This window comes from Musca autumnalis, unplaced genomic scaffold (assembly GCF_047663935.1).
Source record: "Musca autumnalis isolate F117 unplaced genomic scaffold, ASM4766393v1 scaffold_1, whole genome shotgun sequence".
NCBI classification, from domain to species: domain Eukaryota; kingdom Metazoa; phylum Arthropoda; class Insecta; order Diptera; family Muscidae; genus Musca; species Musca autumnalis.
In genome coordinates, this window is record NW_027411644.1 from 18887717 (window position 1) to 19031895 (window position 144179).

General features: G+C 36.8%; 1 protein-coding gene across 2 annotated transcripts; it reads right to left on the reverse strand.

Annotated features, from left to right (window-relative positions):
- Nucleotides 1-6363: 6363 nt before the first annotated feature.
- Nucleotides 6364-119207, reverse strand: pnr (pannier). 2 transcript variants are annotated; one of them, XM_073968814.1, is made up of 4 exons: nucleotides 117926-119207; nucleotides 8248-8913; nucleotides 7862-8093; nucleotides 6364-7789 (listed from the first exon to the last, which is right to left on the reverse strand). In XM_073968814.1, the coding sequence occupies exons 1-4, from the start codon at nucleotides 117944-117946 to the stop codon at nucleotides 6921-6923; spliced, it is 1788 nt and encodes a 595-aa protein (XP_073824915.1). In that variant the 5' UTR covers nucleotides 117947-119207; the 3' UTR covers nucleotides 6364-6920. The 2 variants fall into 2 exon arrangements, with proteins under 2 accessions (XP_073824915.1, XP_073824905.1); XM_073968804.1 differs by having other exon boundaries at nucleotides 8239-8913; nucleotides 117926-119205.
- Between the last annotated feature and the right edge of the window lie 24972 nt (nucleotides 119208-144179).

Here is a 144179-nt window from a genome sequence, read left to right on the forward strand (position 1 = left end):
ATACTTTGTTTTCGTTTTAAATAGCCTGGAGCTGGCAAACTATCGACAGTCCGACTATCGTTTTGATCGCTGTCGTAAAGCCTTATTTATATTGAACTCTGAACAAATGATTTTATTTTTAAATAATTCGTGACAGATAGTCCAAAAAAATGTTTTGGTGGCCAATGTAAACTTCGTTTTTCGTCACTAATCAAAACGATAGTTAGACTGTCGATAGTTTTCCAGCACTAATATACATCGATCTACTTCGATACCGCTCGATGTGAATCTTTTAAATGATTAGTCTACCGTAGTGACCGTATCTTTATATTTCGGATTCTCAAAGTGTGCACGCAGAGAAAAAATATTTTTCGCTTTTGTTGGAACAAAAATATATGTTTTGATTCAAAAAAATTATTTGTTTTGTTCAAACATTGTAATCCAAATCCAGAAATACCATCTTTTGTTCCAAACATAGAAAACAAAAACAACTTTCGAATTTCCGCAATATTGTTAAAATCGTTAACAATACCGATTGTAGGAACTATCATAATCTAATTTTGTTTACAAAAAGTATTGTCAATACAGAAAACCAGCCCAGAAATTTTTGATTTGAGTGCATATACTTCTCATATACACTTTTCGCATAACTTGGATATAAATGTCGCGTATAATATTGCAATCATTGATGAACACAATACATGGTTTGCTGCATTGGCTGACAACAAAGACAAACAAAAAGCCACAAGAACCCACCACAACATAAGGAATAATTAAACACCATAACAAACATGAAAAGGAAAGAATAATGAAACAAAACAGAAACAAATAAAAACAAGAGTCTCACAAGTACATACACACAAAAACAAAGGTAAAGGCAGCATGTCATACAAACACACCACAACTCACCAAAATTGTTTTTTCAACACGGCATCGAATAGCGAGAGAAGAGAAACAAATTTTCGAAGAAAAGAGAGAAATATTGTTCAGTTGACACAAACTATTTTTGGATTTACAATACTATATGAGGAATCCAACAATATGTTAACAATACATATTTTGCTCTTGGAATATTGTTGGATCAAACATATTTTTTTCTCTGCGTGTGGAAGAGCTCTACGAAGAAAATGATCAACATATTTTGGTATATTCCCATATATCCAGATTTATAAAATTTCTAGTAATTTTAATCTTTAATTTTGCATTTTTAGTTCCAAATAAAATTTTTCTAGACTAGAGTATGGAAATGGTACTGAATTGGCCGCGGGGGTACTTCGGTACTTTTTATAGTGAAATGGTACTGAAAAAAGTACTATTGTACTGAATTTTCCATCCCTGGCACACACGCTGCAAAACAAAGCAACACATTTGTGTGCTCTTTCGTTGCGTTCGGGTCGTGTGTGTGTGAATTGCCGAAAAACTTCGTAACTTTAACAATACCAAAGCACGACATTGGTATAGGTATTTAAAGAAGCAAAATTGCCACATTTGGGAAGAAGAGCAACTTAAAGAGATTCAAGAGCTGCCACTTCATCCAGAAAAAAATAACGGTTTGTGGGTCGGTGAAATCGTCGGACCCTATTTCTTCAAAATTATGCCGGTTAGGACATCATCGCCAATGGCGACCGTTATGACATTTGGTTTCAACAAAACGGCGCCACTTTCCCACACATCGCATCAATCATCAAGATCGTCTCATATCACTCCGTTAGACTTTTTGCTGTGAGAAAATATAAAGTCAGAATTGAGAGAAAGATAAAGTCGCTTCGATTCCGTTCTTGGGGGAAAACATCAGAAGTGCCATTCGCCAGTTAACAGTCGAAAAGCTTGAACGAGTCATTGAAAATTCGACTCAACGGTTGGACCGTCTGAGTCGTAGCCTCGGCCAATAGTTGTTAGACATAATCTGCAAAAAATAAATGCGATCGGATGTTCTTTCATGTCAATTTGATTTTTCTGTGTTTTATTTTCTTTAAAGACTATTCTTAACTATTCGAAAATTCTGTTTTTTTTTTTCATTTTTAAATGATTATTTATTTATATTTTCAATACATTTGGAATACACATAATTGTTTTTCACTTATTTTAATAAAATATATTTTATATAATTTTGTTTTTGCTATGAATATGAATACTTATTAAGAAAAAAACATTAAATTTTATAAATCAGAATGAGATGTGATTGGTAATCATTACAATTTGCAAACACTATTCTGTGGCTAAGGCACTCTTAATATTATTTTTTTTTAATTCTAATGGTTAAGAGAGGAAATAAACTTAACTAACTAAAAAATACTTTGTACATAATTTATTTATATTAAAAAAGAATTGTTTATAATATAATTAAATTTAATAGAGAAAAATGCATTAGATTTTTATAATAAATTCTTATAGAGTAATTGCTTATAAGACATTGTTTTTTATATACAATTAGAGTTTTATTCTTTTCATTATAATAATACATAATATTTGTGTCATATTGAATGTTGTTGTGGGGTATTGTTCTTAAATTATTATATTTTTATTTATTTTAAATTTAAAGTCTTTTCAAAATAAATTTGTGATTGGTTTTGATGGGTGAATATGTGATTTGCTGATTTGAGGTGAGATATACATGTACTTTAATAGATGTTCTGGCAATACTGCGCTTAGATGTTATACACTGTTCACATGATGCAAGAAAATATGCGATTCACTTTAAAAAATGTATACATTTCATCGCTTTTTAACATGATAAATTACTCGATCTTGATTTATTATATAGCATTTCCAAATTAAATGAAACCTTTTCCAAATTAAATGAAACCTTTTCCAAATTGAATGAAACCTTTTCCAAATTGAATGAAACCTTTTCCAAATTAAATGAAACCTTTTCCAAATTAAATGAAACCTTTTCCAAGTCAAATGAAACCTTTTCCAAATCAAATGAAACCTTTTCCAAATCAAATGAAACCTTTTCCAAATTGAATGAAATCTTTATTTTTATTGAGAGAAAAAAAATTATATGGGGTTTCAACAATTTTTTACTTAAATTCTAATCTTAAGTAATGACATAAAAGTGGAAATCGCTGCATGTTTTGCTTCCTTGAACTTAAGCATTTTATAATTTTTGGGCATCGATTAAGGTTATAGCGAAATAATGCGAAAGAGAGAATTAAGGTTTAAAAAGTTGCTAATAATAACAGGGACTAATTGTATTACCTAATGAATTACATAATTGAAGCAGTCATGTTTATGAGCATAGCATAGTCAACGATATTACGATCTTTTGTCTGATCGGGTAGTACCACTCCGGTACACAATTTTATTATATTTGAAAATGCATTTACTATTGGGATCAACATTGCTGAATATGGCATTAAAAATTTCGAATTTCGCCGGTTTAATTCTATCATTATGTGTATTCGTTTACTTATTAAGTTATTGCATAACAATTATCCTGAAAAAAACTTTCAAAAATAAAATTGTGTGCCAGAGTGTTACTACGCGATCGGACAATAGATCGTAATATCTTTGACGTGATTGAGCATAGTAACCAACAGCACAATAAACATGACTGCTTCAATTATGTAATGAGTATGTCCATTGAAAATTCCACAAGCAGCAAATAGTAAACCACTTCATTAGGTAATACAATTAGCCCCTGTTATTACACTGTGACCTGCAATTTTGGGGCAGAGATAATTCCTTTTGTGGATGAAAGCCCTTGATGAGTATATTAAGAATCCCGAAGGACACATCCGCCGTGAGTCGAACTTCCGAGTCTTCTGCTGAAGACCAAGTAAGGCATCTGAAATTAGCGTTATATCTTTGTTAACTGTTGCTTAATCGAATGAGACGAGTTAGATGGTCGAAAAGCTCTACGAAAATAATCCTCATTCGATTTGACTGAAGACAAGTCATCTCATTAATAAGCTAAAACAACAGTTAACAAAGATATAACGTTAATTTCAGACGCCTTACATGGTGTTCAGCAGAAACTTAATCACGCTATAAATCGGAACTTCGACTCACGGAGGATCTGTCCTTCGGGATTCTTCATATACTCATCAAGGGCTTTCATCCCCAAAAGGAATTATCTCTGCCCCAGATTTTCACCTAAATTTTATCTTTAGGATTATTTCGCTATAACCTTAATTGATGGCCAAAAATTACGAAATGTTTAAGTTCAAGGAAGCAAAACATGCAAGGAGTTCCACTTTTATGTCCTTTCTTTAATTAGAATTTAAGTAAAAAATCGTTGAAAAACCCATATAACTTTGTATTTCTTTCTCTTTTCAAAATATTCTTGGTTTTTTCTTTCAATAAAAATAAAGGTTTTATTCAATTTGGAAAAGGTTTCATTTGATTTGGAAAAGGTTTCATTTGATTTGGAAAAGGGTTCATTTGATTTGGAAAAGGGTTCATTTTATTTGGAAAAGGTTTCATTTAATTTGGAAAAGGTTTCATTCAATTTGGAAAAAGTTTCATTCAATTTGGAAAAGGTTTAATTTAATTTGGAAATGCTATACCATGGCGGAGTAAAGGACTCGGTACAGATGGTCCGTTGTGGGTCGCATCACGCGTTGGTGACAACAACCACATGAAAAATGTGCAAGAAATGCCAAGTTTATTCTTGAAGTTTTCTTGTGGTTGTTGTAGGTCGAAGGTCACACTAGAGTGGTTTCATTGAAATTTTTAGGTGTTCTTAAATCGAGTTCCCCACTACAGCAACTTCGTCATATTACTCTAGTATGATACTCGACCTAGGAAACCTTGGTTTCATGAAATTGTTTCAATGAAACCCTCTAGGGTGACCAAGGACTAACACGACACTAAGAAGGTGACAATAAGAAGGTGTTCTGTCAAAAACAGCTGATCATTATACTTGCATTATTACGAAAGAAATCACACACAAAAGGTAAACAATAGTAAACCTTTTTATTCCGCCATTGATATTGTGAATTAATTGTACAAAAACGTAAACCCAGCAAAAAATTTTGGAAGTTGTGCAGTTGGAGTTATGATTTCACAACATCTTTCGTGTAGTCCAACAGAGTTATGAAAAATGCACTCCGTTTGATACATTTTATAAGCAGTTGCTGTAGAGATCCCTACAGAAAAAAACATTTGGTTGATCCCTACACATTTCTTCAAAAGATAAAAATAAAGAAATAAAAACTTAAGTTGCGAACATTTTGCGGTAATTCACGAGATGGGAATTTTTAATGGAGTGGAGTTGTGCTAAGTTTACATTTACGAAATCCACTAGATTTCAACTGTCAATTCCATAGCTCAAACGTCAAATGAAATCTCATCTGGATTTCATTTGACGTTTAACCTATGGATTTGACAGTTGAAATCGAGTGGATTTCGTAAATGTAAACCAAGTATTGGAGTCCATGTCGAAAGCTGAACTAGTGATGGGAAGGCAACATAAAAAACCTTTAGGATGATGAAGCAAAATCAGATGCGCTTGGAGTAAATGGAGAACGGAGGAAGTAAGCTCAATTGTGATTGAATTTAATGGAAACTTTTTTAATTGTGTTTATATAATAAAGTTCATTGTATTCTTGTTTTACACAAATAATAAATGATTTTATTTATTCTGGGATATTTCGCAATGGCTTGCATTTTTTACTGCATCATTAGATTGATTAAAAACACAATCCGAAGAATGCCTTTAAATTCAATCCAAAGCACTGCATCAAATGCCGAGATTTGGATCGAAAATAGTGTGCATCCTGGCTGTGTGCTGTGGAAGCAAAATGGAGTGCATCCTAGCTGCGCGTTCTCTTGTAAAATTTATAGGTGAATTCATAGGAAAAGATGTACTCCAACGGCATATGTACTGTACACTTGTACTGATTAAACAAAAACTTTTTGCTGGGTGTGAACGAAATGTAAACAAACGTTGGAAGTTGAAAAAAACAAGGTATATACAAGCTCAGACGATAAGTTTAGCTGCTTATTAATTTTGTTGTCAAAATATGATATTGTGATTTACAATTAAAAGTTGCTCAAATCACAATAATGCAAACAAAAACAGTAAATATTTGCAGGTTTTCGAACGAACCATGTTTATAATATAGCTTTTTGAAGGGTTAACCTTCTTCATGAGGATTTATTTGAAATATTAGCAATGAAATTGACATTTGAAACCCAGTGGGTTTGTTAAATCCGGTTATATAAACGTACCATTATTTCCTTACCTTTTGTATTATCCATGGTGGAATAATGCTTGGTTTACATTTACGAAATCCACTCGATTTCAACTGTCAATTTCATTGGTTAAATGTCAAATGAAATCCAATGGATTTCAGATGAGATTTCGTTTGACGTTTGAGCAATGGAATTGACAGTTGAAATCGAGTGGATTCCGTAAATGTAAACCAAGCATCAGAAGGTGTTACATCAAATCATTTCAAATGTCAAATTTGTTCACAATAATGCATTACTGTGAATTGCTTGTTTATATTTTGTATGTGATTTTATTCACAATAAATCATTTTGACAACTGGTATGAAGATCAGCTGTTTTTGGCGCTACACCTTATTATTCCACCATGGTATTATCACAAAAATATTTTTGACAGCTACTATGATAATCAGCTGATCGTGAAATTATTTTCTTTGAATCAAGGTCTATTTATAAAGTGAAGTGAGAACTACAACAAATAACTATTGTGATTAAAATGAATTCAAGCTATCGAACTTTACGTTTTTATACAAGTAATTCACAATTACCATGAATTTGACAGTGTTGGGGGGAAATCAGTTGGTATTTCCGGGTCACATTGCACCATGTGAATGTTTTTCATATTGTGAATGATTGTTTTATATCTTTAAAAGTTAGCTTAGGCGACAGTCTGAATTCAAACTATTAGATTAAAGACAAAGACAAACATCGGCGGCGAATCCCTTCTAAATCCCTCAGAATTCTTGTGGAAATATTTCCGAGCTCTATGATGTTGCCATCAATTTTGCCGCCTGTATAACATTATGCTGATGATGATAAACACCAGCCATATCTGACGCCGTGGCTCCATGCATACCCGCCGATGAGGCTGGAGAACCACTCAGAGCACCAAACGATGAACCGAAGTAGCAGTTATTCACATAATCATAATTTGTTGAATTATTTTCCGATTTAACACTATAACCTCCCAGACTACCACCACTGCTCGGTGATGCGGCAGCTACCTGGTGGCTTAACGATGGCGAATGATGGTGGTGATGATGGTGGGCCGCTGCGGCAGCATGATGAGCCGCTGCAGCTGCCGCATGATGATGATGGTGATGCTGTAAATGATGGTGGCCATGATAATTGGAGGTGGGTGTTGATGACGAACTTAAGCCGTTGCTTAGGGAATTACTACCGCCTAGCAAATGTTCATATTTTTGGCTACCAAATGCTGCTGTGGCTGATAATTGTGAATGATTTAAATTCGCCTGGGCAGCCAATGCTGAGGGTGAATACAGACTATTGTTGTGGGCCGTTGATGATGAAGACGAAGAGTTGAGATTGCTGGATGATGTATTGGTTGTGGTGCCCGAAGAATTGGGACCACTACCACTTGTAGATGTTGATGAATTATGCCCCGAAACTCCGCTGCCGGAGTTATTTGTCAGTCTGTTTTGTTGTGATGAAGTGGTCGATGGGAAATGCATGTGATGGCTTAGTGTGCTGTGTAGGGCACTGGAGCTCAAACTTAAATTGTGCAGAGCTGAGCCTGTACCGGCTCCCTTAACTGCCAAATCGCTTTGCAATTTCGATGCCAATGAACCGGGTAAACTGTGGCGTTCCAAGCCCATGGAAGAAGGTTTGAGATCTGTGTGGAAAGAAATTAAAAATTATTAGTAATTTGTCACTGACCAGACTGCAGGGTATTTTTTGAGCATACCATCTTCTTTAATCTCCTTGCCGTTCTCATTGGAACTTCCGGTTTTCTTTGGTTTCCTTTTGCGTGTCTGTATGCCATCTTTGCGCATGGCCAATGGGCGATTTACACCATGCAGTTTAAAGTAGAGGCCGCAGGCATTGCACACAGGTTCACCTTCGTTGTTACGTCTCCAGAGAGTGGTGGTGCGGGTTCCACAATTGGTACAGCACAAACCGAGACGGCGGGTGGCGGTCTAAAACAAAAAAGACATAAACATTAAAATAGGAAACATTGGAAAAAAGCGAAAGAGGAAACAATTTTAAAGTTTCGTCCTCCAAGGACCCTCTTTAAAACCGCTCCCCTTCTAAGAAGAAGACAAAATAAAAAAAGTTACTCACTGCACTCACCAATCGCTTGCTTGGCTTGATCAACGGTCTATTCATACCGTTCATTTTGTGATACAATCCGCAAGCGTTACACAGGTAATGACCCGTACCATCCCGCCTCCAAAGCGGCGTACTGATGGCACCACAATTCACACATTCTCGCCCCTCGCCAAATTGAAAATCAATGGCACTGTCATAGGGTGAGGAACGTTGAAATCCCGTCGGATCATATGCGGCACGCCATGAACCCATCATAACGGCATTTTGTGTATAAAACTGAGGTGGCAATTGGGCATGGGCTGTACCAAAACTATCCGATGTCCAGGCATTTTGTGCAGCCGCTGTACCAAAATGTGCGGCAACATGTTGATATTGACTATTGGTAAGGGCACGATTTGAGGGTACATAAACGGGAGCACTGACAGTGGCTGCTGCGGCGGCAGCTTGTTGATGATATGAGCTGACACCACTGCCCGCCGTTGAACCACTTAAATCCGGATATCCAGCACTGGAATGATACATTTTGGCGGTATGCAATGGAAAATCCTGTTGCTGTTCCAACGATGCTGAACTTAGGCCGTATTTTTGTCCCAAACTTTGGTGATAGCTTCCACTTGCGGAGTTATTTGTTCGCAGTTCCTGTTGCAGCAGCAATTGCTCCCGGGTGGATAATTGATCGGAATTTGACTGAAAAATAAAAGAGAAAAATAAGGTTAACTAAATGCGAAATAAAAATACGATTTAAGAGGAAAAAATAAAAAAAATCATCATTTCAAAAACTGAAAAGCCAATTGATAATTCCCTTCGCCGGGATGAAATCATGATATTGGTATTGTAAACAACTTTTGGAAAACACTTTCATTTGAAGCCTAGCGTTGGGCGCCAACGAAATAACAAAAATATTTTTCCCTTGACATATATTTACGATGACGCCAAATAGGCTAGAACGGGTAACAATAACATTTTTTAGGCTCACGATCGAAAATTCCTTGCGTTGGGCGCCAGACCGACTAAGATCTGTGAACGGATGCTAATAATAGTTTGGTGGGCTTCAGATCGGCTTATGAATCCTCAAAATAGTTTTCAAAAACATTTTCTATTAATCAAACCTTACTTTGGACGCCACACGGACAAGGACCTAAAAGTTTTATCCTATATTAAATAAGACGTAAATGTCTTCTTCTAGGGTGGATAAAGACCTAACGGTCTTCTGCTATTTTAGATGAAGACCTACAAGATTGGACGCCACTTGATGAAGACCGGAAGGTCTTCTTGTATAGATGAAGACCTTAGGGTCTTCCTCTAGTACAGATAAAGACCTTAGGGTCTATTTCTAGTATAGATGAAGACCTTAGGGTCTTCTTCTAGTATAGATGATGACATTAGGGTCTTCTTCTAGTATAGATGAAGACCTTAGGGTCTTCTTCTAGTATAGATGAAGACCTTACGGTCTTTTTCTAGTATAGATGAAGACCTTAGGGGGTTCTTCTAGTATAGATGAAGACCTTAGGGTCTTCTTCTAGTATAGATGAAGACCTTAGGGTCTTCTTCTAGTATAGATGAAGACCTTAGGGTCTTCTTCTAGTATAGATGAAGACCTTAGGGTCTTCTTCTAGTATAGATGAAGACCTTAGGGTCTTCTTCTAGTATAGATGAAGACCTTAGGGTCTTCTTCTAGTATAGATGAAGACCTTAGGGTCTTCTTCTAGTCTAGATGAAGACCTTATGGTATTCTTCTAGTATAGATGAAGACCTTAGGGCCTTATTCTATTATAGATGAAGACCTTGGGGTCTTCTTATAGTATAGATGAAGACCTTGGGGTCTTCTGCTAGTATAGATGAAGACCTTGAGGTCTTCTTCTAGTACAGATGTAGACCGAAAGGTCTTCTTCTAGCATAGATGAAGACCGGAAGGTCTTTTTCTAGTATAGATGAAGGTCTTAAGGACTTCTAGTATAGATGAATTACTTAGGGTCTTTTTCTAGTATAGATGAAGACCTTAGGGTCTTCTTCTAGTATAGATGAAGACCTTAGGGTCTTCTTCTAGTATAGATGAAGACCTTAGGGTCTTCTTCTAGTATAGATGAAGACCTTAGGGTCTTCTTCTAGTATAGATGAAGACCTTGGGGTCTTCTTCTAGTATAGATGAAGACCTTGGGGTCTTCTTCTAGTATAGATGAAGACCTTGGGGTCTTCTTCTAGTATAGATGAAGACCTTGGGGTCTTCTTCTAGTATAGATGAAAACCTTGGGGTCTTCTTCTAGCATAGATGAAGACCTTGGTGTCTTCTTCTAGTATAGATGAAGACCTTGGGGTCTTTTTCTAGTATAGATGAAGACCTTGGGGTCTTCTTCTAGTATAGATGAAGACCTTGGGGTCTTCTTCTAGTATAGATGAAGACCTTGGGGTCTTCTTCTAGTATAGATGAAGACCTTGGGGTCTTCTTCTAGTATAGATGAAGACCTTGGGGTCTTCTTCTAGTATAGATGAAGACCTTGGGGTCTTCTTCTAGTATAGATGAAGACCTTGGGGTCTTCTTCTAGTATAGATGAAGACCTTGGGGTCTTCTTCTAGTATAGATGAAGACCTTGGGGTCTTCTTCTAGTATAGATGAAGACCTTGGGGTCTTCTTCTAGTATAGATGAAGACCTTGGGGTCTTCTTCTAGTATAGATGAAGACCTTGGGGTCTTCTTCTAGTATAGATGAAGACCTTGGGGTCTTCTTCTAGTATAGATGAAGACCTTGGGGTCTTCTTCTAGTATAGATGAAGACCTTGGGGTCTTCTTCTAGTATAGATGAAGACCTTGGGGTCTTCTTCTAGTATAGATGAAGACCTTGGGGTCTTCTTCTAGTATAGATGAAGACCTTGGGGTCTTCTTCTAGTATAGATGAAGACCTTGGGGTCTTCTTCTAGTATAGATGAAGACCTTGGGGTCTTCTTCTAGTATAGATGAAGACCTTGGGGTCTTCTTCTAGTATAGATGAAGACCTTGGGGTCTTCTTCTGGTATAGGTGAAGACCTTGGGGTCTTCTTCTGGTATAGGTGAAGACCTTGGGGTTTCTTCTGGTATAGATGAAGGTCCAAAGGGCTTCTTCTGGTATAGATTAAGGTCCAAAGGGCTTCTTCTAGTATAGATAAAGGCCCAAAGGGCTTCTTCTAGTATAGATGAAGGCCCAAATGGCTTCTTCTCGAATAGATAAATCCTAACGTTGGGCGCCAATTTTATAATAAAATATCGAAACAATTATTTATGTGTCCATTGCCCTTCTTAATCTTAACTCTCCCTTAAAAAATAAAAAAAAATATGGCAACATAATATCCTCCCCCAAACTCGTTTAACTCCTCCCCCTTTACGCAGAGACAAAAGAAATTTTCCATTTTTAAAAGCCATTAATTAACCTGGCGACATAAGCCCAACCCATTTTACCAAAGGCCAACGCCAGCTTGCTCCATCAACTAAAATATGACCAGGAGTACGACGCATGCTTTCTTTCTTCTTTTTTTTTCTTTGTTGAAACATTTTTCCCAATACGCAAACCATGAAAGGAGGAAAAAACAGAAACAATTTGAAAGCTGTCCATAAATTCTTGAACATAAAAACAAATTTTAATGGCGTTATTGCACGTTACGTTTGATGTTATTGTTGTTGTTGTAGTTTTTATATTTTTTTTCATTTGGCATGGAGTTTTCTTTGTTTTTGTTTCCGTGGTGTTCTTCATCTTGTAAGTTGTTGGGGCACATTTTTCATAAGACTTGTGTTGTTGGAGTTGTTGCCGCTCGGCATGTAGCAGCAGCACCAAGTAAATGTGTGGTACTAATATTCAACCACACAAGATATGTGTGGCCATACATAAATTTGCATTTCTTTTTCATAGCTCGGTTTTGTGTGCCTCAAAATTCTGCACACGTCTTACAGAAGTCTTTGTCGACAAGTTGTAATCCCATAAACACAATTGGAATTTTTTATTTGCATCAAAACTATTTGCAGCTTTTATTTGCATTGTTGGGAGCATTTTGGCTTGGTTTGGAAATGTTTTATTTTATTTGCAATATTCATAAAATTGTGAAAAAATAAACAGAAACCAATAAATAACCAAATAAAAAAGAACTCAGAGGACATACATAATATAGTTAAGCCAATGGGGGAATACTCCTGACTTAAGCAATCAGATTAATTACAACTTAATATTCCTTGGGTACTCTGACCTTAGAGGGTTTTGATAAATAAAAGTATCGTACCTTTTTAACTATGGAACCCCGAGTAAGGCGGATAGGAGTATCAATTACAAGGACGGAGTGTGCTTTCAATGTTAAATATCAGCATTCGGATTTGGCGCCCAATGTTGGTAATTTAAATTTATGAATAAAAGCTATATTAGGACCATCAGTATTAGTAGATGGCGCCCAACAGAAACCAATTTGTCCATTTAACGTTGACAATGTAATTAAAATTTGCATTTATTTGGGATATAATCCGCAGCAGTTGCCGCTCAATCTAAACCGTTTTGGTTACATAAACAGTCAACATTGGAATATGGCGCCCAAAGTAACAATTTAGCTTTAATTTATCCATGTATGGATATTCAAACATCCATGTGTATGTATAAATTCTCCACAAACGTTAATAACACTGTGCTACAGTGAAAATTTGCAGGGGTTCTAATGCATAAATTCGGTTTTGTGGGAGTCCACAGAAGACGAAAATACCTTTGGTTTCTTTGGTTCACTTCGGTTTTTCATTTTCAACTTTAAACGGACATTACTTCTTTTTTCCACAACCGATTTGAAAACACTATTTATCATTTTAAAGGAGAGAGTAATGCCTTTCGAACAAGCCATAGAGTTTTAAAATCGGTTAACAAATGGCTAAGTAATAGTGGTTTAAGTGTGACAAAAACGGATTAAGAAACAGTAAAATGTTTTTCCTTGTGCTCTAGGATGCGTAAACGACACCTAACATTACAATTATTTACTGTTAACAAGTAGGAAATTTAGTTGGCTTTCCAAAATGGGAAAAACCAACAAAATCCGTTGAAAAATGAATGCGTTATGGCATTTTTTGTGTTTCAACTTTTTGTTTTTTTTTCATATTCTCCTTTATAAAACATTGATACATTGTGCGTAATTGTTAAGCAGGATAATCACAATTAGAATCATACATGCTAAGATACCCATCTTTTATAAAGGAAAATATGAAAAAAACCAAAAAGTTTAAACACAAAAAATGCCATAACGCATTCATTTTTCAACCGATTTCGTCAGTTTTTCCCATTTTGGAAAGCCAACTAAATTTCCTACTTGCTAACAGTAAATAATTGTACTGTTAGATGTCGTTTACGCAGCCTAGAGCACAAGGAAAAACATTTTACTGTTTTTTAATGCGTTTTTGTCACACTTAAGCCACTATTACCTAGCCATTTGTTAACCGATTTTAAAAATCTATGGCTTGTTCGAAAGGCACTACTCTCGCCTTTATAATGAAAAACAGTGTGTGCAAATCGGTTGTGGAAAAAAGAAGTAATGTCCGTTTAAATTTGAAAATCCAAGAAAACCCATTTTTCACTACATTTACCGTTATAAAATCAAAACCCGAAGTGACCCAAAGAAACCAAAGGTATTTTCGTCTTCTATGGACTCCCACACAACCGAATTTGTGCATCAGAAATCCTGCAAAAAAATTTTGTCCACTTTTGTATCACAGTGTAATTAATCAATATATTTTATCGCTACATTGTTGCAAACTTTCAAAGATTCGTGTGAATTTCTAACACAGATGTCATTGGGGAAACGTGTGAAAATGGAAAGGGTAAAGAAATCAAACGACAATATTAATCTATGGCTGCACCACAATCTAATCTTATCGCAAGGTGACAAATAAGACAAATAAATTACAAAGAATCAAACATGATTTTTATAACAAAACAAAAAAGAAGAAAAAAAGTTAATGGGCGGAGGTGGTGGTGCTGGTGTTTGAATACAATTTGAATTTTAATTAGAGGAAATAGAAAAAGAAACAGACAAGTTTCCTCTCTTCCTAAACCTACCAACCAACAACCACCAATCATTTGCAACAAAGAAGTGTCAAGTGGTGGGTTGCCCATGTTAAAATGTATCTTGGCAGTGAGTCATCATCCAATTGCCATTGTCTCCATTTGTCGTTTTATTTATTTTTTTCATTGATCTTTGGTTAAGATCACAAAGTGATCACACAAATTACTTAACTTCCTTTGGCTTTAAAATCACCATCATCACGGTTTTTTATTTGTCATGCCCCCTTTGTCTCTCGCCTGTATTTATAGCCCGATGGGTTTATTATTATTATTTTTGTTTTGTTTTGATGCCATTCGCTTCTCTTTGTGGCAGCCGTTGCGTCTACATCTTCCTGATGCCATAAATAAAGTCTTGGCAAAAAATGAACAACAGACAAATTGATCCACTCGAAAATGCATTAAATAAAACGCGCTTTGGCCCACAACATAGAAATAAAACAAAAAGAAGCAAAAGTAGCAGCAGCAACAGAGAGAAAGAGCGCAAAAGAAACTTTATAACCAGTGCGCGGCAAAATACAAACAGTTTTGTGGCCACTCACTTTGCTGGCCAACTCTATGCAATGCTGCAACTTGTGGGTTTACGGCTGCGCTCCATCGGACGGAGTTACAAGTTTCTTTCTTTTACAAATAGGGTTGGTAATAAAAAAGAACCCGAAAACAAAACTTTGTAGCTAAGGCCTTAGGCTAGTAATAGTAGATGAGACAGGGGTGTGGCACAGGGTAACAATTTTTTAGGAGGAAGGAGAAGAACGTTGCAAAAACTGATCGTAATAAAGTTTGGCGCCCAACATATGTTACTTTTTATAAAATGCTTACAATTCTGCCGAATAATTCCAACATTCGAGAGCCTAACTGATGTGACATTTTTGAATAAATAATCTAAAAGTTTACTTCCAAAATAGGGCACTCAACGTTGGGCAGACTTTATAGAAAGTTCAGTTAGCTCAAATTCAACTCAATTTAGTTGAAAAACGACGCTCAAAAAAGAGGCTTCTGTGGTGCAATTCTCAATCTCATTTTTTGAGTTACCGACAAATATCGGTAAAATCAAAATGCTTATAATTTCGATAATTTGCAATGTATTTCGACAAGTTAGCGATTAACAAAAAGTGGTCGTAAAATTCTACCGATAGTAAGAGTGCTGTCAATTTTTTTTGAAATTTTCATTCATAAATTTGCGTTTTAATTTTACAGTTGTTTGTCGGTAACTCAAAAAGGGTTAGAGAATCGCACTTCTGTTCATAAATGTGAACAGTTAAGTTCAATTTTCAATGCATGTTGGAATGTTGCGCCCAATATAATGTTGACGACGTTTTCGAATACAGTCGAACTTTTCTATATCGAAGGTCTGTTGGAAATATGGTGCCTTTACCAACTATTACAGATGCTTTATCCAACACCATGCTCCACCATCGTGGATAATTTATCAACCATTGCGGATAATTTATCTAGCATCGTGGATAATTTATCGGGCATCGCGGATAATTTATCAACCATCGCAGATTATTTATACAGCATCGTGGATATTTGTCCAACATCGTGGATCATTTATCCAACATCGTGGATAATTTATCCTCCACTATGGATACTTTATTCACCGTCCCATTAGGGATAATTTATCCACCAAAGTGGATAACTTATCTATCAACGTGGATACTTTATCCACCATTGTTGATACTTTATCCACCATTCTGGATACTTTATCCACCACTGCGGATAATTTATCCACCATTACGGATAATTTATCCATCAACGTGGGTAATTTATCTAACATCGTGGATAATGCATCCACCATCAAGGATAATTTATTCTCCATCGGGGATACTTTATCCACCATCGTTGATCATTTATCCAACATCGTGGATAATTTATTTATTATGGTGGATACTCTACCCATCATCGTGGATAATTTATCCTCCATCGTGGATAATTTATCCACCATCGTGGATACATTTTTCACCATTGTGGATCATTTATCCAACATCGTGGATAATTTATCCAACATCATGGATAATTTATTCACCATCATGGATAATTTAACCAAAATGATCGATAATTTATCCACCATGGTGGATAAGTTATCCACCAACGTGGATAATTTATCCACCATTGTTGATAATTTATCCAACATCGTGGATAATTTATTTATCATGGTGGATAATCTACCCATCATCGTGGATAATTTATCCTCCATCGTGGATAATTTATCCACCATCGTGGATAAATTTTTCACCATTGTGGATCATTTATCCAACATCGTGGATAATTTATCCAACATCATGGATAATTTATTCACCATCATGGATAATTTATCCAAAATGATAGATAATTTATCCACCATGGTGGATAAGTTATCCACCAACGTGGATAATTTATCCACCATTGTGGATACTTTATACACCATTGTGGATAATTTATCCACCATTACGGATAATTTTTCCATCAACGTGGGTAATTTATCTAACATCGTGGATAATGCATCCACCATCAAGGATAATTTATCCACCATCGTGGATACTTTATCCACCATCGTTGATCATTTATCCAACATCGTGGATAATTTATCATGGTGGATAATCTACCCATCATCGTGGATAATTTATCCTCCATCGTGGATAATTTATCATGGTGGATAATCTACCCATCATCGTGGATAATTTATCCTCCATCGTGGATAATTTATCCACCATCGTGGATACATTTTTCACCATTGTGGATCATTTATCCAACATCGTGGATAATTTATCCAACATCATGGATAATTTATTCACCATCATGGATAATTTAACCAAAATGATCGATAATTTATCCACCATGATGGATAAGTTATCCACCAACGTGGATAATTTATCCACCATTGTGGGGACTTCATACACCATTGTGGATAATTTTCCCACCATTATGGACAATTTATCCATCAACGTGGGCAATTTATCTAACATCGTGGATAATTTATCCACCATTGTGGATAATTTATCCTCCATCGTGGATACTTTATCCACCATCGTGGATCATTTATCCAACATCGTGGATAATTTATTTATCATGGCGGATAATCTACCCATCATCGTGGATAATTTATCCACCATTGTGGATAATTTATTCACCACTGTGGATACTAAATCCACCATCGTGGATAGTTTATCCAACAACGTGGATAATTTTTCACCATTGTGGATAATTTATTTAACATCGTGGATAATTTATTTATCATGGTGGATAATCTACCCATCATCATGTATAAGTTATCCACCATCGTGGATAAACTATTCTCAATCGTGGATAATTTATCCATCATCGTGGATACTTTATCCTCCATCGTGGCTCCGTTATCTTCCAACGTGGATACTTTATGCACTATCGTGGATAACTTATCCAACATCGTGGATAATTGGTCCAACATCGTGGATAATTTATCCAAAATGATCGATAATTTATCCAAAATGATCGATAATTTATCTGCCATGGTGGATAAGTTATCCACCATCGTGGATAATTTGTCCACCATCGTGGATACTTTATCTTCCACCGTGGATACTTTATACACCAATGTGGATAATTTATCCACCAATGTGGATAATTTATCTAACCTCGTGGATAATTTATCTAAACTCGTGGATAAGTTATTCAACATTGTAAATAATTAATTCACCATCCTGGATAATTTGTCCACCATCGTGGATAATTTATCCTCCATCGTGGATACTTTATCCGCTATAGTGTATAATTGATCATCCATCTTGGATAATTTATCTAACATCGTATATAATGTATCCACCATCGCGCTTAATTTATTCACCATCGTAGATAATTTATTCACCATCGCGGTTAATTTATTCACCATCGTGATACTTTATCCTCCATCGTGGCTAATTTATCCTCCATCATAGGTACTTTATCCACCAACGTGTATAATTTATCTAACCTCGTGGATAATTTATCCAACCTCGTGGATAATTTATCCACCATCGGGGATATTGTATCCACCAACGTGGATAATTTATCCACCATCGGGGATATTGTATCCACCAATGTGGATAATTTATCTAACATCGTAGATAATTTATCCACCATCGCGATTAATTTATTCACCATCGTGAATAATTTATCCACCAACGTGGAACAATTTATCCAGAGGATGTCGTATCCATCATGCGAATAATTTATCCACTATCGTGGATCGTGAATTCACCATCGTGGATAATTTATCCGCTATCGTGGATGTTTTATCCATCGTACATACCTTATCCACCACAGATAATTTGGTATCCAGCTTGGATACATTACCCACCATCGTTAATACATTTTCCATAGTGGGGAAATATTTATCCACAATTTTGGATAATTTATATACCATCGTGGATACTTTATCCACTATCGTCGATCATTTATCCACCACAGAGGATTGGATATTGTCAATATTTAATCCACATTCGTGGATACTTTATCAACAATCGTGTGTACTTTATTCACCATCGTGAAATAATGACCATGATATTACAACCCTTCCATAATTTTCACCTTATCTACACCTCTGCCATAACTTCTTCTTTTTTGCTCCACAAGGAATGTAAGACAACAACTTCCATATTTCTCCGCACAACAACAACAAAATAACTTATTCTGCTTCTTCTTCATGTTTTTTTTGTGCGGCTACTTTTGCTGCCTACTACTGGTTGTGCATGAAATTTATGATCGCTTCCATAAATTTATGGAATTGGAGATGGAGTATGGTTTACAATCAAGTCTAGCAAAGAAGAAGAAAAAGAAGATGATGATTCAAAGATGATTACCATAATAATCATAACTTGATGGATTGGTTAAATGACAGCTGCTTGTTAAACACTAAGAAGCTATACCAATACCGTTGAAAATCCTTTTATGCTATACCTACAACAAGATTCCTGTTGTGGTGCCTCTTCTTTTCGCTTTGTTTACTTAAAGCACTTAACATTTGATTTCCTTTTAACACTCATTTCTGTTTATGGAACATATTATGGGAATCAATAAATCAACAAATGAAAAGAAGAAGAATGGGTATTTTAGGCAAAGATCACTTGTCTGGTAGCCTCCAAAGATCCTGTGTTAAAGATCAAGTGTGTCCAGAGAGTGGTTGAGTGCTTGTATTTTGTCTGCCACAAAGGGGATTTTTAGTTATGTTGTCGTGTGTTTTTGGTTTGTTTTTGTGGAGTGTGTCTCTGGGTATTGGATTTCAATTGGCATCAATTGTCTGGTCAGTCTACTTGAATTTTAGAGGATGACCCAAAAGATGAGGTTATTCTTACATATTATTGAAATTAATTTAATTTGTCCTCTAGTGTCTCCTCTCTTTCTTTTCATTGTTTCGTTTATTTGTTGATGACAAATGCCTCATAGTTTTTTTATTGATTTTATCCCTTAACAAGATATTTTTAAATAGCTTTTTTATGGCCTTTAATTGAATGGTTTTATGTTCTTTTTTTATGGAAGAAAAGGTGGTTGGATATGCCAAAGCTTTTTATTTCCTTCAAAAACTTTTTTTTTCTGTTACTGGAGTTATGAAAAATCTCTAAATAAATAGCTGCAGCTAATTTGTGGTTGTTGTTGTTGTTACTGCTCCACTTCATTTCATCTTCGTTTTTTTTTTGTTGCTGTTGTTTTACTTTGATCACCTTTATTGGGGTAATGACAAGATTTTTGTTTTGAATTAATGTTGTCGAAAAATGTCATTGATGTTTGCCGCTAAAACTCTGAATTGAACGAGCTGAGAATGGAGCGCCAAATGAACGAGTTTTGCGGTGTGAGATGCGGTGGTCGATATCATCGGGGCCAGAGATTGAAAGAGATTTCTTTTTGATATTGAAACTCAAGTGGCGTTTATAAATGTGTGATCAAATTGCCCCGTTTTTGATCTCTTCTTCTTCTGTTCTTGTTGGGTTGTTTGTTTACTGTGGCATCCAGCCAGCCATCGAACCTTTAAAAGGCTTTGGAGGATTGTTGTGAGTGTAACATTCCTTTTCGGTTTGTTGTTGTTGTTTTAGTTATCAAAGATTATGCTTCGCAAATACCTATTTGCATAAACAAAAAACTGTCGTTGGAATTATTTCCCATGCTAAAGTTATTTGCTAGTTGTTGTTGTTGCTGTTACTTATAATGACCCACAATAAGGTAAATCCTTTTAAGGCAACAAGTTTTGAATGAAAATTTTGTTTGACAGCAGAGATCAAAAGGAATTATGCGCTAAGGTAATAATAAGGACAGGTTTCGTTGATGAATTAAGTAATTCAGATGGTGGAATAATGCCGACGGCGTTTGACTTTTTTACGTGGCTTAAATATTTGGACGTAAGGGTGAACTATGGCCCAATTAATATGCGTTTAATTTTTTGCACCAGCTTATTTTCCTGTGATTAAACCTCAATATTGTATTTTAAAAGCTACAATTAATTTCAGTTTTTTTTTTTTTTTGCTGGAGGACATGTTATTTGGGCCAGGCCCGAACGAAAAATTATGCTCTAGAGAAATTCAAATTAATTTAAAGTGAAATTGCTAGACTTTGATTGTCTCGCTGTTTATTTTACCTGCAATAAGCTAAAAATTTTTACTACGATAACAAATTTTTCCTTTATGATATGCAAAAAGTTGTAAAATTAGTTGATTCTTGCAGTTCTGAAACAGACATTTGGTTAGTAATTCTTGGCAACAACAAATGCCATTTCTTTTGAATCAATTGAAATTCGATATTGTTATGTGTGCGTAATAGTTTTCCATCACACTTATCCCAGTCATCATTTGCAAACAAAAAAGACGAAAAACAAAACATTTCACTAATTCTGCCACACTATCAAAACTTCCATCAACGCCATTCAAACAAATTTCATCACTAAACCCAATTTTAACAGTTTTCCGTAGGCATTTCATTGTTTCAAAATTGCTTTCAAAATTAAATTCCCCCAAAAACAAAGTATTTCTATTCCTTATTTTATGGCAAAATGTAATTATCATTTTTTGAATTTGAGAAAACTGCACCACTTGAGAGCTCCATCCATATATAGGAAGACCAAAAGAAATTCTCCCAAAGATGAAACATTCAATGGAAATTAAAGCAATCTGTAAAAGTTTTATCTTATCCATTAATAATAAAAACGATGATGTATGAAATTAAAGCGTAAATTGTAGACATAAAGTTTTGAGAAAAAAAACGAAGAAAATCAAACGAAAACATATGGCCTTTTCCTAAGAAAAAACGTAGAGGCATTTGGTTTTGTTGCTATTCGAGGGTGCTTGGAAATAAAATTACGAAATGTGTTATGAATTTATTCCATTAAAAAAGTTCAGATGGAGGTGAACTTCCTCTAAGTAATTTTTTACTATAAAAAGTGATGGTGGGTTGACCTACCATGCCTTATAGAAAGTTTTGCTTTAATTTGATAAATACCAAACTACGACGGGTCTGATCTTTAAAATCTTTAAAATGACTAAGTTTTACTTTGGTTCCTGTTTGTACTCATGTCACAGGCCTCTCCGTGGTGTTATAACTATCTTGAAAATAGTTATGAGTTAGGCAGTGGGTTAATAGTTATACGGATGCTAAAAAATCTTCCGGCCAATTATGAATATAAACTCTACGTGAGTTTTCTCACTTTTTCCTTTAAGTTGAAACGGCAGAAAGACAAAACTCACGGGTAGTTTACATTCATAATCACCCTGTTTATCTTCAGGTTCACCACGGTCTACAAGAGCGACCAGATCAAAGTACATACATATATGACTGACCATTGTCCTGACCATGACATTAAATTTGTTCCATCCAATTTTGTTGCCAAATCGGAGAGGGGTATATCTTTGGCCTTACAGGTCAAACCCTGTTCTCAAGCCTATTTGTTTGAACTTATGTGGAGGAGGTACCGGAAGGAGTGAACCGATATGGTCGTCTAAGTTTGGAAGAACAATTACGATGCGCAAAGATTGGACCAGATCAAAGACTTCCTTTAAGATCCATTTTATTTGGTAGACATATGGTTTTTACAGTCTTACGGTAATTATGATAGGAAGTATTGACTTCCCCTGTGTTATACCATCGTAATATGAGCCGCGAGGGCTATCTGAAAAATTCCAATACAATATCAGATATATATGTCACTAAACTGCACATTTTTGGAATTTTGTGTGGTAGGTGGGAGGCGAGAAATATTACGATGCGCAAAGGTTGGACCAATGTCAATCACTCTTTTCGACAGTTATCGTGTCCGTCCGCCTTTAAATGGGTGCAGTTTAGTCGAACGGTTCTTAAACTGCACCTAAGCGAACATTTTTAACTTTTGTAAGGGAAATATCCCAAGTGTTATTCAAAATAGACTTTCTTAAAATTTGGGATAAGTTTGGAAGAGAGTTAACTATGGACGGTGCGCCTTAACTAGACTTAAATGAAAGGTGCTTACACCTGGGAAGTTTTTGCGGATTCTGAAACTGCAATGTTAATAGATGAGAAAAATAAAAAAAAAAATAAAAAACAAAAATCGCCGGAGGGATTTTCAATTAAATCGCGGTTAAAGTTCATATTTTTAGGGCTTTGTTAGGTTTTCACGATTTTGCTTGGAAATCGCGAGTCGTATCGTAATGGGACTAAAGAAAATGTTTTAGCTGTGAAAATTCTCTACAAGATTTACCTCTATGACTTTTTCCTAGGATTTACCATTTTTGAGATATTGAAGTTCAAATTGGGACAATGCATTGACTGTATCGCCTCCTCATAAAACAATGTCGTGACTGCAATTTTCCAAATTAAACTTATATATCTCAAAAATGGTACAGCCTAAGAAAAAATTACACAAGCCAATCTTTTAGACAATTTTCACAGCTATAAGATTTTGTCAGGTCCCACATCGATAAGACTTGCCGTATTCACGCGTAAACGCGAAACACTAACAAAAAAAAAACCTAAAAATGTAACCTGAGCTTCTTTATCGCAGAAATTGTACAACCTGGGAACAAATCATAAACGTCAACCCTGTATAGAATTTTCACAGCTACAACATTTTCATTAGCTCCATTTCGATTGGACTTGCGATTTCCATGCAAAATCGCGAAAACCTAAAATAAACCTAAAAATGTGAACTTTGACCGCGACTTATTTAAAAATCCCTACATCGAATTTTTTTGTTTTTGCATTTTTCTCATCTATCAACATTGCTGTCTCAGAATCCACAAAAACATCCCAGATGGAAGTTGTTTTCACTTAAAGTTAGTTAAGGCTCTAAGTGCATGGCATTGTTTTATAAGGAGGCGATACGGTCAGTCCATTGTCCGACTTTGAACTTCAATATCTCAAAAATGGTAAATCCTAGGAAAAAGTCATAAAGGTCAATCTTGTAGAGAATTTTCACTGCTATAACATTTTCTTTAGTCACATTACGACAGGGCTCGTCGTTTCCAAGCAAAATCGTGAAAACCTAAAAAAACCTCAAAAATGTAAACTTTGACTGCGATTTTTTGTAAAATCAATCCGGCGATATTTTTGTTGTTTGATTTTTCTCATCTATGAATATTACAGTTTCAGAATCCGCAAAAACTTTCCAGGTGTAAGCATCCCAGAAAGGGACAAAGGAGACTTCACTCATATCACCTAGTGCACCCCGATTTATATTAGCTCAATGATATGGACCTACTGGTTATCGCATAGTCCGCACGGCGTGTCCTAACACATCCCTTGTAAAGACGTTTTGCTTGCCTGAAATACTCAGGAAATGTCACCAAAAATTACGCAGAAAGGTGTTTTGCCACCATTGAAAATGAGCCTGAGAATCGAACACGCAAGGTGCACCATGGTGGCAATACTAATTTTGTAAATTTTCCTGCTCATCATGATTTGATGCTGACCACGTTTCTTATAGATTTTTAGGCCATTATCTCAAGAAGTATAGACTTACCCCCGGGCAAAATTGTGTCTCGTGTAAGGAGTAACGAGAAAAACATATTGCAAAAAATTTCAAAAGTTTTCGACTGCAATTCGGACTTGTTCTATGTCCAAATAGTTCCGTTCGAGAGTTATCGTGCCCACTATTTTAGCGAAAAATGTTTAACTTATGATGTTAAGGAAGGTACCGGCAGGAGACAACCGGTATGATCCCTCTTCAAATCAGGGGCTAATCAGCAATCAGTATCGACACACATTTCAGTAGTTATCGGAAGAAAAGGAGAGAGAGAAATGGAGGAACGGTAGTACATAAAGCCGTCGGATTACCAGGCGAGCGTTTCGCCTACGGTCTGATAAAGGGAATTTTATCTAGCACTAGGAACGCCTAACCGATTACACTGTGAACACAAATTTTGGGGAAGATATAATTCCTTTTGAAGATGAAAGCCCTTGGTGAGTATATTAAGAACCCCCAGTGGCAGATCCACTGTGAGTCGAACTTCGATTAGTTGTCAATGAGAGCCGTACATAAAATTTTCTGAGCCACATTTTTGCAGAACATTTCGAAGCTGAAAAACGTCAAATTGTGGTACTTTTAAGGCGGCTCTTAAAATAAAGGACGAAAAGGAGAAGGTGGAAGTGCTCTACGAAAATAATCCTCATTCGATTTGATTGAAGACATGTCATCTCAAAAATAAGCTATACCAACAGTGAACTAAGATATAACGCTAATTTCAGATGCCTTACAGGGTCTTCAGCAGAAATTTCATCACGCCATAACGTGGAAGTTCGACTCACGGCGAATCTGTCCTTCGGGGTTCTTAATATACTCACCAAGGCCTTTCTTCCCCAAGAGGAATTTTCCGTTCCCCAGACTTTCACCTCCATTTTGTTGCACAGTGTTATTGGAACATGAGTATTTTATGTTCCGCCCGTCCACACAAAATCATATTTAGCAAACTGTGTGAACGACTAGTGAAATAATTGGACCAAATACATCATAGACCAGATCATCTCCTAACGTCAAATCCATTAGCAGATCGATACTTATGATTTTTCTGTCGAATACGAGGGGAACTAGAAAAGTTTTTGGCATAACAATGAAAACGCGAATATTTACCATCAAAAATAGTTTTATTGTTTTCTTAAGTAGTTGAAGCACTTTTTCCACGCCGATTGAGACATCTCCAAAACATGGGTTTTGAACGCTTCAACCCTTCTGACGACGAAAACCTTTGACCACGTCTGTTTTTCTTGATGTGCGGGAATCAAATGAAGTCACCTTCCAAGTCAGGGCTATACGACGGATGACCCATCAAATCCACGTTTTGTCCGGTCAAAAAGGTGCCCGTTTGAATCATTGTCATGATTCGTCTTCTCTCGTTTTTTTTTTCGAATTTATCAGGAGACTTCAGGCAAACAAATTGTAGTGTACCACTCAGAATTAACCGTCTTACATTTTTCAAGCCGTATAGTCGCCACATGGTCAGTTTTGCCGATGAAACAGGCGACCTTTTGGTTCGAAGTGAAAAACTTTCGTTGGATTTGGCTCGCTTTCGAAAACCCTTACGGTCGATTCCAGTTTTGTTTCGGGCTCCTAAATATAGATTCAAGATTCTTCTTCTGTAACGATCTTATAAATGTCGTTTGAAGCACCGCCATCGTTTTTATTCACAATTTCTTTGCATTACTCCACAAGAGCCTTTTTTAGCGATTGTCCAATTTTGCTGGATCTAATGAAAAAAATCCATTTTTGCGGCCAGGTGTTCATGCAATGTCAAATGTTAGTTGGTGGAATAAATGCCCAAGTATGCCTCCATCTCACGGTACATGGCATGGCGATCATGCATTATCCGCTCACGCACGGCTTAATTTTTTTTGGACGACCCCCACGACCTTCGTTTTTTTTGGCGAGTGTAGGTCTTTATTGAATTCATTAAATTGGTTTTTTCATAGTTCTATGGGATGGCCCTTTATCGTCATACAAAGATGCAATTTTGCCGTCATTATTCTCGTCGAAAGTTGTGACAAATTATCGGACGAAAATGTTCTCAAGTAAATTCAATTTTTTTTTTTTGCAAAGTGATTCTATCAAGTTACTGTAAACAAACCAACACATGGTCGTATGTCAAACTGAGTAAGTTTAGGCTAAAAATGTCAAACTTTCCAAAAAAAGAAGAAACATCAAATGGCACCTTGGAACACGCAGTGTTGCCTAGGCCATACAGTTTTCGTGTAGCCCTCATATAATCCTACTAGACCTATATAATGAATAATTGTATCCCACTGTAAGCATTGCATAGTTGAAAACTTTGCAGATATACAGAGTAACTGCTTTGCTGTCGTGGACAATTCAGCGGCCCAGAGTGGAGAGTCTCACCTGGATGACACTGGTTTTCCAAATAAGTACTGAGTGCCAATGAGGTTCGGGATCACAAAGCAGTATTTGGCGCCTTCAAAAACCTGCCGAACCCTCGGACTTTGTAGCCTGAATGATCACGACCAACGTGGCGTCTCAGGTAATTAGGTGAAAACAGCGGAAAAAATTCACTAATGTCCCTGTCGAAAGGAACATTAATATAAAGCTAAAACATACGATTTTGCCTTGTCGAAAAAAGTGCGATGTTCTGTGTACAAGGTGTACATTCAGAGCCTTCACCTACGTATCCACATTTAATACCTACGTTTTACTCAAAAAAGTTCAATCTTCGTGGCTTTCCTAAGTTTTTTTGGGTCTTTTATCGATCAAATAACTTTTATAACATTTTTAAAAATTTCTCTAAATTTTCTTTCGATACAAAAATGTCTTTATTTGCCGAAGTTCAAAACTAACAAAGTCATACTTTAAGCTTAAAACTGCCAACTAAATTAATTTGGAGACTTTACTAAATAATTGTGTCATAGAAAACAGTGGAGAAGGTTTGTCCTGCATGCAAAACCGGTTGTCGGGTTATATGGGAGAGCCAAAGAACACTTCTCAATAAGATTATATATTTGGTCACTCATATATTTCGGGCGGGCGATTCGTGTTTGGGCATAAAAAGTTTTTTTTTTTAAGAATTTATTGAAGGATAACTTCGGCGGAGCATGTCCGCAAAGAAAAAAACTAAGGAACTACCTTTTACACCTTGGCAAACAATGCCAAATTTTCTCTACTAATAAATTGTTTTAATATTAAAACAAAAACAATGGGATTAAGCCAGACTATTTTGAAAATCAACACAAAATCTAAAGTTTATGTTCAACGAAATGTAGCTTTTAATAATTACCCCAAATTTTAGAACATTCTATCAAAACTGTCAAACTCTACAGTATCTCTGAGAATATCAAGGCACTATCTAGGAACATATATGCAGGAATGCATCTGCAGAGTAAGATTTCCAACTATTTCCGATGTATAAGGCTCGTTGCACATTAGAATCGTATCCAATTCCGATTAACAGAAATCTTGTCAAATGACAGTTTCCAAATTATTGTCTTATTATGGAATATGCGCACGAAGAGAAATACAGGACTTGTAAGATCATTTGGGACGTTTTGCACAATCAGAGATTTTTCACTGGCTTATAAAAGTCCTTATATGGCAGGTTTTCACTATTCACATATGTCACTTTTTTTCCTAATTTGTTAATAACATTTTATCAAAAAGAAAAATAACAAATAGACTTACTTCGCCGTCGCTTAATAGAATTCCCATTTTCTTGAGTTTTTTGTTTGATTAAATTCCTTGTTTAGATTTTTCTTTTGATGTGTGTTTCTTGGTTTATATTTTTGAGATCATTTATTCCAACTTGATTTGTTTTTTAATAAGGCCACTAAATTTTATTTTTGTTATTATTTTTTTATTATTTTCAATAAATTTGTTTAGTCACAATTTGAATATTATTCCAATAAATCTTCGCACAAATGACTTAATATTTTGTTAATAAAAACATAAACTTTTTTTTAATATCATAAATTGTATAATTTCTGATTATTATTTTTATGATTGTGACTTGTGTTGTTGTTGTGATTTGTAGTATATTTCGAAATTCGCACTTTCCGTAAATGTTATATTTCTGTTTGTTTATTTCTTTTCGTTATAAAATTCCACGTTTTGTTTGAAACGGCCGTTTAGAGTGTGACTTCCTTGAGGTCGGCCAAGATACTAATCCAAACAAAAAACTTGTCAAAGTAAACACACAAACTTAAAAGGCAATATCATGGCATAGCACTCGCCGCAGCACTCTTACTTAGGTAAGAAAGCCGGTATTACAATATGACAGCAACAACAACAAAAACCAAACCACCATTCCATTTGTATAGCCAGCCAGCCATCGATCCATCCCTACAGGCAATGTGGTGTTTACTTCCATGCCAAGAGCTGAGCTCACAAGAGTTCCACTCTCTAACCAAACCAACCAACAATGCCTGCCAGTGGTTGTTGCTGTTGGCTGTTGCACCACATAAAACCAAGACCAACAACAACATCAGCCTATGGTATGGTGTTGTTGGGCCTTTTGGCTTTGTGTGGAAGTCAAGATAAAAAAGTCAATTTTCATCAATGAAATCAAATCGGGGAAGCACACACACCTACATATATACACACAAACATATACTTTTCCAAGAGAAAAAGAGAAATGCAATGAGCCATGCCTGATCGCAGGAGGCGTTGAAGTGAGACAACAAATATTAATGGTTATCTTATATTTGTGAACAGGTAAGAGGAACTATCACCACCCCTCTTTTACTCTCTAACGTACACACACAGACACACACTTCCACACTTAAATTGCCTAAGGAACTACAAACAGAAATGACTCGTCTCATTTCCTTCCTCTTCTACTTGATGACAAGAAATTAGGCAACAGATCCTCCCAAAATTTCTAAATCTCAGCGGCTTAAGGGCACCACACCGCACTGCACCGCACCGCACAAATCCAAACACTTGAAACAGGTTCCGTTTCTACTTTAAGTCGTTTTCAAGTGCTGCCGTTGCTCTTAATCCTAGCATTAATCCACTTTCTAAGCCCTAGGGTTGGTAGGCTGGCTGATGTGTTGTAGGCTTAAGGCCAATGTTTGCTCTCAAATCTTAATGAATAGTCACAACACAAAGTCAAAACACGAAGCCAGCCAGCCAAGGTATGAAAAGTAGGCTGATCCCCGTTTTCCCAAACCAAAAGAAAGGCAATTAAAGTGGATTGGCACTGAAGTGGATTATTGCTTTATTTATGGTTTACGAATTATTTTGAGAAGTCATTAAGCGGATACGGAAGTTGTCGGGCCAAGAAATGGGCATGCATATTATGACTTCAAGAGCGTACAAATTATTTCCATGAGAATTATTAATTATTTGGAGTAATAATTTGAAACAACTGTAATTGAGTAGTATCGATTTTATGAAGTGGATAATGGAAATATGGGAAGAGATATGGAGTTGGACATATTATTTCACAGTCTGAATTAGACCTAAAATAGATGGTTTTCTTTAGGGAGAAGACCTTCCAAAGGTCTTCTTAATGTCTTTTTGAAAAGGAGAAGGCAACAATACATTCCAAAGGTCGTTAAGTCGAAAGATCTTCTAAGGCTAGAGGACCTTCTAAAGACCTTCTAAAGGTCTACCAAAGCCAGTCGGCCTTCTTAAGGTCTTCTGTAAGCAGAAGGTCTTTTAAGGCCAGATGTCCTTCTAATTGTCTTCCAAAGCCAGACGATCTTCTAAAGGTCTTCTATGGCCAGAAGACATTTCAAAGATCGTCTATTGACAGAATACCATCCAAATGTCTTCTATAGCACGAAGGTCTACTAAAATCAGATGACCTTCTGAATTTCTTCTAAAGCCAGACGACCTTTTAAAGGTCTTCTAAAGATCCATGACCTTCTTAAGGTCCTCCAAAGCCAGACGACTTTCTAAAAGTCTTCTATAAAAATAACTTGTATAGGTATTCTAAAGCCAGAGGATCTTCTAAAGGGGTTTTATAGCCATAAGACCTCAAAGTCTTCTATAGCCAAGTGACCTTCTCAAGGTCTTCTATAGGTATAAGACCTTCTAAAGGTTTTCTAAAGCCAGAGGACTTTCTAAAGGTCTTCTTTATCCAGAAGACCTTCTAGTCGTCTTCTATTGCCAGGAGACCTATTGAAGGTCGTCTATTGCAAGGAGACCGTCTGAAGGTCTTCTATAGCCAGAAGACCTTCTAAATGTCTTCTATAGCCAGGTGACCTTTTCAAGATCTTCTATAGCCATCAGACCTTCTAGTCGTCTTCTATTGTCAGGAGACCTACTTAAGGTAATATATTGCTAGGAGACTTTCTGAAGGACTTCTATCGCCCGAGGACCTTCTAAAGGTCGTATATAGCCAGAAGATCTTCTAAAGATATAATAGCTAGAAGATCTTCTTAAGGTCCTCTATAGAGGGAAGACCTTCTAAAGATCGTCTGGAGTCAAAGAACATTCTAAAGGTCTTCTATAGCCAGTTGACCTTGCAAAGGTCTTCTATAACCAGAGGACCTTCTAAAGTTCTTCCTAGCTAGAGGACCATCTAAAGGTCGTTCAAAGCCAGGCGCCTGTGTAAGGTCTTCTGTAAGCAGAAGTTCTTTTAAAAGGTCGTCTATAATCAGAAGAAATGCTAAAGGTTTTTAAAGGTGTTTTAAAGCCAGATGACCTTTTAGAGATCTACCAAAGCTAGACGATATGGGGAAGACCCTCTAAATGTCTTCTATATGGGGAAGACCTTCTAAAGATATTCTTCTATTGGTCTTCTTATATACGGTCTTCTTATATGTATACGGAGAAGACCTTTTTATGGCCTGTTTCTATATGAAGAAGATTTTCCAAAGATCTTATATACGGAGAAGACCTTTTAAGGACCTTCTCTGTACGGAAAAGAGCATCTAATGGTCTCCTCTATACAGAGAAAACTTTCTTCTTTATACAGAAAAGACTTTCTGAGGGTCTTCTAAATGCGGAGAAGATATTCTGAGGGTATTCTCTATACTGAGAAGACATTCGAATGGTCTTCTCTATCAGGAGAAGACCTTCTACGGGTCTTCTCTATAAGGGGGCTTCTATATACGAAGAAGACATTCTAAGGGTATTCTTTATACGGATAAAACCTTCTGAGGGTCTTCTCTATACGGAGAGGACCTTCTAATGGTCTTCTCTATACGGAGAGGATCTTTTAATGGTTTTCTCTATACTGAGAAGACATTCGAACGGTATTCTCTGTAAGGAGAAGACCTACTAAGGGTCTTTTCTATACGGGGAAGACCTTCTAAGGGTCTTCTCTATACGGAGAAGACCTTCTAAGGGTCTTTTCTATACGGGGAAGACCTTCTAAGGGTCTTCTCTATACGTAGAAGACCTTCTAAGGGTCTTCTCTATACGGAGAAGACCTTCTAAGGGTCTTCTCTATACGGAGAAGACCTTCTAAGGGTCTTTTCTATACGGGGAAGACCTTCTAAGGGTCTTCTCTATACGGATAAAACCTTCTGAGGGTCTTCTCTATACGGAGAGGACCTTCTAATGGTCTTCTCTATACGGAGAGGATCTTTTAATGGTTTTCTCTATACTGAGAAGACATTCGAACGGTATTCTCTGTAAGGAGAAGACCCACTAAGGGTCTTTTCTATACGGGGAAGACCTTCTAAGGGTCTTCTCTATACGGAGAAGACCTTCTAAGGGTCTTCTCTATACGGAGAAGACCTTCTAAGGGTCTTCTCTATGCGGAGAAGACACTCTAAGGGGCTTCTTTGTACGGAGAAGACGTTCCGAGGGTCTTCTCTACACGGAGAGGACCTTTTAATGGTCTTCTTTATACAGAGAAGACCTTCTGTGGGTCTTCTCTATGCGGAGGAGACACTCTAAGGGGCTTCTCTATACGAAGAAGACCTTCCAAGGGTCTTTTCTATACGGAGAAGACCTTCTAAGGGTATTCTCTATACGGAGAAGACCTTCTAAGGGCCTTTTCTATGCGGAGAAGACACTCTAAGGGGCTTCTATATACGAAGAAGACATTCTAAGGGTATTCTTTATACGGATAAAACCTTCTGAGGGTCTTCTCTATACGGAGAGGACATTCTAATGGTCTTCTCTATACGGAGAGGATCTTTTAATGGTTTTCTCTATACTGAGAAGACATTCGAACGGTATTCTCTGTAAGGAGAAGACCTTCTAAGGGTCTTTTCTATACGGGGAAGACCTTCAAAGGGTCTTCTCTATACGGAGAAGACCTTCTAAGGGTCTTCTCTATGCGGAGAAGACACTCTAAGGGGCTTCTTTGTACGGAGAAGACGTTCTGAGGGTCTTCTCTACACGGAGAGGACCTTTTAATGGTCTTCTTTATACAGAGAAGACCTTCTGAGGGTCTTCTCTATGCGGAGAAGACACTCTAAGGGGCTTCTCTATGCGAAGAAGACCTTCTAAGGGTCTTTTCTATACGGGGAAGACCTTCTAAGGGTCTTCTCTATACGGAGAAAACTTTCTAAGGGTCTTCTCTATGCGGAGAAGACACTCTAAGGGGCTTCTTTGTACGGAGAAGACGTTCTGAGGGTCTTCTCTACACGGAGAGGACCTTTTAATGGTCTTCTTTATACAGAGAAGACCTTCTGAGGGTCTTCTCTATGCGGAGAAGACACTCTAAGCGGCTTCTCTATACGAAGAAGACCTTCTAAGGGTCTTTTCTATGCGGGGAAGACCTTCTAAGGGTTTTCTCTATACGGAGAAGACACTATAAGGAGCTTCTATATTCGAAGAAGGCCTTCTAGGGGTATTCTTTATACAGAGAAAATCTTCTGAGGGTCTTCTCTATACGGAGAGGACCTTCTAAAGGTCTTCTCTATACGGAGAGGATCTTTTAATGGTTTTCTCTATACTGAGAAGACATTCGAATTGTCTTCTGTATAAGGAGAAGACAGTCGAACCGTCTTCTCTATAAGGATAAGACCTTCTAAGGGTCTTCTCTATAGGGATAAGACCATCTAAGGGTTTTCTCTATACGGAGAATACCTTCTAAGGGTCTTCTCTATGCGGAGAAGACACTCTAAGGGGCTTCTATATACGAAGAAGACCATCTAATGGTATTCTTTATACGGAGAAAATCTTCTTCTCTATACGGAGAGGATCTTCTAGTGGTCTTCTCTATACTGAGAAGGCCTTCTAATGGTCTTCTCTATGCGGAGAAAACACTCTAAGGGGATTCTCTATACGAAAAAGACCTTCTAAGGTTCTTCTTTATACGGAGAAGACCTTCTGAGGGTCTTCTTAGACGTAGACTAAAGCCAGAGGTCATTCTAAAGGTTTTCTTTTCAATGGTGTCTTAAAGCCAGAGGACCTTTTAAGGGTCTACCAAAGCCAGACGAATGTCTTCTATATGGGGAAGACCTTCTTAAGGTATTCTTCTATTGGGAGAAGACATTCTAAGGTCTTATTATATAAGGAGAAGACCTTCCAATGGATCTTCACTGTACGGAGAAGAGATTCTAATGGTCTCCGCTATACATAGAAAACTTTACAATGATCTTCTCTATACGGAAAGGCATTCTAAGGGTCTTCTCTATACGGAAAGGCCTTCTAAGGTTCTTCTTTATACGGAGAAGACCTTCTGAGTGTCTTCTCTATGAGGAGAAGACACTCTAAGGGGCTTCTCTATATGCAGAAGATCTTGTAAGGTTCTTCTTTATACGGAGAATGGTTTTCTCTATACTGAGAAGACATTCGAATGGTCTTCTCTGTAAGGAGAAGACGTTCTAAGGGTCTTTTCTATAAGGAGAAAACCTTCTAAGGGTCTTCTCTATGCGGAGAAGACCTTCTAAGGGTCTTCTTTATACGGAAAAGACCTTCTGAGGTTCTTCTCTATAAGGAGAAGACCGTCTAAGGGTCTTCTCTATAAGGAGAAGACCGTCTATGGTATTCTTTATACGGAGAAAACCTTCTGAGCGTCTTCTCTACACGGAGAAGACCATCTAAGGGTCTTCTATATACGATGAAGATCTTCTAAGGTTCTTCTTTATACGGAGAAGACCATCTAAGGGCCTTCTATATACGGAGAGGACCATCTAATGGTCTTCTCTATACGGAGAAGGCCTTGTAAGGGTCTTCTCTATGCGGAGGAGACACTCTAAGGGGATTCTTTATACGAAAAAGACTTTCTAAGGTTCTTCTTTATACGGAGAAGACCTTCTGAATGTCTTCTCCGTATAAAGAAGACCCTGAGAAAAGCTTCTCTGTATAAAGAGGACCATTAGAAAGTGTTCTCCCTATAAAGAAGACCCTTAGAAGGTCTTCTTCGTATAAAGCAGATCCTAAGAAGGTCTTCTTCGTATATAGAAGCCCCTTAGAAAAGGCCCTCAGAATGTCTTTTCCGTACAGAGAAGACACTAAGAAGGCCTTCTCCGTATAGAGAAGACTCTTAGAAGGTGTTTTCCCTATAGAAAAGACCATTTGAAGATCTTCTCCGTATAGAGGAGACCCTCAGAAGGTCTTCTCCGTATAAAGAAGACCCTTAGAAGGTCTTCCCCGTATAGAGAAGACCCTTAGAAGGTCTTCTCCTTATAGAGAAGACCGTTCGAATGTCTTCTCAGTATAGAGAAAACCATTAAAAGGTCCTCTACCCTCAGAAGGTCTTCTCCGTATAAAGAAGAACTTGACCATCTAAGGGTCTTCTATATACGAAGAAGACATTCTAAGGGCCTTCTCTATACGGAGAGGACCATCTAATGGTCTTCTCTATACTGAGAAGGCATTCTAAGGGTCTTCTCTATACGGAGAAGGCCTTCTAAGGGTCTTCTCTATGCGGAGAAGACACTCTAAGGAGATTCTCTATACGAAAAAGACCTTCTCAAGTTCTTCTTTATACGGAGAAGACCTTCTGAGGGTAGAGGACCTTTTAATGGTTTTCTCTATACTGAGAAGACATTCGAACGGTCTTCTCTATAAGGAGAAGGCCTTCTAAGGGTCTTCTCTATACGGGGAAGACCTTTTAAGGGTCTTCTTTATACGGAGAAGACCTTCTGAGGGTCTCCTCTATACGGAGAAGGCCTTCTTAGTGTCTTCTCTGTACGGAAAAGACATTCTGAGGGCCTTCTCTAAGGGGATTCTATATACGAAGAAGACCTTCTTAGGATCTGCTTTATACGAAGAAGTCCTTCTAAGGGTCTTCTTTATAGGGAGAACACTTTCTAATGGTCTTCTTTATACAGAGAAGCTTTTCTCAGGGTCTTCTTTATACGGAGAAGACATTCTGAGGTTCTTCTCTATACGGAGAAGATCTTTAAATGGTCTTTTCTATAGGGAAGACACCTTCTAAGAGTCTTCTCTATACGGAGAAGGCCTTCTTAGTGTCTTCTCTGTACGGAGAAGACATTCTGAGGTTCTTCTATATGCGGAGAACGCCTTCTTAGGGTCTTCTCTATGCGCAGAAGACTTCCTAATGGTGTTCTAAGGGTCTTCTCTATAGGAGAAGACCTTCTTTTAACCTTCTCTATACAGAGAAGGCATTCTGATGGAAGACCTTCTGAGGGTCTTTTCAATATGGAGAAGGCTTTCTCTATACGGAGAAGACCTTCTGAAATTCTTCTCTATACACAGAAGACTTTCTAATGGTCTTCTCTATGCAGAGAAGACATTTTAAAGGTATTTTTTATGCGGAGAAGACCTTCTAAAGGTCTTCCCTATACGGAGAAGATCTCCTAATGGACTTCTCCGTATGCAGAAGACCATCTAGTGTTGTTCTCTATACGCAGAAGACTATCTAATAGTCTTATCTATACCGAGAACAGCTTCTAATGGTCTCTCTATATTCTAAAAATCTATTCTATAAAGAATAGATACGAAGAAAAGCTTAATATGGTCTCCGCTATACGGAGAAGACCTTGAAATGGTTTTCTCTATATGGAGAAGACATTTCAATGGTCTTCTATACTGAACTTTTAAAAGTAATGTAATGGCATTTTATACAGACAAGCCCTACTTCTATTTTCTTCACCTATTCTTCTTCACTTCTATCTTCTTCACCTATACCATCTAAAAGTGTTCTGTATAAAGAAGGACTTACAAGGCTCTTAAATACAGAGAAGATCCTCTTACAGTTTTCTACGTGGAGAAGGCTTCAATAGAGAGAAGATATTTGGAAGGTCGTCTGTAGGACGAATACATAGGAAGAAGACATCCTAAAAGGTATAAAGTGAAGACCTTTTACAAGTAATCCATAAAGAGAAGATATTTTGCAGATCTTCTATATAGAAAAAATCTTCTTTACAACGATGTCCTTTTTTATAGCTCGTATTACATTTTGTTCTACCTTTCCCTTTCTCCAACAGTCTCTTCATCTTTCTATTCTTTTTTCCCCCATCAAAAATATATGTGGCGTCTAAGTTTTCTACATCATTACAATGATTGAGAATCACAATAATGTTCATGATGCCGATGATGATGATGACAATGATCTAAAATCGAATTCAAAATCTACTTTGATCTTGATTTGTGTGCAAGCGTGGAATGAAGATCAATACTTACACTTATGGATGTTGGTATGTATGTCGTCTGTTCGTTCATTTGTCTGTCCGTCTGCCCAGCTTATTTTATGCATAATCCCAAACATGTGGACATTTGTCCCCTACACCAAAAAAGGCGGCAAACTTTAAAAAGGCTGCTTGGTTCTCGGTGTTTTTATTGATTTCAATCCATTTGGCCCCAAAGAAGAAGAAGCAGAAGAAGGTTTTTGAGTTTTCTCCAGGCTTGAACGGCTGATGATGCCATGGCATTGCGACGGCCCGCCACAACAAACCAAAACAAAAACAAAGGCTTGATGTGGTTTCAGTGTTGCTGTTAAGTGGATTCCGGGTGGGTTGTTGGTGCTGAAGTGTGTTTCGTCGATATTAATGGAGTGCTTTTTTTGTTGAGTGCAAGGGTAAGGTAGGGTCGGTCGGCAATGATTTTGATTGTTGTTTTTGTTGTTGCTGTTTGTTGGGGCACTAATGCAAAGTGCGCCAGACTACTTTATTTGTATTTTATTCAAATTAATATTAATTTGTTTTAAACCAAAAAAAACAAAAATCGGATCATTTATTTGTTTTGTCGGTTGGTCAGATGGCTCAGTGGATGGTGTCATTGTTATTGTTGTTGTTGGCTTGCTAGAATAATAAAATGTTGAAGCATCTGTGTTAAAGTTTATTCTATTTTGTTGTTGTTATTAGTTTAAATCGCTCCCTCCACCATCGCCATTTGGTGTTTAGTTATTAATTTGTGGTGGTCTCGTGCTTTGAACTTGTTTTTTCTCCCTTTCCACTTTCATGACATTTCCATTGGCGTTCGGTAATAAAAAGCCAAATTACACGACAAAACAATTAGATAACATTCAACACAGACGAACGAACGACCGAACAATCATATTCACGCGTATCAAACAAATTATTGTCGTTATTATTTTTTGAAATGTGAATGGCGGCAGTCGGATCTTTGATAAATGCATTTAACCGCACACGTTTTAAAATGGATTTGAAAATAAATAAGAAAGCAGCTATACCGCCAATGCGGGCTATGCCGTATAAAGGTATTTAATAAAAATATCGGTCAGTTACTACATTGCATAAATGGTAAATATAGGATGTGATCGCTGGGTGGGGTCATTGCTTTATTGGATTAAATTGTCTTTTGGGGAAAAACATTCGGAAAAATATAATATTTAATATTAAACAAGTAAAAAAGTGTCAGTCGGCTTTGCCGACAGATATATACCCTCAGCCAATGTGAAGCGAAACTTTTACCTCCGAACAGATCGAATGTATTTAAGGTCTCTTCAGAATTTTGTGGCCCTTTTTGGACATTTGAACTTGCCGACAAAAATGTGGATGAGGAATTAACTGCACTAAGACACAAATGTTGAACTTTTGTAGGGCAGGTACCCTTAGGGAGGACCGATATGGGCCATTTTAGAAGTTAAACTAACTTTTTACAAAATTTTAGGAGATGCAAAGTTTGGACCAAATTGGTTGCCTCATTCAAGTGACATCGTCCTAGCAGTTTAGTGACATTTTGTAAATATTGGGGAGAAGTGCCGAAAGTTGTGGACCGGTATTGCCCATGAAACTAAGTTTGGATATAATATGACGAAGACCAAATGTTGGACCAAATCGGTTGAACAGTTCGAGAGTTATCGTGTTCTCCGACCGCCACATATGGTGACGTAGGGGGTTTTTACGCCTTTCGAACTGTGTTCCCAAGAAATATGGACTTGCCCCTGATAAAACTTTTACCGTCGTAATGGAGGTAGCGAATGCAAATCGCTTCAACAAAAATCAAAGTGATTCGAGAGCAGGTCTTAAAGTGAACTTATCCAAAATTTTGTGTGAGAGATACCAGAAGGAGTAGACAAATATAGTCCATATTCGAACCTGATCTATATCTGGTAAACATATAAACTATGTTTTGATAAAATATTACGAAAGCCAAATTTTGGACCGGATCGACAGATCCGTTCCAGACTTATCTTGCGTTCCAACCACTACACAAGGTGTCATAGGGGCTTTTTGCAACTTTCCGGCCATTTTCTCAGGTAGTATGGACTTGCCCCTGATGAAACTTGTACCGTCGTATGGGGGGACGTGAATACAAGTTGTTGCAACAAAAATCAAAGCGTTTCGAGAACAGGTCCTAAACTGAACTTATCCGAAATTTTGTGTGGGAGGTACCCGATTGAGTCCATATTGGAACCTCATCTAAGTCTGGTAGAAATTTCACGATGTGCAACGTATGGACCAAATCGGCTACTCCCTTCAAGAGTTATCGTGCCCACAAATTTTCCGAACATTTTAGAACTTTTGTGGGGGAGGCACCGGAAGGAGTGGACCGATATAGCTCATCTTCGAACTTAAACTAATGAACCGAATCGGTTCATCCGTTCGAGAGTTATCGTGCGCACCAGCCACGTACGTCTAGCGTCCACATTTATATAATTGATTATCCAACGTTTCAAACTTTGACGGAGGGTAGTCTGTTCGATGTCCACAAACAGAGTGGACTGTCAAGCAGAGTATCAAAGAATAAGTCAAACTCCACCAACATTTTCCTATCGCACGGATTGCTCTGGTTGAACCCTCGACTAATATGGTCTGTTATTTCTGATGCCTGGGAGTATCAAAACCACAAACGTTTTTGCTACGGGCGAAAAAAGTGAAATCGGTCTGTACGATTCACCTTTGCTGGCATGGTTTCAGTAGCTGATTTATAATTGTTCCACAAACATCCCAGCCGGGACAGGGGTGACTTCTCTCACATCAATGAGTGCACCCCGATTCATATTAGCTCAATGATATGGGACCTACTGTTTATCGCCGAGTCCGAACGGAGTGTCTTACGACAATGGCATGCACACCCGCCTTGCACGCAGAAGGTCGTGGGTTCGATTCCCCGCCCAGGCAACATCAAAATTTTCAACGGTGGCAAAATACCCCTCAGTAATGTTGGCGACATTTTCTGAGTATTTCAGCCATGTAAAACTTCTCTATAAAGTAGCGGATTTACCCCCCCTCCCCCATTTTCCAGAGTTAGAGAACAATATGGGTGGTTAGCGACAGTTTGACAATTTCCGGCTCATACAGCTGTTTCAGCTTTACTATGGAGATTCCATCAGGGGCCAACGCTTGGATGATTTAGCGTTTCTGATGACATTCGCAACATCATATTTACATTGTGGTGGTTTACCCTCGGCAGAAAGTGATCTGTCGCGACGTAGTACTCTCCGCTCCGCCCTGTCACTCCCGACAAACTTACGATTAAAATAACGTACGCATATCTTTAGATCAGTAAGCGTAACATTGCCAAAGGTGACTGATGTCCTATATTCGTTCTTTCCAGGGCTCCAGAGGTTTCAGCAGCTGCACCCTGCTTATTTTCCAGAGTTCGGCTTCAATGTGGGTGGCTAGCGACAGATTGAGAACTTTGGCAGATACTCAACTCCCGGCTCATACAGCTGTTTCAGTATTACCATGGATATACCGTCAGGGCCTAACGCCTTGGGTGATTTATCGTTTCAAATGACATTTGCATCATCATCGTCCTTAGTAAACTGTGGTGGTTCCTTTTCGACAGGAAGAGATCTAATGCGACGTAATACTCTTCTCTTCACCCTGTCACTCACGGGGAGCTCGATAAATTTTTCGATTAAAATAACTTGCACTCCTCTTCGGATCAGTCAGCGTAACGTCGCTAAACATGACTGAGGTCCTATATTAATTCTTCCCAGAGATCGAGAGTGACTTAACCTTTGCCCATAATTCACTAATTCTGGCTGTAATATTGTAATTCTTTAAATGATGTAGCCGCTTATGCTCACCGACCAACGTGTTAACTTCCAGTGTCAACTCCGTGACTGTAGGTGCACTAGGTATGACTCGATGAAGCTCATTACGCTAAACGTCATTTATCAGACTAGGTGACACCAACTGTGACACTCATTGACCATGCAAAACGTAGAGCGATCAATCTGCACATTGTCGAGGTCCGAATGCCACAACACATGATGGACATAAAAATCCCCTAAGACCAGTCAGTTTCGGCATTCCAAATGCAACCTAAGATTTTGACTATAATCGAGGGTACTACTATTCGGCGGCATGTATACGTTAAGCAACTCTACTTCATCAGTTCCACACCTGACTGTTACCCCCATACATATCATGCCTGCTTGGGTCATTAGAACCAGGATTATGCGGGATAGGTATGTATTGAACATACAGGTGTCAGTACGTTGTAACCATCACAACGCTGGAAGCTACATTTGTTGTAGATTTTGGTTACCTGCACTGCCTAGACCATTATATGTTTCGTACTCGTAAAATTGACTGTTTCCTGGATCTTACCTCGGTGTCTATTGCAATTAGATTTCAAAAAGGATTTTGGAACAGTAACGACCACGGCGGAGTCTCGTATTCTGATGACTACGGCTGTTTTCGGGCAGCATGCAGCTGCATAGTCTCTGGCGTAGTCCCTCACATGGACGAGGCCAGAGCAACCCCTGAAATGCAGCCACTCCCGGCATCAAAAAATCTCGAGCAGGCATTCCGGGGAATGCTGCTTTCAAAACAGAGAAACGATACAAATTCAAACATATGTACACTGATGTGGCAACCGTTGGACTGAACACGGATTTTGTTCCGGTTCCGGGTCAATACGTTGTCGTAGAACCTGCCACCGTGGGATTGATATTTAAGGGATGACTTTGGGTGACATATGTGATGGACCACCGTTCCGCCGTGCACTCAGAAGGTCTACGTTTCAATCCCTGACCAGATCATCACAATTTTCGTCGATGATAAATATCCTCAGCTTAATGTTGACTTACATTTTTTGTGTAATTAAGCCATGAAAAACTTCTCTACAAATGGTGTCATAAGATACGCCGTTCGGTCTCGCCGAAGTAAAGTAGGTTCCATATCATTGAGCCAATATGAATCGGCGCGCACTCATTGATATTAGAGAAATCTCCATTGACCCTTCGGGGATGTTGTGGGGATGAAATTTACCATGTTACTGTCCTGGTCGGCTTTATCATGACAAAGCAAAGGGCATATAGTGGTCCCTCTTTTATTTCAAGTGGACACTGACCTCACCGTGGTGTCATCTGAGGAATTGAGCGTTTTCACTCATTAAAACCATAAAACTTTTGTGGGCCTCGAGATAGTAAACCAGTTGTAAATCGGTCAGCTGCAATCACAACAGATAGGCACAGCAACTGGCACAATTGCTTAATGACAGCACTCCTAGTTCCGATAACATATCAGGACAATGGCAACGTTATGACCAATCCGTGCAAACTGGAGCAGGATATTCCCACAGCAGCGCAACATGTTGAAGGAGATTTTTATACCCTCAGCCTTTAGGCTAAAGAGGGTATATTAGGGAGGTTTTAACTCAAAGGAAAAAATGATGTAGAATTTTTTTGCCAAACTTTGAGCACAATAGGAATATGTTAACACGTGCCACTGGGTCCTCGAATTTTCTATAGTAATTTGTATGGGGTTAAAGGCCAATTTTCTCGAAATCACGACCACATTTATTGTCCAATCGATGGACAATTTTTACCAGTTCATTGCTGTGTCTAAAAAACTAATCCTACAGCAAATTTTGAAAATCGCTCGGATTTTAATATTAGCTATTTATAGGGCCACCGTGGTGCAATGGTATACACGCCCGCATTGCACACAGACGGTCGGGGGTTAGATTCCCCGGCCAGGCAACATCAAACTTTTTTCAACGGTGGCTAAATTTCCTCAGTAATGTTGACGACATTTCCTGAATATTTCAGCATTGAGCTAAATATGAATCGGGGTGCACTCTTTGATATTAGAGAAGTCTCCCTTGTCTAGTATGGGATGTTGTGGAACAATGTTTTTTTTTTTGTTTTATTTATAGGGCCCATGATCACTTTGAGGCCCTAGTGGCACGTGTTAACAAACATATTCCGATTGTGCTCAAATTTTGGCAATCTTAAAATCTAACAAGTAAGAAAACGTTAAGTTCGGCCGGACCGAACTTGTTATACCCTCCACCAAAATTAAATTGAAACAGAATGGAATAATTAAATTCCTTTAATCTACGAAAGTACTTAGCTCCGCCTAATTACCAAATTTCATCCATTTTGGTGGGATAAAGAAGCTAAAACCTTCAAAATACCGAATATCGGGAGGTACCGTTCTATGGGGGCTATATGAAGGCGTGAACCTATACCAACAAATTTCAGGTGGAACGATTTTTATATCCTCAAAGAAGACGAATTACCAAATTTTAACCATTTTGGCTAAAACTTTCAAAATACCGAATATCGTGAGGTACCGTTCTATGGAGACTATATTAAGGCGTGGACCTATACCAACAAATTTTGGGTGGAACGTTTTATATCCTCAACGAAGACTAATTACCAAATTTCAACCATTTTGATGGGATAATGAAGCTAAAACCTTCAAAATACCGAATATCGGGAGGTACCGTTCTATGGGGGCTATATGAAGGCGTGAACCTATACAAATTCACAAACAAATTTCAGGTGGAAAGTTTTATATACCCAACGATAACTAAATACCAAATTTCAGCCATTTTGGTAGGATAATGAAGCTAAAACCTTAAAAATACCGAAAATCGGGAGGTACCGTTCTATGGGGGCTATATCAAAACGTGGACCGATGTATCCCATTTTCAATACCAACCATCCTGCAAGTAATAAAAAGTTCTGTACCAAATATTGACTTTCTATCTTTAAAATTGCGAGCTGTATCTTGATTTCAACAGACAGACGGACGGACGGACATGGTTAAATCGACATAGAATTTTATGCTGATCAATAATATATATACTTTATAGGGTCTCCGACGAATATTTCGATGTGTGCGATATGGTGGAGGGTATAACCAAACTAAACATTTTAGGGGGTGCCGCCTAAAAAAATCGTTTTTTTTAAAGGCACCCTAGGGTATATACACTTTCATACGATCAAAATGTGCCTCATGGCGAAATAATGGTTTAGACCCCAAGTATGTTTGGACGAAATCCGGTTCAGGCAATTTGGAGACGATTAAGCCATGTCCTTCCGTCTGCCTGTCCGGCTTTAGCACACAATAACTCTCGAACGGATCAACCGATTGAGTCCAAAATTTGAGTCTCGTAGTATTTTGTCCAAAAATAGTTTAATTTTGCAGATGGCCCGTACCGGCCCACTCCTTTGGGTGCTAACCTCCCAAAAGTTCAAAATTTTTCGCTACGATGGTGCGTACTATATCTCTCGACTTGGTCCATACTATATGGAATATATCGGTCTACTCCTAGGGATACTTCTCACACACAATTTCAAAATTTTTGGTCACTTCTTGGATCGTCATGATTTTTTTTTTGCAACAATTTGTGCTTGCGGCCGCTTTTACGATGGTAAAATTTTTTCGGGGGCAAGTCCATACTTCCCTACAATAGTGCCACAAATTGACTTCCAAGAAGATCTTTATCGGACACCTTCTGGAACGTCATTAAATTGTTAACTGCTAGTTATGCGACTAAACAATTTTTTTACGGGGCAAGCTCATACCACCTGAGATAATACCACAAAAGCTCTAAATAACCTGCCGTAAATCGACTTCCATGAGGTCTTTATCGAGCAACACCTTTGGGTATCGCGTTCGCAAAAGTTCAAAATTGTCGCTTATATGCAGTATATGATCTGTTAAAGAATAGTTTTGAAATTGCTAACGAAGATTTACTTTGATAATGATTTTTGCTTAGTGATTCGATGCTTCTAGAGTTAATGGCGTAAAAGCTTTAAAAGACGGTACTAAACAAAATGGCTGGTTGTGCGAATAGTTAGAGCCACGCCTTTATACACCTCTTCACCAAAGTATTTAGTAGACTCCGTTACAAGAATTTAATTTTTTCTGGGCAAATTGTGGAATAATTAAGTCCACTGTTTATGACACCTATCACAACAAACAAACTTGGAGTTCATAACCAACTATTAGCTCCTTATTTCTTGTTAATTGATCCATCATCACTCACTCACAAAGAAAGAAATTTTATTTCAAAAGGAAAAAAAACCAAAAAAACAATAATTCCATAAAAACCAATGAAAGTTGATATTATTTATGTCCCGCAGAGTTAATGGATTCTTAATAACATATTAGCCACACAATAATGGGATATTCCACACTTATGAATGGATGATCACCTGGATCTTTCTTTCATCGTTGATGGTATCAACAGCCAAAACATCATCACGTATCACAAGACGAGCAAGTGGGTATTGTTCAGTTTGTTTGTGGATGATGGCATCGCATAACAATCGAAAAGAGAGTGGTGATACCATCAACAAATAAAAACAGAAGCCAATAAAGACCAAGACAATGGTCAACGAGGTGATGACGATGATGATGATGGTGGTGGCGCATGAGCACGCGCTTTCTTGGAATATGTTCAATTAACAATAACGACAACACCATACAAAAGGGTAAAACAAATTTGGAACTCCAGTGTTGTGGGTCATAAGGTGTGGAGCAACCCAAACAAAAAAAGAAACGAAACGAAATGAAAGATGAGAAGAAGGTGTAGACATGGTGTAGATTTTTTAGCGCCATCAATAGAAAAACTAAATTTTAGAATTCGGAAAAAAGGGTCTGATGTCGAACTTCTCTACAGCTACTGGGACGAAGAATTAATTCGTTATAGAGAGACTATTTTGTGTGGATTTTTAGATTTGTGTTTTATAAAATATTTTGTTATAGAGAAGCCATAAACGAAGTCATAAATCTGCATATTCTTCATGAGATCCATTGCAGGAAAAAAATGTTGTTGATATACCTCTATTAGTTCTTTGCTATACCTCCAAAATCCTCACTTTAAAGTCTGCTATACAAATTGTTGTATGAACAAATGTTTAGTGAATAAAGTTTGTTTCTTAAGTCTTTTGTTTTTTCTTCCCCACTTTCGCCCTCATAATTGTCACTCTAATAAAACTCGAGTTTTGATAAAAAAAATTATTTATCTTTCCAATACTTATCGCCAAGTGTAGTAGTGGTGTATTCTTTAGATATTTCTTGCAATTACTTCCACCCTAAACTACTTGAACAACAAAATTAGAAAAAAATGAAATTAATTTTCTTATCCATTACCGAGGGCATAAAGGCAATTGATATGTATGCTTACTCACATACGAAGAAATAGAAGAGTAGTGGGGATGGCAAAAAAAGTAAAATACTATTTCCGCCGCCATTTGTTAGGCATTCCAGTTATCAACAAAAAATTCCAACACTTTGGGGGAAAATACAACGTTTCACAAAGGGGATCTTACTTGGCACAGTCAAGCCAACCAACCAACCGTGGAAAACCAGCAATCGATCGTTTGACAATTTTAATGTATGAACATTCATAGCTACGATCGCGCGCACCAGCCAAGGCACAAACGATAACATTTTCCTAGTGTGTGACAACAGTCAAACACTCGAATGAACGAACGTACGGTGACAACGAAATTATCAGCTGCATATTTGAATGCGAAAACCATTGCCACAATGGGTAAATGGGGAGAATACCGTTCTTTTTTCGGTTTTCAATTTGGTGATATGTGTGGTGCTTTTTCTGTTTTCTGTTTCTTTATCCAGGCTAATTACATTTATACTTTTATCCATTGTTCTCATTAGTTATGAAGGTAACATTTGTTACCGATAGTGTTTTTTTCTTTGGGCGATTTTGAACACTACAGGTACAGGTACGCTGCCAAATGCAAAATACAAAGTTGCGATAACTTTCCATTTCCATTCACATAATGGAAAATGTTTGTTGTTCACAGCGACAAAAAAGAAACTTTTCGGTTTTTTGTCTTTACTTTGAATTGAAATTTGATAAGAAATTTGAAAATGTGGGCTAGCTGCCTGCCTTTCCAATGGAATTCGCTGTGAGATAATTTCATTGCGAAACTATTCGATATTGTTATTGGAAATGTGAGAAACATTTAGAACCTGTGTGAAAATATATCCATTAGTATGGATAACATATATTTTAATAAAACAAAGTATTAGTTATGGAACGGGAGGTGTGCTTCTTAAGCTGGGTACACATTGTCAGTTTTGAATGACAGCTTTGTTGTTGCTTGCTAATGTGGCCGTTCATTTTTGTCATTCATCATGCAACCACAAAATGTTTTGTGGTTGCTGGACGGTTTGACAGTTATCGATAATTGCGAAATATCGACATTCAAAACTGACAATGTGTACTGTGCTTTATACACGGCATTGCCAAACATATAGAGTCTGCAAAAATACGAAGTGGAATGGATCAAACTACCCAATACCACATACAAATTATCAATAAAAGTGGATAAATTATCAACATAAGTGAAATTAATTAAAAATTAATAAAAAATTACCTACGCTAAATAGGCAAAATTTTCAAATAAAAATAAAAATCAGCTTGAGCCAGGCTGCGGTTCGAACCCACGTCCTTGAAAAACACATGGAAAAAAGTGTTGTCACGGCGTGTTAGTGTTCAGAACCAAACTCATAACTTTCAAAGGCTACGCTAAGCGTTTGTCATGAAAGCCATACAAAGATTTGAACAAAAAACTCAACTTTGTAAAAAACAAGTAAAAAAGTATCAGTCGGCTTTGCTGACAGAGATATACCCTCAGCCTGTGCAAATTGAAACACTTTTTTTTCATAATAAACTTATGTATTTAGGGGGTTTCGAAATTTTGGTCTCGTATGAACCGACAAAAATGTTGATTAGGATTAAAGTTCAAAAATTTTGCTGAAAAGGTACTTAAAGGAATAGACCGACATAGACCATGCGGGTGCCATAGGGGGTTTTTACACCCTTCGGGCTGTTTTCTCAAGAAGTATGGACTTGCCCCTGAAACAACTTTTACCATCGTAATTGAGGCAGCGAATGTAAGTTGCTTCAACAAAAATCAAAGTGATTTAATAGCAGGTCTTAAAGTGAACTTATCCAAAATTTTGTGTGGGAGGTACGGGATGGAGTGGACAAATATAGTCCATATTCGAACCTGATCTATATCCTGTAGATATTATGAGAATGTGTAAAGTATGGACCAAATCGGTCACTCCCATCAAGAGTTATCGTGCCCACAATTGTTCCGAATATTTTTGAACTTTTGTGGGGTAGGTACCTGAAGGAGTGGACCGATATCGCTTATCTACGAACTTAAACTAAGTTTGGAAACAATATTACGAAGGCCAAATTTTGGCCGGAACCGGCATTTCCGTTCGAGAATTATCTTGCGCTTCCACCCATAAACATGGTGTCATAGGGTTTGTTTTTCAACTTTCATGCTATTTTTTCAGGAAGTATGGACTTGCCCCTGAGGAAACTTGTACTTTCGTATAAGGGACAGTGAATACAAGATGGTACAACAAAAACCAAGGCGATTCGAGAGCAGGTCCTAAACTGAACTTTTCCGAAATTTTGTGTGGGAGGTACTCGAAAGAGTTTACCGATTGAGTCCATATTGGAACCTCATCTAAGTCTGGTAGAAATTTCATAATGTGCAAAATATGGACCAAATCGGTTACTCCCTTCAAGACTTATCGTACGCACAAATTTTCCGAACATTTTCGAACTTCTGTGGGGGAGGTACCGGAAGGAGTGGACCGATATAATCCATCTTTGAACTTGAACTATGTTTGGACAAAATATTACGAAAGCCAAATTTTGGACCGAATCGGCAGATCCGTTCGAGAGTTATCTTGCACTGCAACCACTACACACGGTGTCATAGGGTTTTTTGTAACTTTCAGGCTATTTTCTCAGGAAGTATGGACTTGCCCCTAATGAAACTTACAGCATCGTATAGAGGACAGCGAATACAACTTGCGTAAACAAAAATCAAAGCGATTCGAGACCAGGTCCTAAACTGAACTTTTCCGACATTTTGTGTGGGAGGTACCCGAAGGAGTGGACCGATTAAGTCCATATTGGAACCTTATCTAAGTTTGGTAGAAATTAAACGATGTGCAAAGTATGGACCAAATCGGTTATTCCCTACAAGAGTTATCGTGCGCACAAGTTTTGCGAAAATTTTTGAACATTTGTGGGGGAGGTACCTGAAGGAGTGGACCTATATGGCCCATCTTCGAACTTAAATCGAACCTGGACAAAATATTTCGATACCCAAAATTTGAACCGAATCGATTGATCCGTTCGAGAGTTATCGTGCGCACCAGCCAGCCAGACCGACAGACAGACAGACAGACGGACGGACATTGCTAGATCTACTCAAAATTGTCTGAAACGCATATCGTACAAACATACTTGGGGTCTAAAACCATTATTTCGATGAGGCACATTTTTGGTCGTATCAAAGTGTAAATACCCTCTTTAGCCTAAAGGCTGAGGGTATAAAAATTGAATTTGAAAGGGGAAAAAAAGTTAGATGATAGCGAAGCCTCCCCACAATCGATGTGCCTGAGGAGCCTACCTAAACCAAAGGCGAAACATGTCATGTCACACAGTGGTGGTTGTGTGGGTTCGTATCGTCGGCTTTCCTTTTTCAAAAAGCATCTTGGTCAGTAACCTCGTCTCTAACGAGAAATTAATTAAACAACATTTTCAAATAAAAATAAGTGGATAAAATTATTCATCAATTATAATGGATGGATTTCGTGGATATAATTATCCACTAAAATTGATTGAAATATGAATCAACGTGGATAAAATTATCCACCAACGTTTATAAAAATATCAAATTCATCAACGAGGGACAATGATTCTAGTAGATACAATTATCCACCTGCCTGGATAAAATTGTTCACCAACATGGATGAAATGATCAACCAACGTGTATAAAATTATTTAACAACTTCAATGGAATTATTCACGTGGATAAAATTATTCACCGATGTGGATAAAATTATTCACCAACGTGAAAAAATGATTCTACAATTAAGAAAAGTTTTTCACGTTTATAAAATTATCCGCCTGCGTAGGTAAAAATATTCACCAACATGGATAAATTTATTTACAAACGTGGGTAAATTTATTCACAACAGAAAATAAAATTAACCACCATAGTGAATAAAACTGTTCACCAAAGTGGATAAAATATCCACCAACGTGGATAAAATTATTCACTAAAGTCTATAAGATTATTCAACTATGTGGATAAAATTATTCAACAACGAAGAAAAATGTTTACGTTTATAAAATTATTCACCAACGTGGATAAATTTATTTACAAACGTGGGTAAATTTATTCACCAATGTCAATAGAATTATCTATCAAAGTGGATAAAATTATTCAACAACGAAGAAAAATTGTTAACGTGAATGAAATCATCCACCATCGCGGATAAAATTACCACCAACGGGAATAACATTATTCACATGGATAATGTTATCCAGTAACGTGGATAAAATTATTCACACGGATAAAATTATTCACCAACGTGGATAAAATAATTATGCATCTAAGTGGGTAACATTGTTCACCAAAGTGGATATAATATCCACCAAGGTACACAATTATAATTATCCGCCAACGTGGACAAATTTATTTTTCAAAATGGATAAAATTATCCACCAAAGTGGATAAAATTATTCACCAAAGTGGATAAAATATCCACCAACGCGGAAACAATTATTCAACAATGTGGATAAAATTACCACCAACGTGAAACAAATTATTCACTTGGATAATATTATCCACCAAAGTGGACAAAATTATTCACCAACGTGGGTAAAGTTATTTACCATCGTGGATAAAATATCTACCAACGCGAATAAAATTATTCACTAAGCTGGATAAAATGATTCACTAAGCTCGAAAAAATTATTCACCAAAGTGGATAAAATTATAAAATTATCATGTGGAAAAAATTATGAACCAAATTGGATAAAATTATTCACCAACATGGATAAAATTATCTAACAACGTGGGTCAAATTATCAACCACTGCGGATAAAATTATCCAAGAACGTGGATAAAATTATTCAAAAACTTGGATGTTATTATCTATCAACGCAAATAAAATTATCCACCAATGCAGAAAAAATTATTCACTAAGCAGGATAAAATTATTCACCAAAGTGGATAAAATTGTCAACCAATTATCTTGTGGAAATAATTATAAACCAACGTGGATAAATTATCCAACAACTTGGATAAAATTGTTCAATTGCATAAAATTATACACCAACGTGGATAAAATTATCTATCAATAATAAAAAATAAAATTATTCTGAAAACAGGGATCAAATTATCCATCCACATCATGGGTAAAATTATCCACCAACGTGGATAAAATTATCCACCAACGTGGAAAAAATTATCCACCAACGTGGATAAAATTATTCTCCAACGTGTATAAAATTTTTCACGTGGATAAAATTATCCACCAACGTGAATAATATTTTTCATCAACGTGGGTAAAATTGTCCACCAACGTGGATAAAATTATTCACGTGGATAAAATTATTCACCAACTTGGATATAATTGTTCACGTGGATAAAATTATCCACCAGTTATCATGTGGAAAAATTATTAAGGTGGATAAAATTATTCACCATCGTGGATAAAATTACCTACAAACGTGGATAAAATTATTCACGTGAATAAAATTATCCACCAACTTGGATTAAATTATCTACATCATGGTTAAAATTATTCACGTGGATAATATTATCCACCAAGGTGTATAAAATTGCCCACCAAAGTGGATAAATTTATTCACCAACGTCGATAAAATTATTCACCAACGTGGATAAATGATTCACCAACGTTTTTTTTTATTCATGTGGAAATATTCATTGTTCACCAACGTCGATAAAAATTATTTAGGAACGTGGATACAATTGTTCACGTGGATAAAATTATCCACCAGTTATCATGTGGATAAAATTATTAAGGTGGATAAAATTATTCACCATCGTGGATAAAATTACACACAAACGTGGTTAAAATTATTCACGTGAATAAAATGATCCACCATCTTGGATTAAATTATACACATCATCTTTGGCCTGCCAATTCTGCGTGCACCGGCATGTGGCTCGAATTTATACGCCTTTTTAGCGGGTTCATCATCGCTCATTCTTATTATATGACCTAGCCAACGCAATCGCTGCATCTCGATACGTTCAACTATATTGATGTCGTTGTATAACCGATACAGCTCGTGATTCATACGATGTCGATATTCACCGTCAACGCAGATCGGTCCGTAGATATTTCGAAGAATTTTTCTCTAAAACACGCCAAGCACTGCTTGCGCAAGTACCCAGGCTTCGGAACCATTCATCAGCACGGGTAGTATCAGTGTTTTGTAAAGCGATATTTTTGTTTGACGAGTTGTGGCTTTGTTTTTCAACTGCTTACCTTAGCCAAAGTAGCATCTGTTGGCCAATACAATTCTTCTTTTTATTTCACAACTGATGTCGTTTGTTGTGTTTACGGCGGTGCCGAGGTATGCGAAGTCTTTTACTACCTCAAAATTATAGGAACCAACTTCAACAGTTGGTCCGATCTCAATGGACGCATTGCGCGTCGACACCATTAGCTTGGTCTTCTCGCTGTTTACCGCCAGACCCACTTTAGCAGATTCTCCTTCGATCTTCATAAAGGTATCGGTTACTTCTTTTACTGATCGTCCCATGATATCTATGTCATCAGCATAAGCAAGTAACATGTGGCTATTGGTGTAGATTGTGCCACTTCTTTTGACGTTTGCCTCTCGTATAACCTTTTCCAGCAGGATGTTGAAGAGATCACACAAAAGGCTGTCTCCTTGCCTGAAACCTCTTTTGGTACAGAACTTTTCGGTGAGGTTCTTTCCTATTTTAACTGAAGATCTTGTGTCAGTTAGAGTCATTTTACAAAGCCGAATGAGCTTTGCGGGGATACCAAATTCAGACATGGCCTGGAATACCTTTGAACGTAGTGGGCTGTCCAAGGCTGCTTTATAATCGACAAAAAGGTGGTAGGTGTAGATCTGCATCTCTTGGGTCTTCTCCAGGATTTGGCGCAGATAAATATCTGGTCAATGGTGGACTTGCCAGGTCTAAAGCCGCATTGGTATGGTCCAATTATTTCGTTGACCATGAGCTTTAGTCGTTCGCACAATATCCCTGACACTATCTTGTATGCGATAGGGAGAAGACTTATGCCCCTATAGTTGGAGCATATAGTCTTATCTCCTTTCTTATGGACGGGACACAGGATGCTCAGGTTCCAATCGTCGGGTACGCGTTCTTCCTGCCAGATGGAGCTAACTAGCTGATGCATAAACCTTATTAGCGTGTCGCCTCCGGTTTTAAACAGCTCGGCTGGTAGGCCATCAGCTCCTGCTGCCTTATTATTCTTCAGCGATTCTTCTTGGATTGGATCTGTGGTATCTTCGTCGACTTCGCTACTATTGGATACCAACAGTTTGGAAAAATGCTCTTTCCATATCCTTAACACACTATCTGTATCAGTTACCAGATTACCTTGCTGGTCTCTACAGGAGGATGTGCCAGTTCCAAAGTCATCAGTTTGCTGTTTCACTCTTTGGTAGAATTTTCGGACTTCATTCTGTCTCCTGTACATCTCGATTTGTTCACACTCCCGCTTTTCCATCTCTCTCTTTTTCCTGCGGAAAATACGTTTTTCCTCTCCCCTTTTCTCCCGATACCTCTCTCGTGCGCTACGCGTTGCTACTGATTGTAAAGTAGCCCTATATGCCGCATTTTTCTCTTCGGTAGCAGCACGACACTCCTGATCATACCATGGATTACTTGGTGGAGGCCTCTGGTATCCAAGTATGGATTTTGCGGCTGTTTGCATGGAGTGGGCAATGTTTTTCCATTGTCCTGATATGTTATCGGGACGAGGAGTGCTTTGATTAAGCAGTTGAGTGGAATATGATGTGGCTATCTGTTGTGATTGCAGCTTACCGATGTCAAACTTCCGTGTTGTGTATGTTCGCACTTTGTTTGCTACGTTTAATCTGGTACGTACCTTTGCCGCAACAAGGTAGTGGTCCGAGTCTATGTTTGCACCTCGGAACGATCGTACATCCAACAAGCTTGATGCATGTCTTCCATCTATCACAACGTGATCAATTTGATTTCTTGTTCTTTGATCTGGAGACAGCCTGGTGCCCTTATGAATATCGAGATGCTTAAATCTGGTACTGCTAACTACCATGTTTCTTGCAGACGCAAAGTCTATCAGCCTCATACCATAGTCAGATGTTTCACTGTGGAGACTGAATTTCCCGACTGTTGGCTCAAAAATATTCTCCTTTCTAATTTTGGCATTAAAATCGCCTAGTATAATTTTAATGTCATGGGCAGGGCAACGGTCATACGTTTCTTCTAAGCGCTCGTAAAATACATCTTTGGTCTGTTCGGCCTTGTCTTCAGTGGGAGCATAAGCGCAAATAAAGCTGATGTTGAAGAATTTTGCTTTTAATCGAATTGCAGCGAGTCTTTCATTCACTGGGGTGAAGCTGGAGACCAGGTGTTTTAACGTCCGACCAACTACAAATCCGCAACCAAAAATTATTCACCTGACTAAAATTATCCCTAAGGAGGATAATGTTATCTATCCACTTGAAATTATTCGCATCATGGATAAAGTTATTCACCTGAATAAAATTATTGGCATGGAAAAATGTATCCATCAACATGGATACAATTGTTCACGTCGATAAAATTATCTATCTAAGGTGAAATTAATAAAAAATGGATAATGTCTTTTGTTTATTTTATTTACCAACGTGGACACAGTAATCACCAATTTGAATAAAATTGATCAAAGACGTGGCTAATATTACTCACCAATGTGAAAATAATTATCCACTAACTTTGATAAATTTAATTACCAGTGTGAATAAAATTATATACTGCTGCTGAAGCCCTAAAGGCTTTGTATGTTTATGAGTCGGAGTGTAAAATGTTTTTAAAAATGTTCCGATTCAAGTATATCCTATAGGTCTTCTAATACATTTCCTAACGATTTTCCTCAAGTTTTTCTTATTTTGGTTGTAATTTAATATTCGTTTTTTATTAAAAAAAAAGAAAATAAATATTGTTTCATTTCACCGAACATCACCACTTAATCGCCGCATTAATCTTAACGGCAGACTCTCAGACTAATTGTTTTGGCTCCACCATCACCAGCACGACGGCAAGGGAAATCAATATCTCAATATTGATTACAATTAATTTTCCACATCATTGTCATCAGCATCGACATCAGAGACAACAAAGATGATGGCTGTTAAAGGGGTTTGCCACAACAACAACAATAGTGACACAGAACACTGGTGCAGGCGGTCCGCCGCAACACCAACGCATTCAAATATACACTCGAAAATATCCACTTCCAAACCACTTTAATGTAACATTCTTTTGGTTTTTCATTCAATTTGATTTTGTGACAGTTTTTGGATTGTGTTTGGTAGTTTTTCTCTTCAACTTATTTATTGATTCTTTTTTTTAAGTCGTATGGCTTTGATTGAGTGTTGATATTTTGTTGACTTAAAAGCAAATCTTTTGTTCTTCCGACAAGGGGTATGGGCCTTATTTCTACATTAATTTACATTAGTTTTGTATTTAAAGAACTATTTTTGTTTAACTAATAGGGAATCCTGTAATAATTATAGGACACTACAATTTTTTCCAATATACTAGGACATAGAGTACATATGAGATGTGGGGATTTAGATGAAAGTTGTCTGACTTTGTATAAAAGTCATTAAATATTCTATAGGGTAGGATATTACTTTGAGGATATTCTAAAATATCCTGATATCCAAAAGATAACCCCTGGGAGTTAGAGACCCTGAGCTATGCAATGGAGAATCTTTGAGGATTAGTCCGACTATCTTCTAATATTTATTGACAGTGTTTTGAAAGTGAAGTCCTTAAATATTTAAAAAAAAATCCCCCTATCCCATCATCACCATCATAAGACGGTATAAATATCAATTGGGGGGTATAAATATTTCCAATCCTAATTTCATCTCCTTTACGACTCATCACATTGAAAAACACTTTGATCTCTTTCTTTGTCTTTGATATTTTGCCGCCAACTATGTTTAACTTGTTACGTTCCCCTTGTTGTTATTGCTTTTTGTTTTAGTCCAAAAGCGTCTTAATGTCAGACGATTTGTGGCTGCATTCAAATGACCATGGACCGCCACCACCAATGTTTGTGACAACTTTTCGGCACGCGGTTTTACAAATTCCTGCATACCGACGAAGAACATACTTATCATGCTGCAAACGGAAAAAGCCGGTCCTCCATCTCTGGCGCATAGCAAGGTTCTTTTAAACAACAGAACAAAACAACTCAAGCAGAGATACAACCGAAATGTGACTAAGATGAAATGACCCTCATGGAAAAAGCAACGCAGATACCCAACACAAAAAGCCCACCTTTGAAATGAAACGGCCTATGGACAAAACAACAATTGAATACGGCCTAAAAGCCGGTGTTGCTAATGTTAATGTGCTGGTGTCAAAAGAAAAAGAAACCCCAAGAAGGGTACAGTACTTCCTCTTACCCCTTCCTCATTATTGATGGTGTTGCTTGGTGATTCTTTGTCCACACTTTGGTTCCCAAAGCCATGTGCTGCTACAGTTATAATGAGCCGGTCGTTCCGTGGTGGTGGTGGTGGTGGCGCATTGAAAAATAAAGCTTTTAAGTGAATTGGCGTCAATGCGGCTTAAGCGTTATAACATTAACTTCAATGTTGTTGTTGGCTCTTTTTTGTTTTAACCTTTTTCACGTAACGAAATTTATACCTTTGTGAGAAATTAAAATGTACGGGAATGTGTGTTTGTATGCATGTGTGTGTTCATCATGTCTGTGTTCCAAATTAATTAATTGTAATGGATACAAATTGTATTGTTTGAGGTTTGTCATGAAACTGTCAACGTAATATAATGGGGGAGTTAGTCAAGAAATAGCTGGATATGCTTTGGCGGAAACTAAAAATGAAAGACCAAATAATTGGATTTTTTAAAAAAATATTTTTCCATATAATTATTGATGTACTCAACTGGCAATAGAACCCATTACAACTCGTGATCATGTAGAAATCAGCAGCGTTGTTCCAGCAGTTTTCCACTGAAGGTGTTGAAATTCCAACTCCATGTAAGTTAGGAATCTTAGCTCAGTTGAAGGACTACTTGGTAAACACGTTTTTTTTGGAGAAGTAAGACATGGACTTGGATTGTTTAAAGAATATTTATGCAAGGACCCTTAGACCACTAAACGTGGATTTTTTAAAGAATACTTTTTCAGGGACCCTTAGACAACTAAACGTGGATTTTTTAAAGTATATTTGTTCAAGAATCCTTAGACCACTAAACGTAGACTTTCTAAAGAATATTTTTTCATGGACCCTTAGACCACTATACGTGGATTTTTTAAAGAATATTTTTTCAAGGTCCTTTAGACCACTTAACGTGGATTTTTTAAAGTATGTTTGTTCAAGGACCCTTAGACCACAACGGTTTCGATTTTTTAAAGAATATTTCTTCAACAACCCTTAGACCACTAAACGTGGATTTTTTAAAAAAAAATTTTTTCAAGGACCCTAGACCCCTAAACCTGGATTTTAAAGAATATTGTTTCAAAGGCCCTTAAACCACTAAACGTGGATTTTTTAAAGAATATTTTGTCAAAGACCCATAGACTACTAAACGTGGATTTTTTAAGAATATTTTTTCAAGGACCCTTAGACCACTAAACGTGCACTTTTTAAAGAATATTTTTTCAAGGTCCCTTAGACCACAACAGTTTGGATTTTTTTAAATAATATTTCTTCAAGGTCCCTTAGACCACTAAACTTGGATTTTTTTAAAGAATATTTTTTTGCAAAGACTCTCAGACCACTAAACGCCGACATCGTAACGAAATCGAAACAAAATTCGGATGCTACGTCCGATGTCGGATCCAAAATCGTAACGATTTCTTAACGAAAGTTGTATGAAGTGCTTGACATCATTTCGGAACGAAATCGGAAGAAAATCCTTGGGAAATTCGGAAAGCGAATTTTTTCTTCCGAAATTTCGTATGAAAATCGGAGGGACCATCAGAATCTTCGTAAGGATTTCTGAACGATTTTGGAATAAAGTCGCATGAATATCGAAGGAAATTTTTTTTATTCTGACGCTTTTTTATTGAACAAATATTCTTTGTTATGTATTTTAATCGGAAGATTGTAATTTCAAACGCTTTTAATTATTTTCACTGTATATCATTTTGTAGTTATTGTAGAACAAAGTAAACTTTGTGTACGAATATGTTGAGTCTATCAGCACTAGCTTGAATTACACTGTGCAACATTTTTAAGGTATCTTGTGCAAACAATTCGAACTGAGGATTTTTTGACCCAAACGACAAGAAACCCTAGTTGGGTTTTGTTGTGTTGTGTATTGAGTTTTTAAAGAAATTCGGGGCTATATCTCTGAAACCAATGCGAATCTTCTTCTGACCTCTGAAGCAAATTTGTAGATAAGGACAAGAATAAAATATTTGGAGAAATAACGAACTCGAAAAACTAAATTTATTACCTCAAATTTCAAAATATATGCAAAAATTCCACAATTTTTATACATTTTGCACCGTAACTCCAAAACCGTTAATTTTTTCTGAATATTTTCTTCTGGAAAAATATTCCCTGGAATGTAGTAAACATCTCTTCAGAACATGTCATTGTTGTAAAATGCTCTATGCCGTTGTTTTCAGTACATTTTTCAACGACGATTTAATAAAAATGTCAATAATGTAGTGAAATCCGAAATGCGAGAATAAACTGTTGGTGTGAACTGTGTTTGAAATACGTGTTGTAAAAGATATGGTACAAAATACCGCTGAAACAACATGAAGTAAGTAAGAGTTTCAGAATGGTCTAAATAATTGTTGAGAACTTTTTTTGCAAGAATTTTTCAAAAGGTTACTTGGTTCAACTCCCAATGGTTTAGCCGATACTGACCAGAATTTCAGCAATTATGTAAAATTTTCTATATTTTATAGATTTTGATGCCCTAGATGGAGTTTTTCTTTTGTGGTTTCTTCAAAAGATAAGTACTACTAGTTTAGGGCAACAATATTGCTAAAGATAGCAAGGCCAAATTCCTATTTGTTTCTGAGATAAATGCCTGATAAATGCAAAAAAGTGTAGATTTAGCCCGATTTAGATGAGGCCATAAAATCCGAACTGGATCTGACAGGACAAAACCCTAGTCTAAATATGTACTTTCAAAAAATGCATACTAGAAGTTGTTTGCATTTTCAGTGTTGCATAGTGTTATTATATGTTGCATTAGTGTATATTTAAAATATTTAAAAATATATGTATCGACAACAAACTAAAATGAAAACAACCCCTTGCTGTTAGATACACATATACAAAAGGAGGTTGTTGTGCGAAGGGAAATTTGTTTCCGACATATCGATCCGAATTCACTATACTTCGCGAGTGACGAGTAAAAATAGAGTATACTCGATTTATTTTTTCTACTCGCGTGAGTACTCCCGCTCGAACTCGCTCGAATTTCACTTGCGAGTAGAATTTGAGCGAGTATTTCGGAGCTCTGGAATTTTCCGAGCCATCATCACAGGTGCATCCAGCCGCTCGCCACACTACTGCTGGTCAAATACCCAAAATTTGACAAAATTTCCCAGCAGAGGTACGACTTACTCCTCTAAAACCCAAGAGCATAAGCAGAAAAATTAGCTAGGGATTAGCGAGGTAGAGCTGTCTAATGTTTACATGATATTAGTTCCCGTCTAATGCTGGGGGGCTCCAATGTTCAATATGAGCTTTGACATTCCGACCTAGGCAATGACCAAAGGGGTACAGTGCCGGTCATTTCTCCTCATAATCTCTGACCGCTGTACTTTTTTAACCATGAAAAAAACTGTTTGGAAAAGTTTTAGAGAATTTACCAATCACCGCTTGTGAGAGTTGCCCATTTCCTCAGATTCTCGGGTAGCTGAGAGAATTTTTCGGGACATGATCACAGCTGCAGCCGCTCACAAGATACTTGGTGACCGAAATTAGGCCAAATTTCTCAGCAGAAGCGACAGAGAGAGCAAATGAGTATCGTCGTACGAACCCTTAAGACCCAAGAGTTGCGGAACTCACTCCTAAAGTTAACAGGTAATAGCAGGGTAACGGAACGAAAAAAGTGGCTTGACCACCTGAGGCAGTGCAGCTTAGATATAGGATTAAGTAAATTGTGGGCAACGGTTAAATCTCTCTCGAATCCGGGAAAGATGGCTGATAGAACGGATGTTACTTTAAACGGCATTGGAGTAACAGATCCGAAGATGTGCGCTCCGAGAGTGATAGGACGAGGAGGAGTGTCCTACGCCGTATATGAACCCTCTCAGAGCCCGAAAAGTTACCACCACAATTTACGATCAACGATGTTCCAGGTGTCATCCGAAACGCGAAATCATCCAAATCGTTCAGCCCACACAGAATTTCAGTATTGAGTATTCAACAGTTGTCATTAATATGTCTTTAGCCACTCATATTGTGCTAGAAGCCTAGAAAGTTGGCAGGATGGTCCCGCTACTGAAGCCAGACAGCGATGCCAGCAGAGGCGAATCGTACAGGCCGATCTCCTTCTTGTCGTCAGTAACAAAGATTCTAGAGGCAATAATCCTATCCACGATCAGAAGCAGTTTCCCATTTGCCCAACATTAGCATGGATTCCGGAAAACGCACAGCTCAGCAACAGCAATACGTGCCATATACACACATATCTGTCGAGGAATGAACCAGACCGTTGGACCAACGAGTTATGGCCGGTCTGTCGTAAGCTATGCGGCGCAGAGGAAGAATATTTAAACCTGTCAGAATGCCGGGCTGAGGACTGCAACAGGGTTGCTACTTGTGACACCATCGAACAATATTCCGAAATCGGAACGAAATCTGAAAGAATTCCCCTACGAAAAATCGTAATCTGAACGATTTTGCTTCCGAAATTGTTCAGATGTGTCGGACATCCGACATTTGGTTTGCTGGGTGCACACTAGGCCACGCACACGAACATTGTTTAAAGGCTTACATGTGCACCACCAACTGTATTTTGTTTTTTTTTTTTAACAAAAAATACACCGCCGGCGGTGAGCGTTGAACACACAACCCCCTGATTTATAGTCGGACACACACGCTCTGTGCCACCGTACTCATTACTTAGTAAGGAGTAATATAAGTAGTTATTTTTGAAGTTTTGCTGGGTCTCTGTGGGTAAATCCGTCTGATATTTTTTACTTGTTTTGTCGGCAAGTTCATACATCCATTCATTTTGACACAAAATTCTGGAAACACCTAATATGTACATCTGTACTTATATATATGCAAGCTTAGATTAACAGAGACTGAGGGTATATCCAGGGTTTTGGAGTCGGAGTCTACGAGTCGTAGTCGAGCAATTTTGCTGGAGTCGGAGCCGAAAAAAAATAACTCGACACCGACACCGGTCAAAATTTTTTCCACGTTATAGAAATATAACATTGAATTTGGAACAAGAACTTTTTTATAAGATCATTATTTATTTAAAAAAAAATTTATAAGGAAATATATATGCATATTATATGTTATACTAAGTTAAAGGACAATTCACAGGATATTTACTATCCTTTGAAGTGTTGTCTATTCATATCTATTTTGTTGATCCAATTGATTTTTTACATTTTTGCAAACAAAAGTAAAGTTCTATGACAATCGAATTAAGATTGGACTTTTAACCTCTTTCGTCAGAAGTCTTACTGGTCTTCTCACAAAGGTCTTGTTTTTTTTATGAGAAGTCATCCTTGTCTTATATTAAAGACATTGTGGTCTCTATGGGAAATCTTACTGAATACCCTGTGATACAAAATGGAAGTTAAGATCTGGGGGAGCAAAATTTCTTTTGGGAATGAAAGCCCCAATTTAGAACCCCAAAAGATCCAAAATTAAATTTTCTACAAAAATGTTCCACCGAAAATTATATGTAGGTTTCCCATATAAAGAAATCGACATTGTCACGTAGAGTTTTCATGAGAAAGGATCGGGCAAAAGTGATAAAGGACAATGAAAACATGACAATATCGATTTCTTGTCCTTGTAGTCCTTACGACTTGTATTACCCCATCATTTTCACATACATATTTTGAAGGCTTAAAGATTTTCTCACGCGGAAGAATTCCGTCCAGAATATACTCGTGCAAAAAAAAGGAAAACCGACAAAAACTTTCTAACTTTGCTATTTGTCAATGTAAGATTCGGCAGAAACAGTATTGATATGTTCGAATGTATTCGAACGAATGCCCTTTCTAATGAATAAGTAAGGAAGAACTAGCACATTAGACTATACGGCCAAAATATAGGGAAAATTACAATTTTGTGTACATTTTATTCATTTTTAGTGGTATAGGAATTCACTCGCCTGGAGCCTGGTTATATCTCTGTCGGCAAAACCGACTTATTCTTTTACACTTGCTTTTATGAGGGTATTATTCAAATGAGACTTATATTTTTGATATCTTTTTTAACTGCGTATTGTTGTTGGTGTAAAATTTGTATTAAAGTCAATTTGAATACATGTATGAATGGTTCCGTTTATTCTAAACGCAAAAAACGTAATATACAGAAAAGTTTACAATAATATTTTGTTGAAACCAAGTGAAGATAAATTTGTAAGATCTAAGATATTGGTGTTGTGTATGGAAAATTTGCAGTATTTAGTAACAAAGATACCATAATTCAATCTTTATTGCAAAGTCACAAATTCATTCATTCCTCCTCCCATCCTTTCCATGTAATCTAAGACTATCTATTGGTTTCCTCTAATTCACACTGATAATTATCTTCAAACTTAAGATAAACGTCATGGCATTGATAAAATTCTAAAGAAGTCATTAAATGAAATATTTTCTTCTCCCAAAAAAAATTCAAACCTCAAATTCGAAAGATATGATATTAACGAAATTAAGAAAATTTTACATAGTATTACATAACAGTTAAATGGTTTCGCCAATAATGATTAAAGATATTTAGGGCAGGCTATTTTTCACTTCATGGTCATGCACTTGTTTTAATGGCTATTTCCAATCGGATGTAAAGACGGGTCATAAAGTGCCTACTTTTTATACTGACCTCGTTGACCTCATGTTGTTTATGTTGTTGCGTGGTAATTGCATGTTAAAGTGTCAAAAAGTAGCACAGAGTCGACGACACTCACTCCCTCCCTCACTCACCTTAAATGGCCAGGGCTGAAATTTGCCCTTATAAAAATTGACCTGTGAAGGTTTCCCATTAAATTGTTTTACCAAAATGTTCTCAAATTTTCTTGCCTTAAACCACGTGCTATTAGAATCTGTGAGAGGCGGGCTGGCTAGCTGACTGATTGACGGTGGCACAAACATTTTTCCAACAAAACGCATTAAAGCGCTTAGAAAATTGGCGACAGTATTCTGACAACATGCTGTGTCTTTCTTTTTCTGTTTGTTTTTGGAATGTCTAAAAGAACTTGCCACATTCTGCCTTGGTTTCTGTTACTTTTACCCGGTTTTCTATTGGTTTGTTTTTAATTTTTATAAAAATAAAAAAAGTATTTGTAAACAACAAATCTCATTAATCGCTTTTATTGTGAAAAATAACAAAAAGTCCCGATAAACTTTTGTTTTTTTTTTCTTCTTTCTTTCTTCCATAACAGTTTATAAATAAAGTTTACGTTATTCTTTCTCCGCGATTTCATGCTTGAGATCATTCTTTTATATTCACAACAAGTCACTGATTATTTTAGATTTCAATACGAATAAAAAATAATAACAATAAAATGGAATTTTATCTTGTTTTTTCTTCAGTTTTATTTTCAGTTTTGTATTGTTGCTACTGGAATTAATCTGACTGGGTGGTTAACTGCTCAGGCTACCCGGTCGGTTGTACAGGAAGTGTTTGAGTTCTTCAGATTATCAGAAATAATATTTTGTTGTAAATATTCCATAAATTCTTAAATGAAATCTTATTATCGGAACATGGAAATTAATCATCACATTCAAATATAAGGAAATACAGAAACATATTTCGTAATTTTTACAGGCGTTTTTTCCGCTATAGAGACAATTGTATTCCATATAAGATTATCTTGATATTTTTAAGATGTTGTGGCTACTAGCTCAAAACTGACCAAATCCGAATAACTAAAGGCTTGCAAATATCTCAAATATCTCATAAGGGGCCATAGAAGACATCTCTCATATCACTGACTTTTGTTTAAATACAAGATAAAGTCATCCAAAGTCTGATTGTAACTGACGCCCCATGTCGAGTGTAATGTAGAGATAATCTCCACTCTGAAATCAAGGATAAAATCAGCCTATGGAAATATGAAAACAAGTAAACCGGATTTTGTCCTTTTTTAACACAACTTATATACACCTAATTTTTCGAAAAAATCCTCATTAGCTTTAACTTATTTTTAACTAGCAGACCACGGTCCGCGTTGCTGGCCCGTCGTAATGAGTTTTAATGACAACTTTTTATGGACTTTATGCTTGACAATTCAAAAATTGATTTTATCTACCTCACTTCTTCGGTCCATTGTCAAACCGAGGAGGATTTTCAATTTGTCCACAGATTTTGTCTGTAACCTATCTGTTTAGCTGTTTAGGATTTATTATCGTCCGGAGACGCAACCACCGTTATATCGAACATTAATTTGCAAGCCGATGCACGGAAAATCTTCTATAAATAAAGGCATTTTGGACCACGGGACATTCCTGAACATTTTCTGAAAATTGCATGAAATTAGTTTCAGTGAGGAAAGGATCACTGTGCATATTTAAAACATATATAGGAGATATATATCAATTTGAACTGATTTCTATATAATATGGTACACTTATTACTAGACAAAATTCCGTCACACAATCCAAATTTCATCAAAATCGGACGTGTATAGCGTGTTTGGTGCAGCAAATACGTCAAATCGGCTGAAAATATATATGGGAGCTATATCTAAATCTGAACCGATTTCGATGTAATTTGGCACATTTATTTTTAGATTGAACTCATTCACACCCAAATTTCATCAAAATCGGACCTATACAGCGTGTTTGGTGCAGCAAATACGTCAAGTCGGCTGAAAATATATATGGAAGCTATATACAAATCTGAACCGATTTCGATATAATTTGACACACTTAATTCTAGACCGAATTTAGTCACTTATTCCAAATTTCATCAAAATCGGACGTATATAGCGTGTTTTGTGCAGCAAATACCTCAAATCGGCCGAAAATATATATGGGAGCTATATCTAAATCTAAACCGATTTCGATGTAATTTGGTACATTTATTTTTAGACCTTATTCAGTCACACATTCCAAATTTCATAAAAATCTGACTATATAGCGTGTTTGGGAGCTTTATCCAAATCTGAACCGATTTCGATATAATTTGGCACACTTATTTTTAGACCGAGTTCAGTCACACAATCCAAATTTTATCAAAATTGGACAGATATAGCGTGTTTGGTGCAGCAACTACCTGGAATCGAGCGAAAATATATATAGGAGCTATATCCAAATCTGAACTGATTTCGATATAATTTGACATATTTATTTTAAGATTGAATTCAGTCACACGTCCCAAATTTCATCAAAATCGGACGTATATAGCTTCTTTGGTGCAGCAAATACCTCAAACCGCCCGAAAATATATATGACAGCTATATCCAAATCTGAACCGATTTTCGCCAAAAGCAATAGCGTTCTTCCTATGGCTATAAAAATTATTTTCCCCAATTTTCAGCTGAATCGGACAAAAAATGCGACCTGTACGTTGCGAACAAAAATACATGGACGGTCGGACAAGCATAAATCGACTCAGAAAGTGATTATATGTATATCCCCAAAAGGAACTATAGGTATATGTCGTTCCTTTTTGATTGTTACATACAAATGCACAAAGACATAATACCCCTTACCACAGTGTGATGTAGGGTATAACAAATAATGTATTGAAAAGAGAGGGCGTGGTCATTAGTTTTAAATATATAAGATATTTAAAACGTGGACGTGGTCCGGTAATTTGGCTCCAAATATATACCTAGTATACACACAACCCTATTGTCTCCCAAAATGTATGCTGAAACTGATATAAACATAGGTTTGGTTTATACATGTAGCGTTGGAGATATAACATATTTAAAAAAGTCATGGTTGGTGGGGTCTTTAGGCCCCAAAGAAGTACCTGGATTGTAGATTAATTCGTAAATTTTTAAACCGATACATTTGTAATATTTGAAAATATAGCGTTTTTTGAAATATCGCATAGGAGAGGTACCGCGCCCCCTCTGGAATTCAATAAAATATGTAGCTTGTCGGTAGGGTATAGGGGAAGTACCTTCCAAAATTCAACGAAATATGTAGCCCATTTTCACCGGGGTCCATCGCTGTACATTTCCTGACAATTTCAGGAAAATCAGTTCAGTAGTTTTTGTAGAAAATATTAAAATTGAAAATTTAAAAAGTGGGCGTGGAATTTTCTTTGCACAAGTTGGGTTATGACGCACATTTAAAAAAAAAAAGAATTATCCAAATCGGTCCAGTCGTTCTCAACTGTTGCCATTACCAACGATCGACATTTGATTTTTATTTATATAGGTATGACATTGATACGAGCCCCGAAAAGTTTATATATTTATAACTCATTTATCTCAGAAGGGAAAACGCGATTTTCCGCGAAAAAGTCATATCAGGAACATACTATGTTCGGCACGACTTGGCGATAAATGAGGCCCTATATAAAAGTAGAATCGAGCAGCACTCATTAACATGTGAGAAGTCTACCCTTGTTTCACGATGATATTGGCGGCATATAATATATAATGTACATATATATGTATATTTATAAAGACAACAATCCGACCGACCCCTACTTTTGCGTACATTTTTAGATTGTCCTGCAAAATAGCGTTTGTCATGAAGAAATACATTTCAAAAGTTCTAGGACAGAGAAGCCATTCGACTGCCGATACGTCTGAAGAGCTGCTTAACCAACAGCGAAACAAGGTAACGTAATTTGGTGACTGTGTGGATTCGAGTCCATGGCTTTCCTTTTTCACTTGCAAAAAATTTCCGATCATCAAGCTTAACTCTAAACGAGAAAATTAGTAAAATAATATTATTGTGCATTTTGTTTTGTTTTTGGAACACTTTGTCATTTTCGTAAAATTTAGATAGGTCAGTAATAATTGCGTCGCGCGGAGAAAGTATTGTTTTTTATGAAACAAATATTTTTAATACTTTTGTGAAGAAGAGTGTATGTTTTTTAATTTTACGGAAAGTTGCATCAATTTTTGTTTTTGTGGAGGAAAACCGAGTACAATGGGCTGATATGTATCTATTTTTTATAGGATTTCCTTCAACTACAATGGAAATCTTTACAAATATGAACAGTGTTCTTGATTTTGTGGAAAGTAATGTTCACAACAATTTCGATACAACGATTTTTCCACCAAATCCACACTATAACATAGTTGAGGTAGAGGTTAATCCTGAGAATATTATTTGTGAACGCATGTGAAATGATGTACCAAGTGAAGTATTTTTCGAAAGTTTTACAGCTTGCATTGTGAGAGAAAATATGACACTCTGCAAAGGTACTCCCACTCAAAATATGTTGCGAAATAAACTAAAACTAGAAAATAATTGTTCCACAAACATCCCAGATGGGACAAGGGAGACTTCTCTCATATAATGAGTGCACCCCGATTCATACTAGCTATGATATGGGACCTACAGTTTATCGGCGAGTCCGAACGGCGCACAGTGTTGCCGCGTGGACAAAAATCCAAAAATGTGATTTTAACTTTTACATATCGACGCCTCCAAACAATAGTATGCTAAGTATACTTAGCATGTTTTCAAGTTCTTTACATTTTTATATTTAACGTCCTTTAACTTAAATTCTGTCAAATTTTGGTAATAATCGGACAATCCGAACAGAAGTTATAAACAAATATTTGCTTAGCATAGTACTGAAGATCAAAGAAATTTCCAAACTTTTAGAGCTTGTCCTGCAAAACTCACTGTTCAGAATTAGCAAACTATTATTTGGAGGTGTCGAACGTCCTTTAACTTAAATTCTGTCAAATTTTGGTAATGATCGATCAATCCGAACAGAAGTTATGAACAAATATTGACTTAGCATAGTACTGAAGTTCAAAAAAATTTCCACACTTTGAGAGCTTCTCCTGCAAAACTCACTTTTTAGACTTAGCATACTATTATTTGGAGGTGTCGATATGTTTATGATTTGTTTATGACAGTAAACACACCCGATACAACATGTCAGAAAGAATTTTGGTGTTATGTGTATCCATAATGAAGTTATAGCTCTTTAAATATGAAAAATATTTCCAAGGTAATATAAGCGATAATCATATGAAAATTAGACGACATTTAAAATAAAATTTTCTGAAAAGTTTGTTGATAATATTAAAAGTTTTGGATGGGGATTTGATGGGTGGGCTATAAATATAAAATTTTAGTACAAAAAGTTGACATCAACTGCACATGGACCAAGTACCGTTATCAAGAGTTAAAAATTTAAATTTGATAGAAAAAATATAAATTCTTAATATTTCGTAGAGTATATCTGCCCATCCCTGCAACCTTCTGAGATATATCGGTTCAGATTTTATATAGCCCTCATATATATCTTTTCCCGATTTTGCTACAACTTCTTCCATTTTGATCGAAGCCTTCAAATTTAGTATGTGTTATTTTCTTAGGCCCCTAAATAGGTATACCGATTTTCACAAAAAATCGGTTCAGATTTGGATATAACCCCCATATATATCTTTCCCCGATTTTGCTATAACTCGGACAATTCTGATCGAACAGCCTTCAAATTTAATATGTAATATTTTCGGTGAAACTACTCAGAGGCCTAAGACAATATCACATTAGAATTTGAAGGCTATTCGATTAAAATTGACCGAGTTATAGCAAAATCGGGGAAAGATATATATGGGGGCTATATCCAAATCTGAACCGATATGGACCAAAGTTGACATTTTTCACTCCTATGCCTTTATAAGTACTTGTGCAAAAATTCATCAACCTAGGTCAACTCCTTCTATTTTTGTCCACTTTTGTATGGAAGCGGCAACACTGTGCGGCGTGTCTTAAGACACCACTTGTAGAGAAGCTTTACATGGCTGAAATACTCAGGAACTGTCGCCAACATTACTGAGGGGTATTTTGCCACCGTTGAAAATTGTTTTGATGTCGCTTGGCCGGGGAATGGAACCCACGACCTTCAACGTGCAAGGCGGGTGTGCATACCATTGCACCACGGTGGCACCCAAACTAAAACTAGATACTACAGAAAAAATGGCATAAAGAGTACCTTCAGTACAAATTTCAAACCATCATCGAGCAACCTTTAATCTGGATTGAGGTACAAATTTTCAACTTTTGCGAGGGAGTTAACTTCGTGGAACTTTATGTACGTTTGATGTACAATTTAGAGATGTATACAATTTTAGCCAAATCGAATACTCAAGTTGGGTACTTAAATTCTCAGTCATTTTAGTTGGTGTCGGCAGGTGTTTTTTTAGAGTTTTTGGACCATTATCTTAGGAAGTATGGAATGGCCCTGTAGATAATTGTGCCGTTGTAAAAGGGGCCACGAGCATAATCTGCTGCAAAAAAATCAAAACTATCGGAGAGCTGTTTTAAACTGCATTTTGAAAAATTTTTTAAAATTTTGTGTGGGAGGTACCCCAAGGAGTGGACCGATGCGGCCCATCATCGAAGTAAATCCAAGTCTGGATAAAATAAAACGATAAAGAAATTCTGGACCAAATCGGTGGATCCCTTAAAGATTTATCGTGCGAAACATTTTGAACTTTTGTGGGGGAGATAGCGTAAGGAGTGGCCATATCGCCACTTAGTTTGGTGAAAATATTAGCATGTACAAAAGTTTGGCCCAATTGGACACTCTGTTCCTGAGTTACGGTACGCTCCTGCCAACCAGGCAGATCTAAATCGAATCCAGACTGTCTGAAATGAATATCAGAGTGTATAAAACCAGATTTTCCCGCAATCTTAGCTGCCAGTATGATCTTTCATTCAAAATAATTCTCGGTGGGAGTCATACTCCGAGGTGGTCCGTATGACATTTTTTATACCCTCAGCATTTATGCTAACGAGGGTATATACACTTTCATACGGGCAAAATGTGCCTCATCGAAATAATGGTTTTAGACCCCAAGTATGTTTGGACGAAATGTGTTTCAGACAATTTGGAGTCGATTGAGCAATGTCCGTCCGTCTGTCTTTCTGTCTGGCTGGCTGGAGCGCACGATAACTCTCTAACGGATGAACCGATTCGGTTCAAATTTTGGCTTTCGTAATATTTTGCCCAAACTTAGTTTAAGTTCGAAGATGAGCTATATCGGTCCACTCCTTCCGGTACCTCCCCCACAAAAGTTCGAAAATGTTCGGAAAATTTGTGCGCACGACAACTCTTAAAGGGAGTAACCGATTTGGTCCATACTTTGCCCATCATGGAGCGTGTACCAGACTTAGATCAGGTTTTAATATGGACTCAATCAGTCTACTCCGTCGGGTACCTCCCACACAAAAATTTGGAAATGTTCAGTTTAGGACCATCTCTCGAATCGCTTTGATTTTTGCTTTAGCAACTTGTATTCACTGCCCTCCATACGACGGTATAAGTTTCATCAGGGGCAAGTCCATACTTCCTGAGAAAATAGCCTGAAAGTTGCAAAAAAACCCCTATGACACCGTGTGAGGAGGTTGGAGGGCAAAATAACTCTCGAACAGGTCTGCCGATTCGGTCCAAAGTTTGGCCTTAGTAATATTTTGTCCAAATATCGTTTAAGTTCGAAGATAAGCCATTTCGGTCCACTCCTTCAGGTACCTCCCCCACAAAAGTTCAAAAATGTTCGGAAAAATTGTGCGTACGATAACTCTTGAAGAGACTGGCCGAATTGGACCATACTTTACACATCCTAATATATCTACCAGATATAGATCAGGTTCAAATATGGACTATATTTGTGCACTCCATCCGGTACCTCCCACACAAAATTTCGGATACATGCTCACTTTAAGACCTGCTTTCGAATCACTTTGATTTTTGTTGAAGCAACTTGCATTCGCTGCCTCAATTGCGATGGTAAAAATTGTTTCAGGGGCAAGTCCATACTTCTTGAGCAAACATCCCTGAAGTTGTAAAAAATCCCTATGGTACCATATGTAGTGGCTGGAGATCCATTCTTTTTAGTATCTCCTCCGCAAAACTTTTGATCTCTAATCCTAATCAACATTTTTGTCAGTTCAAACACCAAAAATTTTTAAAACTACCTAAATACATGCGTTTTTTTGGAAAAAATTGTTCCAATATACACAGGCTGAGGGTATATCTCTGTCGGCAAAGCCGACTGATGCTTTTTTACTTGTTTTTTTTTTTTTTGTTTTTGACATAACTTGTATAAAACGTATAAAAGTAGCAGATTTAAATCTTCGCAAAGCATATAAGATAGTGGAGCTAGAACTCGAATTCGAAGTAGTCATAAAGGCATGGAGCACAGGGACGTACGCAGCATGTTTTAGGGGACTCGCCTCCTTCCCCCCAAAATATTTTTTTTCCAATTGTTGAACATTTTGCGTCAACTAATTCAAATTTGGTCTTGCTTCCTGACATAATCCTCCATAAGCTCTAGGCACCATAACTATCTAAAGGAGTGATTGGCATTGGCCCAAAATTTCCGCATCGTAATATTTCTTTCACACGTAAGTCATTTTCGAATATGGACTATAACGGCCGACTTCTGCCACACAAAATTTCAAAAATGTTTACAATTACGCATTTTGGGGACCAGTTTAGGATAGTTTGGAAAGTTTTACAGCATATGGCGCTCTCGACTTATAATACGACAGTATAATTTTTAAGGGGGTAAGTCCATACTGACTGAAATAATACCCCAAAGGTGTAAAAATCCTACGGCCATGGCTCTTAAAGAGAGTCCTTGAGTTGGTACAACATTTGCACATCGTAATTGTTCTTCAAAACTTATGTCAATTCGAAGATGGTCTTTATCGGTTCACTTCTTCCGGTACCCCCAAAACAGTTTGAATAATTTAGGTCCATATTGGGTTTGCTTCTCTTCATTATGTTACAGACTGAGGGTATATCTCTGTCGGCAAAGCCGACTGATTCTTTTTTACTTGTTTAAAATCATCATCAACAACTATATGTACCTATTCGGGTTGTAACCGGACATCCATTAAAAACTTAGTGGCGATCAGTTCATTGTAGCGGCCTGAAGTTTGTTTTGCTTGCGATTTTAGATCGTTCTAAGCCGTCGAGGTGTTACATGATTATTGGCAAATCAACCTTATAATACCTTTTCCACGTTATGGTGTAGGGTAACGGTGCTCTTGAATCAAATTTAAATGGAAGGTGCTTACATCTGGGAAGTTTTGCGGATTCTGAAACTACAATGTTCACAGATGAGAAAAATCAAGAAACAAAAAAAAAATCTCCGGAGCGCTTTTTAAATAAATCGCGATTTAAGTTGACATTTTTAGGGGTTGTTTAGGGTTTTGCGATTTTGCTTGGAAACCGCAAGTCCTATCAAAATGGGAATAAGGAAAATGTTGTAGCTATCAAAATTCTCTACAAGATTGACCTTAATGATATTTTCGTAGATTTTACAACTTTTGAGATATAGAAATTCAAATTGGAACAATTCAAATTCAATTCAATTCTGTATCGTCTCCTTATAAAACAATGTCATGACTGAAATTTCCCAACTTAAACTCATATATCTAAACAAATGGTACAACCTAGGAAAAATTACATAAGCCAGTTTTGTAGAGAATTTTCACAGCTATAAGATTTTCTCAGGTCCCATGCCGATAAGACTTGCCGTATTCAAGCAAAATTGCGAAACCCTAACCAAAAAAAAAAAAAAAAAAAAGAAAAAAAAAAAAACTAAAAATGTAAACTGAGCTTCTTTATCTCAAAAATGGTACAGCCTGAGAACAAATCATAAACGTCAATCCTGTAGAGAATTTTCACAGCTACAACATTTTCTTTGGCTCCATTGCGATTGGACTTGTGGTTTCCAAGCAAAATCGTGGAAACCTAAAAAAAAGGCCTAAAAATTTTAATTTTGGCCGCGATTTATTTAAAAATCCCTACAGTAATTTTTTCTTGTTTTTCTCATCTATGAACACTGCTCTTTCAGAATTCATAAAAACTTCCCATGTGTAAGCGGTTTTCATTAAAAGTTAGTTAAGGTGCACCCTTCATGACATTGTTTTATAAGGTGGCGATACCGTCAGTGCATTGTCCCAATTTGAACTTCAATCTCTCAAAAATGGTAAAACCTACGAAAATACCGTTAAGGTCAACCTTGTAGAGAAATTTCATAGCTACAACATTTTTTTCAGTCTCATTTTGATTGGACCTAAACAACCCCTAAAAATGTCAACTTGAATCGCGATTTATTTAAAAAGCGCTCCGGCGATTTTTTTTGTTTTTTTTTTTTATTTTTCTCTTCTATGAACATTGTAGTTTCAGAATCCGCAAAAACTTTCCAGGTGTAAGCACCTTCCATTTACATTTGAGTCAAGAGCACCGTGGGGTATAACGAACACTATATTTCTTTCTCCAAAAAACTTACAGAAATTGTGCATTCACCGAAAAAACGTGACACACCACGCCCACATCTTCCAATATTTAAACCAAATCTTTTGGTTTCATTAGTTTCATTATATTTACTCTCGAAATCCACATTTAAACTAGAAATCGGTGATGACAAAAATTCTGGGTTTTGGCCAGTGATGCCGAATTCCGTACAGAGTGTCTGTCTGTCTCAAGTACCTTTCTCATTAGAATCATAAAAATCCAAACACTAATGAATAATTGTTAGAAAGAGATAGCTGCCTCTATATCCTGTGCGAAGAAAAAGGATACTGTTAGAACGGAACAATCAACAATTTCAAGTAGAAGAAATTTAGCAGTTTCTTATCGAGCACTTAAAAATTATGAAAAACTCTGCGGGTAGCCAAATTTGTCGTTGATAAAATAACAAGGAACATTGTGTGTGCGTGTGTGTGTAGTAATGTGGCTAGGTTGGAACATGAACTAGGGCAAGGAGGATATGTTAATCATTGCATTTTATCAAATTGATGGATAAATTACCGTAAAACAAACTGAGTTGATCATCAAGATATTCTAAAAAAATATTCCGGTAAAACTTTGAGATTCATGGGTTCCCATGCTCTAAGACATTTTTAAGCCTACGAAAGTATGTTCTCCAGGTTTTTTCGTTGATTTAAAGTTTTGAAAAACAATATGACCGATAAATTGCATTATGCATTTGGAATGTTCATGCCATAAAAAATAAAAATTAATATTTTCTTTAACAAAGCCATTAAATACATTGTATTTGGGATTTGCATTTGATTCAAGTTTACTGAAAGGTAACAAAAATCTCACAAAAATCAACTTGGGCAGGACTATAAAAATATTGCTATAAAATTCTAAATGTTAAATGTGAGTGGACTTGCGGCGCATGTCCACTTTTAATAATTTTTATGGGCTTTCACTCCAAATTTGAAAATATATATTTAATAATAATTAAATGGGGGTTGAAAGTAAGTCGCTGACCTTCAAGTAAATGTAACCTACTTTCAGTACTTTTTTCACTCTTTGATGACAAACAGAGGTTGCTTTAATCCCCTGCCTGACATGCAATGACTTGAACATGTCAACGACAAACAAAATTAAAGCAACCCTATACCGGACATCAACCATTTATCATTGACTTTGAAAATAGCCCTTATTTTAATGCACTCTACACTCCACGCTTTCTGTTGGCAAACAAAAATTAACAAAAAAAAAAAAAAACGTACAATGGCAAATGGAAATTGAACCTGTTATAATCGAGTTGGTAAATAATTACCCCGTTTATTGTGACACATCACAGTCACTTGAGAAAATGGGATTAATTAGTCATGTTAATGTCCTTGCATGTCCAAAGGCCTCTTTTCCAAAAACACTTTTAGAAAGGAGTGATGCCCAAGCAGGTCTTGCAGGTACAGACTGTAATGAGTTTAACCCTTTTTTGACAAGGCTCAAACCCCTTTTTCCACTTTCACTTGTTTTCAGGCCAGACAACAACAACATGTTACCTTTCCTTACCTCAACACTGACAAATGACCTTAAGAAAAATTATTTTTAAAAAAGAAAATGTTTTTTACATTTTAGGAAAAAAAAATGTTTTGCCTCCGGCAGTAAGAATGAGATAGAATACCTCTACCTTTTGAGTCACTTAAGCACCGCTTTCGATGGAAAATAATATTTTTGGCAATTAAGTGGTGGCGCCTCCATTCAACAATAGGCCTAACAATGGCGCAATTGTTATGCCATTGTCTGGCCCAGACGGTCTTCTAATGCTACACAAATGACCTTCACGACAATAGCACGGCATGACACCTCTGTCTCTCACAACTACTTGTATAGGTACCTTGTTTTCAGCATAACTTGTTCGGCCTGTTGTTTGTCCAATAAGTCAATAGTCGTCACATTCGACGAAACGTACGAGCAAGCGAACCAAACTAGGAACACACGACAATAAAGTAATTACCTTAAGTACCTTTTACCTTAGCATCATAAAAATCTAAACACTAATGAATAATTGTTAGAAAGAGATAGCTATGTCATTATATCCTGTGCGAGGAAAAAGGATACTGCTAGAACGGAACAAGCAACAATTTCGTGTAGAAGAAATTTAGCAGTTTCTTATCGAACACTTAAAAATTATGAAAAACTCTGCGGGTTGCCAAATATAGGATAACAAGTAAAATTGTGTGTGTATGTGTGTGAGAGACCTAGAGCTAGTGTTGTTGAAGTTATGGAAACGGGTAGTCGGTTGTTGTGAGTGTACCTAGAACGAGATGTGGCCTGTTAGAAAATGTGACTTTTTTGACGTATAATACTTACGTCGAAAACGTAATATACCTAGCCAAAAGTTTTACATTAAAAAAGGAAAATTTTAGAAGTTTTGTAGATGGTTTCAGACAACACTAGGATATTTTGCCACTGTTGGATGAGTGGCGTTTATCCATTAGTCGAAATTCGGGAAAGTACTCGAAAGGTCTCTAAGATGTGCAAATTTGTGGAGATATGGACGTTAAAGGGAAATATCAAGAGTGATGGTCACCAAACATACAATGAACAAAATAAACTGAAAACTTCTTCCCCACCACTGACATGCAACGTGAAAAGATTCGGGTAAAGTAACATCAAAAGGACATACCAAGGGGAAGATTGACCTGAAGCTCAACCATATGTATTAGAAAATGTATCCTTATATGTCTATTCGAGTCAATCTAATCATTACTAACCGGTAGGAGGTAAAGATTAGAAAGATATTTTGGGCACTCTTTTGAGAAAACCACATCAAGTCCGAAGTTGACTGGGAGTCAAGCTTGTACAACAATCAACGACGTTTGTTATGATAAAAGTATATAAACCGAAAACTTTGAAAACTATAACGAACCTGCTTGAAGCGTTCTATCAGCTATTATGTTGATGGTTTCGAAGGCACTATCATCAGGGTAATCGTCTTGAAAGAATTGAGACCCGTTGCTATGGGGAAATCGATGAATATGTAGTGCTCGTCAGTGTTAATACCTCAGAACATCGAAAATGCACACCTACAGACTTCTTATTTATAATCACCTTTCGGAGGGTACATACATATGTAGATCCTCCACACCAAGAAGACTCCCTGTGCTTCCCTCTGTGCTTCTAATTTTTCATTCAATGCCATTATGACTACTTTGAAGTGGATTGGCCCTTAACATTTTGCAAAGATGACAGCATCTCATATTTTATGACCGCAAAAGAGTTTGTGGTCCGATTCCATACTTCGCTGAATTATATGGTATCTTCATGTTATCGCTGAGTCACATCGATATCTCTAACGAGACGATATGTACTAATTTTTGCAGTAATGGCGGAGGGACTAGCAAATGAACTTGCTGAGCTTGGCGATCCCGGAGTTAAGGTAGAAACAGAATCAATCGTTGCTTGCTTTGCTTGCTTCCGAAATGTCAAATTATAAAGGAATGCCAGAGCCTCCTAAAGAAGAACGCAGGAGGATTTGCAAAGAGGCTTCGGCATTCCTTTATAATTTGACATTTGGGGAAGCAAGAAAGGCAAGCGACGATTGATTCTGTTCTGGCCCTTAGGGAGCCGACGCTGGAAGTTTAAAAGTTGGTCGATAACCAAAGCCGGAACAAGTGGCTAATAATCTGAACAATTGCAACATTGGAGCCGGAATTAGTGAATTGTGGGCAGCGGTTAAGCCTCTCTAGAAGTCTGGAAATAAGGAAGTTAGGACCTCTGCATGTTTTTCCGACTCAACGCTGACTGGTCCGTGAGAAGGCAAGAGAAGAGTACTGTGTCGCATTAGATCTCTCGATCACGTTTGGCGACTGTACGCTGACTGATTCTAAGAGGTGCGCAAGTTATTTTAATCGAGTCGGAAGCCTGGGAATTTGTCCCACTGCTGAAGCCAGGGAGGATGACAGCAAAGGTGAATTGTATAGGCCGATTACGTTTTTGTCGCCCATAGCAAAGGCTATCCAGTTGCAGACCATTAGCATTGATTCCGTATGCAGGACAGCACTATTAGCCGGGAACTCAACCAAAACAAGTCGTGCTATAGGAGAGTTTTGGTAGGGTTCGACTTATCAAAAGGCTTTGATACTGTAAAGCAGTCAGCGCTGTTTGAGGACATGGAGCAGGCAATCCCCCTTCCAAGTTTGACACGTTGGATAACATTGTGCAACAAAATGGAGGTGATAGTCTGGGGCACGCAAAATTCCTCTTGGGGAAGAAATGCCTTGGTGAGTATATTAAGAACCCCGAAGGACAAATCCGCTGTGTGTCGAACTTCCGCGTTATGGCGTGATGAAGTTTTTGCTAGAGACCCTGAAGCCATCAGGAATTAGCGTTATATCTTTGTTCACTGTTGCTTTAGCTTATTTTTCAGATTACATGTCTTCAGTCAAATCGAATGAGGATTATTTTCGTAGAGCATTTCGACTTTCTAACTCGCTTCCTTCAATGTCCTTTTCGTCCTTTATTTTAAGAGCCGCTATAAAAGTACCACCAGATAACGTTTTTCAGCTTCAAAATGTTCTGCAAAAATGTCGCTCAGAAAATTTAAGGTGCGGCTCTCATTGACAACTTATCGATGGCTTACAGGGTCTCTAGCAAAAACTTCATCACGCCATAACGCGGAAGTCACCAAGGGTTTTCATCTCCAAAAGGAATTATCTCTTCCCCAAAATTTGTGTTCACAGTGTAATCAACAATATGTGTGGACGCCAGTCGTACGTGGAATCCCGGAACAGTGATATCTCCGGAACTGTTTGACCTCTACCTTTCCCATATTCCACCCCCTCTAGATGACATTGAGATCGTTACGCACGATCTTGGCGTTGGGTACCTTCCATGATTTCATTTGTGAAAAGCTGAACCACTATTTTCTTGATCCTGCCACCTTTTTCCGCCACTATGACTACGGTCACTCTGTACACAGTGTGGACTGCGGACAGAGTTGAATCTCCTGCTCGATGGTAGTATAATTCAGTGTCCTTAATTGTAGTACCCCAAGATCTCAGAATAAAATTAGACAGCATGTTCACGTCGTTCGCGCATTCCATAGTCATGTAGGAAGAATATCCTCAAGACCCTAGCGTGCAGCACATGGGGTGCAGACAAAGAAACCTTGTTGACTACATATAACGCGATATGTCGGTTTGTGGTAAGCTATGCGGCGCCAGTGTGGTCCCCGAATGTAAGTGCAACGCGATGTGAAAATATTCAAACTAGTCAGAATGCCACCTGAGGACTGCAACAGGTGGTCTTTTCATGTCATCAGTGGATCATCTGCATGAAGATTCGAAGATGCTTCCAGTAGGGCAATACAATGGCTGGGAGTCATACTATAATCGTATGGTGGGTAAGACTTCCCCACCCAGGCATGTCAGGAGGGCTCTTCATGATCGAGAGAGAGAGAGAGTTCCAACGATATAAGAAGCCTATCAATCAGGATTAGCTTTAAATAGAAAAAGTCGCAGATGACATGAACGACTATCGTGCATATGCAGTACTCAGAGTACATCACCCATCTATCGCAGCTGAAGAACGTCAGCTGTCACGACAAACCAGAGTAGTTTTGGCTCAACTACGTTCTGTGTAATGTTAGTGACAATTCCTTCTCTACAAATGGTGCCTTAAGACACTCCGTTCGGACTCGGCGATAAACAGTATCAGTAGCTAAATTCCTATAGGGCAAGGATTGATGACACCGTGCAAAATATCTCCCCAACATGTGGCCCGCACAATGCATTGCCCCCTTTTTAACTGCCCAACCAAACCTTTTTAACTATTTCCAGTAGCTTTGGCTATTGGAACTGCATACTCCTAGGTCTGGAGATAGAGCCAGGACCGGATTAAGCTGGAAAATGAATATACAATCATATCAAATGCTAAAGTTTTATATGGTAGAAAAATGCTGAGAATGTTTTGAGGAGCTTTGTCAATTATTGAACATTTTTGGTGTTGTCGAATCGAAATTCTCTTCAAATTCTCTTCAGACAAGTCAATAAAATAGAGATATGTATAACCACAGCCTCAACATTCAAAATACTGCAAATCGGAAGGTATCGTTCTATGGGGGTTGTATGAAGGCTTGAACCTAAACCGATAAATTTTAGAGGGAAAGTCGTTTACCCCCAAGGAAGACTTATACCAAATTTCAGCCGTTTCGGCGGGATATTGAGGCCACAACCTTAAAAAAACCGGAAATCGGGAGGTACCGTACTATGGGGGCTATATGAAGACATCGACCTATACCGACAAATTTCAGGTGGAAAGTTTTGTACCCCCAAGGAAGACTTAATACCAAATTTCACCCATTTCGGAGGGATATTGAGGCCACAACCTTCTAAATGCCAGAAATCTGGAGGTACCGTTCTATGGGGGCTATATGAAGTCGTGGACCTATACCGGAAAATTTCAGGTGGAAAGTTTTGTACCCCCAAGGAAGACTTAATACCAAATTTCAGCCATTTCGGAGGGATATTGAGGCCATACCCTTCAAAATACCAGAAATCCGGAGGCACCGGTCTATGGGGGCTATATGAAAATGTGGACCTATATCAAGAAATTTCAGTTGGAAAGTTTTGTCCCCCCAAGGAAGACTTCGTACCAAATTTCAGCCATTTCGGAGGGATATTGAGGCCAAACCCTTCAAAATACCAGAAATTCGGAGGTATGGGGGCTATATGAAGACGTGGACCTATACTGACAAATTTCAGGTGGAAAGTTTTATACACCCAACGAAGACTTTATACAAAATGTCGCCCATTTAAGTGTGATGTTGAGGCCACAAGCTTCAAAATATCGGAAATCGGGAGGTACCGTTCTATGGGGGCTATATTGCATATGCTCATTTTATGCAAATATGTAAAAATATGCACGATATGAAAAATATGCAAAAATTTCTGGTCCTAATTCGTTTTATTTTGTGATAAAACGAGTTTCTGTCTAATCAGATTTTCTCTACGACCATCCTAACCATATATGCATTTGCATAGGATTCCGCTGTCTACTTATCATGTACCAAAAATTATGTTCCACCGAAATGTTCGCCTAAGTTAATATCGATTTATGACCATGTTTGAGACTTTCCGCGATAAATACAAGACCCCCTATGACAAGTGCTCTGTTCCAAGCAGTCTCGCAAGTACGGTTCGACTACGTAACTAACACTCTTATTACTAGAACATTTTCTATCTGTCCCCTATAAAATAGATTCTGGTTGTACTTGTTGATATGTGAGCAGTCTCCCAAAGTTCTATTTGGAGATGTTGGAGGAAAACGGCTTTTATACCTTACGATTAATAATCAGGGGTCGGAATGGGCAAAATATTCAAGTTTTCATTCTTATTTGACTATCTCCGCTTCAGTCAAGGGAATTCCAAAAGAAAAGACTAAAGTAGAAAATGTCACCTTTACAAAGTAGGTTGGCATAGGTGGTCAAACAATGCAGATGTTTTCCAATTATTGGATTTTGATTATACCCTCAGCCTTTAGGCTAAAGAGGGTATATACACTTTGACACGACCAAAAATGTGCCTCATCGAAATAATGTCTGCCTGTCTGGCTGGCTGGTGCGCACGGTAACTCTCGAACGGATCAATCGATTCGGTTCAAATTTTGGGTATCGAAATATTTTGTCCAGATTTGATTTAAGTTCGAAGATGGGCCATATTGGTCCACTCCTTCAGGTACCTCCCCAACAAAAGTTCAAAAATGTTCGGAAAAATTGTCCGCACGATAACTCTTGAAGGAAGTAACCGGATTAGTCCACATACATAGATGAGGTTCCAATATGGACCCTATTGGTCCACTCTTTCGGGTACCTCCCACACAAAATTTTGCTTAAGTGCAGTTTAAGGCCTGCTCTCGAATCGCTTTGATTTTTGATGCAGCCACTTGTATTCACTACCCCCCTTACGACGATATAATTTTTTTCAGGAGCAAGTCCATACTTCCGCAGGTATCAGCACGAAAACTGCAAACAACCCATATAATACCATGTGTCGTAGTTGGAGCGCACAATAACTCTCGAACGGATCAACATATTTGGTTCAAATATTGGGTCTTTCAATATTTTGTCCAAACTTAGTTTAAAATCGAAAATCGGTGCACTCCTTCCGGTACCTCCCCCACAAAAGTTCAAAATTTTTCGCCAAGATTGTGGGCATAATAACTCTAGGAGGGAGTAACCGAATTGAACAACACTTTGCTATTGGTAATATTACTTTCAGGCATACATCGGGTTCTTATATGGACTATATCGGTCCACTCATTTGGGTACCTCCTACACAAAATTTGATCCCTGATCTTATTAATTTGTGATGCAGCAGGTTGCACTTGCTGCCCCTGTTACGACGTTGTAATTTTTTTTTCGTGGGCAAGTCCATACTTCCTGCGATAATGACCCAAAAAGGTCCAGAAAATCCTACCGGCACCACCTTAACTGGCTAATGTGTAAAATAGCCCTTTAAGAGGGAAATCAATTTAGTTCAATTGAACTTGAAAAGTAAAATTTTAATATATTTAAATTCTGAAAATTAAGTACAATATTTTTAATTTATAGTCTCTAAGGAAAATATCCATAGACTAATAAAGAAAAAAAATTATTTCCTACAGATTTGTATTAGGTCCGAATATGTACTACATCGGATCACTCCTACGGGTACACCCTACCCAAAGTTTGGAAAAAATGCACTCGCCTTGGATCATTCTGAATTTTGTTGCAACATGTAGTTTTTGCGGCCCTTTCCATCCTGGAAAATTTTCCCAACAGCTAAAAAACCTACAGAAGTATTGTGTTAACTTTTTTTCTTCGGGTACGTGGCTGAGGGTATATCTCTGTTGGCTCAGCTGACTGATACTTTCTTACTTGTTTTAATCGTAATGACAAACGTCCCAGCATGGTTGGGGGCATTTCAATAAAAGTGATACATTTTAAAGAAGGCCCTCTGAGCTTTAAATTGGTCCCAATTGTTAATTTCCAATTTGTGGAATATTATTTCCATGGCAGATATCTCTGCTTCTGTTGGACTTATTACAAGGGAAACCTGAGAATGGGATTGGATCGTCTGATCGCCTAAAATATGAATTAAAATATCTTTATTCTAAATATCTATAAATGTTCCATGTAAAAAGAAACCCGAATTCTGTAACCGAATATCCAATTCCACAACATTTACCTGCACTATTACACTTTTATATCCGCATAGTTTTGGTAAAAATCTGTGTGTAGCATGTGTAACGCTTGTTTTGAGTTTGCGCATTAGTAAAATCTCTACGTATTTGGTTATGGTTGTAAAAATTTTGTATTCTTGCTGGACATTGTTGTTGTTTTGTGTATTTATGAGCGTGTTAGTTTGCTTTGGTGACTTCTAAGCGCCTATAATTTATGACACATTTTATGACCCACAATAAAACTAAAAATAAATAAACCAAACATTTTAATGAACTCTCAACAAACACACACACACAAAGTTTTAAAATACTTGGATTCCTTAATTACTAAATTTTTACAATGAATTTTTTGGGTTTTTCCTTTGCACCAACAATCTTAGTTAGGTAATATTTGTAAGGGAAGTTAGGAATTATTTTGCAAACGAATTGCTGTTATTTCCGTTTGTGACAGATTGGGAATATTATTATTTGACTAAAATAATTTGACAACTATGTAAAACTTCTTCGCAAGTGACGTCTCTTGACACGTCGTTCGGAACGGTGATAACCTCTTTATACCCTCGGTAAAGAAATGAAAAACAAACTCCATTATAAATTTAAAAATTTGTTAAAAATGTTAAACTTACATTCATTTTGATGTTATATTCACATGTTTTCATTTAACATCGTCCATAATAATAATGAAATTATTTCCAATGCATGAAGAATTACACATCTTAAAACATGTCAACCCAAAAATGACATGTTTTAACATTTGCTGATGATGTTCCAGTGATTGTTTGTGGGTCTCCATATGTCTAATCATAAATGTTGTCAATTTATGCTAATTTGTCCACAAAAAAACATCAACATAAATATTTAATACGACATTTATACATAGATGCTAAGCACAGCAAAAAACACCAAGCTTTGTTTGATTTGTGGGAATTTGAATGTTGTGTTAAAGCTCGCCAACTACAAGCATGCAGAACTAGCTAACAAGCCAAAAAGTCTAATCATTATTTTCGTTATCAAAGCGAAAAAAAACTTCAAACAACATTTAAAAGATAAGCAACGACAATAGGAAGCGCAAAATGTTAACCGTTATCATCCGAGCATATCCAACAATTTTATGGTCTATTAAATATTACATGTTTATTGCTTTAAATAATAGAAACATTGATATTATTTAAATGGGGCTCGGTTTTTTATTTAACAGTACTTGTATTTTGTTAGAGGATTTGATTTGTAAGTTTTGTTTTGCCTGCAAGAAGCCGAAGGAAATGCCGTCACAAAAGTATTCGTTCGTTTGCCCATAAGATTGCTTTAAACAAACTATAAAGAAGCTAACGACATCCGCAAAAGTTTTAAGTATAACTATTTATCCATGTTCGTACGCTGGATAAATGAAGTTTTTGGACAGGCTTACGTACATCAAATTTAGTAGCTAAGGAAAACCAAGACACTGGGAAGTCAATTCTAAATTCAGCTTCTGAAGCAAACGTTCCAGATAATCACCTAAATAAGTACTATAAATGTTTCCAATAAATTAATCTCAATACCTAATGAAAAATTTTGAAATAATGAAAATTATGATTCAATTCCTCCTATTTCTTGACATATTTCTAATTACTTTATTGGTAGTAGCACTTACAAACCTTAATCGCATTGGTTTCGCACCATAACCACACACATACATACATATGCATGTATGTCGTTTAAAAACAAATGAATTTTGCAATTGAATTTATAATTTAATATTTTTATGAGTGTTAGTCGTCTCTCAAAGTGTCAACAACGGTGGCATTGTGCGATAATAAAAAAAAAAACAACAACCACAAAGCAAACTGAAGCAAAAAACGTAACGACGTAACAAAACACCGATCATAAATTAGATTTCCATTAAGGTGGGAGCTTGTTTTCAGGTGATATTTCTGTCAGATGTGTGTGCATGAAGTCTGCATTAAGGTAGATCGATGAAATATTATTGACAGACATTCAGGTCGATTTTAAGCCAGATTATTGAAATGTGTATTTTAAAAGGCATGGCACGATCTAGGCTTACGATCTATACCTAAAGTGCACTATTTTTTATTTATTTATGCTCATGTAAAAACCTAGCCCATAGGGCCATGATCGGTTCCTACTTTTCAATATCGCTTGGAATTTAGATTTTCCAAAAAGTGTCTGCCTTATGCCTGCAGATGTTAGATTCAATATAAAATGTGCGTTATCGATATAATGGTTTTAGACTTCACATAAGGCCGAATCCGTTTCCAACAATTTGGAGCCGATTTAGCCATGTCCGCCAGTCTGAGTGGAGGAAACGATAACTCTCGACCTGAGTAAAGGATTTGGTCAATTTTGGATTAAAGCACGCAAGTCTTGAATGGACCGACATAGTCCATCTTTGAAGTGGATATAATTTGGATAATCTTGGACTTTTGTGGTGGAGGTACGAGAAGGAGCCCAGCAAACCAAATGTCGGAAGTCCGACATATCGGAACAATTTCGAAAACAAAATCGTTCAGATTTCGTTTCGATTTCTATACGATTTTTCGTAGGGGAATTCGTTCAGATTTCGTTCCGATTTCGGAGAAAATGTCGGAAGTAGATTTCCCTTCGAATATGCTAATGCAAGTAAAAAAGTATCCGTCGGCCTTGCCGACAGAGATATACCCTCAGCCTATCTGAATTTAAACTATCATCTATGGACAGATCGAATGTATTTAGGGTCTTTTTCAGAATTTTCTGGCCCTTTTTGGACATTTTAACTTGCCGACAAAAATGTGGATTAAGATTACAATTCAAAAGTATTGCGAAAGGAATGGACCGACATAGTACATTACGAAAGTTGATCTTATTTTTGATAGATATCGCGCCCATTAGTCATTTCAGTGGGTCATCGCATATATTTTGGACCAGAAAATCAATATCGGTCATTTTGGTAGTTAAACTAAATTTGGACAACATATTAGAGAGATCCAAAGTTTTGAACAAATTGGCTGCCCCCTTCAAGAGACATCGTGCATTCCATTTTGCATTTTTAGTAAAATTTTTTAAATATTGAGGGGGAAGTACCTGAGGTTGTTGCCCATCTTCGAACTGAGACTAAGTTTGGACATAATATGACGTAAGCCTAATTTTGGACCAAATCGGTTGATCAGTTAGAGAGTTATAGTGCACTCCAGCGACTACATAGGTTGCCATGAGGGGTTTTTTACACCTTTCGGGCAGTTTTATCAAGAAGATTGGACTTGCCCCTGAAAAAACTTTTACCGTTGTAATTGAGACAGCGAATGCATATTGCTTCAACAGAAATAAAAGTGATTCGAGAGAAGGTCTTAGGCCTTGTTTATATTATAACCATTTGCAGGGTTAACCTTCTTAATGAGTATTTATTTGACGTATACGCAAAGGAATTGACATTTGAAACCCAGTGGGTTTGTTAAATCCTGTTATATACATATAAACGAACTATTAAAGTGAACTTATCCGACATTTTGTGTGGGAGGTACGCAAAGGAGTGGAGATATATTAGGGTGTGTAATGTATGGACCACATCGGTCTTATCGTGCGCACAATTTTCCGAACATTTTTGAACCTTTGTGGGGGAGGTACTGTTATATAGGGGTGAATACAAGATGTTACAACAAAACCCAAAGCGATTCGAGAGCAAGTTCTAATCTGAACTTATCAGAAATTTTGTGTGGGAGTTACCCGAAGGAGTGGACCGATTGAGTCCATTTTAGAACCTCATCTAAGTTTATTAGAAATTTCACGATGTGCAAAGTATGGATCAAATCGGTTACTTCCTTCAAGAGTTATCGTGCGCACAAATTTTCCGAACATTTTCGAACTTTTGTGGGGGAGGTACCGGAAGGAGTGGACCGACATCTTAAACTAAGTTTGGAAAAAATATTACGAAAGCCAATTTTGGACCGAATCGGTTAACCCGTTCGAGAGTTATCGTGCACTACAGCCAGTCAGACAGACAGCCGGACGGACATGGCTAAATCAACTCCAAATTGTCTGAAACGGATTTCGTCCAAACATACTTGGGGTCTAAAACCATTATTTCTATTAGGCACAGGTTGCCCGTGTGAAAGTGTATATGGTAAATAACAAAAATGTTTTGCAATCGACGAATCCGAGTTTGACCCTATCACAATTCGCGAACTGTTAACATATTCTATAAAGTATGACTACAATTCTTTAAAATGAAATGTTATAGGAGGGATCCCATAATGTCGACCATTAAAATTAATTTTCGTGGAAGCTGTGTTGGCATCAATGTAGAAAAATTAGTAAAAATGGGTTGAAGCCAACAAGTTTTTTTATGTTCCCATACGATTTCTGGCTTAACCTTACGTTTTATAGACCTATCTTCAAAGTAAGAATCACAGAATACTCCATGGGCAACAAGATTGTAGTGTATGATTTTTCGATATATCCACTGCATTCACCTAAAATTGATGCTGACATTTTGAAGCCGGAATTTCGGGGTTTTTTGAATTTTTTTAATAATCTGGACGCGCAAGATGATAATATTCCAAACTCTTAACACGATTATAGAACTCGTGATTTTACGTCGTCATATCTCATGAGTGTGCTCCTTACAGCATCCTAGTAATTGGAGTCGAAAGGCCAAAATTTGATGCGTGAATTTTCTTACAAAACCTATTTTTTGCGTGTAAAATTTACAACTGTCATTCCATTTCCTTTGAAACCCGCGTGAATTTAGTTTTTTACGCGACGGTTCTAATGAAGCCTTCCGCGATCGAATCCATCTACTAAAACCGCGGATGTAGATACCTTGAAAATCGAAAAATCAGCAAAAATATATTTTGACAAATCCGCGTACTAAACCGCGATTTTCTTTAACATTTTTTACATAAATGGAATCCTTTACTGCCGATTATAATAATTGCGAAAACGCGTGTCATAAAAGAAAAGAGATACGCGAGTAATATGGGTCTTTCACAAAAAATTGAATGTGGAGGCACATCCGCGGTTCTTGAGAATCTAATTAAAATTGGTATATTTTGACGTATTTTTGATAGGCGCTGATGAAACCGGATGCGCATCAAAATCGTATGCACATTGCTCGACTTTTACAAACTTTTTGCAGTATATGATGCAACTGGCGGCACACAATGGCCCCTGAGTGAAACATCGAAATATGCATAAATTTTGAAAGAGATTGATTCGCTGTATCCAAAAACGGATGCGCATCAACCGACTTTAACTAATTCGCGAATAACAAACAGGCTTTTTAATTTTAATATTAATTGAACGATTGTAATTTCAATATTACTCTTAATTTCCTACCGTTATAAGTTATCACAGTAATCAGTTAAACTCTCGCATATTTTTTAATAAAGTTTTAACAGTATACATTCATTATTCTATGGGATTTTAGCAAAATAGTTGGAGAACTCCCAAAAATTTTTTTCTAATTTTTAGAATCAAACCAAAAAAAAAAAATATTTGCAACAATATTTTCCAACAATAAGTTTTTCTCTTTTGTTGTTGCTATAACATGCAATTTATGTACCCAATCTCTATAAATTTGGTATCACATTTTTCTACGCATTGTCAAGATTCCGCATATATTCTTTAATTTATTTTTTGAGGGTTTGTACGGATTCTGGGACAGGATAATTTGGATTTACTTCAACATTTTGTTATTATTTGTTGATTTTCCGCGAAAATAATAATAAATTTAATAACTATTTAAACATCTACGAATAAATATGGAATGCTGTTAACGATTTATACATACATTTTCTCATAACAACAAAAAATATATTTTTAAATATTTTTTCTTTATATGAGAATAAAAACCGCTATACCTTTTGCGCGCATTGGCCAATTTCGTGAACGCGAGCAGATTTGAAACCGGATTTTTTTCCTTTACCTCTATACCAAAAATCGTATATGTGCTCGCAAAAATTTTTTTTAATTTTTTTCAAATGGAATTGTAAAGGAATTTTGTTATTCGCCATATACCCTCGTTAGCATAAATGTTGAGGGTATAAAAAAGGGAACAACCGATTCGAACCAAATTTTGGGTAACGTAATAATTTGTCCAAACTTACCTTCGGGTACCTCCCCGACAAAAGTTGTAAATTTTTCTGTAAAATGGCGTGAACAATAACTTTCGAAGGGAGCAATCGATTTGGTCCAATCTTTGCACATCGTATTATTCCTTCCCGATATAGATCGTGTTCGAATATGGACTATATTGGTCCACTCCTTCTGGTACTTCCTATACAGAATTTGGATAAAGGACAGTTTAAGAGCTCCTCACGAATCTTTTTGACTTCCTGAGATAATGCCCTAAAAGCTCCAAGAAACCCTGACGGCACCAACAAAAATGGCAAGTTCGCAAACTAATTCTGGCAGAGAGTTTATGATTGGTCCAAACCTTGCACATAGTTTTATTTCATCTAGTCATGTATTAGGTTGGAATATGGACTATATCGGTGCCATACTTCGGGTACCTCCCACACAAAATTTGGGAAAAGTGCAGTTTAACAGCTAAATTGGATCATTTTGAATTTTTTTTTCAAAAAAGTTCTTCTTGCGGACCCTGTTACGACGGTGCATTTTTTCGAGGGAAGTCCACTTTTCCTGAGATAATGGCCCAAAAGCTCCAAAAAAGCATGCCGGCGCCAACTAAGCTGTGTAGTACAAGATAACCCTCGAAGGGAGAAACCGATTTGGTCTAAACGTTGTACATTGTTTTATTCCTTACAATCTCGAGTTATGTCTGAATATCGACTACATCGGACCACTCTTTCAGGTACCTACCACACAAAGTTTAGAAAGAGTGCTGTTTAAGGACTCGTCTGGGATTGTTTTTAAATTCTTGGCAACATGTTTTGTATGCGGCCCTAGTTAAAAAGGTCCAAAACCAAAAATGGTACCAACCCAAAAATCCCTATAGGCACTAGAAGTATTGTGTTTGCTTCATTTCTTTAGGTTGGAGGCTGAGGGTATATCTCTGTCGGCACAGCTGACAGATACTTTCTTACTTGCTATTTTTATGCGAATATATCTGCTTTTATTAGGGTTATTTCAAAAGAATTCAAATCAAATTTAATGACGAATATGCTTTTGGTTTGGTGCCTTCTGAACTTTAAATTGGTCTCAGCTATGTTACTAGACACGATCAAATAATAGAAATGTAGAACAAGACACAATTTTCATATTGTTGAATTTTATTTTCATGACTGATATCTTTGTTTCTGTTAGGCGTATTCCAAAGTTGACTATCTGAGGTTTAATTCCATAGCAAATGTGTTGATGTTGATGGTAAAATATCAGAGTTAATGGAAAAGGCGCTAAATTATCAAAGTATTTTATAAAAATTTACTCATCGCTGAAACTAATTCTACCCTAATACACATCTAAGCAATTTATTAGTTCATTTGTATGACGAAAAATAATTCCAATATTAAAACTATTAAAAAAATTATACCATAAACCGGCTTACAGCTGTTGGCTGCTGTTAAGTTACATTATGAATTGGTATTTGATTTCAAGCAAAAAACAACAAAAGCACAAAAAGGAATTAGCATGTAATTCATTTTTTGCTCATTTTTTCCATGTTTGAATGAAAATGATTGAAATGAATGAAATGTGGAATTTCAATTGACAATCACAGTCCCACTAGTCGAGCAACTAGACGATGAGGGATCAATCAATGGCTGGCATGACATTCAAATGGGTAGATATAGAAAAAAACAGCAAACAAGTTTGTGGCTTAAGTCTTTTGTTTGCCATAACTTATTTCATGGCAAAGAAAAAACTAAATATTTTTATAACAAAATAAAATGTATTTTTATGGCAAAAATAAACAATTACAAGTAAATAAAAATATAAAAGCACACAAATTATCTCGCATGTTTTTTTTAAACGTAAAAATAACCGGCAATTTCATACATTGTCTATTTTAGTACTTTGCAGAAATGTGCAAAAACTAATGTTAAGAACAACAAATTTTCAAAAAAAAACTTTTTAACATTTTCATTGTATGTTTTGCTAATGAGATTCTTTCCACTTGGTTTTTCTCTCTCCCTCTCGTCTAGTTCATCTTATTTAGCAACCGTTTACAATTCTCCTCCATACCGGCTATTATGATTTATTAGCAATTGAAATAAGGAATTAAAAATACTTTAACTTTCCTGGAAGAGGCAAAAAAAAAACGAATAGAAGTGCCAAACTGTAATAATAACAAACATTCATCATTGCATTATTTATGAGATCGGTACGCGGCTGGTATGCAACTGCGAGAACTTGCAATGAATTTTTAACATGAAAAGTAGCAACAACAAAAAAAAACTTAAATTCATAAAATTATGAATACAAACACACGAAAAAAATGTTATGAATAAATTACCACCAGTGACACGCATTCTGCGAGGCACGCAAATTCGTAGTCACAGCAGCGAAAAAATATAAACCTCTCTTTTGTTGGTCTATTCACAATAAAGAGAGGAGGTTAGTCAAAAGAAGTTTTTTTTGTTACAAAAATTTCGTTTATTTTTAATGACATGCCAAATGTTGTATGTTGTGTTGTTGTTGGTATGTACAAAGGCCGACAACTTTGTATAACTTAGTGTTAAAATTCGAGTAATTAAAAAGATTTATTTGCCATAAACTACAAATTATAGGTATTTTAAATAGTGCAGGTAAAATGATAAGTATGACGCAGGAACTCCTACTACAAATAATTATTACATTAAGGAAAAATGGCAAATGTTGATGTCTCAATTCCCATGACTATTTTAGTCCCAGGAATTAACGTTTCATAAAAATAATTAAAATATCAACGGAAAGAGATGCCACTACTACAGTACTAAGGTGGTTCAGGAATAAATGTTGAGAGGATTATGAAAGAACTTTTGACTAGTCAAAAGTCATAGCTATGACAAGAAAGAGAGTGACAATGGCAAAAAAGAGACGACTCCATGGAGATGTGGTTATTAGGGTTATAACTTTTTGCCCTTTTTTTCCTCAAAAATGATTTCCTGTAGCAAAAACGAAAACTTTTGCTAATTAATGACTAAAATAACGTTTATTCTATTTAAATAATTACAAGTAAAAATTCGTTATGTTGGGACAGGACGAACTTTTTTTACCTTCCACTATAAAATATTCTTAACTAAAATGGAATAATTAGTTTCCTTTCCTGTCCATACTTTTAGGTGAATTTAGGATACCCTAAATGTCTAAATTATCTAATCGAACACAAAAAATGTGTTCAACCAGGTGGGTGGTACCTTTATATGGGGGCTATATCAAATTGTGGACCTATCTTGTTAATTTTTGTTGGAAAAGTTTTTCAAATGCGTGGAACCTTAAATGTCAAATTACGTGCAGTTTCTTCTGTTAAACAATGTAGCAAAGACCGTTATATGAGGGCTATACCAAAACATGAACCTATATTGACGTTTTTAGTCAAGAAGTTTCGTGGCCACTGAGAACCTCAAAAGTCAAATTACAGCTAGTTCGGTTTAAAACTTTAGTTGAAAACCTAAAAATACCAAAAATCGGGAGATGGAGGCTATATCAAAACATAGACCTACTTTTAGTGGAGTTTAACAAGTAAGAAAGTATCAGTCAGCTGAGCCGACAGAGATATACCCTCAGCCACGTACCCGAAGAAAAAAAGTTAACACAATACTTCTGTAGGTTTTTTAGCTGTTGGGAAAATTTTCCAGGATGGAAAGGGCAAAAAACTACATGTTGCAACAAAATTCAGATGATCCAAGACGAGTGCATTTTTTCCAAACTTTGGGTAAGGTGTACCCATAGGAGTGATCCGATATTCGGACCTAATACAAATCTGTAGGAAATATTTTTGGTTTTTCTTTATTAGTCTATGGATATTTTCCTTACAGACTATATAATTAAATATGTTGTACTTAATTTTCTGAATTTAATGTATTACAATTTTACTTTTCAATTTACAAAGTTTGAGCAAAAACGATTTCTCTCTTAAAGGGTTATTTTACACATTAGCCAGTTTAGGTGGTGCCGGTAGGATTTTCTGCACCTTTTTGGGTCATTATCTCAGGAAGTGTGGACTTTCCCACGAAAAAATATTACAACGTCGTAACAGGGGCCGCAAGTGCAACCTGCTGCGTCACAAATTAATAAGATCAGAGAGGAGTTGTTAAACTATACTTTTTCCAAATTTTGTGTTGGAGGTACTCAAATGAGTGGACCGATATAGTCCATATTAGAACTCGATCTATGCCTGAAAGTAATATTACCAATAGCATAGTTTGGCTCAATTCGGTTATTCCCTCCTAGAGTTATCATGCCCACAATCTTGGCGAAAAATTTTGAACCTTCGTGGGGGAGGTACCGGAAGGAGTGGACCGATATGGTCTATCTTCGAATTTAAACTAAGTTTGGACAAAATATTGAAAGACCCAAAATTTTAACCAAATTTTGATCCGTTCCAGAGTTATCGTGCACTCCAACTACGACACATGGTATTATATGGGTTGTTTGCAGTTTTCGTGCTGATTTCTGAGAATATATGGACTTGCTCCTGAAAAAAATTATATCGTCGTAATGGGGGTAGTGAATACAAGTGGCTGCAACAAAAATCAAAGCGATTCGAGAGCAGGCCTTAAACTGCACTTAAGCAAAATTTTGTGTGGGAGGTACCCGAAAGAGTGAACCAATAGGCTCTATATTGGAACCTCATCTATATCTGGTAGAAATGTCACGATGTGTAAAGTATGGACTAATTCGGTTACTCCCTTCAAGAGTTATCGTGCGGACAATTTTTCCGAACATTTTTGAACTTTTGTGGGGGAGGTACCTGAAGGAGTGGACCGATATGGCTCATCTTCGAACTTAAATCAAATCTGGACAAAATATTTCGATACCCAAAATTTGAACCGAATCGATTGATCCGTTCGAGAGTTATCGTGCGCACCAGCCAGCCAGACAGACAGACAGACGGACAGACAGACGGACGGACATTGCTAGATCGACTCAAAATTGTCTGAAACGGATATCGTACAAACATACTTGGGGTCTAAAACCATTATTTCGATGAGGCACATTTTTGGCCGTATCAAAGTGTAAATACCCTCTTTAGCCTAAAGGCTGAGGGTATAAAAACAAAGTGTTGTTCACCATGTGGTCAAAAAAGTAGCTTAAATCCTTAAAATACCTATAATCGGGAAGTACTGTTATATATAGGCCCTACACGCGGAAAAAATTTTGTTAGAAATATGTTTGGTTCCAAACAAATATATGTTTGGGACCGGTTGCAAACAAATATATGTTTGCAACATTTTGTAACATATCTCAATTTGATATGTTTGGGTAAAACATATTTTTTATGTTAGAACATCTTTTTCATGGGTGTAGAGAGAATGTTTGTCAACGAAAGTAATAGCAGTGCTCTCGCGGCTGCGGAATGCTATTTTTTAATAAAGAGTTGTGTGTATTGTATAATAGAAGACGTAGAAGCGAAGAAGTGGGCTTTGGCGCTTTGATGGCGTGTATGCGTCAAACTCGTGTGTTTCTTGTTTTGTTGTTGTTAACCAACGTAGCAGGCGAAGAGGATAAGAAGAAATGGTATGAATTATTTTGTTTTTTCTTTCTTCAGTGTTTTAGTTGCCAGCGTAGCGTCAAGACGGTAAAGTGAGTGAATAAATCAGTGTTTTGTGTTTTCTTAAAGAAATTGTGTTTTTAGTAAATTAAATGCCCAATACATTTTATAATTGAATCGAAAAGTTGAATGGATTTTTTTTATTGGGCAATGGGGAAATCGCATTTAATATTGGTAATTACATACATATGTATATTTGAAATATGGTGTATCCATATTTATTTATTACATAATCATTTGATTCCAGATGCCGATTCCCCACTATGATGTCAACTTTGAGTAAATTTGTTTTATTTCACAACTAAGGGAAAGCGTTCAACTACGTTTCTATATATTTTTCCTTTTTAAAAGTGTGACTATTTACAAATTATTTCAATCAGTTTTTCTTTTATTAAAGTGTGTTATGTATTTCTGTGGAATTTTTTATGTACCTATGTGTCTGTTGTTGTTGTGCCTTTCAATAAACAAAAACACCACCATATTATGGAGATATCAAGTGAGCTCTTACTGAGAGCAAGACAGCATACATTTCAAAGTGTTTTACATTGAAATTTACGCTCCCTCGCTCTCAGTAATCGCCCACTGGTGCTGCACCAGTGGTGCATGTGTTTTTTTTTTTTGTGGCTTTTGGGTTTGTATTTGTTTGCACCCAAATATTTAAATTGTTTGCACCCAAATATTTAAATTGTTTGCACCCAAACATTTAAATTGTTTGCACCGAAACATATAAATTGTTTGCACCCAAACATATATTTGTTTGTTTGGGTGCAAAGATATATATGTTTTGGTACAAACAAAGATATGTTTGGGTGAAAACAATTTTATGTTTGGGTGCAAACATTTTATATGTTTGGGTGCAAATATTTTATATGTTTGCGTGCAAACATTTTATATGTTTGGGTGCAAAAAAATACAAACCCAAAAGGCACAAAAAAAAAACAAACACATGCACCAGTGGGCGCTTACTGAGAGCAAGGGAGCGTAAAATTCAATGTAAAACACTTTGAAATGTGTGCTCACCAGCGTGACCGTTGTGCCACTAAAGTATCAATTTTGATACTTTTTTCGGCGCTGATACTTCTGTGCCACTTTTTTATATTTATACCAAATGTGCCACTTTTTTATATTTAGTGACACTTTTTCATACATTGTGCCACCTTGTAATCTAAAATTCCCGGCAAGCATCGATGAATGCACGGGAAGAACTGTTCGAAAATCGCATTCATTGATGGGTTCTTAGGTAGGTGGTCTCTAATTGTTATTGTTCACCGTCTTTTAGGCTATACACTTAGCGACGATACATTTTCCATTATCCCGATTTATTTGACATATATTGTATGAAAACATCAATTTAAATCGTTTGGATTTGCTAAATGCAGCATAGTCTGTGCCCACTGTAGCTTGAACAGATGGTCCCATCGTGATATGTTTTTGTGGGATTATTATTAACATAAAAATCGAGCAAGGAACTTTTATTAATTTTTTGACGCATATATGACGAAATCGGCATTTTCCGTTTCGCTTAAGGACAAGAAATTGATCCCACAAAATATATCATCACCATAAACGTTATAAAATGAAAAACTGTTTTATGGAATATAAATCTTATGAAGGCGAGTATTCGGGGTGGTGACGATATGCTTATCGGTTTATTTATTTTCGAACTACGATGGGCATCGCAAACAGTTTAATAAAAACAATGTTTCGTAGGCGGGCATTTGTCAGAAAAATATGCAATATGAATATGAAATATTCAAAAATTCATGAATGATGAATTTTTTGGTGCTTAATAAGTGCCTACAACCCCTTAACAATATAAAAAACTGTGCCACTTTTTGTGCTACTTTTTCAAAAAACTTGTGCCACTTTTTTCAAGAAATGATACATTTTGTGATACTTTTTCAAAATTCCCAGCGGTCACGCTGGTGCTCACTTGCTCTCAGTAAGAACTCACTGGCTATTTCTATAGTATACACACAAATGTTGGGGTTGTTTATTGAAAGGCAAAAGAACAACAAACACATAGGTACATACAAAATTCCAAAGAAATACATAACACACTTTAATAAAAGAAAAACTGATTGAAATAATTTGTAAATAGTCACACTTTAAAAAAGGAAAAATATATATGTAGAAACGTAGTTGAACGCTTCTCCTTAGTTGTGAAATAAAACAAATTGTCCTCATAGTTGAAATCATCAGCGGGGAATCGGCATCTAGAATCAAATGATTATGTAATGTAATAAATAAATATGGATATGCCATATTTCAAATATACATAAGCATGTTTGTAATTACCAATATTAAATGCGATTTCTTCCTTGTCCAATAAAATAATTCCATTCAACTTTCCGATACAATTATAAAATGTATTGGGCATTTAATTTACTAAAAAGCACAATTTCTTTAAGAAAACACAAAACACTGATTTATTCACTCACTTTACCGTCTTGACTCTACAAAGGCACCTAAAACACTGAAGAAAGAAAAAAAATATAATTCATATCATTTCTTCTTTTCTTCTTCGCCCGCTAAGTTGGTTAACAACAACAAAACAAGAAACACACGAGTTTGACGCACACATGCCACCAAAGCCCCCTTCTTCGCTTCTACGTCTTCTATTATACAATACACACAACTCTTCATTATAAAACAGCATTCCACAGCCGCGAGAGCACTGTTATTACTCTCGTTGACAAACATCCTCTCTCCACCCATGAAAAAAATGTTCTAACATAAAAAATATGTTTAACCCAAACATATCAAATTGAGATATTTTACAAAATGTTGCAAACATATATTTGTTTGGATCCAAACATATTTCTAACATAAATTGTTCTGCGTGTAGAGAGACCGTTTTTTTGCGTGTACAATTGATAATGGTTTGGACAATTGTTTGTGGACAAATTTCGTGACTGCAAGGAACATCAAATGTTAAAGATAAATATCAAAATAAATGCTAAACAAATGTTTAAAATGTATTTTTTGTTTGATTTCTTAAATTAACAAATGTTTCGCACTGATATAAAGAAAATCTTTATTGACAATTTTTAAACAATTAAAAAAATAGTAATTATCGAATTCCACTATCACATAGGTCATAGAATTTTTGTAATTAATCGTAGTTTAATACAAAAAATGTGAAGAATATTCAAGGCACGATATCGCCGTAAATCAAAAAAAAAAAATCTGAATATTTACCGAAATGTTTTGCTGAGAAGCAGCATCAACACATCAACAAATAAAGGAAAATAAGAACCACTTTTTGAACAAGTGTCTGATTTCACTCACAAATCCCCATATACAATTTATATACATATATTTACCTTTTATTATTATTTTTAAATACATAAAATAAGTTATGTTTTTATATCCTCAGCATTTATGCTAACGAGTGTATAGACAGTTTCATACGGGCAAAATGTGCCTCAACGAAATAATGGGTTTAGACCCCAAGTATGTTTGGACGAAATGTGTTTCAGACAATTTGGAGTCGATTGAGCAATGTCCGTCTGTCTGGCTGGAGTGAACGATAACTCTCAAACGGATCAACCGATTCGGTCCAAAATTTGGCTTTCGTAATATTTTGTCCAAACTTAGTTTAAGTTCGAAGATGGTTATATCGGTCCACTCCTTCCGGTACCTCCCCCGCAAAAGTTCGAAAATGTTCGGAAAATTTGTACGCACGATAACTCTTGCAGGGAGTAACCGATTTGCACATCGTGAAATTTCTACCAGACATAAATGAGGTTCCAATATGGACTCAATTGGTCCACTCCTTCGGGTACCTCCTACACAAAATTTCGGATATGTTCACATTAGGAACAGCTCTCGAATCGCTTTGATTTTTGTTTTAGCAACTTGTATTCACTGCCCCCCATACGACGGTACAAGTTTCATCAGGGGCAAGTCCACACTTCCTGAGTAAATAGCCTGAAAGTTGCAAAAAACCCCCATGACACCGTGTGAGGTGGTTGGAGCACAAGATAACTCTCGAACGGATCTGCCGATTCTGTCCAAAATTTTGCCTTAGTAATATTTTGTCCAAACTTAGTTTAAGATCGAAGATAAGCCATATCGGTCCACACCTTCAGGTACCTCCCCCACAAAAGTTAAAAAATTGTTCGTACGTACGTAACTCTTGAAGGGAGTGGCCGAATTGGTCCATACTTTACACATCCTAATGTATCTACCAGATATAGATCAGGTTCAAATATGGACTATATTTGTCCACTCCATCCGGTACCTCCCACACAAAATTTCGGATAAGTTCACTTTAAGACATGCAATCGAATCGCTTTGATTTTTTTGAAGCAACTTGCATTCGCTGCCTCAATTACGATGGTAAATTTTTTTCAAGGGCAAGTCCATACTTCTTTAGCAAACAGCTCGAAGGTTGTAAAAACCCCCTATGGCACCATATATAGTGGCTGGAGATCCACTTCCATAATGGTCAATGTCGATCCATTCCTTTAAGTATTTCCTTCGCAAAACGTTTGATCTTTAATCCTAATCAACGTTTTTGTCGGTTCATACACCCAACAGTTGTAAAAACCCCTAAATACATACTTTTTGGGAAAAATTGTTTCAATATACACAGGCTGAGGGTATATCTCTGTCGGCAAAGCTGACTGATACTTGTATACTTGTTTTGAATGTGTTTTACTAAGTCGTTCCTATTAGTGGGTTATTATCTGTACTTTGGGCTATGGTATCAATGAGTTTGGTGAAGTTGTATCACAACCAAATCCTATATAAATTAGATTTTTGTTTTGGGTCGTCGCACAGTGCGTAATATGAGCACTTTAGTGGAACTTTACTCAAATTTTGAAGTACGTACAAATCATGATATTCATATGAAAATCTACAGGTAAGTATCCCTCCATAAATGCCTCATACTTAATTTTGCAATTTTCTCCGCAAAACAACCAGAAATGAACGTAAAAGTTGATCTTTTTATTCATTATTTTTTTATTTATAAATAGCACATCGATTTACTTAAGTTAATAAAGCGATAGTAACAAATGGTAATCCAGTAGGCTATGACTTTTCGTTCTTGTTGTATTTTGGAGGAAATTGTGATTTTTTGGTGTTTACAGAATTGCAAAATATGATTTAGTTTTTGTGTTATTCGTCCGCAAAAAATTGTTTTTTAATAAGTTCTTAAGAAAAAAATATATATATTCTTTGGAAGATTTCTTTATACCCAGCGTGGACCAGCGTACTAAAATTTATATCATTTGAAAGGTAGGAACTTCCTCTATTGGAAAATTAAAAAATTAGCTGCGATTATTTGCGATTCTTAGTAATATGCCATGATTTTCAGTATGACCTCGAAAATATCATATTTTTTAAAGTGGTAAGAACAAATATTGGAAGTTATTGTTGGTTTTGTTGTAGAAAAAATGGGTCCGCCAGTTCTAACAAATGATGCTCTTAGTAGTTTGAAAACTACTCTTGCTGTTGTAATTGATACTATAAAGAAAAAATGGAAGAAATTTGGTCAAAATTTGACTTTTTTTAGCAATAAAAATGCTAAATGGCTTGGATGTAACGTTAAATTCTCGAAGGCGGTTAATGATGGATTTCTTAGTAGTACAAATGCATGCAAACCTTTAAAAGAATTTAAAAATTGTCATCCAAAAGTTCAACATTGTGCAGACAACTAGCCACGAGGAGTTAGCTAAAGCAACTTCTACAAGCCTATACCAATCAGGAAAACGAAACTCTGCAGCTTTAGTAAGGGAGCTAGCATTTGCTTCTCCAGAAATGGGCAGCTCAATAACAAACACTCCGAAATCTTCTTCAAAATGTTCACCAAAATTAACACCAGACGAGGCTCTGGCGCTACCCATCGGTGCCAACTTATCATCAAACCAATATAACACTGTTAGAGATCAAGCTGAAAATCACGGTTGCACTTTGTATCCACCGTATTATTTAGTAAGGGAGGCAAAGCGGTTATGCTATCCTGTAACAGAAGTTTCAGCTGAAGTATCGGTTCAGTCGCTTGTAAACCATACTGTAACAAGACTATGTTCAGGGCTAGAAGGGATTCTAAGTTCCCTATCAAGTTTTGAAAAATTAAATATTATCTTGAAATGGGGTTGTGATGGAGCTGAACAGGTGAGTTATCGGCAAAAGTTTACAGATATACAAAGTTCTGATGACAGTGTGTCGTAAATGATAATGGAGAAAGCATCTTAGAATTTTGGAAAAACCCTGCACCCTCATCTACACGCTACTTTCGTCCTATCAAGTTCATGTTTTCAAAAGAAACAGTCGGTGTAATTACCGCAGAAGTAAACACTGTGAAAGATCAAATAAATCAACTTATTCCGATTCCCATATTTATAGATGGTAAACATTTTGAAGTTACAGCTAATATGATACTTTGCATGATTGACGGTAAAGTTGGAAATGCTGTATCATCTTGTACATTCTCACAGACATGCTACTTATGTGGTGCTACACCAAAGGAGATGTACAGCATCTGCACAATATCTAAAAAAAATTAAATGAATCCTATTTATCCCTTGGATTATCACCGCTCCATGCTTGGATAAGATTCTTTGAATGCGTATTACATATATCATATAAACGGGATATTAAGATATGGCAAGCACGCGGAACGCATGTTGCAAATTGCTTTATTATAACATTTTCTATTCAATGTATACAAAATATAAAATAAACTAACCTAGTTGGCAGTAAAAATCTAACACCCAAAATATACCTTTAATTGGGGGACCTATTATTTGGGGGCAATACCGAGTCGGGGATATATGTGGATAATATTTGTTAGGATGTTTTCTGCTACTGAGAACATTAAATGTCAAATTGTGCTTATAAATGGAAAATGTTAAACATTCAAAATATTTCGATGGGGGGATATACGAAATCGCGATGCTATCCTGATAATACTTTGTATAGAAGTTTTCTATCCACTAAAACCACGATATATAAATTTGCAGCAAAATCGATTGAAAAATGCATTATATACACGCAAAAAAAACGGCCTCTCTAACATATGTCCCAAACATATTTTGCAGCAAACATATATATGTTTGCAACAGTCCCAAACATAATATATGTTTGGGTCTGCAAACAAATATATGTTTGGGTGCAAACATATATATGTTTGGGTGCAAAGATATATATGTTTCGGTGCAAACAAAGATATGTTTGGGTGGAAACAATTTTATGTTTGGGTGCAAACATTTTATATGTTTGGGTGCAAAAAATACAAACCCAAAAGGCACAAAAAAACAAACACATGCACCAGTGGGCGCTTACTGAGAGCAAGGGAGCGTAAAATTCAATGTAAAACACATTTGAAATGTGTGCTCACTTGCTCTCAGTAAGAACTCACTGGCTATCTCTATAGTATACACATAAATGTTGAGGTTGTTTATTAAAAGGCAAAAGAACAACAAACACATAGGTACATACAAAATTCCAAAGAAATACATAACACACTTTAATAAAAGAAAAACTGATTGAAATAATTTGTAAATAGTCACACTTTTAATAAGAAAAATATATAGACACGTAGTTGAACGCTTCTCCTTAGTTGTGAAATAAAACAAATTGACCTCATAGTTGAAATCATAAGCGGGGAATCGGCATCTAGAATCAAATGTAATGTATAAAATAAATGTAATGTAATAAATAAATATGGATATGCCATATTTCAAATATACATAAGTATGTACGAGTATGTAATTACCAAAATTAAATGCGATTTCTTCCTTGTCCAATAAAATAATTCCATTCAACTTTGGGCATTTAATTAACTAAAAAGCACAATTTTTTTAAGAAAACACAAAACACTGATTTATTCACTCACTTTACTCTACAAAGGCAACTAAAACACTGAAGAAAGAAAAAAATTTAATTCATATCATTTCTTCTTTTCTTCTTCACCTTAACTAAGTTGGTTAACAACAACAATACAAGAAACACACGAGTTTGACGCATACACGCCATCAAAGCACCAAAGCCCCCTTCTTCGCTTCTACGTCTTCTATTATACAATACACACAACTCTTTATTATAAAACAGCATTTCACAGCCGCGAGAGCACTATTATTCCTCTCGTTGACAAACATCCTCTCTCCACCCATAAAAAAAATGTTCTAACATAAAAAAATATGTTTTACCCAAACATATCAAATTGAGATATGTTACAAAATGTTGCAAACATATATTTGTTTGGACCCAAACATATTATGTTTGGATCCAAACATATATTCGTTTGCAACCGGTCCCAAACATATATTTGTTTGGATCCAAACATATTTCTAACATAAATTTTTCTGCGTGTACGTAAAAAGTAGCGACACCGTTATATGGGGGCTACTGGAAACCGCGGGTCTATCTGGCCCATATTGAGCCCCATGCTGCCCACATACATAAGAAACATGTCTGCAAAATTTTGGTAACCTACGTCCTTTACATTAAAAGTTATTAGTAAAGTTCCACTAAAGTGCTCATATTTCGCACTGTGCGTCGTCTTGGTAGTATTAATATTGCAAATTGTTTGAATTTGTATGGTTAACAAACCCAAATTTCTTATTGATGTTGATTAAAACATTTTTTTGAACATCCAAATAAACCTCCTTTGTCATTGTTTCCTCCAAAATCCGGATGTTACCAACGGCACGGGTTAACGTTAACCGATTGCCAAAATATTTCATATTTCAAGGTTTTTGGATCAAATGGGAAATCCAAGAAAAAGACATTTTGTTTTTGGTACATCAATTACAGAAGTAGATATCCTCCATGGAGATACATTTTCACAAATTGGATATTGAGTTGGCTGAGAATTTTGTTGTTAACCACCCACTTTTGGTAACGCAATTGGAAAAAAATTAAAGTTCATAAGTTCTTCTTTAATATTGGTCATTTTTATTGAAATGCCACCAGCCAAAGCTGGGACATTCGTCATTATTAGACAGCGGAATCCTATGAAAATGAATATATGGTTAGGATGGTCGTAGAGAAAATCTGATTAGGCAGAAACTTGTTTTATCACAAAATAAAACAAGTTTTTGCATATCGTGCATACTTTGACATATTTTTACATATTTGCATAAAATGAGCATATGCAAAACCATATGCAAAAATATATACAAGGATTTTTGGTTTAAAAATCCCACTGAAATGGCTGAAATGTGGTATTAAGTCTTCGTTAGGGGTATGAAACTTTACACCTGAAAATTTTCCGCATGGGGCCACGTCTTCATATAGCCATAGAACGGTACCTTCGATTTCCGATATTTTGAAAGTTGTGGCCTCAACATCACACTTAAATGGCTGACATTTTGTATAAAGTCTTCGTTGGGAGTATAAAACTTTCCACCTGAAATTTGTCAGTATAGGTCCACGTCTTCATATAGCCCCCATAGAAAGGTACCTCCCGATTTTCGGTATTTTGGAAGTTGTAGCCTTAATATCTCACCGAAATGACTGAAATTTGGTATTTAGTCTTGGTTGGAGGTATAAAACTTTCCACCTGAAATTTCTCGGTATAGGTTCACGTCTTCATATAGCCCCAATTAAACGGTACTTTCGGATTTCTGGTATTTCGAAGGTTGTGGCCTCAATATCCCTCCAAAATGTCTGGTATTAAGTCTTCCTTGGGGGTATAACAATTTTCACCTAAAATTTGTCGGTTTAGGTTCAGGCCTTCATATAGCCCCCATAGAACGATACCTCCCGATTTTCGGTATTTTGAAGGTTGAGCCTGTGGTTATACATTTCTCTATTTTATTGACTTGTCTGAAAAGAATTTTAAACAGAAAAATTGCACATACAAACATTTTTGTAACTTTTATTGAAATATTTGTTGCATATGTCATATGTTTCGATTGCAATTGAATCAGAAGCCAAAAATATGACATGAATCAAACCAAAAATAGGGGTTGCATAAAATTCCGCTGTCTAATAATTATTAACATAATTCGCCTACCACATTTAAAATCCGCATCTAGTGTCTGAGAATTTAATAATTATTTTCAAAATATCTGTTGGAAGCTTCTCGGTAAGTTCTGTCCACATTTCTAAATATTTCGGGTATGTCGATATTTTAAGTTATCGTACACTGACATTTGCAAGTAATTCTAAATCTACAAAATAATGAAATCACATCTTTCTTACCACAACTCAAGGTTAAGTTCGGAACATATTTTAAAATTTATGATTTATCATTGATGGGCTAAGAATAGATATAACAATTACTTCATATAATAAGAACGGATTACTGACAAACGAATATAAATTATATACATATGGGTGGATATTGTTTCAGCGAATACGACTCGTAAAGATACAAACGTTCTATGTTTCTAAAAAATATGAGGTTTATAATGAATTAAAGCCAATTTTAAATATGATTCGTAATCACAATATGTTCGCCATAACCATACATATTCTATCTATGGCCTTTGGTTTACCACAAAACCCCAAAAAAATTGACAAATGTTGCCCCTTTGAATTCGGTGGTGGCGTTCATCTACCAATGAGGCGATAGCAGCAGACTCAGTCAGTACTTGGACACCAAAACAAAAAATTAACACATTTATAAATAAATAATAAAAATCGAAAGAAAAAAACGTTAATTGGCGATTATCTTTTGTTTAAACAATCATTGTAAAAATGTTGATAAATGTCATTAAAAACGTTATTAATGTGAATTTAATTAACTTGGCTTTTGGCATAGATTTGGTGGTGGTGCTGCTGATGTTGTATTTTAAAATTTAAATACCGTTATTGTGTAAAGCTACCTGTAGTAGTTATTGTTAAATTAATAAATCATGTTTAGCAGCAGCAGCAGCTGCTGTTGTTGACCACAATTTAATGTTTTTTCTTTTTTAATAATAAATTGACTTTTCTTAGAGCCTTCACGTGTTCACTTAACAATAAAACATAATGAAGTGTTAGATTTTTACACTAAAAAATAGCTAAATTAATATTAATACAAAAAATAAAAATAAAACTACACGAAATAATTTATATGTTTTTGGTAGCTGCCTGAGATAACTAATTAATCAAATCTTTAAAGGAAAAAAACGAAAACATTGAATATATTAAAGACAATGTCATCGCTGTCACGTATGTATTTAGCCACCGTGGATTAAGTAAAGTAGACGAAAATTAATTGTTGCTCATTTTGCAAATGTTCTTTTTTGGACAATTTAATTAAAAAAATGTTCTATTAGCTGAATTCTTAATGGAATCCATTAGCAATGATATTTGAAAAATGTAAAGGATTTTTTATTACTATTTTTAGTTAAGTCTATGTGAGGCCATTACGTGAATTTGAATATTAAAATACATCAAGACAACATACAGCGTCTAATAAAATGTATCTGTAGTGAAAAAGTGCAATATTTTTGAACATTTGATGCAATAAAAAGGACTACGTGAAACCAATACGAGGGGCACTAGAAAACATTCTGGCCTAGGCAACACGCCGTGTCGCCGGGCGTCATTTGACATTTTTGTGGAAAGTTTGACAGTTTTTAGCCTAAGCGTACTCGGGACAGTTTGACATACATTTCCAAAGGATCTTCGAAAATACCCTAAACTGCACTTAAACAATAATGTTGAACTTTTGCAGGGAAGGTACCTTAAGGAGAGGACCAATATGGACCATTTTTGGAAGTTAAATTAAATTTGGACAAAATTTTAGAAGATCCAAAGTTTGGTCCAAATTGGTTACCCCATTCAAGAAAGTGTATCGTGCATACCGTTTTTGTGACTTTTATAAATTTTTTATGGGGAAGTACTGGAAGTTGTGTATTGCCCATCTTCGAACTGAAACTAAGTTTGCAGAAAATATGTCGAAGTCCAAATTTCCGCCCAAATCGGTTGACCAGTTCGAGTGGTATAGTGCGCTCCACTACACATGGTGCCATCGGGATTTTTACAACGTTGGGGCTATTTTTTCACGAAGTATTTACTTGCCCCTAAAAAAACTTCTTGCATCGTAAAGAATGTCAGTAAAAGCAAGTTGCTCCAACAAAAATAAAAGTGATTCGAGAGCAGTAGTGCGATTCTCTAACACATTTTTTTTGAGTTACCGACAATAATCGGTAAAATTAAAATGCTTATAAATTCGGTAATGAACGATATTTTTCGGTAAGTTAGCGACCAAGAGAAAGTAGTCGTAAAGTTCTACCGATAGCAATAGTGTTGTCAACTTTTATTTGAACTTTTCATTCATACTTTTGTATTTTAATTTTATCAACATTTGTCGTTAACTCAAAAAATGAGTTAGAGAATCGCACTACAGGTCTTAAAGTGAATTTGTCCGAAATTTTGTGTGAGAGGTATCCGAAAGAGTGAGTAAACCTGGTAGATATATTAGGTAGATATATTAAGTATGGACCAAATCGGTCACTACCCTCAAGAGTTATCGTGCGCACAATTTTTCCGAAATTTTTTTTTTCCGAACATTTTACGAAGTCCAAATTTTGGACCGAATCGGCAGATCCGTTTGAGAATTATCTTGCGCTCCAACAACTACAAACTGTGTCATAGGGATTTTTTACAACTGTCAGGCTATTTTCTCAGGAAGTATGGGCTTGCCCCTGATGAAACTTATACCGTCGTATTAGGTGCAGTGAATACAAGTTGTTACAACAACTGTTCGAGAGCTGGTCCTAAACTGAACTTTAACATAAATGCTGAGGGCATAAAGAAGACTAAATACCCAGGTTTCCGATTTAGCGGTAAAATCTTTAAAATACCGAAAACCAAGAGGTACGCTTCTATGGGGGTTTAGGAACCCGCTAACCTATGCTGATAATTCTCTTCTGGAATATTTTATAACCACATGGAAGACTAAATAACAAAGTTCAGCCTTTCAGTGAGATTTTGGCGTCACAACCTTCAGAATTAAGAAAATCGGGATGTACCGTTCTATAGGGGGCTACATCGAAACGTGAACCTATACCGACGAATTTCAGTCAGAAAGGCTTTTTTTACCTCAAAAAAAAAAAAAAAAATATTTTCGTAACAATTGTTCATTCTTTGGATCATTAATTGTGTTGTTTAACAAAGATATGGATAAAATAACGACAAAACAACAGTTTGAAATATTAATTGATAAATTCAGTGTAATTCTAAGCTTGTACATGTGTAAATTTTCTTCATCATCCAAAAATAATTCCACCGAACTTATAATATTATTATACCCTATACCACTATGTGGGGAGGGGCTATAGTAAGGCGTGGACCTATAGAGACAAATTTCATATGTAACGTTTAATACCCCAAATGAAGACCAAATACCAAATTTCAGCCACTTCACTGGAATATTGAGGCCAAAACCTTCAAAATACCGGAAATAGGGAGGTACCGTTCTATGGGGGCTATATGAAGACGTGAACCTATACCGACAAATTTCTGGGGGATAGTTTTGTACCCCCAACGAAGACTATGTACCAAACTCACCACTTTTACCACCGGGGGCTATATCAAAACGTGGACCGATATAGCCCATTTGCAATACCAAAAATCCTAGGAGTAATAGAAACATCTATAGAAAATTACAAAGCTCTCTGTTAAAAATTGCGAGCTGTATCTTGATTTTAACAGACGGACAGGGTTATATCGACTTAGAATTTTACACTGATCAAGAATATTTATACTTTATAAGGTCTCCGATGAATATTTCGATATGTTACAAACGGAATGACAAATTCAATTATACCCTCAACGTTTTATGTAATTGTTCCACAAACATCCCAGATGGAACAAGGGAGACTTCTCTCATATCAATGAGTGCACCCCGATTCATATTAGCTCAATTATATGGGACCTACTGTTTACTGCCGAGTCCGAAAGCGTGTAGAGAAGTTTTACATGGCTGAAATACTCAAGAAATGTCGCCAACATCACTGAGGGGTATTTTGCCACCGTTGAAAATTTGGTGTTGCCTTCCCTGGGAATCGAACCCACGACCTTTAGCATGCAAGGCGGGTGTGCATGGCATTAAAGTGACTTGAAAAACACACTTTGGCAGCCCGGCTGAGGTTTGGGTTGTTTAAAGTGACTTGAAAAACACACTTTGGCAGCCCGGCTGAGGTTTGAACCTGGGTCCTCTCGAACAAACAGACAATGTTGTCGAGGTCTTAGCGTTCTAAGCCACTGACAACCTACCATATCAACACTTCTTGATATGATATCAACAAAAACTTCCGAATGCCCTCCATCATTAAAATTCATGAAGGAAACCACCCTTCGATTGTACATGTGTATGTATTGAGAAAATGATTCCTAGACAAGACACTAGGCTAGAAAAAGACTTCAAAAAATACTTCATATCTACAAATTTGTAAAAATTGTTGTAGAAATAGAAGTTATAAAAATCAGCCTTTGTCTTCTAGTCATTTACATTTAAAATATGCCTAATGAGCTGGCTTAAACCACCAGCGAAACGATCGTAGTGGTTGAGTGTGTGGTACTTCGCTAGAATTCATTTTTCAGTACAAATTCCTTAGGCCATGTTAGCTCGATTAATTGAAATAAATAATTAAAATAGAATTTACTTGTGAACATTTTCGTCCGATAATTTTTTACAACTTCCGACGTGGATAATCACGGCAAGAGTGCATCGATCAAATTAAACCTTTGTATGTCGATAAAGGACCATCCTATATCACTATGAAAAACTGGTTTAATGAATCCAATCGTGCCCAGACACTTGCCAAAAAATGGAAGGTCGTGAGGGCCGCACAAAATCAGACGTTGTGCCAGAAAAAAATTAAGCCGTGCGGAAACCCTTGGGCATTTCTTCCACCAACCAGCATTTGATATTGCATGGACACCTGGCCGCAAAAATGGTTTTTTCTCGTTTGATCCAGCACAATTGGTCAATCGCCCAAAAAAAGGCTCTTGTGGTTTGGTGCAAAGAAATTGTGAATAAAAATAATCGTGGCGCTTCAAATGACTTTTATAAGAACGTCACAGACGACGAATTTTGGATCTATGCATTGGATCCCGAAACAAAACAGTTGTTCATGGAAGAAGACCTTCAAAGCAAAAACTGGTGGTGGCAAAACTGGCCGTGTGTTAATTTTGAGTGACGAATCATTCTGCATCTTGACAATATGAGCTCTCACACTTCGATTCGAACCAGCGCCTGTTTGACCGAACAAAACGTGGAATTGATGGGTCATGCGCCGTACAGCCTTGACTGGGGATCCAATGACTTAATTTGATTCCAGCACATCAATAAAAAAAGGTTTGGCCAAGGATTTTCGTCGCCAGACGATGCTGTAAAAACGTTCAAAAACCATGTTTTGGAGGTGTCTCTTATGCTTGGTTTACATTTACGAAATCCACTCGATTCCAACTGTCAAATCCATAGGTTAAACGTCAAATGAAATCCAGATGATTTCATTTGACGTTTGAGCTATGGAATTGACAGTTGAAATCAAATGGATTTCGTAAATGTAAATTTTGAAGGTTTAAGCCGCATTATCTAACCAAAAGGACTGACATTTGGTTTTTAGTCTTCGTTGGAAGTACAAATCGTTCCCGCTGAGAATTATTGATACATAGCCACGTTTTAATATAGCCCCATAGAAGAAATATTGTGGGTTCTCAGAATGGAGGTTAGCTACTGTTACTTGGTATTTCGAATTTTCAATGTGTAGAAAAACTCCACGCCGAACATGATCAAACTATATATGTTCATATATTGGTATATTCCCATAATGAAGATAATTCCAGATTTTAGGTAGTTTCGAGGTTGTACACTAGAGTTATGACTTTTCGACATTTTGATATCCTGTTACACGGATAAAGGAACTTTTGCTCTTCTATATAAATAACAAGTACAAAAGTATCAGCCAGCTTTACCGGCAGAGATATAACCTCAACCTATGTGAATTGAGACTTTTATCTACGGCAGATCGAAAGTATTTAGGGTCTTTTCAGAATTTTGGGGCCCTTTTTATACCTCCACCATAGGATGGGGGTATATTAAGTTTGTCACTATGTTTGTAACTACTCGAAATAATCATTGTAGACCCCACAAAGTATATATATTCTTGATCAGCGTGCAATTCTACATCGATATAGCCATGTCCGTCCGTCTGTCCGTCTGTGGAAATCACTCTAGCGTCCGAACGGATTGACGTAGGTTGATGAAATTTTGGGAAAATATGTTATATTTACGTAGGACTTTTGGTATTGAAAGCGGGCTATGTACGTCCACGCTTTCGTATAGCCCCCATATAAAATGACGCGTGACGCGTCGTCGTTTTAAGGAATTTTTAAGATATTTGACCCATTTTACCACCGAATTGGTTTTAATTTGGTACTTTGTGTCTCCAGAGGCCAAAAAATATTCCTACCAAAGTTGGGTTATATAGGTCCACGTTTTGGTATAGCCCCCATATAAGGCCCCATATAAAGTACGCGTCATTTTAATATATTTTAAATGTATTAGACCCATTTGACCACAGAATTGGTTGTAATTTGGTATTTTGTGTCTTCAGAGGCCAGAAAACATTCCTACCAAAGTTGAGTTATATAGGTCCACGTTTTGGTATAGTCCCCACATAAGACCCCTTATAAAGTACGCGTCATTTTAATATATTTTGAATGTATTAGACCCATTTGACCAAAGAATCGGTTGTAACTTTGTATTTTGTGTTTCCAAAGGCTAAGAAACATTTCTACCATAAAATGTTTATATAGGTCCACGTGTTGATATAGCCCCCATAATACAATATCTCCCGATTTTCGATATTTTGAACGTTTTAGCCTCATTATCACACCGATATGGCTGAAATTTGGTATTTAGTCTTCTTTAGGCGTATAAAACTTTCCCCCAGAAATTTGTAGGTATAGGTCCACGCCATCATATAGCCCCCATAGAACGGTACCTTCCGAATTTCGGTATTTTGAAGGTTGTGGCCACATTAATCCACCGAAATGGCTGAAATTTGTGGTGGAGGGTATAAAAAGTTCGGCCCGACCGAACTTAACGCTTTTCTTACTTGTTGGACGTTTAAACTTTCCGACAAAAATATGGATTAGGATTATAGTTCAAAAGTGTTGCTGAGGAGGAACTTAAAGGAGTGGTCCATTATGGAAGTTGATCTTTTTTTAAATATTGGGGGGAAGTACCGAAGTTGTCGACTGGTATTGCCCATCCTCGAACTGAAACTAAGTTTGAACAAAATATAACGAAGGCCAAATTTTGATCGAGTGTTATCGTGCTCTCCAGCCACTACATATGGTGCCATATGGGTTTTTTACACATTTCGGGCTGTTTTCTCAAGAAGTATGGACTTGTCCCCTGAAAAGAACTTTTACCATCGTAATTGAAGCAGCGAATGCAAGTTGCTTCAACAAAAATTAAAGTGATTCAAAAGCAGGTCTTAAGGTGAACTTATACGAAATTTTGTGTGAAAGGTAGGCGAAGGAGTGGAGAAATATTGTCCATATTCGAAGTTGATTTATATTTGGTAGATATATTAGGATGTGTAAAGTATGGACCAAATCGGTCACTCCCTTCAAGAGTTATCGTGCGCACAGTTTTCCAAACAATTTTGTACTTTTGTCGGGGAGGTGCATGAAGGAGTAGACCGATATGACTTATCTTCGAACTTAAACTAAGTTTGGACAAAATATTACGAAAGCCAAATTTTGGATCGAATCGGCAGATCCGTTCGGGAGTTATCTTGTTCTCCAACACGGCGTCGTAGGTGGTTTTTGCACCTTTCAGGCTATTTTCTCAGGAAGCATGGACTTGCCCCTAAAAAAACTTTTACCGTCGTATTGGGGGCAAGTGAATAAAATTGTTACAACAGAAATCAAAGATGTTCGAGAGCAGGAGTGGAACAATTGAGTCCATATTCGAGCCTTATCTAAGTCTAGTAGACATTTCACGATGTGCAAAGTATGGACCAACTCGGTTACCCTCTTCAAAAGTTATCGTGCGCACAAATTTTCGAGCATTTTCGAACTTTTGTGGGGGAGTTACCGGAAGGACTGGACCGATATAACCCATCTTCGAACTTAAACTAAGTTTTGGACAAAATATTACGAAAGCCAAATTTTGGACCGAATCGGTTCATCCGATCAAGAGTTATCATGCGCACCAGCCAGACAGACAAATAGACGGGCGGACATTGCTAAGTCGACTCCAAATAGTTTGAAACGGATTTCGTCCAAACAGACTTGGGGTATTATTTCGATGAGGGATATTTTGCCCGTATGAAAGTGTTTATACCCTAGTTAGCATAAATGCTGAGGGTATAAATATCAAATGTTGTTCGTTGGTAATGGCATCAGTTGAGAACAGCTGGACCAATTTTGACCACGCCCAATTTTTTCAATTTTCAATTTTAATATTTTCTACAAAAACTACTGAACTGTAGTGCAATTTTCTAACTCATTTTTTGAGTTACCGACAAAAATCGGTAAAATTAAAACTCAAAATTATGAATGGAAAATATCAGTAAATACTGACAACACTGTTGCTATCGGTAGAAAAACGGCCACTTTCTGAATTTCGTGGGAGGTAGGTAACTTTAACACGCTTTTCTCTTAAACGCTATATGTATAAGCCAAACATATGATTATATTGGTTTCAGCATAAATTTTGGGAGGCAATGGGGTTGTGTGTACCCTAGGTACATATTTGGAGCCAAAATACCGGACCACGCCCACATTTTTAAATACATTATTTTTCCAAAACTTCTGAACCTAATTTCGTACAATTTTCAATAAATGTTAGGGATGTCCAGTGGTCCAAAATGCTATATATTTGTAGACGAATTTCGGAATTTCGCTATATTTGCTAAACTTATGAGTCCATTGCTTGCAAATTAATTTTCGAGACAACGGTGGTTGCGCCCCCCGATCAAGAAAAACTATATATTTACAAATTAAATGGTGAGGTTCAATAAGCGGGAGAATTCGACTTAAATTTTTTTTAACTTTTATTATTTCATTGTTTTAGTACAAAGACAGGGGACATGGACGATAACAAATCGTAAACAGGTACACTCTAAATTTTTTGCAACAAGATGCGACACAAATTTGTGCAATTTCAAACATTTTTGTTGAAACACGATTTTTACGCATACAATTTTTCAAATTTAGGCATTTATTGTTACATATCCATTTACTTTAGACACATATGTTCATAATTTCAGCACACTTTATGCGTAAAAATCGTTTTTTCAATAAAAATGTTTAAAATTGCGCACATTTGTGTCGCATCTTGTGAAATAAATGTGCTATTTCCACGTCCAAATGCTCCCAGGCATCAGAATAGTCTGATCCACCATTTAAAATAACAAAATTGTAGTAAACTGATCGAAGTGTTATGTATACATTTGCAGAACACTGCTACTATGTTATGGCTGAATTTTGTGGAGCACGTTTGGAGCTTATTTCGGTTTCAAACTTAAAGTTATTTCCTTCAAATATCACATTTGTAAGAGAAAATATGTTCTTATTCTCATTAAAAAATCGAAATCCGCAAAATATTTCAAGATAATGGGAGTAAACTATTGAAAATGTTGTTTAATGATAAATCTATTTAATATCCCTAAATTGTTGAAATATCTATCCTTAAATGGGTCCATAATGGTGCAGATGTGTGTGATAATAACACTGCGCGACACGAAAATTATTAACCATATTCTGACACCGCACATAGGTTTCAATCAGGAATTTTTTGGCCAAAACCCTATTTTTGAAGTTTCGAAATTTTAATTTTTTTGCACAGAATAATAAAAACACATCAAGTCATCTGAAAATAATTAGTTTTTGTAAATAATGTTAGTATTCGTTGATTGGCGCAGTACCAAAGTTGACATTTTCTTATGTAAAAATAAAACAGACTTTGTGCTGTAAAATATACAATTTTTGTTGTATTGCGTCGCTGCATAAATATACAGAAATTAATTGGGAAGCTGTTAATGAGTAATTTTATAATATTTACAAAAAGAACGATGAAATTTGTAAAATTAGCGTAATAAAATCAATGTTTTTATATATATTAAAAATTATTTTTTACAAATATTTTTTAAATATACTTAAACTTTTAAAAAAATGTCCAAATATGTCCACCTCCAAATCGAATTTGAAAGATAGCAGGGGGTCTGTACTAATAAATTCAGAAGTCAAATCGTGCTCAAATTTGCCACAGTTAAAATAAAGTGGATTTTTCTATTTTAAGATGGGAGAATTTTTTGTAATTACCTGTTGTGACTGTACGTAGTATCCAATTGAAATTGAACGGTAATACCCACATCTATCAACCGATTTTCCTTAAAATTCATATTTAAGGGTTTCAGAGTGTAGAAAAAAAGTATGTAAATATAATTTTTTTGAAAATAGGTCAATTTTTTTGTCATAGCCCCCACATAAAAGTACCGTCCGATTTTAGATATTTTGTGGATTTTAGCCACACTTTAGGACCGATTCGGCTGAAATTTGGTATTTTGACCTCTTGAAAGATATGAATCCTTCATACCAAAAATTATTAACATAGGTCAAACAACGGAACCACCCTGTCCAACCAAATTTGGCAGATTATGGTCATTTTGGTCGATTAAACGTAAGAATTGCTGTCTGTACACATCTATTATAAATTAGCGGGCCCGGCGAACTTCGTCTCGCTATTAAGGAATACAATTTCATACAAAAACTCAATTTTCGATCTTTCCAATTTTCCGACTTTTCCAGAGAGATTTTCCAAAATTTTCTCCCGTAAAGACCTTCTCCTCGAAAATACGAATAACTGACAAAAAATTTTACAGAAATCGGCCTAGCCGTTCTCATTTTATGAATAACTATACATTTTTTACACCATTTTTATACACTAGCGGTCATCTGAATAGGTTTGAATTTTTTTCTTTTGATATGTTAAGTTATCTTCTGATGTGTTCGTATCACAGATCCATACTATTTAGTTTTTGAGAGACCTATCATATGCCAACATTCCCAAGAAAAAAACTTGACGGTGTTGCCATATTTTCGGAAAATATCCCAATTATAATAAAAAATGTACAAAAAAGTGTCAATTTTTTGCGATCATCAGAATAGGTTTGAATCAAATAAAATTGAAAAATTGTACTACCCATGCAAATATTGCGCAATTTTTTGGTTTAGTTTAGTAAAATGGAACATTCTGATAAATCCTACAACAAATTTGACCCGCTTTATTAGAATCGTGGGTTCAATTCTCAACATGGAAAAGTTACCAAGAACTTTCAGATAAAATCAAGAAATATTCAAACAAAAACGTTTTATAAACTTGCTTTAAATGACTTTTTGATTTCGTAAGATCTCTTCTGAGCTTCGAAAATTGTCTGAAAGCAAATACCAAGTGTAGCCATATAACTAGGATCGATAAATTAGAAAGGTCATTGAAAATAGTTGGTATTTTAGTTCAAGTTTCATTTTTTAACTATCCTTGCAGTACAAATTTAAGTATTATCATGGTCACAAATCCACAAGAGTGGACCACATGTATCATTAATGTTCGAAAATTGGTCTGGAAGAATGTTTCTTCGACGACAATAAAGTAGAAAATTGTAATTCAAATTTAACTCAAAGGGGCATGATATCGCCGACTTTTATAGTGCTGTATAACTTCAGTAGTCCATTCTTTTGTACTTATTCGTTTTTGTTTTATGACTTGTGAACAGAAAAAAAATGTTTGACCTGACTATATAGGTATTACAGCACTATAAAAGTCGGCGATATCATGTCCATTTTACTAAACTAAACCAAAAAATTGCGCAATATTTGCATGGGCAGTACAATTTTTCAATTTTATTTGATTCAAACCTATTCTGATGATCGCAAAAATTGGACACTTTTTTGTACATTTTTTATTATAATTGGGATATTTTCCGAAAATATGGCAACACCGTCATGTTTTTTCTTGGGAATGTTGGCATAGGATAGGACTCTCAAAAACTAAATAGTATGGATCTGTAATACTAACACATCAGAAGATAACTTAACATATAAAAAGAAAAAAATTCAAACCTATTCAGATGACCGCTAGTGTATATAGATAATAATTAATTTCAATACAAAATGGACGTTAAAATATTTTTGACCAGACAATTTGGATTTGGGACCATTGTGCACCGCAGCGGGATAGAAAACCAAAAATATGAAGACACGTGTCCCGGCGTTTTTCCCTATCCCTTCAACTTTCGTGGTTATGGGGCCCATAAAGACCTGAGGCCTTGATGTCAAAAGGGATCATTTTGTCTGGCATATATCTTCTAAACAGATAAGAATTTGGGTTTACTCGTAAAAGAAAAGTTGTAGCTCTCGTCTTAAAGAAAATAATTGTGAACACATATAATCCATTCAGCCTTACCTTCATTTGTAGCTCGAATTATTCCTTTTGAAATTCGAAATTTTCCATTTGAAATTTAAATTGTTCCAATTGTAATTTGAATTATTCCATTTGTAATTCGAATTATTTTATTTGAAATTCGAATTATTCCATTTGTAATCCGAATCATTTTATCTGTAATTTCAAATAAAATAATTCGAATTACAAATGGAATAATTCAAATTTCAAATGGAATAATTCGAATTACAAATGCAATAACTCGAATTACAAATGGAATAATTCGAAATACAATTAGAACAATTCGAATTACAAATGGAATTCTCGAACTACAAATGGAATTCTCGAACTACAAATGGAATTCTCGAATTACAAACGAAATGTTACTAATTACAACTATAATGTTTCGAATAACATCTGGAATAAATGGAATAATTCGAATTTCAAATGGAATAATTTGAATTACAAATGGAATAATTCGAATAACAATTAGAACAATTCGAATTAAAATGGAATTCTCGAATTACAAATGAAATGTTATGAATTACAACTAGGTATAATGTTTCGAATTACATCTGTAGTGCGATTCTTTAACCCATTTTTTGAGTTACCGACAATTGTCGGTAAAATGAAAATGCTTATAATTACGTTAATTACGGATGTTTTTCGGTAAATTAGCGACGAATAAAAAGAAATCGCAAAGTTCTACCGATAGCAAGAGTGTTGTCAACTTTTATTTGATATTTTCATTCATAATTTTGAGTTTTAATTTTACCGATTTTTGTCGGTAACTCAAAAAATGTGTTAGAGAATCTCACTACTAAAAAAGGTGTAGATCAATTTTGACAAAATACTTATGCCTCGCAGTGAAATTTTATTTCAATTACAAAAGTGCAAGCGTATACTTGAATTGATAAAATTTATTACTAATTTTAAGTACTTTAGTAAAGGATTGGCCAGAATATTTTTTCATATTTTTGTAGAAGACTAATCCGTTAAAAGACCAGGCACATCATTTTTTAAACTTGTCAAAATATTTATGCCAGGCACTATAGGTGGACATTCCAGAAAACATGTATCGAAAGTGCTGAAGGAGTGATTCTAAAACAATTCGACAGAAGTTCTCCATTGGCCAGCCCAATCCCCTCATCTTAGTTCTCGATTAAGACTTGTGGGGGGAGATCGGTCACTCAAAAAGCAACCGAAAAGAAACCAAAGAAAATTTATTTGAAGCAGCAAAAGTAGCCTGGGAAGCAATATTGCCCAAAATTATGAATATGAACACATTTTTGGAAGAATGAGTTTTGTTTTTAAACATTTTTTAAACAGCATTAGATAATAGGTATTCTTTTACAAAATCATATTTGTTCATTTCTAAAGTAAAACCAAAGTTTTATAAGAAATAAATTATATACTTACTTTTGCCCAGCTTACATACATAATACTTCGATTATGTATGAAATGTATAGATGAGTTCCTTGATGTCTCAGGTTTTTACGTCTCTTTCAATGCAAACTTCCCATACAGTAAGGTGAACAGTATTCTGCTAATTATTTCTTGTTTATATTATTTCTTTAATATCAATTGCGATTAATATTTATTTATCACTAATTTCTTTGCATTTGAATTGCTTTATAACTAGAATTCAAATCAATTTTTTATTTTGCATTAAGTTGTCGAAATACCTATTATTTGACATTATTATTTGTGTGTTAATTTTAGCATATGCCACATTTCACATCATAAAAGTATAGATATTTTATCCATTATAATTAAAAACAATTTATAATAAATTTTATTATTTTTTCTGTTATTTTCTTATTTTATTTTTTTTTTTCAATTATCTGATAAATTCATAGATATTTTTTGATATTTATTTGCAGCTATCATTAATGATCTCTTTATCATTTAATATTTTTTGTGGTAAGTAATATTATTTATTACTAATTACTAAATTCATTTGTTGCTATTTAATATTGCACTTTATTCCAATTTTTGTTTGTTGTCATTCACATTAAACCGGCGTTAAATTTAATTATTTGTATCGCATTTGGTTTTTTTTGTGAAAAAATGTGGATATTACGCGCGTTTTTCGCTTTATAATCATAACGTCAATTATACACTAGATAGCGTTGGCGAATTTAATTTTACATTAGCCTCAGGAGGGGAGCCCGAACATACACATAAGCACAACAAACCCACAGCAGCGATATAATGTGGCAAACCAACAGCGTTTTAGCAAAAATAAAACCGCAAACACGTTTTATTTTTAGGGAGACACCCCACAATGTCCCTTCCTAGCCGCACAATTGATTTGTTCGCTTTGCATCCCCCTTGGTTGGGGTTTGGTAAAGTTGTTGCTTTTTTGTTATCTTAGTATTGGTGAAGTTAAAGGAGAAGATGTTACAACAACAAACACAAGGAAAACTTCAAAATGGAGCCTGTGGGGAGCAATCTTAAATCACTGGAGCTCTCTTTAACGATAACGTGGTTCATTAGTCACAAAAAAGAAAACAAGTTTTTCACATTTGCCGTTTACCGACGCGTTTTTCGAACCACACACAAAACCATTTAAAAGGGGCACGGCACAAACTACGGCGGCAATGTATTCTAAAGCTTCCGGTTGGCCCAGCACAGTTGTTGGAAGTTATTAATGCTTCTGTTCTGTTTCGTTACGTATGGCTCTTTTGTTTGCTAACTGGTTTGGCTGGCTACTCATTTCCAACGTGTTGTATTACAATCGCGCTATGACGCTGTTTTGCCATGCAAAGGCAAATAAAAGCAACAACAACAATAACCACAATATAACGTACACTAATCTCTCCATATCAGTTGCATTAACACACAACGAGAGTTTGCTATCAAAAGTGGGTGTTGCCGTTCGTTTTTTTCATGAGTGCTTTAGTTGGTGGTTGTTGTTGTTGGGGTTTAATCTCCCCTTAATACTCACCCACTTGCAAACATTAAAATGCTCTCACGTGCTCTCTTCTTCCAATACAAATGGGGGGCTCTTTGATGGGCACAATTGATTTTTTGTTTAGATATGTTTTGGTGTTCTCCCAAAAAAAACAACAACGCCACCATACCACATTAACTGCTGTGTGCTCTCTCATATCTCTGGGGACAGCCCACTTTAGTTAAAGCAACAACAACAGTGGGGGCAACCATATCAATATTGTGAATAAAAAGAAATGCAATGATGATAAAAAATACGGCGCATTGTTTTGTGTGCGAGAGTGCTACCCAAATGATGAGGGTGTTTGCTTTTGTATTGGTTTCCATCGGAGAGATATGAGTTTCTTATTGGTTTGCGGGTAATTGACTTTTTGTTGTTGTTGTTGTAGTTTTTATTGTTTTTTCGTTAATTGTTTTGTTTAGATGTGGAATATCTTGGACTTGATATGGTAATTGTGCAAATTGTGTTTTTTTTTGAGATTTACATTTGAAGAGAGTACAAATGAGAGTATTTTAGGAACAAGGTGCATAAAATTTATGCCATAAATCTAAGGGACCACTTTGAAAGAGGGAACGCATTTTCTCTACCATGGAGACTTTGAAAATAAATTTTATAATTAGGAAATATGTACCTATAAGATTTTATCTCTACACAAAATATAAAATAATTTTTATTTTGTACAACATTTAATTGTTAAAAATATATAAATAAAACATTTTGTACATCGACGTAATGATTCATTTTCCGGATTTAGCGGATTTTTTTTTGCTAAATCAGGGCATAGCGTGGTATGTCTGACATACAAAACTATATCCTCGTATTGACTGGATTTTATATCGATTTTCTGCATTATCATTGTGTGTATTCGAAGCAGCATATCTCGGAATGCCTGCTCCGGACTCGTTGGTTGGTGCCGTGGCGGAGGAAAACCAGGACCAATATGGTAATATATGTGTTCGGTTTGTCACATCCCCCTCCAACACCCTCAAACTTCGATGAGATGAATAGATCGGGAGTGGTTGCATTTCTGGAGTTGCTCTGTACTCGTCAATGTAAGGATCTACGACAGGGGCTATGTTACTCCATACTGCGTAAACACAGTCTCCCATTGAGTCGCCATCAGAATACAAGACTCCCGTTGCTGTTTCAATCCCTGAAAATTCATCCTTTTTGCACTTTAAGTGCAATGTACTTCGAGGTAAGATCGAGGAAACAGAAGAATATCATGGTCGCAGCGCTGTAAGAACCCAAGCTCAACAACAACTGCAGCGTACAGCGTTGTGGTGGCTACAATGTACTGAGGAAGGATTGCACCAGAAGTGGTTGCACCAGAAGAATATCATGGTCGCAGCGCTGTAAGAAACCAAGCTCAACAACAACTGCAGCGTACAGCGTTGTGGTGGCTACAATGTACTGAGGAAGGATTGCACCAGAAGTGGTTGCACCAGTCTATTCATCTCGCCAGTCCATATTCTATATTGCTTGAGCTTGACTCTTATGACCCATACATGGAATGTATGGGGGTTGCAGTCAGATGTGGACCTGCGAGGCAGAGTTGCTTAACGTATATTTAGATCGTGCCGATGAGTACCTGTACTCCAAGTTATAGGTTAATTTTGGACCACTTTTGGAAGATCATAGCTGACTGGTCTGGGGGTACTTTAATCCTCATTATATGTAAGTTGTGACATTCGGTCTTTGGAAATGACCGGAGGGATATGGTGCCGGCTGAGCAAATTGATGTCATACGGAACGTTATATCACTCAAAGCGTTAGAATTTCTATGGCAATGTTGAAACGGCAGAATGAGCCGGGTGTCGGGTACTTCACCAAAGTTCTAAACCTGTCGCAAGCAACCCAAATCGTTCCCGAAATCTGTAAAATGAAGGCAGGTAATGATGCCAGCAAAAGTGAATCGTGGAGATCGATCTCGCTTTTGTCGCCCTTAGCAACGACTCTTGAGGCTTTACTCCTTCCCAACGTCAGAAATAGTTTTCCAGTTGCCGATTATCAGCAAGGGGTCCCATAAGCAGCACAGTATGACAACAGCGCTGCACGCCATCTCCACATATATTAGTCGAGGACTCAACCAGAGCAAGCCTTGCGATAGGACAATGTTGGTGGCGCTCGACTTATCAAAAGCCTTTGATACTGTCAAGCACTCCGCACTGTTTGAGGACATTAAGCAGAAAACCCTCCGCCCATGCTTGACAAGCTGGGTGTAGGAACAAAGTTCTGAAGGCGCTCGCCGCCAGCACTTGGGTTGCAGATAAAGAAACCATATTGACCACATATAACTTTATAGGTCGGTAAGCAATGCGGCGACAGTGTGGTCTGTGAATATACATAAGTGCAACGCCATCTAGAGCTAAGACCACAATTTTTGCCGCAGAAGGTTTTTGATCATTGAGAACTCCAAATGGCAAATTACAACCAATTCGGGGCGAAAATGTTGATACAATCTTCAAAATACCTGGAGTGGGATTTTCTAACTCATTTTTATAGTTACCGACGAAAATCGGTAAAATTAAAATAAAAGCATTTTGGTAATTAACGATGTTTGTCGGTATGTTAGCGATGAATAAAAAACAGTCGTTAAGTCGTTTCATTCATAATTTTGCGTTTTAATTTTACCGATTTTTGTCGGTAACTCAAAAAATGAGTTAGAGAATCCGACTACTGAAGTCGGGAGGTACCGTAATAAGAGGGCTATACCGAAACCTGGACCTAAGACCACAATTTTTGACGCAGAAGGTTTTTGACCATTGGAAACCCCAAATACCAAAGTACAGCCAATTAGGACCGAAAATGTAGATAAAAGCTTCAAAATACCTGAAATCGATTGGTACCGCTACATGGGGGCTATAGGAAAAACTGGACCCATATTGATGATTTTTTGGCTAAAGTATTTTTTACTTGTTTTTAGCATATCGACGCCTCCAAACAATAGTATGCTAAGTCGACTTAGCATGTTTTCAAGTTCTTTACATTTTTATATTTAACGTCCTTTAACTTAAATTCTGTCAAATTTTGGTAATGATCGGACAATCCGAACTGAAGTTATAAACAAATATTTACTTAGCATAGTACTGAAGGTCAAAGAAATTTCCAAACTTTTAGAGCTTGTCCTGCAAAACTCGCTTTTCAGAATTAGCAAACTATTATCTGGAGGTGTCGGACGTCCTTTAACTTAAATTCTGTCTAATTTTGGTAATGATCGGTCAATCCGAACAGAAGTTATAAACAAATATTGACTTAGCATAGTACTGAAGTTCAAAAAAATTTCCACACTTTGAGAGCTTCTCCTGCAAAACTCACTTTTTAGACTTAGCATACTATTATTTGGAGGTGTCGATATGGTACTGAAAAAATCAGATTGATCCGACGATTATAAATATTTTTGTCGCACCTTCCCATACAAGTGGGATCACTGTGCAACGATTCTTCTACTAACAGTAACACAAATATCTTATGTTATCCCAGCTAACAATTTTTTCCGGGGCTCCGAGATTTTCTGAATATTTTTTTAGAAATTTGCCGATTTCGACAGATTTCTCTAAAAAATTGGACCCATTTTCTGTATAATCTAAGAATCTTCCTTCCGTTTTCTAAGAGTTTTTTTGTTCGGTTTTTGTCGAAAAACAAAGTGATTGGTTATAAAATTCTCATATACAAATTTTAAATTAATATAAAGGCAACATATAATAATTTAAGCCAGTGTTGATAGCTTCAACATACTCGTGCATATTGTTATACTATTAATCACAAAATGATAACAAAAGGGAAATACTTAGAACGTTTGAAATTAGAATCTTCCATAAATATCGCATTAACAGATTCTGCGTTGTGTCAATATCAAAGGAGTCAGCGCCCAAAAATTTCTTCAGAAAATCTAAACTTTTCTTCGAATTGTTCCAGAATAGGACTAATTTTCTTCAGAAAATCTCTATTTTCCACCGAATTTTTTTTCAGAAAATCTACATTTTTCTTTGAATCGTTCAAGAATTTTCTTCGCGAAATTTGGTGACCAAGTTCATACGATTTTCGTACCAAATTCGGCATCAGAATCGGAAATTTGTTGAGAGATTCTGAGCGAATTCGAAACGACTTCGGAAAAAATGTTAGCTGGGATCAAAAAGACAACAATCAGGGACCATCACCACAACAATCATGCGTGTTTTATTAGATTATTTTTCACAATGGGAGCGGAAACATAGTATGCCACAGTAGAGAGAAACCCTAGGCCATGGATCGGTTCCGTTTGCCGAATTCGCACCCACCACATATCAACACAGGTTACATTTCCGAGGCTGTTTTGGCCTAAGCTGCTTGCTGTTTAAGAAAATCTCTCATTGTATTTCCAACATCGTAGGAATACGATACACCCCAGTGTCCCCAAAAGCAACTCCAGCAGCATCTTACATCACATGCTGTTGTTCAACCCACAGCGAATTCATCGTTCCTGCAATTCAATTGTAGCGGTTAACACAACAGCGGAAATTTCACTTTTTATGAGTCGCAGAAACATCAGCATCATAGCGATCCAGGAGACAAAGGTCACCGTCAACTGCAGCTGGCAACGTTGCCATTGTTAAAGCATTCCAGTGACCCATACATGTAATATATGGGGGTAGTAGTAAAGTGTGGCAAAGCCGAGGTAGAGTTGCTTATCGTGTATATGCCGCCGATGAATAGTTTTGCTCTGCGCTATAAGTACGATATTAGTTCGCTTTTGGAAGGCAATAACGGTTTGATGTTCATCAAGAGCTTTGGCATTATTATTATTATTTGACATTTGGCATTATTATTATTATTATTATTATTATTATTATTATTATTATTATTACTATTATTATTATCCATGGACCCCAACACGATAGAATTTTTGCATCAGAGCCCTTGAATATTTTTCATGTGACTCAGTGTAATCGGTGACGTCGGGTCCTAACGTCTCTGGCAATTGTAATAGGTTAAGTATATACATAGCTAAATGCAGTTCAACTATTTGAGGAATATACTACTCCAATATATTGGGTCTAAAATTCGATAGCATATATATGTCGCCCGCTATGCATACCGTAGTAAAATAAACGTGGTTCGTAATGCTAATGCCAGACAAGTCCTTTTTAATTATGCTGTTTATTTAAAAACAAAATTTTCCTTTAGGCCTAAGCAAATGGTGGCAATTTTTGCCTATGAAAGAAAAAACAAATTCATTATATGAAATTTTCAATCTTCCTGCAAAATATGCCATGAGAGAAGATCGTTAAGTTTTTCTTCATTTAATATAACAATCCAGGATATTATTAAAGAAATTTCAATTGGAAAATAAATGCCAAATTAGGTACTTAAAGCACACAACAAATTGTTGGCACATTGAATTAACCAAAACTCCATGCAAACTCCCATTTAAGCCACCATTACAGGAAAAGGAAAACGAAAAACATTCCCCATCCATGGACACCATTACGAATTTGCTGCATGTTGTAAATTCATATAACAAAATGTGACTGTGTGGCATGTGGCATACCACCACCACCACTACAATTTTTGCTTCAACAACATCGTCACCACCACTAGCACCTTCGTATCTGCAACAGCGCACATCAAGACAACCAAAAAAGGTGTTTTCAGCATCGGTATAGCCAATTTAGACGAGATGTATATCAAACAGTCAGCCATTCTTACTTTCGTTTCAACTCCAGCTAGCCATCCTTTTGAGGGGTGCTCTGCCGAATGTGCGTGTGAAAGGTGTGGGTATCAATTTTATTTGCCTTCCTTATCATACATCCAACCGATCATCTTCATTGTCACACACATCTGTGTGCAGCAAGAAGTTGTATGTATGTATCTCTGCTACGCTGGTAATAGGCAAATGTGGATGTTTTTCTTTTTTAATGCACCGAAAGAAAATTGTGTTAACTTTGGCGAGGTTGTGATCTTTAAGAATATTTTCAAGACCTGAATAATATCCACAGACGTGGATTCTTAGATGTTGTTATTAAGTATATTGTGAATATTTCGAAGGGCTTAGCAAATTCTTACTTACTTACTTAGCTGGCCCATTACAGAACATTTGTTCCATAGACCGAACTAAGAAAAGATCTCCAATTCTCTCTGTTTGTTGCTTCGCACTCTGGAATACCGCGCCTTGTCATCTCTTCATCCACTTGTTTGCGCCATCTATTCTTTGGTCTGCCAATTCTGCGTGCACCGCCATGTGACATGTATTCATACGCCTTTTTAGAGGGTTCATCATCGCTCATTCTTATGATATGGCCTAGCCAACGCAATCGCTGCATCTCGATACGTTTAACTATATTCATGTCTTTGTATAGCTGATATAGCTCGTGGTTCACACGACGTCGATATTCACCGTCAACGCAAATCGGCCCGTATATCATTCGAAGAATTTTCCTCTCAAACACACCAAGCACTGCCTTATCTGCTTGCGCAAGTACCCATGCTTCGGAGCCATACATTAGCACTGGTAGCATCAGCGTTTTGTATAGTGTTATTTTTGTTTGACGAGATGTGGCTTTGTTTTTAAATTGCATCTGTTGGCCAATACAATTCTTCTTCTTATTTCACAACTGATGTTGTTTGTTGTGTTTATGGCAGTGTCGAGGTTGACGAAGTCTTTAATTACCTCAAAACGCATCTCTGACACTATCTTATAGGCAATAGGGAGAAGACTTATGCCCCTATAGTTGGGGCATACAGTCTTGTCTCCTTTCTTGTGGACGGGACATAGGATGCTCAGGTTCCCATCGTCGCGTTCTTCCTGCCAGATGGTGCTAACTAGCTGATGCATACACCTTATCAGCGCGTCGCCTCCGGTTTTAAACAACTCGGATGGTAAGCCATCGGCTCCTGCCGCTTTATTATTCTTCAGCCGCTTGATTGCTGTTTTTACCTCATCTTGGCCGGGCGGTATACATTCTATACCATCTTCTGGGATTGGATATGTGGTATCATCGTCATCGCTACTATTGGATACAAGCAGATTGGAGAAATGTTTCTTCCATATCCTGAGCACGCTATCTGTATCTGCTACCAGATTACCTTGCTGGTCTCTGCAGGAGGATGTGCCTGTACCAAAGCCATCAGTTTGATGCTTCACTCTTTGGTAGAATTTTCGGGCTTCATTCTGGCTCCTGTACATGTCGATTTTTTCACACTCCCGCTTTTCCATCTCCTTTGCTCCCCATATCTCTCTCGTGCGCTACGCGTTGCTACGGATTGTAAAGTAGCCCTATATGCCGCATTTTTCTCTTCGGTACCAGTACGACACTCCTGATCATACCATGGATTCCTTGTTGGAGGTCTCTGGTATCCAAGTATGGATTTTGCAGCTGTTTGCATGGAGTGTGCAATACTTTGCCATTGCGCTGATATATTAACGGGATGAGGAGTGCTTTGATTAAGCAATTGGGCTAGTTGAGTGGAATATGCTGTGGCTATCTGTTGCGATTGCAGCTTACCGATGTCTAACTTTCGTGTTGTGTCTGTTCGTACTTTGTTTGCTACGTTTAACCGGGTGCGTACCTTTGCTGCAACATCCAACACGCTCGATGAATGTCTTGATCACAAGGTGATCAATTTAATTTCCTGTTTTCTGATCTGGAGAGCCCTTATGGATGTCGAGATGTTTAAATCTGGTGCTGCAAACTACCATGTTTTTTCCTTTCCAATTTTGGCATTGAAATCCCCTTGAATAATTTTAATGTCATGGGCAGGACAACGGTCATATGTTTCTTCTAAGCGCTCATAAAATATATCTTTGGTCTGTTCTTTCTTGTCTTCATTGGGAGCATGGGCGCAAATAATGCTGATGTTGAAGAATTTTACTTTTAACATTCCATGTGCAGATTCGCAGATCATGGTCCTTAAAACGTTTGCGGGGTTCGTCAACTTTAGAGGGGTTTGTTTTTCTTTACTTTCGTTTTTTCATATTAGGCTGGTTTTTCTAGGGGAGGGTTACTAACCCGGCGCCCAAACCGAAGTTTTTAACGTTCTTATGGGTGAACGCGCGGCACATGTTAGTTCACTACCTTTAACGGGTGTTAAAGGCAGCTCCCCAGGTGCCACCACGGGGAGGTCAGTGTCCACTTGAGATGAGAGAGCGACCAAGATAAATCCACTTTAATAGGGCCTTTAGAATATTTTTAAAAAATCCACGTTAATGGGGCCTTCAGATTTAAAAAAAAAAAATCCACGTTAATGGGGCCTTCAGAATATTTGAATAATCGACGTTAATGGGCCCTTCAGAATATTTAAAAAATCCACGTTAATGCGGCCTTCAGAATATTTAAAAAAATCGACGTTCATAGTTCCCTTAGAATATTTTTAAAAAATCGACGTCAATGCGGCCTTCAGAATATTTAAAAAATCTACGTTCGTGGGTCCTTTAGAATATTTTTAAAAAATCAACGTCAATGGGGCCTACAGAATATTTAAAAAAATCCACGTTAATCAGGCCTTCAGATTTTTTTTTTTTGAAAATCCGCCTTCATCTACGTTAATGGAGCCTTCAGAATATTTACAAAAAATCCATGTAAGTGGAGCCTTCAGAATATTTAAGAAATCCACTTTAGTTGGCCTTCAGAATATTTAAAAAATCCACGTTAATGGGGTCTTCAGAATATTTGAATAATCCACGTTAATGGGCCCTTCAGAATATTTAAAAAATCCACGTTAATGGGGCCTTCAGAATATATAAAAAATCGACGTTCGTGGGTCCTTTAGAATATTTTTAAAAAATCGACGTCAATGGGGCCTACAGAATATTTAAAAAAATCCACGTTAATCAGGCCTTCAGATTTTTTTTTTTTGAAAATCAGCCTTCATCTACGTTAATGGGGCCTTCAGAATATTTAAAAAATCCATGTTAGTGGAGCCTTCAGAATATTTGAATAATCCACGTTAATGGGCCCTTCAGAATATTTAAAAAATCCACGTTAATGGGGCCTTCAGAATATTTAAGAAATCCACTTTAGTGGGCCTTCAGAATATTTAAAATCCAAGTTAATCGAGCCTTTAGAATTATTTTTTGAAAATCCGTCTTCATGGGGCCTTAATTTTTTTTAAAAAATCTACATTTATGGGGCTTTAGAATATTTTAAAAATCCATTCATGGGGTCTTTCAGAATATTTTTAAAAAAATCCAACATAATGGGGCCTTCAAAATATTTTTAACAAATCCAAATTAGTGGAGGCTTCAGGATATTTTTAAAAACCACACGTCAAAATCCACGTTAAAAATCAACGATCATTCGGCCTTAAGAATATTTTTAAGAAATTCCCGACCATGCGTCCTTCAATATATTTTTAATATTTTAATAAATTCACATTCATGGGGCCTTCAGAATATTTTTAAAAAATCCTTCAGAATCTATATATATAAAATTGAAATTTGTTTGTCTGTTTGTTTGTGCCTTATAGACTCGAAAGCCGCTGAACAGATCTTACTGAAATGTTTAGGGTACATTGCTACATGGCATGGAATGAAAATAGGCTATATCATTTTTTGAAATTTTGCGTTGATTTGGAGATATAGCATCAAAACCGGAGGTACCTCCAAAAAATTTAGATTTTGTATGCAAATATCTTTAGAACTGTTACAGATACAATCTCCAAATGTTGTATGCGTGACGGAATTAGATGTAGAAATAAATTTACCAAATTATATTCAAATCGGTTCAGATTTGGATATAGCTCCCACATACATAAATTTTCGGCCGATTTCCTTATTTTATGTACCAAACATGCTATTTATGTCCAATTTCGATGAAATTTGGAATGTATGACGGAACTTGGTCTGGAAATAAACGTGCCAAATTATATCAAAATCGGTTAAGATTTGGATATAGCTCCCATACACATATATTTTCGGCCGACTTTCTTATTTTATGCACCAAACACGCCATATATGTCAAATTTCGCTGAAATTTTGAATGTCTGACGGAATTGGTTCTAGAAATAAATGTGCCAAATTATATCGAGATTGGTTCAGATTTGGATATAGCTCTCACATACATATATTTTCGGCCGATTTCCTTATTTTATGCACCAAACACGCTATATATGTCCAATTACGTTGCAATTTAAAATGTGTGATGGATATTGGCCTAGAAATATATGTGCCAATTTATATCGAAATCGGTTTATATTTGGATATAGCTCTTATATATATTTTCTGCCGATTTCATGTATTTGATGCACCAAACACCCTATTTATATACAATTTCAATAAAATTTGGAACGTGTGACTGAACTTGGTCTAGAAATACATGTAGCAAATAATATCGAAATCAGTTCAGATTTGGATGTAGCTCCCATATATATTTTCGGCCGATTATCTGCATTTGATAACCAAACACGCTATATATGTCCAAATTCGCTGAAATTTGGAATGTGTTACAGAACTTGGTCTTGAAATAACTGTGCCAAATTATATCGAAATCGGTTCAGATTTGGATATAGCTCCCATATATATTTTCGGCCGATTTTCCACATTTTATGCACCAAACACGCTGTCTATGTTCAATTTCGCTGAAATTTGGAGGGTTTGACGGAATTTGGTCTAAAAACAAATGTGCCAAATTATATCGAAATCGGTTATAATTTGGATATAAGCTCCCTTATATATTTTCGGCCGATTTGCTGTATTTTATGCACCAAACACGCTATTTATGCCCAATTTCAAAGTAATTTGGAATGTGTGACGGAATTTGGTCTAGAAATTAATGTGAAAAAATATATCGAAATCGGTTCAGATTTGAATATAGCTCCCATATATATTTTCGGCCGATTTCCTGCATTTTGTGCACCAAACACGTTATGTATGTTCAATTTCATTGCAATTTGGAATGTGAGACGGGATTTGGTGTAAAAATAAATGTCCAAAATGATATCGAGATCTGTTCAGATCGGAATATGGCTCCCATATATATATATTCATGTTTTTGTTACGTATGTCCAATTTCAATGAAATTTTGAAGATACTAAGAAGTCATCATTATATACACAAGTACTTATAGTTGAGAAGGAATTGACCAAGGCTACAGCTTTAAATATTATATCTTTGAGAGACATCATAAGAATAATGTTTTAATAAAATATAACTAAATCATTATTTGAGTAAACATTTTGAATACGAGTGGGAGTCATCCTAAGAGTAATTTAAGATATCACCTGGATCTATTCTTAATTTTATTCACTCTAAATCCAATCTGTACAAATAAAGAGAAATTAATACTGTAAGAGTATATAACTACTGTAGGAATGCTTATAGTCGAAAAGGCTTTAGGACGAGTGTTACCTCCTGAAACATACAAAAATACCATAGTAGCTCCAAAACAGCCCTGAATGGGTAGAGAACGTCTTCATATCTCCTATATTTATACGTTAAAATATTAAAAAAAACATTCCATTATATTTTATCTAAGTCGGGGTGGCAAAGCGCACCGGGTTCAGCTAGTATTTTTAATAAATCCAAGTTAGTGGAGGCTTCAGGATATCTTTAAAAACCCCACGTACATTGGGTGTTCAGATTTTTTTTTAAATCCACGATCATTGGGTCTTCAGAATATTTTTAAGAAATTCCCGACCATGTGTCGTTCATAATGTTTCGCGTCCATGGGACCTTCACCATATTTTTAAAAAATCCAAGACCATGGGGCCTTCAGAATATTTTTATGAATATTCTGAATTTTTTAAGAATATTCTGAAGGTCTCATTCAGATCCTTAGAATCTCCTGAAGGCCTCATTCAAATTCGTATATGTGGATTTTTTTAAGAATTTTGTGAAGTACTAAATCTGAACTGTAGATGTGGATTTTTAGAATAGTGTGAAGTCCTTTAAAAACCATGGGACGAGAAAGTTATAAGCCATATTGTTAAGGTCATAATCAAGTCCTTAGACGTAGATTATGTTAGAATATTTATAATGTCCTCTTTTTTGGACCTATCTGTCTTAATCTGTCTGGATTTGTTAAAACTATTCTGAAGGCTTTATGGGGTTTTTGGTCTCTCTTCACTATTTTTTTTTTCACGTGTAAAACCCGAATACTAACTTCCATGGCTCCTTGGAATTCCTTTAAAAAAGCTGATTTTTTTTTTCTTTATTTTCAAAACTAGTTTCATGCCGTCAAGCAATTGTACGACTGTGAGCGTGATCAAATGTTTTATGCTTCATTGTGTTTTTGTCAGTTTCTTTTTGAACAACATTCGTTGTCCGTTGATTCCTACAATGTTTTTTGCGTTGAATGTTTCTTTTTTTTCTTAGTCTTTGTTTTCATGAAATAAAAAAGGTGGAGTTTTTTCCAATTTGGCTTTTTGATTGGCTGACACTCCTTTTGGGTATTGTCATGTGTTTGTTGTTGTATTTGTAACTTTATTTTTTTGGTTATTTCTTCTCTTTTTTATTTTCAATTTCAAAACTGATAAGTGGCATTTTATGGCGTTCACATTGTTTTTTTCTATGTTTGTTGGCACTTTTATTGTCGAACGAATTTGGTCAAAATGCAAAAGTCAATTAAATGTCGTTGCCGTTTTTTGACTACCTTCCTTTATAAGGAAGGTATTTTTGGGTGGAAAATGCCATGTTTGGCTTGCTTGCTGCTGCCTTGGCTGGTTGGTTGGTTCATTGTTGTCGTCTACAGTATTGGCTGCTTGCAACCTTTCTATCTATCATCGTGCATTTAATTTAACATTAGATAATGCATTTTTATTTATTGTTTTTTTTTTTTCTTTTTCGTTTGCCACTCATTGGCTTTTTGCGGTCTTATGGTCTTTGACCTTTTCGGCTGGTGTCAAACGGTTGATTTGGTTTTTATTTGGAGAATGGTGGCAATTTTTATAGTTATTGAAACCTTAATTGTAGTTGTTGGGGATATTTGAAAGAACTTTGCCAAGTAGAGAGTGTTGGTTATGAGAAAAATTCCAAAGGTCTTATTGGTCTTATGAATATTTCAAATACTCAATACTATATGCAAAAGCAATACAGGCAAATTGCTGCTAGTAGAAAATCATTTTGACATAACAGATGTTATTTTATTTTAAATTCACATAGGTAATTACAAATACGGTCGCATGGAAACCTGTTATTAAACCCTTTATGCTGAGGACTTATTCTTTTGTATGGTCACGTTGTTAACAGTCTTGATCACTTCGGATTCTTTTCATTTATTTCAAAACTATAGTTAGATATTTTCAATAGAAGACATTTCAATAGGAGACATTGTTTACCCCTTAAAATTTTAGAACAAATATTTCTAAAGACTTCCATTTAAAAATAAGCGGTATTTTTTACATAGTTTCTAATCTTGATAAAATAACAAAAGTATCGATTCGTTTGCCACGCTTGGCGCCACCTCTAATTCACAAAATACCATTTCCTTTAGTAAACATTGCTAAAAACTCTGCTGTGTGGTTTTGTGGTTGCAAAAATCAGAAGCTATTAACATTGTATAATGTGGTTGCAATAAATCCGTTCCATGGAAAACGTATACCTATTCCCAAAATAGACTAAGTTTATAATATGAGTATGTTACACGTTTATAAACTTGTCATAACAAATTCCCAAAAGGAGTTTGCATTATTGCAAATATAACGACGCCATGGAGCAAAAGAATACCGTTAATGAAAGTCGAATCGAATTGCATTCGTTTCTAATAAGGAGCAAAGACGTACCCAGGGACTGACAGATCGAATGTATTAAGGGTCTTTTCAGAATTTTTTGGCCCTTTTTGGACATTTTAACTTGTAGACAAAAATGTGGATTAGGATTAAAGTTCAAAAGTGTTGCGGAGGAGGTACTTGATGGAATGGACCGACATAGTCCATTATGGAAGTGGATCTTATTTTTGGAGTCATATCTTTTCGATAGATATCGCGCCCACTGGTCATTTCAGTGGGTCGCCGTATAATGCCAGGAAGCATGGACTTGTCCACGAAAAACATAATACGAGGGGTACTAAAAAACCTTCTTGCCTAGGCAACTTGCTGTGTCGCCAGGTGTCATTTGACATTTTTTTTGCAAAGGTTGACAGTTTTTAGCCTAAACGTACTCAGGTCAATGTGACATATGACCATGTGTTGGGTTGTTTACCGTGGCTTGATCGAGACACCCCCAAAAACTGGTTATTGAACGCTTTTACAACATCTTCTAGCGACGAAAATCGTTGACCACGCTTTTTTTTCTTGATTTGCTGGAATCAAATGAAGTCATTGGATCCCCAGGCGGGGCTGTACGGCGTATGACCCATTACTTACTTACTTAGCTGGCCCATTACAGAACATTTGTTCCATAGGCCGAACTAAGACAAGATCTCCATTCCTCTCTATTTGTTGCTTCGCACTCTGGAATACCGCGCCTTTTCATCTCATCATCCACTTGTTTGCGCCATCTATTCCTTAGCCTGCCAATTCTGCGAGCACTGCCAAGCGGTCCGTAATTATACGCCTTTTTAGCGAGTTCATCATCGCTCATTCTTATGATATGGCCTAGCCAACGCAATCGCTGCATCTCGATACGTCTAACTATATTGATGTCGTTGTATAGCAGATACAGCTCGTGGTTCATGCGACGTCGATATTCACCGTCAACGCAGATTGGTCAGTAGATTTTTCGAAGAATTTTTCTCTCAAACACACTAAGCACTGCCATGTCTGCTTGCGCAAGTACCCAGGCTTCGGAGCCATACATCAGCACGGGTAGTATCAGTGTTTTGTAGAGCGTTATTTTTGTTTGACGAGATGTGGCTTTGTTTTTAAACTGCTTACTTAAACCAAAGTAGCATCTGTTGGCCAATACAATTCTTTTTTTATTTCACAACTGATGCCGTTTGTTGTGTTTACGGAGGTGACGAGGTAGACGAAGTCTTTTACTACCTCAATTCCTACTACCTCAACTTCCACAGTCGGTCCGAGCTCAATGGACGCATTGCGCGTCGACACCATCAACTTGGCCTTCTCACCGTTTATCGCCAGACCCACTTTAGCAGATTCTCCTTCGACCTTTATAAAGGTATCAGTTACTTCTTTTACTGACCGGCCCATGATGTCTATATCATCAGCATAAGCAAGTAACATGTGACTATTGGTGTGGATTGTGCCACTTCTTTTGACGTTTGCCTCTCGTATAACCTTTTCTAGCAGGATGTTGAAGAGATCACACGAAAGGCTGTCTCCTTGTCTGAAACTTCTTTTGGTACCAAACTCTTCGGAGAGGTTCTTTCCTATTTTAACTGAGGACCTCGTGTCAGTTAAAGTCATTTTACAAAGCCGAATGAGCTTTGCGGGGATACCAAATTCAGACATGGCTTGGAATACCATTGAACGTAGCGGGCTGTCGAAGGCTGCTTTATAATCGACAAAAAGGTGGTAGGTGTCGATCTGCATCTCTTGGGTCTTCTCCAGGATTTGCCGCAGGGTAAATATCTGGTCAATGGTGGACTTGCCATGTCTAAAGCCGCATTGGTATGGTCCAATTATCTCGTTGACCATAGGCTTTAGTCGTTCGCACAATATCCCTGACACGATCTTGTAGGCAATAGGGAGTAGACTTATGCCCCTATAGTTAGAGCATACAGTCTTATCTCCCTTCTTGTGGACGGGGCACAGGATACTCAGGTTCCAATCGTCGGGTACTCGTTCTTCCTGCCAGATGGTGCTAACTAGCTGATGAATACACCTTATTAGCGTGTCGCCTCGGCTGGTAAGCCATCGGCCCCTGCTGCCTTATTATTCTTCAGCCGATTTATTGCTGTCTTTACCTCATCTTGGCTGGGCGGTATACATTCAATACCATCTTCTGGGATTGGGACTGTGGTATCTTCGTCTTCTTCGCTGCTATTGGATACCAACAGATTTGAAAAATGTTCTTTCCATATCCTGAGTACACTATCTGTATCAGTTAACAAATTACCTTGCTGATCTCTACAGGAGGATGTGCCTGTACCAAAGCCATCAGTTTGATGCTTGACTCTTTGGTAGAATTTTCGGACTTCATTCTGGCTCCTGTACACCTCGATTTTTTCACACTCCCGCTTTTCCATCTCTCTCTTTTTCCTGCGGAAAAGACGTTTCTCCTCTCTCCTTTTCTCCCTGTATCTCTCTCGTGCGCTACGCGTTGCTACGGATTGTAAAGTAGCCTTATATGCCGCATTTTTCTCTTCGGTGGCAGCACGACACTCCTCATCATACCATGGATTCCTTGGTGGAGGTCTCTGGTATCCAAGTATGGATTTTGCGGCTGTTTGCATGGAGTGGGCAATGCTTTGCCATTGCTCTGATATGTTATCGGGATGAGGAGTGCTTTGATTAAGCAATTGGGCTAGTTGAGTGGAATATGCTGTGGCTATCTGTTGTGATTGCAGCTTACCGATGTCTAACTTTCGTGTTGTGTCTGTTCGTACTTTGTTTGCTACGTTTAAGCGGGTGCGTACCTTTGCTGCAACAAGGTAGTGGTCCGAATCAATGTTTGCGCCTCGGAACGATCGTACATCCAACACGCTCGATGAATGTCTTCCATCTATCACAACATGATCAATTTGATTTCTTGTTCTTTGATCTGACGACAGCCATGTGCCCTTGTGAATATCGAGATGCTTAAATCTGGCACTGCTGACTACCATTTTTCTTGCAGCTGCAAAGTCTATCAGCCTCATACCATTGTCAGATGTTTCACTGTGGAGACTGAATTTCCCGACTGTTGGGCCAAAGATATTCTCCTTTCCAATTTTGGCATTAAAATCGCCTAGAATGATTTTAATGTCATGGGCAGGGCAACGGTCATATGTTTCTTCTAAGCGCTCGTAAAATATATCTTTGGTCTGTTCGCCCTTTTCTTCAGTGGGAGCATGAGCGCAAATAAAGCTGATGTTGAAGAATTTAGCTTTTATTCGAATTGCAGCAAGTCTTTCATTCACTGGGGTGAAGCTGGATAACAGATGCTTCAGTCTCCGACTAACTACGAATCCACAACCAAACTCATGCTTTACGTCATGGCAGCTATAATACAGTGCGTCACCTTTAGGTGTTGTTGTGACGCCTTTCCCAATCCATCGTATTTCCTGTATGCAGTAATATCGGCCTTGTACTTTTCAAGTACGCCTGCCAATGCGAAGACTGCACCTTCTCTATAAAGAGTGCGAACATTCCAGGTGCAGATTCGCAAATCATGGTCCATAAAACGTTTGCGGGGTTCGTCAACTTTAGAGGGGTTTGTTTTTCTTTTCTTTCGTTTTTTCATAGTAGGCTGTTTTTTCTAGAAGAGGGTTACTAACCCGACGCCCAAACCCAAGTTTTTAACGTTCTTATGGGTGAACGCGCGGCACATGTTAGCTCACTACCTTTAACGGGTGTTAAAGGCAGTTCCCCAGGTGTCCACTTGGGATGAAAGAGGGACCAAGATAAATCCTGGGCTTTGCCATGTTAAAACCGGTCAGGACCGTTGCTTGGTATCTTCCATCCCCTACGTATGACCCATTAATTGCACGTTTTGTCCGGACAAACAAGTGCTGGTTTGAATCGATGTGTGAGAGCTTGCATTGTCATGATGCAGAACAAATCGTCTTCTCTTGTTCGTTTTTCGAATTTCTTAGGAGACTTCAGGCAAACAAATTGTAGTGTAATGCTCATAACTAACCGTCCTTTATTTCTCAAGCCGTAGAGTCGCCACACGGCGAGTATTGCCGAAGAGACAGGCGAACATTTGCTTCGAAGGTCTATTTTCATGAACAACTCTGGTTGGATTTGGCTCGCTTTCGGAGACCCAAACGGTCGTTTCCTGTTTTGTTTGGTCTTCTAAGCATAGATCTAAGATTCGTCATCTGTGATGATCTTATAAATGCCGTTTGAAGCACCGCGATTGTTTTTATGCACAATTTCTTTGCACTAATCCACGAGATCCTTTTTTTGAGCGATTGACCAATTTTGCTGAATCTAGCAAGAAAAATCCATTTTTGCGGCCAGGTGTCCATGCAATATCGAATGTTAGTTGGTGGAATAAATACCCAAGGATGTCTCTATCTGGCGGTATTTAACATGGCGATTAGAGTTGTGTAGTTCCTGAACGAACTAGTTCCAATGAACTATTCCGGACAAGGAACTATTGGAACTATATCCAGCTCTTGCGTTTATATATGTAGTTCCTTTAGTTCATATAGTTCCTTTCGTTTTTTTTTGTTCCTTCAATTTAACGCCTACGTCGATCTTTCGTCGATGCTGTGTTTTCGCTGAGCTATTTGGAACGAATGAAACGAAAGGAGCGACGGAAGAGAAAGATTCGTTGAACTATGTCGGTCTCGGAACTATTTGGAACTATGGAACTGTATTAAGGAACTAGTTCCTTTTGGGAAAAGGAACTAGAAAGTTCGATCCGCTCTGGGAACTAGATTGTCCAACTCTAATGGCGATCTTGGATTATCCGCTCACGCACGGCTTAATTTTTTTCTGGCACAACGGCCGTTTTTGGACGACCTTCACGACCTTCGTTTTTTAGCGAGTGTCCGCCACGATTGAATTCATTGAAGCAGTTTTTCATAGTCCTATAGGATGGTCCTTTATCGACATACAAAGATTAAGTTTGATCGATGCACTCTTGCCGTGATTATCCACCTCGAAATTGTGAAAACTGAAAGTTGTGGACTGGGTTGGACAAAGTATTACGCAAACCAAATTTTGGACCGAAGCGGTTGATCGGTTCGAGAGTTATCGTGCGCTCCAAATTGTCTTAAACGGATTTCGTCCAAACATACTTGGGGTCTAAAACCATTATTTCGATGAGGCCCATTTTGCCCGTACGGAAGTGTATATACCCTCATTAGCATAAATGCTGAGGGTATACATACATATGTAAAAAATAATATTCGAGAAATTATTTAATGTCTAGAAAAATAATTATTCAGCTAGACCTCTGTAAGGTCTTTGAAATATTTGAAGTAACAACATCCTCTCAACATACAAACATTTACTTTATCACTGTACAATACATAGGGAAATATCCAACCTCTCAACACCCATTTACTTTTTCCTCTTCGACACGTGGTAGAATATATTGCACACAACAAATGTTTGAAATGATTAGAAAAGTTTTTTTTCGATAAAATACATCCCTTAGGTGTCTTTCATCTTCCGCCTTCAACAGAAGAACATTCTTCGTTCGTTCATTCATAAACTTCTAAAAGAAAGGACATTTTAATCTATGAATGGAATGAAAGAAAATAAATTACTTATCAAAGTGACAACATTATCACCCTAACTAAAATATGATGAGGGATGGATCGATGAGAAAGAGTGGCTAATGGATAAAAAAAGTGTAATGTGTTGTCCTTCTCAGGTACACAGAAAATAGTGTATTTAATGTGGGTGAAAAGATGTTATCCTCGGAGCAAAAAAATAAGTTCGATTTTATTTAAAGAATTAACTTTGAAATACTATTAAAGCAAAAAATTAAGGTATAATCATTGTTAGAATATTTTTGAGGGCATTAAGGAGAAATGACAATTCGAATAAAAAAAACGGAATTTATAATTATTATTATGTTTAATTTATTTTTTTAATATTGTTTGACATATACCAAGCAACTATAGGTTGGTTGGCTTTAACATGACAAAGTCCAAGACTTATATTGGCCTCTATTGGATCTCAAATAATATATCTTTTCCCAAATTAGTGATAAGTAAACGTTGGCTATGGTGTCGGCTTACTACTTAGCTGGCCCATTACAGAACATTTGTTCCATAAGCCGAACTAAGGCAAGATCTCAAATTCTGTATATTTATTGCTTCGCTTTTTGGAATACCGTGCCTCGCCGTCTCTTCTTCCACTTGTTTAAGCCATCGAAGCCTTGACCTGCCAGTTCTGCGTGTACCTCCAAACGGGACGTGTTTATACGCCTTTTTAGCGGGTTCATCATCGCTCATTCTTATGATATGGCCTAGCCAACGCAATCATTGCATCTCGATGCGTTTATCTATACTGGTGTCGTTGTATAGCAGGTACAGCTCGTGGTTCATACGACGTCGATATTTACCGTCAACGCAGATTGGTCCGTAGCTCTTTCGAAGCATTTTTCTCTCAAACACATCAAGCACTGCCTTGTCTGCTTGCGCAAGTCCCCAGGCTTCGGAACCATACATCAGCACGGATAGTAGCAGTGTTTTGTAAAGCGTTATTTGTTGTTTGACGAGATGTGGCTTTGTTTTTAAACTGCTTACTTAAGCCAAAGTAGCATCTGTTGACCAATACAATTCTTCTTTTTATTTCACAACTGAGGTTAATTCTTGTGTTTACGGCGGTGGCGAGGTAGACGAAGTCTTTTACTACCTCAAAATTGTAAGAGCCAACTTCAACAGTTGGTCCGAGCTCTATGGACGCATTGCGCATTGACACCATCAATTTGGTCTTCTCGCCGTTTACCGCCAGACCCACTTTAGCAAATTCTCCTTCGACCTTCATAAAGGTATCAGTTACATCTTTTACTGATCGACCTATGATGTCTATATCATCAGCATAAGCAAGTATTATATACATATATTGGTGTATATTGTGCCATTTCTTTTGACGTTTGCATCCGTATAACCTTTTCCAGCAGGATGTTGAAGAGATCACACGAAAGGTTGTCTCCTTGTCTGAAACCTCTTTTGGTACTAAACTCTTCGGAGAAGTTTTAACTGCGGACCGGGTATAAGCTTTGCGGGGATACCAAATTCAGACATGGCTTGGAATACCTTTGGAGGTAGGGGGCTGCCGAAGACTGCTTTATAATGCATAAAAGGTGGTAGGTGTCGATCTGCATCTTTTGGGTCTTCTCCAGGATTTGCCGCAGAATAAATAGCTGGTCAATGGTGGACTTGCCAGATCAACAGTCACATTGGTATGGCCTAATTATTTCGTTCACAATAGGCTTTAGTCGTTCGCATAATATCCCTGACACTATATTGTATACAAGATTGCCTATAGGTACGGTGACCAACCGTACTCTATTATAGAGGACAGTACTCTATTTTAGGTGTCCGTACTCTATTTTTTCAACGTACTCTATTTGTCCTCTATTTTCATCATATGTACTCTATGTCCTCTATTTTTGATTTGTTTTACAAATACATGTGAATACAAAGGTAATACAATGAAATCCGAGAAACCTGAAATTTAACCAAATATTGTCGCTGTTGAAATGAAATCAGTCGTTTCATACGCATCGTATAAGGCTTATACAGCGGTCGTATTTTTTTGAAATTTCTTGCACCAATCCGTACGGATTCCATCGATAAGAAACCTTTTTTTTTTGGCCAGGTTTTCATGCAGTATGGAATGTTAGCCGGTGAAAGAAATGTCCAAGGATGCCTCTGTCATGGCGATCTTGTATTATCAGTTTACTCACGGCTTCAATGTTTTCTGTCACAATGGCAGTTTTTAGACCACCCTTACTACTTTCTTCGCTGAACAAGCGTTCGCTACGATTGAATTTATTAAACCAGATTTTCACAGAGCTATGTCAGTAGTCATATGTACAAATTTTTCGGTAAAGTAAATTGAGTTTTTGAAATAGAGCTCTAAGTTTTGTACGGCCAATGAGGACGCCCCTTCCAGAATTAGCGGCAAGTGTCACAGACATAACCATCGTGTCACCTATTCTGACAAATGATGTTGTTTCTCTTGGAAGTACACAGTTTGCCGTAAAATATATTGATTGTTTAGTAGAGAGCGGGAAGGAAAACTCAATTTACTTTACGGCAAACCTTTTACGTGTCTACCAACGTTTCGGAGTCGAGCCATTTTTGTTTCGACTCCGACTTCGGAATCGACGCCGAGAATAATTTCTAATAGCACTCTATACGAATAAAATGATCACAAGTTTCCAACTTTTTCCTATAGGCTGGCCTTTTTCTGAGTTATTCCTTGAAAAGAACATACACAACTACAAAACTTTGTTTGTTTAAAACTTCTACGATTATGATAAAAATACAAGATCACTGAAATTTGAAACTCTGTGTAAGAGGTTCTGAAGTGTGCAGACTTTCGCTCGGGAATATGAAACTCTAATTCGATTGTCATGGAATTTTAAGTTTGCTTTAGAGTATTAATTGGACCAAAAAAGTTGTTTGGAGCCAAGTTATTTTTTCGACTTAGTCTCCGACTACAGCATAACTTCTCGACTCCAACTGAGACTACGTAACGCTATTGACTACTGACTATAGGATGTTGCTTCATCGCGTAGAAAATTGTGAAAAATGGTTGGGAGAAAATGTTCACAAGTAAATTCCATATTTTTTATGCAAATTAATCCTTTAAGTCCTGTAAAAAACGCAATACGTGGTACGTCAAACCGTGCTTAGTACGCTTATGCTAGAAACTGTTAAGCTTTTCAATGGAAATGGTAAATGACGCCTGGCATTGTTGTCTAGCCGCGAAACGTATGTAGTAGCGCTCGTATGTGTACTCTATTTCTATCCCAAAATATTTGTCACCGTACCTATAGGCAATAATTAGAAGACTTATGCCCCTGTAGTTGGAGCATACAGTCTTATCTCCTTTCTTGTGGACGAGACACAGGATGCTCAGGTTCCAATCGCCCGGTACGCGTTCTTCCTTCCAGATGGTTCTAACTAGCTGATGCATACACCTTATCAGCGTGTCGCCTCCGGGTTTGAACAGCTCGGCTGGTAGGCCACCGGCTCCTGCTGCCTTATTATTCTTCAGCCGGTTGATTGCTGTCTTTACCTCATCTTGGCCGGGGGGTATACATTCAATACTATCTTCTGGGATTGCATCTGTGGTATCTTCGTCGACTTCGCTACTATTGGATACCAACAGTTTGGAAAAATGCTCTTTCAATATCCTTAGCACACTATCTGTATCAGTTGCCAAATGACCTTGCTGGTCTCTACAGGAGGATGTGCCTGTACCAAAGCCATCAGTTTGATGTTTCACTCTTTGGTAGAATTTTCGGACTTCATTCTGTCTCCTGTACATCTCGATTTGTTCACACTCCCGCTTTTCCATTTCTCTCTTTTTCCTGCGGAAAAGACGTTTCTCCTCTCTCCATTTCTCCCAATATCTCTCTCGTGCGCTACGCGTTGCTACTGATTGTAAAGTAGCCCTATATACCGCATTTTTTCTTCGGTAGCAGCACGACACTCCTGGTCATACCATGGATTCTTTGGTGGAGGTCTCTGGTATCCAAGTACTGGTTTTGCGGCCGCTTGCATGGAGTGGGCAATATTTTGCCATTGTGGTGATATGTTATCGGGACGAGAAGTGGTTTGATTAAACAATTGGGCCACTTGAGTGTAAATATGCTGTGGCTATTTGCTGTGATTGCAGCTTACCGATGTCCAACTTCCGTATTGTGTATGTTCGTAATTTAGTTGCTACGTTTAATCGGGTACGTACCTTTGCTGCAACAAGGTAGTGATCCGAATCAATGTTTGTACCTCGGAACGATCGTACATCCAACACGTTCGATTAATGTCTTTCATCTATCACAACATGATCAATTTGATTACTTGTTCTCCTTCCTTTTCTTCATGTTGAAGAATTTAGCTTTTATTCGAATTGCAGCAAGTCTTTCATTCACTGGGGTGAAGCTGGATACCAGATGTTTTAGTCTCCGACTAACTACGAATCCGCAACCAAACGTCATGGCAGCTATAATACAGTGCGTCACCTTTAGGTGTTGTTGTGACGCCTTTCCCAATCCATCATATTTCCTGTATGACAGTAATTCAAATAATTCTAGTACGTCTGCCAATGCGAAGACTGCACCTTCTCTATAAAGAGTGCGAACATTCCAGGTGCACTTCGAAGATCATGGTTTTTCTTTTCTTTCGTTTTTTCATAGTAGGCTGTTTTTCTAGGGGAGGGTTACTAACCCGATGCCCAAACCCAAGTTGTTAACGTTCTTATGGGTGAACAGGTGCACTTCGAAGATCATGGTTTTTCTTTTCTTTCGTTTTTTCATAGTATTCTGTTTTTTCTAGGGGAGGGTTACTAACCCGATGCCCAAACCCAAGTTTTTAACGTTCTTATGGGTGAACGCGCGGCACATGTTAGCTCACTACCTTTAACGGGTGTTAAAGGCAGTTCCCCAGGTGACACCACGGGGAGGTCAGTGTCCACTTGAGATGAAAGAAGGACCAAGATAAATCCTGGGCTTTGCCTTGTCATAACCGGTCAGGACCGTTCGTTGGTATCTTCCATCCCCTACGTCACCCTAAATTGCCTATAACCCATCCTAATTTTGGGCCTTCTTGAAAGAAAATTAATCGATGTTTTAGTAGCAGCTCACATGGCTCGAATGTCTAAAAACCCAGTCTTATCTCACCGCTACACACCCTAGTATTCACAATGACTCCTTTTCGTTAACGTGGGGATAAAAAGGTTTCAATTGCGTCCCTTCGCAGTACTTAGGGTTCAAGTTTGTACTAGTACGGCTTATAACTAGTTCTGGACTAATTATATTTTGACAATTGAAATTTTCATTGCTAGCGGGATCTGTCTACTTATCCGAAAAAATAGTTAAACTCTTAGGACTATAAAGAATGCTCGTGTTCGATTTTCAGGCCAAGCAACCTCAAATTTTCAACGGTGGCAAAATACCCCTCAGCGTAATGTTGGCGACATTTCTGAAGTATCTTTGCCATACAAAACTTCTATAGAAGTGGTGTCTTAGGTCACGCCTTTCGTAATCGGCGATAAACAGTAGGT

Excerpts from the sequence above, each read along its gene's own strand:
- pnr (XM_073968804.1), bottom strand. The coding sequence starts at position 117,946 with ATGTATGTAAGCTGGGCAAAA. Across the intron at positions 8,094-8,238 it reads GCAAGCGATTGGTGAGTGCA|ACCGCCACCCGCCGTCTCGG; the intron begins GTGAGTAACTTT and ends TTTTTGTTTTAG. Across the intron at positions 7,790-7,861 it reads CAAGGAGATTAAAGAAGATG|ATCTCAAACCTTCTTCCATG; the intron begins GTATGCTCAAAA and ends CTTTCCACACAG.